Source organism: Anopheles ziemanni, chromosome 2 (assembly GCF_943734765.1).
Source record: "Anopheles ziemanni chromosome 2, idAnoZiCoDA_A2_x.2, whole genome shotgun sequence".
NCBI lineage: Eukaryota > Metazoa > Arthropoda > Insecta > Diptera > Culicidae > Anopheles > Anopheles ziemanni.
The window spans coordinates 62,228,592-62,340,140 of NC_080705.1; the positions used below are offsets into that span (position 1 = coordinate 62,228,592).

The 111,549-nt window shown below is 43.7% G+C and overlaps 15 protein-coding genes across 16 annotated transcripts; 8 read left to right on the forward strand and 7 right to left on the reverse strand.

Moving 5' to 3' along the window:
- Nucleotides 1-444: 444 nt before the first annotated feature.
- On the forward strand, nucleotides 445-1,527 carry LOC131294037 (FMRFamide-related peptides). The gene has a single exon (XM_058322084.1). The coding sequence runs from the start codon at nucleotides 454-456 to the stop codon at nucleotides 1,525-1,527; it is 1,074 nt and encodes a 357-aa protein (XP_058178067.1). The 5' UTR covers nucleotides 445-453.
- A 1,263-nt stretch (nucleotides 1,528-2,790) lies between these two features.
- Nucleotides 2,791-4,948, forward strand: LOC131294039 (uncharacterized). The gene is made up of 3 exons (XM_058322085.1): nucleotides 2,791-2,811; nucleotides 3,475-3,557; nucleotides 3,625-4,948. Exons 1-3 carry the CDS (start codon nucleotides 2,791-2,793, stop codon nucleotides 4,946-4,948), a joined length of 1,428 nt encoding a protein of 475 aa, XP_058178068.1.
- A 735-nt stretch (nucleotides 4,949-5,683) lies between these two features.
- Nucleotides 5,684-7,957, reverse strand: LOC131280981 (plasma membrane ascorbate-dependent reductase CYBRD1). Its single transcript, XM_058310233.1, has 4 exons — nucleotides 7,747-7,957; nucleotides 7,457-7,668; nucleotides 5,926-6,080; nucleotides 5,684-5,858 (listed from the first exon to the last, which is right to left on the reverse strand). The coding sequence occupies exons 1-4, from the start codon at nucleotides 7,955-7,957 to the stop codon at nucleotides 5,684-5,686; spliced, it is 753 nt and encodes a 250-aa protein (XP_058166216.1).
- An 8,549-nt stretch (nucleotides 7,958-16,506) lies between these two features.
- Nucleotides 16,507-19,248, reverse strand: LOC131284830 (serine/threonine-protein kinase tricornered). Its single transcript, XM_058313693.1, has 4 exons — nucleotides 18,599-19,248; nucleotides 17,889-18,526; nucleotides 17,075-17,238; nucleotides 16,507-16,983 (listed from the first exon to the last, which is right to left on the reverse strand). The coding sequence occupies exons 1-4, from the start codon at nucleotides 19,061-19,063 to the stop codon at nucleotides 16,874-16,876; spliced, it is 1,377 nt and encodes a 458-aa protein (XP_058169676.1). The 5' UTR covers nucleotides 19,064-19,248; the 3' UTR covers nucleotides 16,507-16,873.
- A 1,903-nt stretch (nucleotides 19,249-21,151) lies between these two features.
- On the forward strand, nucleotides 21,152-22,065 carry LOC131281184 (transcription initiation factor TFIID subunit 11). Its single transcript, XM_058310444.1, has 2 exons — nucleotides 21,152-21,503; nucleotides 21,598-22,065. The coding sequence occupies exons 1-2, from the start codon at nucleotides 21,196-21,198 to the stop codon at nucleotides 21,917-21,919; spliced, it is 630 nt and encodes a 209-aa protein (XP_058166427.1). The 5' UTR covers nucleotides 21,152-21,195; the 3' UTR covers nucleotides 21,920-22,065.
- A 528-nt stretch (nucleotides 22,066-22,593) lies between these two features.
- LOC131289150 (small nuclear ribonucleoprotein-associated protein B) lies at nucleotides 22,594-23,668 on the forward strand. Its single transcript, XM_058318360.1, has 2 exons — nucleotides 22,594-22,745; nucleotides 22,893-23,668. The coding sequence occupies exons 1-2, from the start codon at nucleotides 22,743-22,745 to the stop codon at nucleotides 23,502-23,504; spliced, it is 615 nt and encodes a 204-aa protein (XP_058174343.1). The 5' UTR covers nucleotides 22,594-22,742; the 3' UTR covers nucleotides 23,505-23,668.
- A 73-nt stretch (nucleotides 23,669-23,741) lies between these two features.
- Nucleotides 23,742-24,508, reverse strand: LOC131282126 (calcium and integrin-binding family member 2-like). The gene is made up of 4 exons (XM_058311522.1): nucleotides 24,323-24,508; nucleotides 24,100-24,247; nucleotides 23,922-24,031; nucleotides 23,742-23,852 (listed from the first exon to the last, which is right to left on the reverse strand). The coding sequence occupies exons 1-4, from the start codon at nucleotides 24,506-24,508 to the stop codon at nucleotides 23,742-23,744; spliced, it is 555 nt and encodes a 184-aa protein (XP_058167505.1).
- A 249-nt stretch (nucleotides 24,509-24,757) lies between these two features.
- LOC131294040 (WD repeat-containing protein 89) lies at nucleotides 24,758-26,296 on the reverse strand. The gene is made up of 5 exons (XM_058322086.1): nucleotides 26,269-26,296; nucleotides 25,843-26,226; nucleotides 25,229-25,775; nucleotides 25,058-25,163; nucleotides 24,758-24,898 (listed from the first exon to the last, which is right to left on the reverse strand). Exons 1-5 carry the CDS (start codon nucleotides 26,294-26,296, stop codon nucleotides 24,758-24,760), a joined length of 1,206 nt encoding a protein of 401 aa, XP_058178069.1.
- A 186-nt stretch (nucleotides 26,297-26,482) lies between these two features.
- Nucleotides 26,483-29,625, forward strand: LOC131282488 (uncharacterized). Its single transcript, XM_058311970.1, has 4 exons — nucleotides 26,483-26,797; nucleotides 26,868-27,237; nucleotides 27,304-27,767; nucleotides 27,835-29,625. Exons 1-4 carry the CDS (start codon nucleotides 26,555-26,557, stop codon nucleotides 29,389-29,391), a joined length of 2,634 nt encoding a protein of 877 aa, XP_058167953.1. The 5' UTR covers nucleotides 26,483-26,554; the 3' UTR covers nucleotides 29,392-29,625.
- An 895-nt stretch (nucleotides 29,626-30,520) lies between these two features.
- Nucleotides 30,521-55,141, reverse strand: LOC131294041 (cubilin homolog). The gene is made up of 15 exons (XM_058322087.1): nucleotides 55,065-55,141; nucleotides 53,866-54,138; nucleotides 53,105-53,783; nucleotides 52,812-53,042; nucleotides 44,265-44,663; nucleotides 42,609-44,199; nucleotides 40,516-41,922; nucleotides 40,102-40,445; nucleotides 39,662-40,031; nucleotides 39,264-39,596; nucleotides 38,966-39,156; nucleotides 35,816-38,903; nucleotides 32,157-33,466; nucleotides 32,013-32,093; nucleotides 30,521-31,414 (listed from the first exon to the last, which is right to left on the reverse strand). Exons 1-15 carry the CDS (start codon nucleotides 55,139-55,141, stop codon nucleotides 30,521-30,523), a joined length of 11,268 nt encoding a protein of 3,755 aa, XP_058178070.1.
- Nucleotides 55,142-56,326: 1,185 nt separating this feature from the next.
- On the reverse strand, nucleotides 56,327-72,294 carry LOC131294042 (cubilin homolog). The gene is made up of 15 exons (XM_058322089.1): nucleotides 72,218-72,294; nucleotides 70,419-70,691; nucleotides 69,654-70,332; nucleotides 69,361-69,591; nucleotides 68,789-69,187; nucleotides 67,138-68,728; nucleotides 64,692-66,098; nucleotides 64,278-64,621; nucleotides 63,838-64,207; nucleotides 63,440-63,772; nucleotides 63,142-63,332; nucleotides 59,992-63,079; nucleotides 57,708-59,017; nucleotides 57,559-57,639; nucleotides 56,327-57,220 (listed from the first exon to the last, which is right to left on the reverse strand). The coding sequence occupies exons 1-15, from the start codon at nucleotides 72,292-72,294 to the stop codon at nucleotides 56,327-56,329; spliced, it is 11,268 nt and encodes a 3,755-aa protein (XP_058178072.1).
- Nucleotides 72,295-78,838: 6,544 nt separating this feature from the next.
- On the reverse strand, nucleotides 78,839-95,963 carry LOC131294043 (uncharacterized). The gene is made up of 17 exons (XM_058322090.1): nucleotides 95,893-95,963; nucleotides 86,153-86,214; nucleotides 85,465-86,015; nucleotides 85,318-85,395; nucleotides 85,113-85,252; nucleotides 83,574-85,040; nucleotides 83,168-83,505; nucleotides 82,589-82,838; nucleotides 82,302-82,510; nucleotides 81,959-82,163; nucleotides 81,622-81,872; nucleotides 81,342-81,535; nucleotides 81,117-81,250; nucleotides 80,914-81,048; nucleotides 80,419-80,845; nucleotides 79,941-80,011; nucleotides 78,839-79,867 (listed from the first exon to the last, which is right to left on the reverse strand). The coding sequence occupies exons 1-17, from the start codon at nucleotides 95,961-95,963 to the stop codon at nucleotides 78,949-78,951; spliced, it is 5,502 nt and encodes a 1,833-aa protein (XP_058178073.1). The 3' UTR covers nucleotides 78,839-78,948.
- Nucleotides 87,648-89,140, forward strand: LOC131281071 (protein lifeguard 1-like). Its single transcript, XM_058310324.1, has 4 exons — nucleotides 87,648-87,740; nucleotides 87,933-88,168; nucleotides 88,250-88,498; nucleotides 88,573-89,140. The coding sequence occupies exons 1-4, from the start codon at nucleotides 87,734-87,736 to the stop codon at nucleotides 88,930-88,932; spliced, it is 852 nt and encodes a 283-aa protein (XP_058166307.1). The 5' UTR covers nucleotides 87,648-87,733; the 3' UTR covers nucleotides 88,933-89,140.
- A 65-nt stretch (nucleotides 95,964-96,028) lies between the features above and the next one.
- On the forward strand, nucleotides 96,029-97,161 carry LOC131294044 (protein lifeguard 1-like). The gene is made up of 4 exons (XM_058322091.1): nucleotides 96,029-96,041; nucleotides 96,138-96,355; nucleotides 96,481-96,729; nucleotides 96,799-97,161. Exons 1-4 carry the CDS (start codon nucleotides 96,029-96,031, stop codon nucleotides 97,159-97,161), a joined length of 843 nt encoding a protein of 280 aa, XP_058178074.1.
- Nucleotides 97,162-98,581: 1,420 nt separating this feature from the next.
- On the forward strand, nucleotides 98,582-101,407 carry LOC131282595 (protein lifeguard 1-like). 2 transcript variants are annotated; one of them, XM_058312100.1, is made up of 4 exons: nucleotides 98,582-98,735; nucleotides 99,790-100,151; nucleotides 100,233-100,481; nucleotides 100,963-101,407. In XM_058312100.1, the coding sequence occupies exons 1-4, from the start codon at nucleotides 98,729-98,731 to the stop codon at nucleotides 101,320-101,322; spliced, it is 978 nt and encodes a 325-aa protein (XP_058168083.1). In that variant the 5' UTR covers nucleotides 98,582-98,728; the 3' UTR covers nucleotides 101,323-101,407. The 2 variants fall into 2 exon arrangements, with proteins under 2 accessions (XP_058168083.1, XP_058168082.1); XM_058312099.1 differs by lacking the exon at nucleotides 98,582-98,735 and adding an exon at nucleotides 99,301-99,328.
- The last annotated feature ends 10,142 nt before the right edge of the window (nucleotides 101,408-111,549 follow it).

Consider the following 111,549-nt stretch of genomic DNA (forward strand, 5'->3'; position numbering starts at 1 on the left):
CCACAAACGTGCGCACAGGAACTCTTTCGAAAGCGATACAAACGGAAGGCGGTAGGAGAATTTAGAGAGTAAAAAAGATCTCTATAAAGAAAGGATATCACAAAACGCTGGATTCTCGTCGTTCAGCAGCGGGTCGTGGGCACGTATAACAATTAAATTCAAATTTATCTTCTCACTTCCCGGTGCCTTAGCGTTTTTACTTTCCTTCCTGCGTTCCTGCTTTCTGCGCGCCGCAACTCGGAAGTGAGAAATTTTCCGAGCGCCGCTTTTCCGTTTTCTACCTCCCTCGTGGTGTGTTTTATGGAATTTATTCATTCACAATGCCCCGTTTTGCTAGCCCCGACGACCTTTTCACTTTCCCATGCAAACTATTGTAATTGTTTCTAACGGGTTTTCTTTTCTCCATTTTCTCTTGCTCCTGGCGGGGTTTTGGCAGAAAGCAACAGCGGCACAATGAAGCTCTACCTATTTCTCGCCATCGTCGTGTGCAAATCGTGCAATTACTTCTCCCACGCCGAGTACGACTCCCTCGTCGACTGGGCCAACCGGGGCCCGGCGGAAGCGGACGCGTCGCTCGAGGGCGGTGAGTTCGAATGGTCCCCGTACGGGCGGCCCCCGTGGACGTCGGCGGTGAAGCGCAGCGCCAAGGCGGACATTCAGACGCGTCGGCGGAGCTCCCTGGACAAGAACTTCATGCGCTTTGGCCGGGCGGACCCGCAGGTGGTGCGCTACTCGCGGGCCTCCAACCTGATGCGCTTTGGCCGCCCGGACCGCAGCTTCATGCGCTTCGGGCGTGACAGTTGGACGGGCGCGGGACCCGACCAGCTGGACCTGGGCACGTTGGCTGGCGCGGAGGACCTGAGCAAGGAGTACGCGACCTCGACCGAGCAGCTGGAGCAGGCAGACCAGGCCTCGGGGTTGGCCTCGAAGCGCAATGCGGCGGGCGGCGCCTCGGAGGAGATGATGGCCGCGGGGCTGTCGGAGTCGGGCGAGCAGATCCGACCGAAGCAGGTCGTCTACTATCGGCGGGACTCGCCGAAGAATCTGATGCGTTTCGGCAAGCGGCGGCCGGCGGGCGCCTCCGGTTACATGCGCTTTGGCCGGGCGAACTTAATGCGCTTCGGTCGGCGAAGCGACGAACCCGAGCTGGACGACCGTGCCCCGTTGATGTTTGGGCGCATTGCCCGTGCCGGCTCGTCCAATCTGATGCGATTCGGGCGCGCCGGCAACCTGATGCGTTTCGGACGCTCCGGACCCAGTGAGACGGCCCCGGCCGGACCCGCAAGAAACCAACCCAGCAATGGAACATCCTCACTTCCGGCGGAAGACGGCAGCGCGCCGGTGGCCCGAGCAACCGCGACACTTCCCGCGAATCTGCTCGAACTACTCGACGGCGATCGATTGGTGCCGGGGCTGACGAAGGACCAGGAACTGGCACTGCTCGACGCGATCGACGCTGGCGAGGGTGGTGCAGCCCAACGCGTCGGTTCCAACGAACGACTACCGCTGTACGTCGTCGAGAAGTAGTCGGTTCCTCGACCCGATCACCCCAAACGATTTCCCTCGCTTGCCGCTTGATGCAAAAGTACGGATTGCAAACTCCTTCCCTTCTCCCAGAGTAATCCGCAAAATGGCGTATTGTTGATAAAATAACATAACATAACGAACGCGAATAATCCAACAGGACACGTTTCGAACTGGATGCATTCCACAATGTTAACAAAACAAAAAACATAAAGGCTGGTATCAACAATGCGGATCATTTTGCACTACCTATCGCGGGGAGAAATGGGCGAAATTTAAAGAGGACTTATTTAACAAATGCCAAAAAGTATTAACTAGCTCGCCGGAAGAAAGCTACGGATGGACAATGGAAAAAGTGGAAACTGCTTCGATGGGAATAAAGAACATTTGACGACGGACGCAACCGATGCAAACAGAAGACGAGAGGAAAACGAAAGCGAAAGAAAGTGAACTATGTATCAATTATCCTTCGCCCCAATACCTTTGCACGTAGTTTCCAAGATTTAAGGGGGGATCTAGTGGCAGCTCAGCAACAAAACAAAACAAAACAAAAAAACTAATACTAAATTAAACCTTAACGCAACCAACCACGGGAGCATTAGATGCTCGCCAAAAAAGGTATATTTAATGAGAGGACAATGTTAATGATCTTAGCAATTGAGAATATTAATTATATTATTGTATACATATACACACAGCACATTAAAGCATCCAAGCAAAAGAAAACTCATATAAACAGGCAAACAGAAGGAAACAAACCATCGGGGAAGGAAGGAGTTGGTTGATTGTTGGTTTTCCTCCTGGTGTACATTATGGCAGAGATCAGTGTCGTTATAGTCGGAGCAAACTCGGAACGCAAACGGAAAACTAAAGAAAAAAACAACTGTAAAAATAAAGTAATCAATCGATTTTACTCTTCATTGGCAAGTTTACTGGTGGGTCGATCAATTAGAGTGTTAATTATTTACAGCAGCATAAAAGGAGCTCATGATGTTTTTAATCAGGGTAAGTTTGGTAATCTAGATTCCAATATTGGTACTGGTTTCGCAGTTTAAACGACTTTCACTTTTACAAAACAAAAATGGTCTTGTGGGAGTATACACAAACAAAAATTTTATTTATTTTTTTCTCGATTGCATTCTTATTTAAAGCATAATTAATGATCTAAACATTCCATACAATTGGCATTAATTATGACCCTTTTGTTCGATTCAATGTCTATAGCCTTGTTCCATAGCCACAGATAAGATGTAAAACATCTACAAAATGTCCATCCGAATCACAAGGGTAAGTAAAAAATTTAATTACGATTTTTAACTGTAGAAAATCGATTTTAACCGTTTTCTAAAGTCATCTAAAATTCGATATATGTGAAACATTTCAAACGAGTTTTGCAGTGAATTATTTCAAAGTCAAACATGGAACTTTTTTATTCTGGCGCGAAAATTATACAACGGACTTTAAAAACTCTAAATATAATGTTTATTTTATTGTTCTTTTTATATTATTGTAATTGCCTCCGTTCATTATTTATACTTAAAAATTATGCTAAAGCTTTATGCTTCAACGCTGAGCACTTTTAGCTCTAAATATATCAATACAACTAAACATATTTGATCATGGCAGGCTTGGAAAATTGTTTATCCACATCAAGTGCTAAAATCTTTGGCATTGTACCACAAAATTTCAGTAGTGAAAATACACTATAAAAATCGAAAATAATAAAATTATGAGTCACCTTCCAGATAGTGAAAAATTGGTTGAAAGTAACCGGCGCTTCAAGAATGTTTCGAAAGAAAGTCACGGTGCGCAGGTTAAATTTTCAGCTGAAAGTGGTATGTTCTCAGGATCAATGTTTGGAGATGGTTATAACTTTTCTAATATAGATTTTCCCTTTGCTTAAAATAAACCGAAGATAATGCTGATAAAAAAGAATTCAAAACGGTTCAGTTACAATATCGTAACCTTTCCGAAACGCCACAAATAGGCATTCTGGCTGGGTCAGCTGCGTACAACAAATCCTACAATAATACGTAAGTATCGCTGGTATTTCATTGAATTGCTCGAATGTATAACGGTTCTCCATTTAAACGTTTTCAGTGACGACATTTTGAAACATCTCTGCGTAGTTTACCTCTTCACATTCCTGAAACCACCATCGAAATGGACGCCCGAAACATTTACTGAAGTAGCGGAGCTGGAGTCCACCATCGCCGCAACAAACCTGAAAACGGCCCTTCCCATTCGAAGGGAGGATAAACTGTACCACATCCATCTCTCTAGCAGTCCGCTGGTCAAAGGCCGTTTCATACCCACAGCCCGGCAAAGTTCTAAAAAGGCTCGCCTAGGTGTCCATCAGGCGTTGGCTCGAATTAAGCGTGGAAAGGCTGCAGTTTGGACCTGCGATACGAACTACTTTCTGATCCGGCGAGTACAGGAAGGTTTTTACTTCTACACCATGAACCTGCAGGGAAGACCAACACTGATGTTCTTTAGCTGCCACCGGCTGATGGTGGACTTCGTTCAGGAGACGTTCGGTTGCACGGAACAATCGAAGTATTTCCTCACGAATATGAGACTTCACTCGGTTGAGGAGAACGATGTTGTCCGTATCGTTTGGAAGATGAAACGTTGCGTCGGTATGCGGCTGATAGACCCCCACGAAGCTATTCTGCACGGAAACATCTGCCTGATTGGACCGAATTTAGAACGCTCGTTGGAGATTGGACTCAACGTTCTCGAACGTGTAGGACCAACGCAACCTAAGCCACGTTCCTGGGACAATAAAACACTGAATGGGTTCTACAAGAGATCGGCTAGCACCTGGACTGCTGCCGAGAAAATGGCGACGTTTCTGCGTGATCGAAACGAGCCGTCATTATCGATTGGCCCATACAGTATAGCGTGTAGAACAACTGCTATAGGTCACCGTCAACGGAAACACTTTGAGGAGCTCGTCAACTACTTTCTCGCATCCTGTACGGCATTATTCGTCGTTGGTCTCGACTGTTGTCTGCTGCTGTGGACATACGATAACTTTTTCCACTGGTTCAGCCCGTTTCGGTACAGTTCCCTTCAAGAGGCGGCCGACGTGGTACCCAATCGAGCCAGCTTCCTCATCATGACCAACGCACTGTCCAAGGCTTCACAAACGTTGTACGAATATTTGTTCGAGCTGGGCATTTTCCCGGAGCATAGCATCGAGCTAGTTCCGCTGTGCGTGGACGCAAGGCGAATTTCCGACATGCGCACCGGCAGTGAGGATGAAGATTCACTCGATCAGGAAGGCTTCACCATTTCTCCAGCGAACGAGCAGGGCTGGACTAGTTTCTACGCACCGACTTCAACCTCTCCATCGGTGTTGCGGTTAGCTCGTCAAATGTTGGACATGGTCTACCGAACGGCAGAGGATCGATGTGACTAACCTACGGTGGGAAGTGTGCCTAATATTAAATATCACTCCGGCAAATGGTTTAACCACAAACGTGACCACAAAGCAGGTGACAAACCTTTTTACGTCGATTCATTGAATGCTAAGGATATATTTTTAATTTACTGATGGCAATGTTCAAACGAAGGCTAAATAAAATAATTCTTTTGTATGCGAATAACCTTTCGATCTGCCCAGCTTCTCAATTAAGTCATTTTTTAGTCAATTTTTCAGTCAATTGGACCTTTTGTCGATATTTATGTTCTCGATACGATTTATTGTATGTATAGATTTACAATATTTAAAGCAACTTAGGCCCAGTGGAAGGATTCCTACTCTTTCTGCCAGACTAAACAGAGCACCAACTTTCAGTTAGTGAATTACTTTGTAGTAGAATCAATTCCACGAGACCTCGGGAATCTTTCGGTTGACTGTGTACCATACTTCGATAAATAGAATAATATATACAGATCGCTTTTCATGTAACTCAAACATCCAACCCTAAAGTACAGGTTAATAATACACACTCAATAGAATAGGAGCGACCCGCTGTTTCACGTTTCGTTCCTCAAAATGCACCACGCGATCGATCAATACTATGCTGCTTATGCTGGGTTACTTTCAGTATCCTTCCGGGTTTCTCTAGTTTTCACGTCTCTCTTTCACTCTAACACCAGGTTCAAAACAGGCTTGGGCAATGATTTTCGGAAGGATCCATATCGTTTGTGCTTACGAGGAGCCAACGCTGGCGCTGTGCGTTAGAAGCATCACGTCCTCGGGCAGAGGATATCGTTTGTACTGTCGTTCCGTCACCAGAAACACAACGAGACCACCGTACACGATGTAGAGCAATCCGAGCGTGTTGATTAGGATGGCTTGCGGGGGCAGAGTGGAGTAGTTCGGTCTGCGGAGAGAATGGAAGAGGCAGTTGAAAAGCTCGTTCGTGATTCGAAACGTGGTTATGTACTTACACGGAGAAGATGGCCTTTTCAAGCAGTCCCAGGAGTGCCGCGGCTATGGCCAGCACGAATCCGGCCACTCCGAAAAATACGTGAACTGGCATGTAGGACGCCCGCAGTTGTTCGCGTACCCCGGGGAAAAGATATGCCGCAAAGCCGAACACGTACTGCAAGATAAAAAGAACGAAAATGACATATCAGTACTAAGGACTTTTCATCTTATAAGTATTTTTTTTTGTTTTGGTACAGGTGACTGAAATAATTTAAAAAATTTACTAAACCACAAAAACTTAAGTATTCAAACCTAACATTTGTTTAGTGCATTTGACTATCTTTTTGAAGTTTTGATTTAGTCGTAAAGAAAAAGAAATCGATTGCAATGAGCTGTTATTAGTTTTTTAGAAGGAGGAGAAAAAATTAATTGACATCCAAAGAAAACATGTTCACTCAAAAGAGAAAGAAATTTGTTAGAAGATATGCAATATCAGCTGTTCTAGCTTCTATGTCAAGATTAGAAGAATCTTCATAAATTATATTTGTAGCATTTGTAAAATGAAAAGACAAACCTATGTTTTGTAGAGTTGAAATAATATAATTCGCAATTCAATTCCTTCATTAATAGATTTTTTAAAATTTCAAAACAGAAGTTCCGCATCTCGGCAACAAATAATTTAAGTGTAAGCGTGCGTGACGAATCTTTACAGTAAATGTAGGAAAATTATTTCTCATGCGTAGGTAACAATATTCAGGTTAATTCGACAGTAATTGAAAGCTCTTTGTGCTAGATATCGATTAGATTAATGTGTAGGAATGAACAGCTTTCAAAAAATATTTATAATTAGGGCAAGCCCAAACGCATGTAGCACACACTTGAATGTCAAACACTAGCCATTCCTTACGTTATTAGAGTACCGTAAGATTTATCTGAGTATCGTAAAACTTCGATAAAAAATCGATAACAGTGATCGATTATCTTTAAACGTAATTAGAAATTGTCAGAGAGATTGTGAAGACCGGTTTGTTTTGGTTCTTAACACGTTATCTGTATCTATAAAAAGCAAAACCAACCGATCTTCAATTTGATAATTCGTGGATGAAGTTCAAAATACCCTATTATCCAACGATGCCTTGATTGGATAAACAGTGCCTAGGGAGGTTTAACGATTTCAAAGTTTAAGGGGACACGCGACATGTTTAAGCTTGGCCCTGTGTACTGATCTCTCCGTCACTTTCACCGGACAAACACTCTTGTGTTGATATCGTTATGTTTTCTACATATTAGCTATTTTTTCCGAAACCCAGTACAATATCCTTTCCGTTGTGACCAAATGAAAAATAATTTTCTGAAATTTGCTGCAAAAAATCGTCAAGCACCTTGTGTATCATCACGATGACGATTTCCCATTTTGTTTGCTAGTACAAACACATGGACTTGTAACTCTTAAATATTAAATTTTTAATTGGCGTATCAAAACATGTGATGCGTCCTTTAACATTTCCTCTCAAATGTAATGAATAATAATCGGCCTATTCAGTTTCCTACCTGCAGCGAGAAGAGCAGCACCGCCGTCAATCCGACCCACGAGTGCAGCGTGTACATATTCGGAATCGCTGACGGTTTGGCAAGATTGTGCGAGTCGAAGACGGCCACCAGCGCCACGACGGTGAAAATGAAGGCCGCCCCGTGGATGGTGGCGTGCGTTATCTTGAGCGGCTTCTTGCGAGCGTACCGGAATCCGCGGTATATCAGAATGGCTGCAAAACAAAACACACATACGGAGTCGAAATGTACATGCTGACGATTCGATAGGCGGCCACATCCTGCCCACTTACAGTTTCCGTAGAGGAAAATCATGCCGACGGACATCAGCAGCGGATGCCAGTTGAACTGCACGGACGGCTTGGAGGACCAGGCGAGCCCATCGAGATGGATGCCGATCCAGCAGCTGACGAGGATGATGATCGTGATGCCGACGAGCTGCGTCACCAGGTAGATGATGCGAAAGTTGTTCAGGGCCGACGGTGGCGGCGGGCTGTTATCCATCCTGCTAACCGAGGGTGCCCAGTGCCACGTGGGTGAGCTGTAATGATAGAGGACATGTTCAAGACACGTGGTCAGCCTCGTTCAGTCTTCGCGAATCGTGAATATTGCCTGATGGCTTCTCCGCATCACTCATAGTGGAATGCTGATGGCATCCACTTTTGCGCCGCAAAGTCCCTCCTTCGATGGCAGTCATATTCACTAACAAAACGATGTTTTATGTAATGATAGCGTAAAGCAGAATTTAAGCGCTAGATTGTATTGAATTTCAAGAAATGCAACACGATGGTATCTTGAAACAATTGAAATGAATCATAGCTTAATGAGTCCAAATAACGCACCATAAAATTTCCTACAATCAGCTAGAACGTGGTTGTATCGCTTCAGATTACATTGAACAAATTAATTTGAAGAAAGCAAAGAGTTAGTCATAGCCTTGGAACTAGCAAATAGCCTGACCGATGACGTGTTCCCGCTTCAAGTGGAACAATCAGATAAAGTTTTTGTGTGGAAATAACGATTTTTGCTTCACTCACTATTTTTTGCACTTGGTGTTTGTTTAACTGTAGTACATAGTACAACGGGCGGAGATATTTGGCTTTATTTTTGGATATATTTTGCTTAATTTTAAATCATGTGCCAAACATTGTTCTCAACTATTTAAATCGTTGTGTTATTTTATTATTTTCCTTTTTCTACTCCTAATAGCTTAATTATTCAAACAGGGATAAACTATTAAACAGGACTAACTAACGGGACTAAACTATTTTCTTTAATTTCGCAAAGCATCGGAATTTTATTTAAAAATGCGACCTTCAAAATTCTGTATGTTTTTAAGTTACAACAACTGTCTCAATACTTCCATTCCTATGTAATGTAAAAGCTAGTTATATAGAAAAAATAATACTAGTTAAACATAAATTATATCACAAGCTCCGTCGGTAGAATTAGATAGTGAACTAAACTTGACAGACTCTTTTTCGCGCCAGATGGTCTAGACATGATACAATTGACTCACTTCGCTTATCGATAAACATTTACAACTTGGTCGTACAAATCGTCACTTCTTCGGTGAAATACGACATAATTTCGCTTCGTTCAGAGTTTTGTTGCCATCGTAATGGAATTGAAGTGTGTTCCATGATGATCAAGACATACGATAAGCACAGATGATTTTATTTGAAGTGGGAAAGGGTATTGATAATCGTGTGCGTTCTAAAGGATGGGCATTTTATTTGGAATAATCACAGAGCTTCATCGTGAAATTATCTTTATTCCATAGAATACACAGATCGAACGGCGACGATTCATCGTCAAACTGCTCAATTTAGCTGATCTGCCCACGAAGAAGACAATGTTGAAAAGATTTGAAAATTATTATTGCCTTCGTTGCTCAACTAGATAGCAATCACATGTTAAATCTTCAAATAACTTTCCTCAAATGCACACTTTATCTATGCTCGTCATCTTCAGGCATAACTGACATCCTTTTTATTTCATAGCTAAAAACGCGTATGGCATCGAAAATGACTACAAATCAAAAAGCGTCTTTGGAAAGCGACCTTGGCACGCACCGGCACGCGGCCTGACTCAAGTGCGGCCAACCGTATCATTCGGGCCTCTTTTGCAAGTAAAGAGTATCTTCTAAGCTCAAGCCATGCCACTCAACAGCGCCCTGATTAGGTTCTTCCGTAACGGGCCGTTTTAAAATAACCTTCCGATAACATCACATTCAAGAGGAACGTCACGTGTTGTGAATTCGCAGTGCATCTGTTTTTTCACTCTTCTCTATTCGTTCCACCATGACCTTCCCCGGTGGGCGTTGGTTTCTACATGGTTCGAATGTGTGGACGTTTTTGTTCTGGAATCAAACTTTACAGCTTATGATCACACGCGAATCGGCAAAACATTTGTGAGAAAGTTGCGGTTTTTTTAAAAGCGGAGCATGACCTCAAGAAGTGAGGCCGGAGTTTTCTTTGGCGAGTCCGCAACCTTGACGGCAGATAGTGCTCATTGTGAGGCGTGAAACAAATTAAGTCGCTTTCGCCATTTCAATCCGCGTCAGTCGCTCATTTTTCTGTCAGACATCTCAATTCGAAACCGCTTCTTGTTGTGACAATGTGTGGCTCAATTTGGTTGAATTTCACGATGCGATCGATCTCTCGAAAGATCTCTAGAGATGGATCTTCCTCGATTTATTACAAGCATATTTATGGGGTGGTGCTTGAAAGCTTATATTTAGCTTAAATTAAAAAAAAAACAAAACACAATGATTACAAAGAATTTTAAAAACCTGAAGAAAAGCGTTTCAAAACAAACATGTTCAAAAATACTTGGTCCATTATCTACGTTTAAAGCACTGGAAGTTTATTTCAAACAAATTCTAGAATTTGATTTAGCAGATGTGTCTACTAATTTTGCATCCACTTCAAGAAGTGCACATATGCAGAGGAGGATAAAAAATCAATTTACGATTTTTATGAATAAAACAAAAAGCACACAGTACATGAAGCAAATGGTGAGGAATCCATAGCATTCAACTCTTGAACAAGAGATTCAAAGGAAATTTAGAAATTCATTGAATGTTAACTCAACAAACCAACCGAGACGAACTCCTCTTCCGCCGCGATTCACACGGAATGTTTGCAAATGAAGGCAAATACCAAAACAAGTGAGGTGTTCATTATTCAGAGGGTTCAGTACCGGTATTAATTTATTCAAACCTACCGCCAACTTCACGCCTTCGTTACTCGACGAACATGAAAAATATTCTTATCCACAGCAGTGGAGGTCAATGGGAAAAGTGAAAAAAAAACATTAAAACCATGTTTTTATTGATTTTTCTTACCACCAATGGTTTTGTTCGCCATTGTCACATCATATTTGCCTCGTTCTTCTCACGCAAAGCGTGCAAGCATGTCGCCACGTAATGTCTCTATCGGCACGATTCGCCGGATTCGTCGAGGACTTTTAGAATGGGACACTCTGTCCGGACTTTCGTTTTCATCCCACCCTACACCAGAAAGATGAGGCATTCCTGGAATGCGTATATTAGATGAAGCGCTGGACGCTTAGAGTTAAGTACCGAAAGGATTTGAGAAACAATTCTACTTCACTCGAGGACCAGCTTAATGGTTGTTTTATGGTGCACGAAGGAAATGAGGCTCTCCACATAATTACTACGGTTATGGGGCAACATTTGTGAAAAATATGGACTCAACTAGACCAACACAATTCGGGAATAAAATATCACTTTATTGAACTTTTGTGTGTGCAAAATACTGTTATTGATACATGATGTTCTTGTTCAATTAAATGCTAATTGTTCTTTTCATTCAACTTTAATAACCTTGCTTTAAGTCATAAACATAGAATTCATCAAAATTTGTAATTAGGTTGTAAAATTACGTAGTTTAAATATTTTATAACGCAGATATTCGACATTTGCACGACGTTCAATTTAATTCAACTTGTTAGACTAACATCAACATTTCCGGATTTTTTTTAAATTATATTTTACAAATTGTAAAATAAATATGCCAAAAAGGTTGTAAAACAACACCCCCAGTATGCACATCAGAAAAGATAACTGATTTGTGTACAAATTACAAATTAATTCCACCTACTTATCGTCTGCTATGTTCTTCTGCTGGCAACACAACAAAGCCCTTTTACCATTAAACTGCCTCTATCCAACATGTTGGCACATTTACGCTGACTCGCAAACACTCGACCCTCCAAGACGGAGACAAATTGGCGGTTTGCAAAGGGGACACAAATCGTGCCGTCTTTGCATAACAAAAAACGATGGGAAGCAATATCGTTGGGCAGGGCAGTTCATTACAAGCATGTGAGCTCGCACAAGCAATAGTGCACAAGAGCTTTTTTTCTCTTTCAAAGAAATAACATCCGTGGCCCTGTTACCCCGTCCGGAAAGACGCACAACAATCGGTGCCTTTTTCTTCCAGGCTTTATGCGAATGAAAAGCGACTGCTTATCCACACGATTTGACCTTCCGCAGCATCAGAAGCAGAAGAAACGGCATCAGAAATCGCGAAATGCAGTTGGCTCGACAATGGCGAGGGCAGTAGGGACACGCAGCGCATAGGGGAGACCATCTGGGGACCACCTTATTTTCCATATGGTTAGAAACTTTATTCTCCCACAACGGCACAACGATGCTAACGATGTTAATGATTATTAATGATGGTAAGGTCTCGGTGGTGGAAAACTCCAACAAACTTATTTCGTGCCTTGGAGGAAATTGAAAATAACAGGAAAAATGGTCGCTAATGGAAAACTTTCCTCAACGCTTCCAGGGTACAATCACCTCCGAGTGAAAAATGCACTTTCAACATGATGGAACAAATAACATGGATAAAAAACGCGTGCAGAGGATCAGGTTCACATTACACCAATTTCTTGTGCAACTTGTTGAAGCAAGACGATAAAAAGTTCCATTAAAGGTATTTAATGCACAAATAAACATTACTCATTGGAGACACACACGCACTCGCTGACAAACACACTAGCAAAAAGATAAAATTTGAATCGAGGAAAATTACTCTCGCCAGGAGAGTTTCCCTTCTGACTCTTTATTCAGAGGATGGTCAGGATTCGTAATGGGGGGCGTAATGTTGGTTCATTAACTGTCGCTTTCACAACCAACTCGTGGCATGGAAAATCAATTTCTTGAACTTGATTTTAGTAAAAGTTACCTTGAAAATGCTTCTAACAATAATGTTTCCTACTACTATTACCGAAGTTGTTCACCCGTCCCATACGGGAGCTGAAGGTAATTTAGGAAAGGAAAATAAACGAATTGGCGTGGAAACTTCGTCGAAATGGTCCCCCGTGGGCATAACTTTCGTACAACAGGTCACCGTATGCTTCCTCTCCCTGATTCCCGTTCCACCGTTTGTTGCTTTCGGAAGCTGATATCCAAACACACGCAATGTGCTACGACTCCAGTTAGCCGCACGCACACGGGGAGCAGCAGTAAACCTACTTGCCTTTACTGTTGGGAGCACTTCCAGCGAACAATTAATCACTTTTTCGCGTTTTCCGCAGCCAGCTGGAAGCCCTCGACGCAGCTGTACCGGAACCGATCTGTGTGCCAGTCGGAAACTGTGTGACGGGTTTTCCCGTGATGATGATTTTGGTGGCGAACGCTTTTCACCTTTACTCTCGCTCTGTGTCGCCCTTTCTCTCTCACTCTCCTGCTCACTTCGGCACCGTTTTTCTGTCTTTCTTGGCGTGGCAAAACCGCGAAACGGGCTCCGTGCTCGATCGCGAATAACAGAACCTTCCAGTAGCGGAAAACGTACCGTAACCCGATGCCGCACGCGACACACTGACCGAAGCGCGTTCCAAAATACACTGCCGTGGAGCATCCGCGAGTTGTAAGCGGCTCGGTGGGGTTGTTTTCTGTGGGGTGCTTCGATGAGGGTGGAAAGCTCGTGAGAGACTCGCGAAACTCGGGGCGATTTGGGGAGATAAACTGGGAGAAAGAGCACAAGATAGAGAGAAAGAGCACGGAAAAGCTCGGAAGCTTATGGTAAAGGCTGGATTACGCCAAGTTGTAACATACAAGAAGAAAAATGAAACACAACTCCATTCAAGTTAACAGAACTTAGCTCGGGGTTTACTAAATTGAAAATTGTATCAGCTGTGGGAGAAAAAGGAAAATCATATGGATTTACATTTTTAAATTGACTACTACTCGTTCAAGGAAAGCTTTCAACTGCACGCCCACCTTTCGGTGTGATACAGAACTCAAATCTACTTATTTCAACTAACTCAAGCTATCGTTGATGATATCATAAAGATGAACCGTCACATTTCCTGTTCCTCCGCCGTGGCTTATCTTCCCAGTCTCTCGCAGTATCAACAACGTTGAGCGAGCCATCACGTTAACTCTTAAATGGAACATGCCTTTTTTAACAACGACGAATATCTGAAACATTATAAATTTTAATTTAAGTTGAATAAATTGTATAAACATATTCAAATGTTACATATTAGAAAAGGTTAGTCAATAAACATACAATAATATAATCCGTATGGATTATTTTATCAACTAAATGAGTAAACGATTGCATGCAAACCTGTTATTTGTTCCCAATTATTTAAATTATTTAAATAGTGTATAACTTTTTTAAAAAAGGGAATGGACATATTTTGTATAATACTTCTATTACTAAAAATTCCAACAACTCTCCTGTAACGGTTGCATTTCACCTGTTGGACATGACTGGTGACGTCTCATTAAAAAGGTTGCCCCAATATTTCCCCCAACGATATTATTTTATCTATCAATATGAATAAAATGATATTATATTTTTCAGCTATAGTTTAGTTAAATATGATTAAATATGAATATGAAATATGATCTACAACTATAGCTTATCTGTGTGATGTATAATTGTTAACAAATCAGGTTATCATTTCCAACATTGTCGCAGATTGTTTCATTGCATTACTGCAGGTTTGTTATCTTTATCTACCAGTCTACCGTGCAGTTTGAATTGCTAAGCAAGTCACTCATTACATTCTAACGAACCACAGAAAGATATGGCGATTTAGAGGGTATGAGGCAAGATTTTTACTTCGGGAGTATAATCGCTCAAATCACAATTTCACTTGAAAGGAGTATAATTTTGTTATAAATTTAAAGCAAAATCTTTTTTATAATTCTACATACGATCTGAAAAGAGAGAAAAAGTTAATCAGGTAAATTAAGTCTCATTGTGAAGTACCCAAACAAAAAAATTGAGAGAACACGATGTTGTAAGAGTTTGAAGCGCATTTGTTTGGATTTATTACCGGTCATGTAAGGGTGGCAAAAAAAAGAACGGGCCAACTTAGCAGAATTAACATCTATATCTCAAACGAGGCGCACAATGATAGAGGTGGTAATGCATGTCGGACACTATTTACAAAACGGTATACGGTTTGTTGTCTTCGGGCCGCAACAGTAAAGCTTAACCGTTGTCTCGCTTTCAGTAAACTACTACACTCCGAGTTTAAACCATAGGATAGAATGAAAATCAACATTCGGTTTCCCTAGCAAGTACGTTCTATTGCGGGAGGGGTCATTGCAACACTAGCTTCAATGCATCATATATGGTTGTTATTAAGACACCATGCCGTTTTATTATCATTATTATATCATCTGCGTGCAGGCGCGAGCCTCTTAGAAGAACATTTCTAACTCCTGTCGCTGTCGACACGCTGTCATTTTTTGTGAACGAATAATAATAATAAAAAAAAACAATGCAATACAATACAATACATCATCATACTTCATAATAGTCTAATTAATACTATCGGCTCCTGGCATATCATCGTATGCCGCAGTGTTTCTCGTGTTCGAGTAGGAAAGGGGAAACAACCTAGACACTCTGATAAAGGTTAGATTTTTTTAAAGGAAAATTGTCAAAGTATTGTTAAAATCATTTCATGAAAAAAATATTGTGTTGGCATTGAGATTGGATTGAAAAAATTGTTACTTCTATTCAACTGTGCCTCGCTACACAACTTAAATAGTCTGAGGAAATTCGAACTGAGGATGTTTTAGTAGTGTTTGTACACTTTTAACGGTTTTTTGCTGCCTCAAACTAGCGATTTGTTTGCTTTTATTAATTATTTTGTCGATCCTATCACTCTTTCAAACGCATGCTACTCCCGTCCCTCCGGTCCTTAACTTTTGTAAGCCACTTTTCTTCATCTTTTTCATCTAAAAAACAAACAAATATAATAACTTAACGAAAGGAAATCCACCTACCGACCTAGGACTTTCCGAAACAGTTCTCCTAAATGCTGAAATGAAGCTACCATATCCTGCTCTCGCTTCCCCTAGATCCCTGTTTCCTCTTTGCTCTTTCTCTGGACGGTCCCTTGCTGCCGCTCACCGATTCCCGTTCGTTGGCGAAAGTGAACCTAAATATTAATGCGTATGTGTTTTTTTGCCTCTTTCTAAGTTTAACTAATACATAAGAAACTAACAAGCCTAATAGAGTACTTGGTACATGAGGAAGAACAAATAAACCTATAAAGCAAGAGGCTACGAGTTGGCAAAAATGAACGAGAAGAACAACCCTTTGTGAAAGGAAATCCTTTTTTGGTTTGTTGTTTTACTTCTTTTGACACCCCAAAAAAAATCTTCCTGCTTTCAACGGATGGTCAAATTTGTTCGGTTTGCTATACGAAGGGGGAGGCTGTGACGTAGGGATGATCCCTGCGTTGCTGTTCCTGTCACAAATTTGTCTTCTCCCACAAAGCTTACGTCGTCGTGCAAAGCTTGATTTTAGCCGCTGCCGATTTCAGAACGTTCTATATTTTATTATCTTTGTATCTATTTACTTATATGGATCTATCCATGCTTCTCTATTTCACATTATGTTAAAGGATTTTTGTTTTGTTTAGTTTTTATTGCACACAGCAACCAGTCCATTGCTACTCTCATTCAGAATTACCTCTGTTACCGATTCGGGGTGTTTGTTTTGCCGTTCGGTTGCTCGTTTCTGGGCTGATACTCCGGTTCTCAGTCGACAATTTTTGTTTTGCTAATGCTGACGTATCTCTTCCTAGCGGTATGCAGGCAATTGATGATGCCTGCCTAACTGATCTTCATAAGAACAACCATCGGTCAGGGGAGACGTGGTGTCATAGTGGGTAAGAAACCGAGGACAAGGAGCGACAACATGTTTGAAATCGACCTAAAGTTATCGCTGGCAACGCAGCGTGGTCACTATATAGACATTAGGGGTAGTAGCAACCAGTCTTGCAAGCCCCCAAATCGATCACGGTGGTGCCCGCTGCTCCTGGCCACTGCCTGTGATACTTGCTTTCCTTTCGCTAATCCCGTTTCTTTTCGCTCGCACTAATATAGATCTGTTTCTATCGCACGCTCACAGCTCACTTTTTCGTCGGTGTACCGCGCTGGGTAAGGCTTTCGAACCTCCGGAAGGTGTAGTTGATGAAGACCCAATCCTTAAGCACTTCCCCTTCCGGCTGTGGATGTGCAGCTGTGTGAGTGTGTATGGGGGGGAAGAAAAAGAAATAAAAACACTAAGCCTTCTTGGAGACACACGATAGTAGTCCGCGGATCACACTTACGTATCTCTAGTGCCACGTCCGGGAAATCGTCAAAGTTCGATGTGTCATCGATGGAACGCACCTCCACGGGAATCGCTGCCGGTCGCTCTCGTATGTGCTCCCAGTCGACCCCGCGGAAGAATTGCACTAGCTTCAGATCCTCAATTCCACGCTGCGAACCGAGTCTATAAGGCAAGTAATATAATTATTGTTTTTTTTTATCGTAACTAGTACATTCGACGAGCAGTTGCTAAAAGCTAGTTAATATTCTCTGAATAAGAACAATATGATAATAAATCAGCAATATAAATCTTCAGAACTAGATTCCTGAATCTGAATGTCTCTTTGCTTCGTTTTGGAGATGCTTGAATCTTTTAATGAGAGATTCATGAATCCCAGGCATTCATTAATGTTAAAATAACAGAAAAGTAGAGCCCAAAAAAGCACAAAAAAGCGAGGAGAGTCCCCCTCCCTTTTGGTGAAAAATTCATATTAATGAATCTCACCTAAATATTCATAAGGCACAACACTACTGAAAAAGTCCGAAAATTTCTAAAAAAAATAAGCCCCAAAGCTTTAAGCCCACGCCAAAAGATAGTCAATGAGTATACTAAAAAGTAGCCATTTACGGAAATAACAATCCTTTAAAATGATGAATTTGTAGCATTTGTAAAAGAGCAGCCGAAAAATCGCTAAAAAGCATTCTGGCAACATTCCAAACTAATGGACACTAGTGTTGATTAATGAATGCTTTTTATCACCGAATTGAACAATAGCACAAATCGCTTAATTTAAAACATCTCAGCAAGAAAAACAATCTTTATCATATTCATACCTTCTTTCAGCTTCACAGCAAAACTTCACTATCGTATCACGTGCCTCCTCCGAGATGGGCGTCTCGGGCGGGAAGATGAGTGTCTCCCGCCAGTTCATCACTTTTCGGTACGTATCCTGCGGGTTGTCCGAGCAGAACGGTGGATAGCCCATCAGCATCTCGTACATGATTACACCGAGCGACCACCAGTCACAGGCCGGACCGTAGCCCGTCTGCAAGAACACCTCCGGTGCTATGTAGTCCGGTGTGCCCACCGTACTGTACGCCAGCGCCCGCCGATTGCGCTTCCAGCTTTCGGCCCTTCGCTTCGAGTCCATCGGGCTAGCGCACGTGCCGATGAAGTCGGACGGTTTCGCCTGCGACAGATCGCGATAGAAGTCGGTACGGTGTGACTTCTTCAGACCGGTACAGAGGCCAAAGTCGGACAGCTTCAGGTGGCCGCGCGCATCGAGCAGTAGGTTGTCTGGCTTGATATCGCGATGGATGAAACCGAGACGATGGATCGAATCGATCGCTAGGGCCGTCTCGACGATATAGAACTGTGTGCACTCCTCTGACAGGGTGTCCTTTTTCATTAGCAACGTCATCATGTCGCCGCCAGGCAGGAATTCCATAATCAAATACAAATTTACCGAGTCCTGTGGAAAGCGATCGTATCACTAAAGTGCATTCAAAAAATATACCACCCCATTACCATTACCAAAACCCACCTGAAAACTGTAGTACATCTTCACCACCCACTGATGGTCCGCCTCGACCAGCACGTCTCGCTCCGCCCGCACATGGGCCACCTGTTCCTTCTCGAGCATGTCCGCCTTTCGCAGCACCTTCATCGCGTACACGTGACCGGTGTCCTTCTTCTGCACCAACCGCACCTCGCCGAACGCACCGCGACCGATCACCTTCAGTGCCTCAAAGTCCTCTACCCCCAGGCGGGACCGTTTCAGGCGCAGAAACTCTGTTTCCTTCTGGGCATGCTGCATGCGCTTCTCCTGGCGCTGCGACTCGGAGAGCGTTTCATCCTTCAGCGACGCCTCCAGCTTCGCCTGCCGCTGTTTCCTCTCGCCGTGCTGTGTGATCAGGTTGCTGTAGTAGTTCTCCAGTGTGACTTTCGCCTTCGTCGCCTTATCGAGCGTATGATCGCTGAAGCGAACCGTGTTATCAGTCGCTGTCATGATGGGCGCCACTATCTATGATGTAGCCGACCGCTTGTTCCTGTTCGATTTTGATGGTGATATTGGTGCGGGAGGTGGGGCTTCCCTTGCGTTTCCGGGAAAGGGGATGTGGACTGTCCGCTGCTACCGTACTTTACTTGTTCTGCTGCACCGGAAGACTGGCACTATATCTTCACTACCGCAGACAGCCTACAAAGGTACGAGGAACGAGACGTATAATTAGATCAAGCTGATGTTGTTGTCTGGTGTTAGACCGTCAGCATTGTGTCTGGTACGTTACATTTGCCAAAAAAGGGAAGGATTGTTTTCATATCTAAAAAGTCCACGGAGAGCTTAGATCTATAAACATGCGTTTCTTGTGTATCAGCAGTGGTTCTTCAATTCCACCTTCGTTTGTCACCGTTTCCTATGATCGGTTGTCTATTTCGAAAAAGTGGAAAAAAAACTCTTTGTGATTTACAGCGCATACTAACGATGGCGAACGGTAAACCCGCTTCGCAAGTAGAAGCAAAACATAAAGAACGTAACAATAACCCTACTTGCATGTACAGTGTTTCGATCTTTTTTTTCATAATTCTCAGCGCGCCCGTTGCCCTCCCCGTTCTTGGTGTGGCTTGCATCTCCTCCGTATGGTGCCACCTAGTGAAGCGGAAAAGCTTCGCACTAGGTAGACCACATTACATTGGCTGAATCAGCGCTGGGAAGGTGGAATCAAGAAGAATCTACTGTACACAGCAGTAAAAGGGGTTAGAAAGAGGTCAACGAGTCTGGAGTGGCACTCGCTCGGCGAAATACGACGACCACAAGCGTCACCTTCCACAAGAGGAGCGAAAAAACAGTACTGATTTTCTCATGGAAGGTGGGTGAGGAATATTTTTATGTAACGGCAAAGGAAAAACGACAAAACTGCATCATCATATGCAAAAGGGCTCACTGCTTCGCGGGGAGAAGGGTTGCAATGTGGCTTCTCTCCTCGGTCATGTTTTCCACCTCCTCCCCTGAGCCCTGTAAATATTGTCAAGTGCGACCTTCGAAACTTTCGTCAATACTGCAAACAAGCATACTCCCCCTTCGCCACCAAGGCTACCCCGTTTCCACCGTTGGCGCACACAACATCACGAAACGATTCGGATCGAGGCTGGTGACAACATACGCACTTGAAGCAAAATAAATAATCAACGCAAACATCACGTCACGCAAAAGTGAAAGAATTACTTCCACCAAATCCCGCACTCATCACTCCCTGTGCGGAATCTTCACGGTACACGGAAACACACTTTTGCGCGAGCCATGTTCTTCTAGTATTATTATTATGCAAGAACCTTTTCCCGCAGTAGAAAGAGGAGGCATTTTTCCACCAGGTATCCTCTTCCCCCAACGATTTTTATTACACATGAAAATGTGGGCTGATTAACACGGATTCTCTTTCACCTTTCGATTCTGCACTGTACTCGACTGGCGCAGCTTCGATGTTTGCCCCCAGAGCTACGCGAATATCCAGCATGAACTGCCGATGCTTTAGAAGGCGATGATGGTTAACGCAACCAGCGAGCAGCACAACACAGCACCACTTCCCTAACGGGATCGCGCGACGATAATTCGGTTTTGGTTCTGAGAGAAAAGTATTTACGTACGCGCTGAAATTTCTTTGTAAATTGTGCCTCCAATGCACGGTCGTAACAGAGGGTTGTGCAATTTGTGACGACCCGCGTATGCTAGCGCAGCACTACTGACGTCATACTACAGCTGCAAGAAAGAGAACCCTATGTTAAGTGTACGAAAAAACATTACCTCCCATTAAAACGACTTCCTATTGTGAACTGTCAGCGAAGAAAAGGTTGTTGAACAGCTGTGCATTTTTGGAGTAAAATATTGAAACTGTTCAAACTTGGATTTTATCCTTTGTCTATTCTTGGCAACATAGATATATTTTAAACAAAATGCGAAGTGATAGCAATTATAAGCAAATGTATGAAATAAAAAGGGTTCATCGATCGGGGACTACCGTGCTGTAGTAATCTTGGAAAATAAGTTTGTCAAACAGCTCGTAAACAAAACGTAAACAAACAAACTCGTTTTGCGCGATTCTATCGTCTTGTAGTGCGTCCTGCATTCAGTTCGAATTTACTACAATGGAAAACATTCTGGAACCCAGCAGCTCCGACGATAATATGCCGCCGGATAACAAGAAAGATCTTCAGTCGCTGCTTTCATCGGAGGATGATTTATTCGAGCCACCCTCTACCAGCAGGCAGGATTCTTCGGGCAACGAAGGTCCGTCGAATCGTGCCCTCAAAACGGAATTCGAGGATATTATAATGCCTGAAATGGGGCATGATAACACCGTGGTCGTCAAAGAACAAAAGGAACGAGACCGCGAGAAGCGTAAGGAAAGCAAGAGCAAACGCGAACTTGAAGAAGAAGAACGTGAAAAAATGCAGTAAGCAATCAGCGGTCAACTGCAACGACTGCAGCATTCGACTACTGGTTGTACAGAGAGTAATTTTTTTTTATTCTTTCCCGTGTCTTTTCAGGGTCCTTGTATCAAACTTTACCGAAGAACAGCTTGACCGGTACGAGATGTACCGTCGAGCTGCATTTCCCAAGGCTGCCGTTAAAAGACTGATGCAAACAATTACCGGCTGCTCCGTGTCGCAGAATGTAGTCATCGCGATGTCTGGTATAGCGAAGGTGTTTGTAGGAGAAGTAGTTGAAGAGGCACTGGATATGATGGAACGATCTGGGGAAACTGGTGCAATCCAGCCTAAGTATTTGAGGGAAGCAGTTCGTCAGCTGCGAAACAAGGGCCAAATTCCTAATGGTCGAGGACACAAACAGTTTTTCAAACTGAACTAGTAGTATAGGATTCTAATCAACCCAACTTATATGTATGTAGGAATGTTAGTCTGGTTTGGTTCAATGTATGACCATGATATCTCTTAATTTTGTCATGAAAAGTAAGTCAGATGAATTTTCAAAAGAAAAATAAAAAGTGGAGGACAATGTGCAAAATGCGACCGTCTCAGCTCTTCGTTGTTACCTTCTCTCTAGTAACCTTCCATGTTCTCTTTTCCTAGACCGCCATTACTTTCAACTGTCATAAAGCGATCGAAACGTCAAAACTAAACGCTCATTCTACCCAACGTTCGATTTGAGTAAATTTAAATCAATTACATTGTCTCTAGATCGACTAGTTATGTGACTAATTCGACTCAAATCATTGTGAGTCGATTCAAACAGTTTAGGATCAAGTCAGAATCGAATCAAATCGAGTCCCAAACAAATCAAAACAGATTCGAGTCCTAAACAAATCAAATCAGATTAGAATCCCAAACAAATCAAAACAGATTCGAGTCCCAAACAAATCAAATCTTTAGAATCCGTCAAAAGGGATTCGAATCTTTAGAATCCGTCAAAAGGGATTCGAATCTTTAGAATCCGTCAAATGGGATTCGAATCTTTAGAATCCCTCTAGGGATCGAATCTTCGAATCTTCCGAGTCCCGATTCTGCCAACACTAATCGAAACGTCAAAACTAAACGCTCACAATTTGATGCGGTTTGAGAAGTTTTTGTTTCTCCAGGTAAAATTCAACATTCATCATTAAATCGGGTTAAAAGGCGTCAAAAACATCTATAGTTCTCTTCCGTGTGTGCTCAGGCACTAATTTTTTGCCAAAATGGTAAGTATATCGCTCCTTAAAAGCGCCAATACAACCAACAACAAGCGGCATCCTCTGGGCAATGCCAGGTTATGGCGTCTTCGTCAAAATGGATACGCCGAAGACTATTTTTAATGGAATACCGGAACATTTTCTTATTCTTCCCAGACGATCGGCAAAAATAATAAAATGATTCAGCTCCTGAACTACAGGGTGCGAATCGTTTTGCAAGACTCACGTACTTTCATCGGAACATTCAAGGCCTTCGACAAACACATGAACCTCATCCTGGGAGATTGCGAAGAGTTCAGAAAGATCAAACCGAAAAATACCAAACTGCCAGAGCGAGAGGAAAAGCGTGTCCTGGGTTTCGTGTTGTTACGTGGCGGGAACATTGTGTCGCTGACCATTGAAGGTCCCCCGCCACCGGAAGAGGGTCTTCCGCGAGTACCGATTCCGGGTGGTGCCGGTGGTCCAGGCATGGGACGTGTGACGGGTCGAGGCATGCCCGCCAACATTGCCGGTGTTCCGGCTGGGCTGCAGGGACCGGTACGCGGTGTTGGTGGTCCTTCGCAGCAGCATATGGCACCGGTCGGTCGGGGTCAGCAAGTGTCCGCCCCACCACAGATGCGTCCAATGATTCCGGGAGGTCCTCCGCCAGGTATGATGCCAGGCGCTGGTCTCAATCCAATGGCAGGGATGGGCCGGGGAGCTCCACCACCGATGCGAGGTCCGCCACCCGGTATGATGCGCGGTGGTCCTCCGCCTAGACCATACTAAGCGCTTCATTGCCCGCATACAAAAACTAGAATTTAGCGTCTTTCCCAACATTACAAACAAAATTGCGGAACCTCTGATTATCCTCAAAAATGTAACTCTTCTACATTGTGTATTGATGTAAGGAATAAAGCGAATACATTTCTTAAGCGAAAATATTTACTTCACAGTTTTAACTGTAATTTTTATACAAGTTTTATTTTAATATTAACCAGCCTTTTTCGCAATTTTATGTTTCTCTCAGATACGACACGAAAATGTTTGATGGAATTCCGGCATTTTGCTCATAGCGTGCACAAACTCTATCTCTGCTATATTACCATTATTTTGAAGATCTATTTCCTTAAGAAGCTGCAAGAAATACCGCGACGTGAAGTAAATTTTCTCGTTGCGTAAATATTTAGTGTCTAAAAGTCTTACCAAATCCGCGATATTCTGTTTTTCATTGTCTTCAAGTGATTCGTGCTTCGTTAACCGGTCGCACAGCATCAGAATGTCCTCTTTTGTTATTAAATTATCGTTATCAAAATCTAGCAGAACAACATTTTAAGTGTTAAAAAATCAAAAATGGCATACTCACGAAAGAAAAACTACCCACCGTAGAGTTGAAATGCCCACGTTGCTTTAACCGCTAGAGGACATTTGTCGGAAAGTACGCTGAACAAATCAAGGAGATCTTCGAAGGAAAATCGATCATCGTTTTCCGAAGAAAACACATACAACAAGCGATCGCGAAAAGGATTGTGCTAGAAGAGAGGTAATAAAATGCACAAATTTATCACCTTTTTTAAGATATTGCGAGCTTTTGGCTTATGGCTTACCTTTAATTGTGGAAACAAATCGACCACATCTGGCTCGGGGAACCGTTTCGTAAAGGAAAAATCCCGTGCTCCGTCTAGAGCGAGACATTTCTGCAAAATGTATATTATTTCTGACTTGTTCAAATACGTTAGCTCAACGTATTCTTCAAGCTGCTCGTTGGTTATAATGCTGGTTTTGCTACCCATGACAAACACAAGACTATCGGGGCAGTCGAATTTCTTCTGCCTACGTTTGGAAGCAATCGAATCAATTAGGATCAATCAGTTATGACAAACACAAGCACGATAGAAACACCCAAATCAGACTAGATCAATTTACAGACAACGACCAATGATCGAACATATATAAACCGTTTAAAATACAATTTTAGTAACTTTTTTATTGTTTCTTTATGTCGTTGTTTTCAGTTTTTACCCGTAGTATTCAAAACGATGCTAGTACGGTTTAGCGCGGTGACTAACGTGTAACTTTTGCTTCATACTTTTGCTCGCGCTATTGATGCTCGGTTCCGGTCCGTTCTGACAATTCCATAGCGTTATCAAGCCGCTTTCGCCCGTGGCAATCAGATACTGAGCCTATAGTTTGATGGGAGGAAAAACCATTAAAAAAGATACATACAGATAAGCAACCCAATGATAAGGATGGGGGCGTTCAAGTGGCCGACCAATGAATGGTAGGTATAGAGGTACTTAAACAAGATCAAACACAAAAAAGCAGACATCGATATTACATACCTGGTCATTGTAAACACTTGCGCGAACTATCTGCCTGTTGCCGCTGAACGATCGATCCGGCAGGAGACATTTGTTATCGTATCTCAGCGTTCGAAGACATTCAGAGCTGAAAAATAGAATTTTTTCGTCTATGTTATATTGTAGCTTTTATTTAATACACCTAGCACATACCCTTTGTTATAGTTTGACCCACAAAGAACAAAGAAGCTCCCATTGCCATAATTATGCGTCCCAACAACATTGCAATCGATCGCCGACGTACGACGCATGGCTTGGGTAATTCTTTCTCGATCAAACATGGCCACACTGTCCTGACTTTCTACATCGTACAAATGTAGATCGTTGGTCGTCGTAATGCAGGCCACCAGATCTCGACCGGTAGGATCTTTATGCCAGTTGATGGAGTCGATCGATGTTTCCACATTGAAGCAATACTCCATCGCATCGTCCTCGGTTGGTTTCGAAATATCGAACACATTGATAAGTCCGTCAACGCTTGCACTTGCAAAGCGATCTGGATTGGTCGGATGAAACCGCACATTTGTGATGTCGTCACTGTGACACTCCCAATAGCAGCCGAGGTTCTTGCGTTCCCGCACATCGAAGAAAAGCAAAAAACTATCTCCATTTTTCTGCACTTCAGTCGACGCACACAGCACCCGATCGTTCTGGTTGATATCACATGAGGTCATGCTTTTCTTCAATCCCTCCGAAGTATCTGGACGCAGAAAAAAAAGTAAGCCATTAAAATACTCATTCCAAATCACTCGATCGAATAAAGATACCTTCGAAACGGTGCACCTCCTTTCCGGATCGTACATCGTACATAAGAATGTCCCCTCCTTCCGTACAGCAGATAAGGCTGTTGGAATCGGAGTTGAAAAATCGAACACCACGAATCCTACTTTTGTACTGGCCGAGTGTTCCATTAGCAAGAGCTAGTTCACCGGTGTCACGCACGTGATACAATTGCAATTCCTTGCGAGACAATCCCACGGCTAGTGAGCTAGAATCGTTTGACTGCGAAAGGTGTAGGCCACAGGTGCGTTTCAGCGATGCAGCTACTTCGGAACTGGCCGATATATTGTGCTGAAACAAAACTATCAGTTCTTTACTGCTACAAGAATCGGCGTCCGGAACCGGGGACTCTTCGTCGGAACTTTCCGCATCTGGAAATGAACGATATCAGATTGATTATAGGTCAAGATTACCTGCAATGTAAAGCATACCGTCAAACATGTTTTACAGATCAAATGTAAGTTAAACAAACGATACGACGAACGTGGTGCACGAGGGATCTTCAAAAACAACATAAACACACGTGGAAAACAAACCGGCATTTTGACAGTTCCAAATGTAGCACGTGAAATACTGCCTTTTGAGCGGGAATTTGCCAGTTTGTTGATGCCAGTGTAATGTTTACTTCGATCCCGCCGGACAACGAACGACTGTTCAAATGAAATTGTACGGATTTGCTAATGTTATACGAAGCAAACCATGAGTCAAGCAAAAGTGGTTGTGAACGACGCAACAGATCTACTCTTAGTCGGAGATGCTGTAAAAGATGTGCCACTGAAAGAAATAACACAAGCCGTACTGAAGGGACTCTGCCAGCAGGAGAGCGATATTGGTTTGTACGAGTGTCTGTTTACAAAAGTTATCCCTCATTTTGAACCGAAGGAATTTGAAGCGGAAGTATCTTGCATCGTCCTACCGGAATTGGTCGCCTTGCTGGAAAAGGTTCGTTCATTTGCTTGCGGTATATTTCATTGATCTAACATCTAACACTTGTTCGTACCATTTCCAACAGATTCAGCACGAGCTGCAAACGAACGCTCTGCGGTACTTTTTTGTGGAAAATCTTACAATATTGCTCCGTCTGGCAGATGTTCTGCAGAAACTTATCGAATACCTCGTAGAACAAACGGAGCGTTGCCAGTTGTTTCACACTCTGGTGGTTTTTCCTGAATATTTACTACGATGCTACACGATCGTACGACAAAACTATGCGACGATGGCCAAGGAATCGGACGTGCTGGAAGTGATGAAAACGCTGTATGTAGAATGCAAGAAAATACTCATGGCATTTCTGGACCTTCTTTGTCCCCGGGATGTCACCTCCCGGATAAGTTATTTTCGTGCGATGGAAAGGGACGAAGAGTATGCTTGTTTGGAAAAAGGTAAGGTACTACCAAATTGAGAAATGCGCAATGTTTTTGACGATTGTATGTTTTTCCTCTTCTTAGTGTGCACCTTACTGGCCAGCGTTGGTAATGAGATTACCCCAATTGATTCACTGCTGGCCAGCGATGTCTGGAAGGCGATCGTCAAGCTGTCGACCGAGCACGCCGGACAATTGTTTACCGGAAATAGAACCGAGTGGTTGACACAAATCATCATTACGTTGAACACCGGAATCGATCAATCGTTCAATGAAATTAGAATGAAAAATGACCCATCCAAGCAGGTCACAATTTCTCTTAAATTAAATGCATTTTTTCTGCGGGTTATGCTGAAATTTTTATCCCTGTTGAAGCCGCATGCGACTCCAGAAGTTTTCCGACCAATAATAGCAACACTACTGCATGTTAAAACCAGCTTGAGACCAGGAGTGATGTGCAGTGAATTAACAGCGGGAATCGATCAATATTTGCATATTGGATACATGGCGATTGTTGAAAGTTCACTCCGTTCCGAACCTTTCGCAAAGGTAAGAAAAAAAAACGAATAGAGTCCTGATCATATTTTGTAACTTTTTCGTTTCTGCTCATGAATAGGAATTTTGTAACCACGAATGTAAGACAACTGAAGACATATACTCGTACTACAGTTTACTGATGCACATCGTCGGTCAAATCGTTTCAAACGCAAACGATCGGAATCTGGTGGCGATCTACGGCTACCGACATAATCTCCTCGCATACGTATGTACCCTTCTGAAACGTTCCGATTCCTTGCTCCTTCATAACGCCTCCCTGTATAAGCAACTACTCACAAATTGCTCGGGGTTAATTCTGATTGCCGCGCGGTTGAAAAATCGTGACGCTCAGAAAACAATCGAAGAGTCGTTAGTACGCATGGTGCTACAAGAGCACTATTACACGGGTTTGCTAGGTATCGACCTGTGGTCGGTGTTCGTTCGTTACCATTCCACGCAGCTGCTGTTCGGTTACTTTTTGTTTTGGAAGAAAATCAATGATCATCGACCGATCTTCCACACACGCCCGGAACAAATCTTTCCGGCCCAACTCCTTCGCAATCTTTGGGTCTTTTTACCCGCCACACAAAAGGCTAAAATCATCGACAAGTACCCAGTGTCCGATCTGGCAAATGACCGTCTATGGGCGATAGTTGACCTATCGGGGGATATCGATAAAATGCGCCAGAATCGGTTTGTAGAATCCGTGGAAAAGCGTTTGGTTAGTGGTATGAATGCACTGCGGCAACGTCCCAGTGTTGAAGGCTTTTATGAAACGCTAACACTTATCTCGATTGGAAACAACACGCCCAGATTGAGTGGCGTAGCAAAAGAAGCGAAACATGGATTGTGGAATACGATTTTGGAATCGAGTGAAATTTGGAGCACTTCAACGGCATGCAGTTTTTTCGCTTGTCTTTTGACTAGGGAAACGATACCTCATAGCATATTACGGTCGAGTGAAGGGATAGACATTTCGGATACACCCGTCTTCGTGAAGTATATCTCCTTAAAACTGATAGAAAAAGCTAATCCTAATACCAACCTTCCTACGTATGTTGGTTCGCTTCTCAGTGACAATTGTCCGTTGATCGCAGCCGTTGCATTTGATGTACTGCAAAAACTTATTGACAAGCAAAACCTCGCCGTTAAGCAGTTTCTTACAAAATCGCCCCACATAGGAACGCAACTTTCTGTGATGCAAACCAATCCTGCGTCGAAAACATTCCCAAATCTCTCGGAAAAATGTGAGTTTAGATTTTCGGTACACCACCGTTGCCGATCGTTGCTCGTACCGGCCAAATCCGACGCTTGTGGTGATATCACAATGATCATCAACAGTAAAATAGATGAACTATTTCCCGACACCATCGACGACGATGGCGACGATGACAGTATGTGCGATGTGGATATTGGTATGTTAAGTGATAATGTATCGGAGGCAAAAAAGCGTAAAATTGAGGACAAAGAAAGGAATGCCATCGAATCACCGACAACCATCTCCCGGTGCCTTGGTGAGCTGGAAGTTCAAGGGAATGTATTGGAAAATTTGGTGCAATCACAAGAGTTAGAGGGACCATCGAAAGCGAGGTTGAGAAGAATTATCTCTATATTGAATACGGTGTTGGATAGTTGACAGTGATAGGATAGACAACAAAATATATTGTTAATATGTGTGTTTTTAAAAGATGAGTATATTTTGTTGTAAGGAATTTACAATTAAGATATAGATTTTAAATGCTCGTTAGTTTATGTTTGCGATTTACAAAAAACTACACGGGAATAGCAACTACAAGGTGGAATCGCATATGAATTCGTTAATTTAAGGATTTTCGATTAATCGTAGTCACTTTTCAATCATTTGCGTAAATGGCAAGAAATGATCGATAAAATCAGAACAAACGTCCCTTATGTGGGGGTGCCCATGGTGCAGCGGTAGCGCGAGGAAACATCACACCACAGGTGTGGGAACGAATCTCGAGTCTGGCACCCTCCGGTTGTTGTGTCTTATGTTACATTAAAAAAAGTATTTTATTATCTATAAATTAACGATTAGACAATTACACTTTAAAACGGGTTGCGCGTGAAGGATGGACAAATACGGTACGGACGAATACGGTACGGACGAGGCAGCTCCCGGGAGACGATACGCGTCCTCTCGCTAGGCCGGTCGGGAAGCGAAGCGGCCATCCTGTTATTCACCTCGTCCGCTATCGGATACCGATAGCGGCGAGTGGAAGGATGGCTGCGTGCGTTGCAGCTTCCAGTGGATGATGAAGCTGGGTCTCCACAACACCGGTATTACGAACGGCTGACCACCACCGATCTATAATATTACCATCTTTCGGTCACACAAACTCTCTTCGGTGACAGGCCTTGTCCCACTAGGGAATGTCGTGCCACATATAAAAAAAAACATCCCTTAGTCGCTCAGCTCAATTTTAGATTCTTTCGATTCATTCACTCATATTTCGGCGATCGTTTGTTTTCAACTATCGTTAAATTCAAACATTCCTTATGCGATTCCATCTTCGGTTACATAGAACAGAGATTGTCAGCTCAAACATTCAACATATCTTTACTAATCAAGTTTGTTGAATATATGGTGTAGAATACATATTTTCAAATAGTAGTGCATAATTACTTTTCCCTAGTTTACTAAAACACAGTCCGAAGCTAATACGGTATTAAAAATTATTTTCATTTTTATGTTAACCGTTATGTTGATTTCCTTATTATATGCAAGGGGTTTTTCGAGGAGTAGTTTAATAGTCATTAACAGTGGCGCCTTTCTCAAGACTTATATACTTGATCATCCAACCAACGCCGGCAAAGTTTTGCGTTTTCTTGTATCGCACCTGCACGACGTTATTATTGCTAATGTAGTTCGCTGGTTTCTCGTTTCCACAATGCTGACGAACGACCTTTTCTTTGTCCGCCCCTGTCCTGCTAGCGTCAGTCAACTCCTCCTCCGTATCCAATATCTGCAAGTAATCCGTTCCGCAGGACGATTTGCTGCCCAAGTCAAACACTTCAAAACGCAGCGCGACCACGAGATTGGTGGGAACTCTCACCGTCCACAGGCACTCCATGCGCGTCCGATTGTTGTTCGGGTAAAGGGGGCTGGTGAAAATGCCCCCGTAGCTGAACAGCTCACCACCGCAGCCACGTCCCTGGTCGGTGGCAACGTAGGTCGCATCGAGCGACAGTGACACGAACTCTCGGTCGATGGCGGGTATGACCAACCGCAGCACATTGGTGCTCGTGAAGATTGGATTTGGTGTGACAAAGTTGCAGTACTCGCCGACCAGCCGATCCTCGCCCGAACCATCGTACGCTTTGATCGCGTGAATGGCGCAGTCCACGTTGTACAGGAAAAAGATGTTGAAGTACAGTGCGATCGTGTAGTTTTGCGGCACTTCGATGGAGACGGTGCACGCTTCGTCCTTGGAAACTTCGGACTGCTGCAGGCGTCCCTGCAAGGCGGTGTAGTTTTGTAAACACCGGCTGCTCTGGTGGACGCGCAGTACGACACCCCGGCTCTCGATGGTGGAGTCACTTTCGAACTTGACGTACACTCGGTTCGTAATGGACACGTATGTACCCGGCAGTTTACCAGTGCCACAGTAAATGTGGTTTCCATTGGGATAACGGCTTCCCTGTGGGGTTCAAAGAAAATGATTTAAAATGTTATTTGTTTAAATAACATCAATTGCTGAACAGAAGCTAAAGTGCGCTCTTTTTATGAACTATTCGATTAATACTCCACATTGATACGGTACATAAACCACTGAAAATCAGCCCATGAGCGCCGGAGCTCACCACCTCGACGACGTGGGTTCGAATCCCAACCAAGACCGGACCCTCCCCTGTACGAGAGCACTGACTATCCACGTACAACAGGGAAACAAGTCTCGTAAGCCCTTAACGGGCAGGCATGACCAAGAGGTCGTTACGCCAAGATGAAGAAAAAGAAGAAGAAACCACTGAAAAGTTTTTAAACTGATTGTATTAACATTAAACACTGGAAAATGCTCATAATTGATTCAAACTACAAAAGCTTTGCGGAGTGTGTCGATGAAGAATTTTGGACAGTAAACAGCACTTTACATTTTTTTAATGGTGTGAGAATTTCTATTGACATTTTTACATTATCTCATTATTAAACTATTTTATATTTTGTCCATGGTTTCAAAATGAGACGGGCTTGAACGGAACAAAAACAAAACGTCGCTTACTCTGATCGGTCGCTCTTACCTGATAGAAACTTGTTTTAATGGCGGAGCGTCCGTTGAAGATTACCGTACTACCGAGACCCTCGTATATGATAGATTTCATCTGTAAAGTAACGATAATTGCGTTGATATAAGCTCTCCCTGTTCGTTATGAATGTGTACTTACTGATGCGTCCTGAATGGACAAGGAATCCATACATTGCTTTTTCTGATCGTCGTAGGGTTGTAGATCCATCTGCATGAACTGTATTTCGATTTGCTTTCCTGCTGCGACCTCTAGCTCCCACAGACACTTGGTGTTCGGTGGGTATCGCTTTTGTTCCCCGTAGTTCGGCGTGTTGAGCGTCACGATCGCTCCGCCGGTGAGGTTGTGTTTCATCGCACCACAGAGGGATGGCACGATGGAGATATTTGCATCGAACAGCGTACCCTGGAGCATCGAGTCGGTCTTGTATCGTAAGTGCAGTGCCGATCCAAAGGTGGTTTGCGTTGCAACCGGATCATTACCGCAGAATCGTCCAATCAGCTGCGAGAACACACTAGCGCCGTCGCGCAGTTCGACGAAATTGTCCGAGCAGTCAGAAACATTCCGTTCTGTTCCAACGTGGAACTGGGAGAAGCTAACCTGCAGCGTGTAGCCGCTCGGTGCCTCATAGATGACCTCGCAGTCCATAATGCGCGCATTATCATTGCCTACCAGAGTCAATTTGGCCGACGGTGAGCGCTCGTCCAGTTTGTACTGCTTGTCGCAGGCGGGTGTGTAGAGAATCAAGGCGGACATCATGGCCACGGTGGAGGTGAACGATTCTGTCTTGAACACTACCAATCCGTGCGAACCGGTGATCGCGATCGGTGGGGCCTGCGCCGTCAGATTGCCACACAGCAGAGCCAAGCGGTGGTCCGAGGTCGGTTCCAGCCCACGGTACACCTCCACCTGGTCGAAGTAGCATGACTCGGTGTGCTCTATATCGAGCGTCTCGAACCGTACCGTCACCTTCTGGCCGGCAGGAATTTTAATGTACCAACGGCAAGTGATGGCCGGCCGATACGACCCATCCGGTGGCATGTGCTCCGGGCTGCGGATAACGCTCGTGTTGGTTATGTTGCCACCGCACGAGTCTAGCCGGTACTCAAACTTGAAGCCACGAGCTTGTATGTAGCGATCGGTTTTGAAAACGATCGCGGCCCGATCTTGCACCCGGAACCGCCCGGGCGGACTTTTCAAACAGTACGTCGCCATCTTGTCCCAGGTGAGCGGTTCTGCGAACTCCAACTTCCGGTAGACGGTCACGTTGTCGTACGCACACACTGAGGAAATCAGTGTGTCCTCGAGCTCAAAGTCGAGGAAGTTAAACACGATTCCACCATCGCTGCTGTTCGCGAGGAACGTGTAGTTACACGTCTGCATGTTGTTGTATTTGTCTGGGTAGTTAGGGCTGACCATAACTTTCGTTTCCTGGCTGGCGTAGAATATTCCTGCGGGTGATAGTAAGGATAATGGTCTGGTACAGTGCTAATGTTTCTTTACGTCATCTAAATTTAATTGAACTAGCTTATTTGCCCGGTAACACGGGCTCCATTGTACATTTTGTTTTTGTGAAACCTACCTAGGGAAAATTTGTAATTTCAGTTGGGATACTTTTCTAACCATGAAAATCGGTACTATCCAACTTCATCGTAGGAAGCTTTGAAACTATTCTTGCTAAAAAAATGTCGATCAACTATTTCCTTCCGTTTCCGAGTCCAACGAAGTGAGCTCTGGATTGCGTTCTGGTTGATTTGTGCATCTTGGTGGATTTTTTGTGTTGTTTGTGCTGTGGTTTATATGAATTTGTGTTTTGTTCGAGTTTTAAAACCCTTGTAGAACCGCGTATCCCGATATTCGAGAAGCCAATGTAAATTAAATTTACCATTACTGCTGTGCGTGATGTGTTTTGTTTTACTTTTTTGTGTTAAACGGTTATATGAAGAAATTTGTGAGTTACCCCTAGTCAAATTTTCATTTTCATTTTGTCACTGAATTGTAGGCCTTGTCATTTGAATGTATTTCATAAGGCTCTGGTGCCACGTGAACATTTGAAATTGCTTCAAAAATCAATTTTAACATGAAAAGTATTTTAGTAATTCGAGTATCCTTAAGGGTACGGGAAACGAAGCGTAATCGTTCATATATCTCTTTCCAGTATATATTCGTATATCTCTTTCCAGTTCCAGTTCCAGGTCACTGTGAACTGTGTTTTTGGTGTTTGTAGTGTCTCAGGAAATTGGTCGCATATTACGTAAAGTCTACGGAAAATCAAGTGACCTACAGAACAGTTTCTGTGATTTATGTCAACAAAGTGTTATTTGAAAATGAGTTTCATTATCCAAGTATCCTTTTATTTCACTCAAGCAATTACCATGGCGTTCAAGGTCGCCATCGCTATAAATTAACGTGTCAGGTTCCGCAAAATTGATTTTGGATTGTTTGGGTCATTTTGTAAGTGTTTGTTTTTGGAGGCGAGTGCGTTTGGTTTTTTGTGCAATCGGATCAGGAATTTGTCCTTAAGGAACTTAACTGTAGTGCGTTTATGTTAAGGGTTTTGTGATTGTGAACCGTATGATTCGAATGTGAACCGATTTCGTTCGTACATTTTCAGTATGGGAAAATACACAGCAAAAGCGATTCGATCGAGCTGAGCAGATTGCCCGTGCATATTGAACACGGATTTGATGCACATTTTAAGATCTTGCAGCACCATCACGCGCAACTCTCGGAAAGGAATGTGATGTGATGAAAAGTGTTTTGCGTTACATCGAAAAATATTCTCAGCGCAATCCTCAAAGAACGAATTCATAATTGTGGACAAAGTGAAAATATTAATCATCCGTGGCAAGTTAGAGACTTCAAAGCGAGAACAAAGCGCATCAAGATAGACCATTAAGACGCTTATTCCATTCTTCTGTTGCGGAAATGTTGGTTAGGATTTTTTTCCTAATCCAGCAGCAGGCTACCGAATGCATAGCATGTAAACTAAGACTGTACATCCTTGTGCCTTGCAACCGTACATTACTAAATTTTATAATTTAAAGAAGAAGAATAAGATAGATAGAAGATTTGTCATGTTTTGTAGTTTACGGGATTTGATGCCGTAATTTCTACATTCTTATGGAATTGAGATTCACCAGTCTAATTGTTGGGTTATAGTCTGTTGATTGGGTCTATGGAAATTACAGTACACAGAGGTCTACCAGAGATATTCCAACTCGAGAACTTTGATTTTTCCGTAAAGTGTTCAACGTGTAAAATAAAGTGATTTCAAGTTCTTTCTGAAAAAATAAGAAAAATAAATAAAGTGATTCAACGATTTCATAAAAAAAATAAAAAAAATAAAACAACTTTTTGTTATATCATCACCACGAGTGAACAAGTTGGATGTTGGAGACGCTTCCCGTCCGCCGAATTCAGCTGATATAGATTTTAATCCGGACAGGAAAGTACAAACGCTGAAGGGAAAGATATAAGGCAAAATGGTTTCCCTTCACAGCACACATTGTAAGCCGTAAGTGGCGTTCTTCAAAAGAAAAACTTATAAAGAATACGATACAGTATTTTGGTCAGACATGGTCTTATCACATAATGCATCACATTATTACTTTTGCAATTTAAACAAACCCGAAACACTTGATCCATTCTAATAATGTTGAAGCCCAAACGGAGTTGGACCAGTTGATCGTGTAGGCCACGAATGAGCTGTAAAACTGCCGTTAAGCTGCCTAACAGGATATAGTGGACATAATGGATTTGCGCTTTATAGAACAGGCCGGGTATGTTCGTACACTTACCTCCACAGTTCGATTCCCAGTTAATGGTGAATCCATCCGACTCGATGGAGTCATCGGTGTGGAAAACGACTTTCATATCGGTATCGGTGGAGTTGAAAGTGGGTGGAGTTTCCTTGCCACACACTCGCCCTAGACTGACCCATTCATCACCGCGCCGATCAAACAACTCCACGTAGTCTTTCGTGCAGTTGGTACTCTTCTCCAGATTAAACCGTTCGACGAAGCTGACACCGATATGTTGACCGGGGTTGGCTCGCAGTAACCACACGCACTCTTGGTTCGGTCGATACTTACCCTTCTCCAACGGTGCCCTGAACCGGTTCGAGCCCTGATGGAGCGTACCGCCACAACCGAACGTTTTGCTGCTGAGTCTCAGCTCGAAGTCGCCCGATTTGCTGTACGTTGTCGTATGGTACTCGACGAAGAGTAGATGTTTCTGGGTGGCGATGGTCCACCCAGGCTTCGGCAGGTTTTCCTTGCAGAACCGACCGAGCATTGGACTGAGGGGTGTGGGTCCGTTGTATACGGTTAGATATTCTGTTTCGCATGTAAACTGTGGATCGAACCGCGTGAAGTTGATCTCGATCAGTGTTTGATCCGGATAGCTTATGGACCACGCGCAGTGCAATGCCTTATCGCCGAAAGTTCCTTGCGGACGGGAAATGTTACCGATCGTGGCAAATCCGCCACCACACTGGTTGACCCGATAGTCCATCTTGAACGACTGCGGGAAAATGCTGTTTCGAACGAGCGCAATGGATGTATCATGAAACGGTGACAACACCATCTGCTGAGTGGTGTTTTGGCAGAATCGCTTCAATACCAACGAACCGGTAAAAGCAGCCATCGCTCTATGTGAAATCTCGATGCACATCCTATTGTACGGACCGGCTATCACCTCGCGGAAGTTCATCACCAGTGTACCGAGGTTTGGCTTTAGGGGATCGTTTGACAAAGAACCCTGCGTTCGTCTGTAGGTGCATACGGCCGTACTCACGTTGGTAGGACTCTCAATGCTTCCCTCCGATCCGTTCAGGTCGCCATCGCAAAGTGTTGACTGGTCACTGGAAAAGCGCAAGCGGAATCCTCGTTTCCCACTGGCAGGCCGGGCGAGATATTGTACCAGCATAACATTATCGCTTGAGTAGATTGGACCGACATCGTTGGGCGTTGTAGCGGACGTGATCACTTTGATGCGCGCATTATAGTTTAATCCATCGTAGAACGACAAGCGAGGGTACCAGAACGCCACTTCCGAGCCCTGGATGTCGAGATCCAGCAACTCGATCTTAACACGCCTTCCCAATGGGACGGTGATACGCCATTCGCAGTACGTAGACGTCTGTAAATCTTGCCCGTATCCTGGACTAGTGATCTCACCGGATTCGGCATTGAACGCGTGACTACAGCGGCTATAGTTGAGGGCGTAGTTAAGCCGGAAGCCGCGCCAAACTGCGTTCGCCTTGAACGTAGTGAAGACGATCTTCACGCTCGGCAGGAGACTTACGATCGGCTGGGTTGGTATGGTTGCGCCACAGAATGTACCAACTTCGACCGCGGTAGCGTTCGGTCCCGGAAAGAGTGTGTAGATCTTCACATTATCGTTGGCCGAACAGTTCACACTGGTCGGCAGGTGTAGATCGGCAAAGGTGAAACTAAGCGTTCCATGCAAACCTTCCTGTATGTAGTACTCACATACGGTCGCAGAAGGATAGCCACCAGGCTGGGGATAGTTCTTGGAAGAGATCGTTCCACGTGGTCCACGCACTGCTCCGCCACATTTTACTAGGCTTACCTGCAGCTTGAACCGTGCATGTGTTTCTGCGCGATTGTTAAAATACTTCACAGAAAGGGCATTTGTTTTGGTAACAATCCGTTTCGAGATGTCGCTTGTGCACGAGTTCACCAGTTCCGGTGCGGCCTCCGTGAGCCCTTCTCGCAGTGAAATGTACTCATCTTTGCAGTTAGGTAATCTTGCAAAGAAATCCATATCAACAAACTGGGCCTGCAGCAACTCTCCGGCTGGTGCTAGGAAGGACCAAAAGCATTCACTGTGCGGTGCCGGTACATCCGGATAGTTCGGCGATAATACCGTTGTCGAATTGTACTGCGAACGCAACACCATGCTACCGCCGCATTCGATGCTCACCTCGCGATAGAGCAAGCGGAATTTGTTCGGGCCAGCCATTCTATTGGGGATGTACCTCACGAATGCTTTATTGCTACTCGTTTGAATGCTGCTCGGTATCTCTACGCCACTGTACCGACCGAGCAGAGGCGAGTACTGATCTATACCGTTCCGGATTACTACGAAACCCTCGCGGATCAATGTAGACGTCCCGAGGGCGCTGATGTTAAGATGTTCGAAGCTAAACTCTATCGTGCGTCCCGCCCGTACACTGATGTTCCAGAAACATTCATTCGTCGAAATCCATGGATGTGGTATGTCACGTGGTGGAAGAGCTGTCACGTTGGGCTGCGTAATAACTCCATTCGGATCCGTTAGTAACCCTCCACAACGGAGTGAAACAGTTCCAATAAATCCGGTACGATTCATGTAGTAATCCGACCGGAACTCTACCTTTAAGTAGGGCATTCCGTCGTACTTTCGCTTCATGCGTAAACCGTAAGTGCAGATGCGCCCGAACGACTTCCAGGTGAGCAGATCCGTAGAACTAAACACCTCAACGTAGTCCGCCAAACAGTCACTCGTTTCGTCCAGGTCGATAAAGCTAAAATCTAGATACGGATGGTACGTTGGAATAGCCGACTGCAGGATCCAGCTACAGTTCAGACCCGTTTGGTAGCCGTTGGGGTAGCCTGGAGATGAGAGGTTGTACACTTGGTCGGTACCGTTCAGTACGATGGTCGTGTGGCCACCACAGAAGTTCTCGTCGGATTCGGAGGAAGATTCTTCCGTTTCACTGGCCTTCTGTTGCCAGCTGAGTGAGAACGTGGAGGAATCCGTTACGTCCGAATGGTCGAGCAAGATGTACACCACGTTAGTTGTTGAAACTATCGGGTCCGGTTTTGTGAAGCCACAGGCTGTGAGAAGTGGGACGGCCGTATCGTCGTAACCGTCGTAGATCTGCAAGCAGGGACAAAATATTATACCGTGTCTAAGGAGCTTTCAAAAAGCATATGTCCTACTATCAGGGTGCCTTCACACATAAACTGATCTATCGCCTGTCGGTCGATAGCAAAGTTGTTGAACTTTATCGCTATCACCGAACCGATATCCACGGTTATCCGCCAGCCTATATTTTCCATCTGAGTGTAGCCCTTCGGGTACATTGGCGATGTTACTGTGCCACTGGAACCGGAGATTTCACTTAAAGTATCTGGCGGACATATAAGAATATGATTTAATGAAGATAACAGCATAAGTTTAATACGCTCTCCATAAGGTTGCATAAATCACAAGGGAACCCAATAGCATACGACATACCATAGGAATACTCCGCTAGGAATCCTTTTGCCACACCGACACCATTTGAACGGAATTTGATCCAGAAACTGCTCGCCTCTGTCAGGTTCTTTGGAATTTGATTTCCACAAAAATCACCCAACAGTGGGCCACCACCGTTTCCTTCCCGAATCTCAAGATAATCTTCATTGCAGTTGTCCGATGATTGGATGTCCATCTCCTTAATAAACAGCGACATCTTGTTACCCGGGGAAGCCGAAAGCTCCCAGATGCACTCGACATTTAGTGGATATGTGTCCGGGTAGTTTGGTGAGGCAAACTCACCCGCCAGAGCTGTGAGACGTCCACCGCAAGCTGTGATGAAAGATACCAAAAGAGGGTAAGCCTTGAATTCCTTCAATCTCCAATCAAATGCGTACCATTTTCGAGCGTAGTGTACGTCATATCTATGAACAGATTGTCAATCTTTTGCAGATACAGATCTTCGGAGCTTATTAGCACCGTTAGGGCATTGCCACGACTAACGATTGCCGGTGGGATTTTGTGTCCGCAACCCTCGAACCGCATCGGACCGTCGGTGGTCTCGCCCTCGTAGACCGTAACAGTCGCATAGCACTCTCCCTCCTCGGACTGCATATCGAAAATGTTCAGATGTACGATCGTCAATGTAATGCGCTGAGTTTCCACCGGAGCCACCAGCACCCAGGTACAGTTGTCGGAAGACATCTTGTGTGCCTTATTGAGCGTGATGCTACCAGGCGTGGTCACCATAATACGTGATCCGCAGCTCTGTGAATTGAAGTTTTTGGAGAAGTAATGTAACATTTTCGACACATCACTTTCTCTGTGGGTATTTTACCGTCTGATAACTAGCTTGGAATCCTTTCGCCTCGTACATCTCGTCCGATTGGAACGTTACCAGCAGTTCGTTCCCGGTGGTCGAAACGGTGGTAATGTTGGACTCACTGCCACACACCGTCAGCAGAAGCTTGTCGATCGCACGTACATTACCATCGTACACCTTGAGTGAGTCACCGGAACAGTTGTCCGATTTATGGATTGCCCAATCTTTCAAGGCGAACTGAAGTGTGTGCGATGGATCAGTTCTGACGATCCACGAGCAGGAAGCGTTGCTTGGGTAGTTGCTTGGGTAATTGGGCGAAGAAATGTAACCCTCGTGGTTGATGATCCGTCCCCCACATTCTGGAAAACGTTCAAAGTTAATTAATTGCCTCGAACCGAACAAGATGGCCTCGCAATGTGTGACACTCACTCTGGTTGGAAGTTGTGTATCGTGCCCGGAACCCTTTATGCGTGAAGCTAGAATCGCTGTAGAACCTCAGAAAGAGCTGATTACTGCTACTGACAATGTTAACTGGTTCCTTCTGCTCGTGACAGAGTGTCACTAGCGGATTGGTGAAGTTGGCATCGCTTGCCACTCGCAGACCATCGAAGCGACAATCTTCGCCCGTTTCCATGTGAAAGTCTTCCACGATCAGATTGATCACCGTTTCCGGCTCGGTCGTGATGGTCCAGTGGCATTCCGTTTCCTTCGGGTACGGGTTTGGATAGTTCGGTGAACTCAAGACACCGGACGGTTTCGTCAGATCGCCACCACACCCATTGATGGACCATTCCGCCCGAAAGCCCATCTGTTCGCCGCTCGAATCCGTGTGGAAGATCAGATCAAGCGTGCGGCCCAAACTTACCATCGGCTTCGGCTTGACAGCACAATAGCGACGAGTGATCGGTAAATCGCCAGTGCCCATCTCCTGCAACTCAAGATAATCGAATGGACAGCGCTGGGATGAATTTTGCGCAGTCTGCGACTGTCCGATCGATTCGAAGTCAAAGTGTGAAAATTCCAGATTGATACGATTTCCCGGCGGCACCGTGATCGTCCACCGACAGTCCATCGAGGAAGAATACTCGTTCGGGAAGTTTGGTGACTCGATGAACCCACCGTAACCGGTGATATTACGTTTACAGATTATATTGTACTTGAGCTGGAAGCCACGTCGATGATTTGTGTCGTCTGTCCGCATACGGATATAGGCGTGGTTCGACTCGGTGTTCAACACGATCGGATCCGTATCGGAACTGCAGAAGCGTCCGAGCTTCTTACCGCTCACATCGAACCCATCGTAAATATCCAGATAGTCGTACTGACAGTTCTTGTGGCTTTCCATGTCCAAATCGGTGAACACGATATGTATGGCTGAACCAAGGCTGGTCGAGATGCGCCAAACGCACAAGGAATTGTGCCCGTACGGCTGCGGATAATTGGGAGAAATAATGGAGCCCCGCGGGGACGTCAGCACACCACCGCACCCGGTCGTCGCCGAATCCCATTCGATCTGGAACCCAGGATAGTTCCGTGAACCATCCGAGTAGAACCGCAGGTACAGCTGGTGACTAAACGAGATGGTCCCGTTGAAGTTGTCTTCGCCGCAGAAGTTTCCGATCAGCGGGGCAGTCGACGATCCACCGTTCCTAATTGTAAGGCCATCGAAACGGCAGGTTTTGTGTTTTTCCATCGTGAAATTTCGTACCAACAGCATGATCTGTTGGCCCATGGGAACGGTAATGATCCACTCGCACACCTTATTCGAGAGATAGTTCTTGGGCCAGCCGGGAGACCGGATAATGCCACTGGTTGCGAAATAGTTTCCACCACATGCTGAAATAAAGCGCATACGTCTGATGAGTTTGACTAGAACTACAATTACGAAAACGCTTTGAACAATGATGTGGTTCAATAATGCCTATACACTAAAAAATGCAATAGAATCGCTGTGTAATATAGAATTGTGACAACGAGATGATGTGGTTTTATACAATCTAGGTTCAAGTTGAACTGTTAATATCAATGCAATGAATATCGCTTACAAGTTATTCTCGCTCGTTCTTTTAATTTTACCCGTACACTGAAGATATAGTAGGAAACTATCAGAGGTGATTCCGAAAAGGGAGATGAACCATTTAAAGCTGAATACGATAGCAAAGCCAGGGTAAAACTGTATCAAGCCATGAGTTTATTTGGAGTCTTGGCTAAATTAAGATTGATCAAGGCCTACTTCACTTGTCAGGATATGGTGCATGAAAAACTCCATGTTCCTTTGCTAGCACCCAGGGCATGCGCCGAAGGGGTGACTCTCCTATGTTGCAGGCGCGGTTTTAGATGGAGCTTCGTCAGACCAAGACCGCTCAGCGGTTGCATCGCCAATTAAGTAAGTAATTAAGCATATCTAGTTCAATTTGGTGCAGAAAATCTCAAATGATCAGAGCATGGTCATGATAGAATTGACCAAGTTAATGCTCGAAATTGAATCAAAGTAAACAAAGTAAACCAATTCAAAAACTTACTCTTTTCAACGTCTATAAACGTAAACGCCAGACTGAAGCCATCCCTCGATGAAGATGAATCTGTTACGAATCGTATCGTAAGCATATTGCCAGAACTGGTGATCGTCGGTGGCTTGTCTGAGCCACAGTACCTCCCTACCACACTGTGTGCCATCGAAGAATTATCGAAGACCTGCACGTAGTCGTACATGCAGTTTGCACTCGGCTCCAGCTCGAAACTGTTCCACGTCAGCTGGACGGCGTGCCCCGCTGGTGCGACAATAATCCACTCGCAGCGAGAATCGTGTTGATACTTGCCCGTTTCGGCGATGGTTGGCGAACGTATGATGATGTCCTCCTTCGTCAGGACACCACCACAGCTCACGTTGAAGAAAGTAAAGTTTCCCTTAAAACCACGTCCTCCAACGGATCCATCCGAGACAAAGCGTACCAGCATGATGTTCTTGGACGAAATCGTGCGTGGTGGGGCCTTGCTGCTGCAGTACCGTCCGAGCAGCGTCACGTTCGACGGTATCAACCCATCGTACAGTTCCACATAGTCCAGCTCGCAACTCGGGTAGCTGTTCCTCTCGATTTCGAAGTCAAGGAAGTCAAAAGCGATCGCCTGACCAAGTGGGGCATGGATAATGTAGTCACACAACTGATCAGCGGAATACATCTGGGGATACGAGGGAGACTTAATTTCCATGCCCGGTTCGGTAAACGTGCCACCGCATTTAATCTTATAGGTCACGCTGAAGCCTGGATGTGGCGCTGACCAATCGGTGTGGAACTTCAGCAGTAGCGTGTTCCCGGTCGAGGTGTACTGTGGCGGTATGCGATCACCGCAGAACTTTCCCAGCGAAGGAGCAGCCGTGTTGCTACCATCGTATATTTCCAGGTAATCGAACTTGCAACCTTCGCTCTGCTCCAGAACGAACTTGTTAAACCGGATATCCACTCGACTTTCCGTCGGTAGTTTTATCAGATACTCGCAATTCAGATTGTTCGGGTATACGTTGTCCGTTTGCGAGAGCGGTGATGTAATAGTTCCCTCGCGTGCCGTGTAGATGCCACCACACCCGGGTACACCCTCCACAACCGAGTAACTAATCTGGAAGCCAGCATCATTTCCATTCTCATCACTGTGGAAATACACTGTGGCCTTATTGCTCGGTGTGACCAGCGGTTCCGGGTGTGTTGTGTTACAGTACTTTGCCAGTAGTGTACCCTCGTCCTCGACCCCGTCCGTAATCTGCACGAAGTCGTAGTTGCAATTTTCATGCGACTCGATTTTCATGGTGAAGAAGGTGAACTGTAATCGACGACCTTGCGGTGCCTCTAGGTACCACTTACAGTCTCGGTTCGGTGGATAGTTCCCGGGTGTTCCAGGTGACGTGATTATACCATGGCTAACGGCATTCACCGTGCCACCACATACCGGATCGATGCTTTCCCACTTCAGCTCGAAGCCCTCGTGTGCCGTGGAGTTATCGGAACGGAACCAAAGGTACAGCATATTGTGGGTGGATAGAAAGTTTCCACCGTGTGGAAGCGAGTTTCCGCAGAACCTCCCAATGATCTGAGCTGCCGATGTGCGACCGTCGTGAATCTGAACGAGCAAATCAGGCAGTTCAATTACTCAATTACATTAACCTGAGCTACTGAAATCCTTACCTGCAACCAGTCGTACTTGCACTCTCCATTACTGACCGCGTTCTCGAGGTTAAACTTCGTAAATGTCACATTCAGCACCTGCGTGTCGTTTGTCTTGATAAGCCAGGCACAACGCGCATTGTGATTGTATGTTCCGTTCAACTCGGGATAACGTAGCGTTCCAGACAGCTGATACCGAATACCCCCACAGGTACGTACATTCGTTTGACAGCGAGGTCCCGTGTAACCGTTCTGGCATCGACACATGGCGCGATTCAAGAAGGGAGTGCAAGTACCTCCGTTCATGCACGGGTTCGGTTCGCAGGGAGACTGGGTGCTTATACAGTTGGGAGGATTCGTACCAGGCGGACAGGTGCAGCTGTAGTTTTGTGCATCAATTTTTAAGCATGTTCCACCGTTCTGAAAGGAAGTAGTAAGAAAATCTGGTAAAAGCATATTTCGGAAGAGTGACGTCCCAAAGTAAATACTTGAAAGCAACTTGAACTCCCTCTATGATCTAGTAACCTGAATAGGTAAACTGGTTAGTTTGCTTTGATTCGAACAAATATGAAAAATAGGTTGAGAACAGATCACTAAACACAAAGGATTAGAACACATTAACCTTTAAATAACATCCAACTTGATAACCTTAGTCAAATGCGCCTTTAATAACGTCTCGGCCGGCAGGCAACTCGACGTCATTTACACTAACTTCAAAGAAGCCTTCGACTCGCTCCCGCACGACCTTCTGATGGCTATGCTAGAGCGGCTTGGCATCCGTGTTCCTTCCCTCTCCTGGATCAAATCCTTTCTGATCGATCGCGTCTACCGTGTGAAGGTGGTAGATAGCTTTACCGAATCCTTCGTGGGCGTCTCCGGATTCCTCAGGGAAGTGTTCTTGGTACCCTTCTGTTCTCTCTTTTCATTAACGAATGTATTTTCATTAACGAGTATCCTTCCTAGTGAAGGACAGCTGCTCTACGTCGATGATGTTAAGATCTTCCTGCCTATCTCCTCATTTGCCAATTCCCGTCCCCTTGTTAATCTGTCGTCTGTTCTTTGTAATCAGTGGTCTGTTTCTGAACGTGAAATAAACGAGGATTATATGCTTGATGCTGGAAACGCCTGATGTGCTTGATGCTACCTGGATCGTTAAAAATGGTAGGGCTTGTGTTCTCGTTGGTTTGTCCATCGGTGACATCATCGGTGACAGCATGTCACGTCATCCATTCCGCAACAGCGAGTTGTGGGAGTTGTGGCGAGTTCTGCCATGTATCGAGAAATGTGGGAAGCTATAAGAAAACATCATGCACAAGCCACGCTATCCTTCATAATCCACGTACTGAGAAATCTGATTCGTCTTCAACTGTCTGAAAATGGTAACATGGCAGAATATCTCGCCGAAATTACGCAATTGTCCACGGCGCGTATGAGGGATGCTCTGAAATACTATTGGCTGGTAGCCATTATTTTGTCCAGCCTCCATACGGCGCTTTGATCACCGCTCTAGAAAGCCGACCAGAAGAGGACTTGAAGCTGCAGTTCGTGAAAGGAAAGCTTATGGATGAGTGGCGGAAGCGAGTTAAGAGAGATGAGCATGGAAATGGAGAGTATTATTTTAATGTGCTGGCAAGAACAAAGCAACCAGTGAAGAAGAAAAAGCTTATTGCAGTAAAAAAGAACACATTCGGCGCGACTGTTGGAAGCTAGAACAGGATCGACTATCGAAAAAGACGGAGGACTAAATTAAGATCAGATCGTTTAGAAGGCGCATTTGGTGGTTGAAAATGCTGAAGTAGAAGCGTGTTTGGCGGCTAGATCTGAACAAGAAAATTGGTCTGCGTCGTGGATCTTCGATTCAGGAGCAACATCTCATATAACTAGCAACGTATTGCTACTAAAAGAAATACGTACGAACACCACAAATGTAACCTTGGCTAATCGAAGGGAAACATCTATAGCAGGGTTTGGACCTACTAAGTTTCGTGCCAGAAATGGGAATGAAAAGGACATCCTTGTGAGGCTGAAACATGTGTATCATGTGCCGTCACTGACAGGAAGTCTGCTGTCTGTAAGCAAGCTGTGTGATGAGGACTGCACTGTAACTTTTTACAAAAATGGCTGCGATGTGAAGAAAGACGGAAAAGTGTTGAAGGGGCAACACAACTGAAACTTTTATCAACTCATTACCGGTATACAGCGTACGGTGTTAGCAACGGCCGGGTATAATGGAAACTGGATTCACGTGTGGTATCGTTGCCTGGGTCACAGACACCATAATGCTGTGAAAACCATCATGCAGAAGAAACCCGGAATTGGATTAGACATATGCGAATGTTCTGTTGACTCGGCATGCGGTGCTTGCTTTGAAGGAAAAATGACAAGAACATCATTCCCGAAATCTGCAAAATCAAAGTCTAGCGCGGTAAAGTGGCTTGATCCATTCAGACGTATGTGGACCATTGATTGTCTAGACACCAAGTGCAAAGCGCAATTACATGACCATGGTTGACGATTTCAGTCGTTGCTGTGTGCTATATTTGTTAACACAAAAGTCAGAATCTACCGAAAAGATAGAAGAGTATGTTCAAATGATGTTCAGCTCAACAAATCGCCGAATGCATTAAGAGTTTTTTTTAACAAGAATGGAATTATTTTACAACAGACAGCTCCATAACAAAATGGTATTGCCGAGAAGAAGAATCGTTTGTTTAGCGAAATGATCCGATGGCAGTTGTCTGAATCAGGGCTGTCCAAGAAATATTACTGCATTTATGGAAGAATATTACTGCAGAATATTCTTCCAATCTTGTAAATAGTGAAACTGGTTTAATATATATATCCTTCAGATTGACTGGTTGCTCAAAGACTAACTGATATGTTCAGAGATGTGCTTCTTTTATAGACAGCTTTCTAGATTGCTTTGATATCACCCCCTCTCAATCCGACATTCCTATTTTTTCCACCAAACATTTGAATTGCTTCAACACTTAATTTTCCTTTTTCTATTAAATCTCTAATGAAGTGGTGTTTCACATCTATATGCTTAGTTCGTTTGTTTTCTAGATTTTTGGCCATACTTATACAGCCATGATTATCTTCAAAAATCCGAATTGGTCCAGTAACGATATGAAGATCCTCCAAAACACCACTTATCCATATGGCTTCTGCTGCTGCTGCACTGAGAGCAACGTATTCAGCTTCACTTGAAGACAACGATACAGTAGATTGTTTCTTGCTACTCCACACAGTATTTCCATATACTTTGAAAACTAATCCACTTACTGACTTTCGATCCTGAGTATCCGATGCCCAATCTGCATCAGCATAGCCTACAAGCGTTTCTTCATTATTATTCTTGTGAAACTCTAGGCCAAGAGATTTAGTTCCGTTCAAATATCGTACAACTCGATTTAGAACGTTCCAATGTGCCGTGGATGCATCTTGCTGAAACCTTCCGAGATAGCCAACTGGATAACACAAGTCTGGCCTATCGCATAGCATTACATACATTAAACTTCCAAGTAATTCTCGATAAGGTTCACCAGCAGCAGATCCACCACGTTCCAATTGAAGATCCTTTTCCATTGGTGTTTTTGTCGGATTGCATTCCTTCATTTTAAAGCAATTTATAAGTTTTTCAATGTTCGCTTCTTGTGACAACTTCAAAATTCCTTTGTCACGATTATATTCAATATGCATTCCAAGAAAATGTTTCAGTTCTCCACAGTCTTTCATTTCAAAAACTGTTGCCAATTTTCTTTTAATTTCTGTCAGAGACAGAGTTAAGGTTTCTTCCAGCTATTAAAAGATCGTCCACGTACAAGATGATGTATACTTCATCTCCTGACGTACATATAGACAATAGTCTCTCTTTGATCTGATAAAACCAAGCTTCTCGATCTGGCAAGTAAATTTCTGGTTCCAACATCGTGGGGATTGCTTTAACCTGTAAAGCGACTTTTCTAACTTGCATACCATTCCTTGAGGAGCCTTGATTCCTTCTGGGATATTTATGTAGATATTCTCTTTCAAATCCCCATTAAGAAATGCTGTGTTCACATCCATTTGATGAAAGAAGAAACTTTCGTGAACACCTACTGCAAGCACGATCCTGATCGTAGCCAACTTAGCTACTGGAGCGTATGTTTCTTCATAGTCCAAACCGGGTCTTTGTTCGAATCTTTTGGCCACAATTCGCGCCTTGTATCGCACTGCTCGACCTATTTCATCTTCTTTGATTCGAAAAACCCATTTTGTTTTTAATGGCTTTGCATTGGCAGGACACGGTATTAACTTCCAAACTTTGTTTTTCTCCATTGATTTCAACTCATCTTGTATAGCAGCCAACCACTTGTCAGAATCTTCACAATTCAAAGCCTCCTTGTAAGTTTCTGGAACATTCATTATAGATGAGTCTCTGGCAGTATATACCTTAAAATCTGAGAAGTGGCCAGGTACTTGGCGCTTCCTGTCACTGCGCCTTAGCAGGTTACCGTCTTCTAATTCCGTCTCATGTTCTTCCGATAAACAACTTTCTTCGCCACCGTCCAAATTTACATTTACCACTTCTTCATTCGGTATTGGTTCAACAACTGCAACGACTTCCCCTTCTTGCTTCGCTGTTTCTGGGTTTGATTCCGTCAAACATTCCGCAAGCAAATCTTGTGTATTGATAAACACTTTTCGTTCTTGCTTGTCGAAACTATGAACTGCCTTGTTTTTGTTCGTGTCTGTACTGTACGGAAAACAGGATTCGTCGAACCTTACATCTCGAGCGATGACCACTTTTCTTTTTCGACGATTTCAAAGGCGGTATCCATTAGGAGCGTAACCAATCATTATAACTTCCTCACTCTTGTCGTCCAATTTTTTTCGCAATTGAGTAGGAATCCACGCATACGCCTTACATCCAAAAACCCGTAGTTTTTACAAGTTTGGTTTTTCTCCAAACCAACATTCCGCCGGCGTTTTTTCTTCCGGTATTGCTTCCGTTGGACTGCGGTTCATTAAATACACCGCTGTTGAATCTGCTTCATACCACATCGATTTCGGCACCAAAGCATCTATCAACATAGTTCTTACTTTTTCCATCAATGTACGGTTAAAACGCTCAGCCACTCCATTCTGCTGAGGTGTGTATGCAACTGTAGACTCAACTTGTATACCTTTTTGCCTATAAAATTTTCGTTGCGCAATCGAGCCATATTCACGACCATGATCCACAGTAAGCTTTGATATTTTTGATCCAAATTGTGCGGTAACAAATGCTTCATACTCCTTGAACTTTTCAAATACTTCCGATTTGTTCTTTAATGAATAGATCATCGCGAAGTGTGTTTTGTCATCAATGAACGACACATAGTACCTAGTCCCATCCCATGCTGGTGGATTGATAGGTCCGAACACATCTGAATGAATTCGTACCAGAATTCGATTTGCTCTCAGTCGTGTTCCATGGAAAGTTTCGCGGCACTGCTTACCCTTTGCACAAGCGTCGCAAAATTTCCCTTCCGTTGCCAAATTCTTGCGCATAATTTTATTCATTTCATCTTGGCTTAAATGCCCTAGACGACGATGCCATATGTTATTTTCTAGTTTGTTACACATGTTGGCAGTATGTCTGTCCACTCCGAGTGCGAGTTCATACATGTTCCCTTTCACTGGCGCTGTAGCGATAATTTCATTATTCATTTTTATCACAGCTTGCTTCTTTCGGAACAAAACTTCTGCTCCTCCATCCGTTAACTTTTTTACGGATATCAGATTGTCGCGAAGGTCTTTTACATATAAAACATCACAAAAGTTCAATGGTACACCTTTGTTGCTAATGCCGTTAATTTCGCCAATTTAATGTGCTATTATATCAAAGATACTGGCGACGACAATTTTTTCACCAAATCGAAAAATATCTTTCGATTTACTAAATGGTCACTCGCTCCGGAGTCCATTTTGAATTTGATGAAATTATTCCCGTTCGTCTTAATAGGCAAATCTTTTGCTAGCATCAAGCTGCAACCTTTATACTGAGTAGCAACATTACTTTCTCTCTTTCGGCAGTTCTTCTTCATGTGTCCTACCTGACCACAAAGGTGACATTTTCCGTTAAATTTTCCAGCACGTTTGCTTCTAAACGATTTGTTCCCGGCAAACGCCATAGGTTTAACCTCATCCATACCGTTCTGACGATCCAAACGTTTATTTTCTGCGGCTAGCAGGCGTTGCTTCACAATTTCCAAGTTTAAATCCTCTTCTTTAATGTTTTCAAGGGCGAGAGGATCATATGAGTCGGGCAGACTCAAAAAGAGCTGGGACACCAGATCACTTTCTTCCATGTTCCCACCACTCATTTTCAGTTGCCTTACCAAGTCGTCAAAGGCCAACAAATGATACCTCATTGACGATTTCTCTTTCATCCTCAGACGCCCAAGTTGTTTCCGCAAGAGCGTCTGACTAGCCACAGATTTTTTAGCGAAGGTTTCCCTTAATCTTGCCCACATATCCTTGGCGGTTCTCTGGTCCTGGACCACTTCTAGGACTTCATCTGCTAGGAATCCGACGATATAATTTTATGATCTGCGATCCGCTTCCGTGAACAATTTTGCACTAGCCGCCTCTGATGGCACATCTTCGTTGAGCGTTTGCAACACACCAGCCGCATCCAAGAACATCTTTACACGGAAACTCCGAACCCAGGACCACCGGAATATTGTGGAATCCGGTGCGCAGCGTCTTTCGGCCCATAACCTCTTGTAAATAGTGAAACTGGTTTATTATATATATATCCTTCAGATTGACTAGTTGCTCAAAGACTAACTGATATGTTCAGAGGTGTGCTTCTATTATAGACAGCTTTCTAGATTGCTTTGATATCATCCAACATCAGCTGACAGTGTTACACCACATTTAATTTGGGGGGGGGGGGGGGGGGGGGGGGGGGGCATGAAGCCCGTGTATTGTTTTATTCGTGTATTTGGATCAGTAGCCTATGTCTACGTTCCTAGTGAAAAACGTCTGAAACTTGTTTTCAAGGAAAAGAAGCTTTTCTTTGTCGGCTACAAAAAAGATCGGAAAGCATATAGATTTCTGGATCCAGCTAAAAATCGAGTGACAATCAGTAGAGATGCACGAATTCTACAACTGATTGCTGGAGCTGAATTGACTAAGTTCCAATGTAACTGCCCCTAAAGAAATCGTTTTTTCGTATAAACACTGTAGGGATCCAATCACAATGCATGGCTTGCGGGAAGGCGAAGCGTAACATTCGGATTTCTCCGGTGAATACGACTCAGGCTCAGCAGGCGAAAATATCAGTGGGTCTTCGCTTGTGACGTTCGTCGTTCGGAAAGATCAAGGGTGTGCTGCCTAAACGGTTACTAGAAGAGATCACGTACATAAAAGCTGATATGGAGGAGCTGACATCTTTATCATGCCACTAGGAACATTAAGAAATTTATGAAGCTGTCTGGTTTCTTAGGTTGGACCAAGGTGAATTGTTGAAGCGGTTGTAATTGAGGAGTGTTGAATTATCTATTCCAGCTTCAACAATCTAGTAATCCGAAACAATCTAGTAGAATTTGATTGAGTTATACGTACACAGAAGATGCAGCAAGGAATATAGTTAGTCTGTCGTATAACGTCTGTAGTCTGTACCCTGTAGTCTGTGGTATGTTTCTGAACGTGGAATAAACGAGGATTGAAATAAGCAAAGTATATAACTAACACCGCATTGCCCCGGTAAATGTTGTGTGGTGTCGTTCGGCAGTCCGCTCAACCTTGTTCTTGCGGACTACACGGTCTGTGGATTCCCTCTATCCCGTGTGTCCGTGGTCAAGGACCTCGGCGTGGACAACGCCCTAACCTTCGACGCACATCTTTACGCGATCGTCGACAAGGCGAACAAATCGCTCGGGTTTATAACGCGAATTGCGACCGAGATCCGCAACCCTCTTTGACTTAAGTCGCTCTATTGTTGTTGGGTTCGCTCTGTCTCGACTACGCCCGTGTCGTGTGGTCTCCCCCTGGGGTTACCGCTATGAACAGGCTCGAGGACATTCAACGGAGGTTTACGCGAATTGCCGTCCGTCGGTTTCTTGGGAACAACTCTTCTCCTCTTCCTCCCTGTTCCTCTCGGTGTCATCTCCTGGGGTTGAAGGAGATTTGCGTGGGGCACAGAAACGCACAGGCACTCTTTATCGCGGGCGTTCTTCTCAATCAGTTGGACGCCCCTTTCCTCATCCCCTCCATTCTTTTCTACATCCCGTAGCGCCCGCTATGCGTCCGTTGGCTATCCCCCGTCGTCTCACCCGATATGGCCGAAACGACTTGTTCCTCATCGCATTGTCCGTCTTCAACGATGCCTGCAGTCTGTTTGACTTCAACCTCTCTCTCTCCCTCAATTCCGTTCTCTTCACCTCTCCTCTCATGCTTAATTCCTTTCGATTCGGCTACGTGATCCCTCTACCCCCTACACATTTTTGTAACTTAATTTTAAGCTTTATACGTTATAAAGCCGTCGGGGCAAATAACAGTAAGGATAATAAATAAATAAACAAATAAATAAATTACCCTGCACGGTCCGCTTGCACAAGGATTCAGCGAAGCTCGATAACACCCGGAAGGACCAAATCCGGACCCAATGTATCCGGGCATGCATATGCAGTTTGGTACCGCACTACCATAATCCACGCAGCGCGCCATTGGATGACAGAGACCAGGAGTACAGCGGGTACCCTGAGCGAGACACGTCCTTCCATCACCAGTGTATCCAGGAGGGCAACTTCCACATTGGTACGAACCCTAAGACGGGATATAAACTGCGGTAACTGATTGGTCACTTCTAAAACACCGTACTGCCATACCCTGGTATTGATGCAAGCCACGGAAGGGGACGTACTGCAGCCTCCGTTGTTCGTTTCGCACTCGTTGATGTCGACACAGTAGAACCCATTGCCAGTGTAGCCAGCGGGACAAGCGCCACACACAAACGAACCGGGGAGATTGATGCAGCTGACCTCCGGGTCCTTTGAGCAGTGCGGTCGCGACTCACTGCACTCGTCCACATCGACAGTGCAGGCCGGCGATAGACCGTTCGTTTTCCATCCCTGATCGCAGATGCACCGGTACCCATCCTTCGCCTGCACGCACGTTCCGTGCCCGCACAGATCCGATCCTGCCGTGCTGCAATCCTGTGCGCGGGTCGTGCAGTGGATTCCCCGGTATCCGTCCGGGCACATACACGTGTAGCCGCCGTGCGTATTCTTACAGGTGGCACCATTCTGACAGCCCAGATCCGTACCCGCGAAGTGGGCACACTCGTTCACGTCCGCCGTGCACGTTGGGCCATCCCAGCTGCTCGGGCACAGGCAAAAGAACGAATCGTACGTGCTTATGCAGGTGCCCCCGTTCTGACACGGTCCACTACTACACCGATTAGTCTGCAGGGTCGTCATCAGTGTTGCCAGCTTTGTCTCCACACTTCTTACTCGCCGCGCCAATGCACCGATCCGTGGTGTCTGTGAGGCGGACCGGTTCGAGGAACTGTAGGGAAAGCAAAAAGGGCCTCAATCTATAACGGGCCGATTTCTACTGCCGATTTATTTATCCCTAGAGGGTCACTTACTCTTTTTCGAGGGCTTCTACACGCTTAATCAGTCCGAAAGGACCACTCACGTACGTCGCTAGCAATTGTATCTGGTCAGCCACGTTGCCACCGGGCAGGAACGGCTGACTGTCACCGGGTCGTCCGTCGATCATCTTCGACAGAGTCTGCATCATGTGGTCGACGCAGATACCGCCAATGTTTAGGTGGCCGCTGCCCTTCAAGTGGAAGGTAATATTTTTGTCCTGGGCCGATTCGAACGTGATGTGGCCGTTGGTCGCAAGGATTTTAGCCCTATAAGGATTCAATGTCGGTAGATGAATCGTTTACATACCTTAAAACCCTGCTTTCCGATAAACTCCCCCTACATGTGCTGGCGACAAATAATACTTAAGGGCCGTTAGACATACAAAGATAACGATATACGCCCATCAATTTGTTTGTTCATCTCATCTAGCCTTTATTTTTCAAATATAGGGTGGAGAAAACTCCCGCTAATCTCACATACTACATACTGAATGTATGCAAATGTTATGAGTATAAATAAATTACTTTTATTTTCTAATAATGTTTCCCAGGTTTCTTAGCTAAAATAACTAGCTATAGTAGATATACTGATCTAATTATAATGTTTTTTCCAATTCTTAAATACTGTACTGATGCAGTTAATGTATGGAGATAATATGGATTCGAAGGAATACAAACGTAGACATAAATACACTATCCAATGAGATCCATTTTTGGCAGCGACTATTTGCATATCTTGGGGGTGGAATTGTAACACTTATCATTTCCAGAATACGCCCACATTTGTGAAGCGCTTTGCATTCACCGCTTTTAACCCGTTCACAGTTTTGCCCGAGGTTGGCTTGGGCAGTTTTTGTCGCCTGTTTTGTTTTTATTTTCATTGTGCAACGTTGATTCTAAGTGCACTTGCTTCAAAAACACGTCATTACATGTTTGTACATTTTAACTCATTTATGCGATACTAATCGATGAAATTGAACAAAATTTAACACAGTATCGATCTAAATCACAAAAAATCTTAAAAAAACACACTGAGACTGTAAGGGGTTAATTTAGCTTTCGTCCACAGGCTGCCAGGTAGTGTTATTTGGTTTATTGCACGATTTTCTTCCTAACCCGTCGCACACTTTCCCCAAAAATCAACAACATAAAAATCACATCTTGACTGGCCAAACTAGCATAGCAACACTTACTGGTCTTCGAATCCACAAAAAGCATTATCAAACAGTCCCACCAGGGCCAAAAGTGCCCAGTACAGTTTGGGCCGCATTTTCAACTTCATGCACTAGATTTTTTTTGTTTCCAATACACTGTCACATTTCCACTTCACTTCAACAACTTAGAGGAGAGCTTTTCTAAGCACACTTGGGATCACTGGAGGCACGAACTGAACTTCCGACTGGCAGGATGGGCCTTTTTATACCAATAGCCCGGGTGTGGATTATCACTTCTAAGGTTCGCCCCCTGTAAATAATACCGCACCTGATAAACAGATGGCTCTGGTTAGTGATGGGAGTTCCCCATCCTATCTTTTGTGTGATAAACTGTTGTGAATGAAAGTAGACTATGAATGAAAATGAAGCATGAAACATAATACAGAGTTTTGTGAAAATGGTAAGCTGTTGATAAAACAATGAGCATGCAGTTGATCATCAAAATTCGCGAAAGACAAGTATGTAGATCTCAGGATCGCTGATAGTGCGCGAATGCCGAGAACCGACAGGAATGATGATGAATATGTGTGTTTTTAACAGATGAGTATATTCTGTTGTAAGGAATATACAATTAAGTTATAGATTTTAAAAGCTCGTCAGTTTATGTAATAGAAATTACAGGCAGCGAACGCATATGAATTATTTTATTTAACTATAGTTTAATCTACCTTTCGATTCATCCAGCCAAATGTCGAGGTGCCAATGAATATTGACGATCGTTTGTTTTTAACGATCGTTAAAATTCAACCATTCGTTATGCGATTTCATCTATGGTTTGAATAAATAGAACAGAGATTGTCAGCTCAAACATTCAACATATCTTTACTAATCAAGTTTGTTGAATACATGGTTGATCTAGCGCGAAATTTCGGATCGTTGTTTCGGACGCGACAAATAGTTACCCAAACGGTGACAACGAAGTGCGAGGATCAAGAGAGAGAGTTGATTTATTGCGCTCTTATTTATACATTTCTAGGACGAAATATGTGCCTAGTGGTTGGTGCTAAGTTTACGTTAACTGGTCAACCAACTAGTCTAAACTCGATATTTTTACAAAGTACAAACATATTTTCAAATAGTACAGAATACATATTTTCAAATAGAAGTGCATAATTACTTTTCCATAGTGCACTAGAACACCATAGTCCGAAGCTAATACGGTATTAAAAATGATTTTCATTTGTATGTTAATCGTTATGTTGATTTCCTTATTATATGTAAGGGGGTTTTCGAGGAGTAGTTTAATAGTCATTGACAGTGGCGCCTTTCTCAAGACTTATATACTTGATCATCCAACCAACGCCGGCGAAGTTTTGCGTTTTCTTGTACCGCACCTGCACGACGTTATTATTGCTAATGTAGTTCGCTGGTTTCTCGTTTCCACAATGCTGACGAACGACCTTTTCTTTGTCCACCCCTGTCCTGCTAGCGTCAGTCAACTCCTCCTCCGTATCCAATATCTGCAAGTAATCCGTTCCGCAGGACGATTTGCTGCCCAAGTCGAATACTTCAAAGCGCAGCGCGACCACGAGATTGGTGGGAACTCTCACCGTCCACAGGCACTCCATGCGCGTCCGATTGTTGTTCGGGTAAAGGGGGCTGGTGAAAATGCCCCCGTAGCTGAACAGCTCACCACCGCAGCCACGTCCCTGGTCGGTGGCAACGTAGGTCGCATCGAGCGACAGTGACACGAACTCTCGGTCGATGGCGGGTATGACCAACCGCAGCACATTGGTGCTCGTGAAGATTGGATTTGGTGTGACAAAGTTGCAGTACTCGCCGACCAGCCGATCCTCGCCCGAACCATCGTACGCTTTGATCGCGTGAATGGCGCAGTCCACGTTGTACAGGAAAAAGATGTTGAAGTACAGTGCGATCGTGTAGTTTTGCGGCACTTCGATGGAGACGGTGCATGCTTCGTCCTTGGAAACTTCGGACTGCTGCAGGCGTCCCTGCAAGGCGGTGTAGTTTTGCAAACACCGGCTGCTCTGGTGGACGCGCAGTACGACACCCCGGCTCTCGATGGTGGAGTCACTTTCGAACTTGACGTACACTCGGTTCGTAATGGACACGTATGTACCCGGCAGTTTACCAGTACCACAGTAAATGTGGTTTCCATTGGGATAACGGCTTCCCTGTGGGGATCGAAGAAAATGATTTGAAACACACTCCGCGAAGGAAGAATACCTCTTCTCTGGTACACTGCTTATGTATAAAGTATTCGCCTATCTACCACCGTCAGCTGGATTTTGCATCCACGTTGGCCCTTGTGGCCGTCGTTACCTCCTTTTTCATGAGCCGTTTTGCTGTAGTATGTGATGAGAAGATTTTTTTATTGGTTTTCAACCAACAGAGGCGTCATGGTCAGTTATGATGTTCATCCAATTTTTACAAATTACTACTAAAATTCACTCATTCAAAATCTTAAAAGTGCGTTTCTCGTTGTTATTTGAATATGTTCGGTCGCACTTACCTGATAGAAACTTGTTTTAATGGCGGAGTGTCCGTTGAAGATCACCGTACTACCGAGTCCCTCGTATATGACAGGTTTCATCTGTAAAGTAACGGTAATTACGTTGATATGAGATAAGCCCTCCCTGTTCGTTATGAATGTGTACTTACTGATGCGTCCTGAATGGACAAGGAATCCATACATTGCTTTTTCTGATCGTCGTAGGGTTGTAGATCCATCTGCATGAACTGTATTTCGATTTGCTTTCCTGCTGCGACCTCTAGCTCCCACAGACACTTGGTGTTCGGTGGGTATCGCTTTTGTTCCCCGTAGTTCGGCGTGTTGAGCGTCACGATCGCTCCGCCGGTGAGGTTGTGTTTCATCGCACCGCAGAGGGATGGCACGATGGAAATATTTGCATCGAACAGCGTACCCTGGAGCATCGAGTCGGTCTTGTATCGTAGGTGCAGTGCCGATCCAAAGGTGGTTTGCGTTGCAACCGGATCATTACCGCAGAATCGTCCAATCAGCTGCGAGAACACACTGGCGCCGTCGCGCAGTTCGACGAAATTGTCCGAGCAGTCCGAAACATTCCGTTCTGTTCCAACGTGGAACTGGGAGAAGCTAACCTGCAGCGTGTAGCCGCTCGGTGCCTCGTAGATGACCTCGCAGTCCATAATGCGCGCATTATCATTGCCTACCAGAGTCAATTTAGCCGACGGTGAGCGCTCGTCCAGTTTGTACTGCTTGTCGCAGGCGGGTGTGTAGAGAATCAAGGCGGACATCATGGCCACGGTGGAGGTGAACGATTCTGTCTTGAACACTACCAATCCGTGCGAACCGGTGATCGCGATCGGTGGGGCCTGCGCCGTCAGATTGCCACACAGCAGAGCCAACCGGTGGTCCGAGGTCGGTTCCAGCCCACGGTACACCTCCACCTGGTGGAAGTAGCATGACTCGGTGTGCTCTATATCGAGCGTTTCGAACCGTACCGTCACCTTCTCGCCGGCAGGAATTTTAATGTACCAACGGCAAGTGATGGCCGGCCGATAAGACCCATCCGGTGGCATGTGCTCCGGGCTGCGGATAACGCTCGTGTTGGTTATGTTGCCACCGCACGAGTCCAGCCGGTACTCAAACTTGAAGCCACGAGCTTGTGTGTAACGATCGGTTTTGAAAACGATCGCGGCCCGATCCTGCACCCGGAACCGCCCGGGTGGACTTTTCAAACAATACGTCGCCATCTTTTCCCAGATGAGCGGTTCTGCGAACTGCAGCTTCCGGTAGACGGTCACGTTGTCGTAGGCACACACTGAGGAGATCAGTGTGTCCTCGAGCTCAAAGTCGATGAAGTTAAACACGATTCCACCATCGTTGCTGTTCGCGAGGAACGTGTAGTTACATGTCTGCATGTTGTTGTATTTGTCCGGGTAGTTAGGGCTGACCACAACTTTCGTTTCCTGGCTGGCGTAGAATATTCCTGCGGGTTAATGTTCTGGTACAGTGCTAATGTTTCTTTTCGTCATCAAAATTTAAAAGGGTTTGTCTTGTTTTGTAGTTTAGACCATTTGATACCGTAATTTCTACATTCTTATGGAATTGTGGTTCACTAATCTAATTGTTGGGAGATGGTCTGTTGATTGTGGCTGTGGAAATTACAGTACACAGAGGTCTGGCAGAGATACTCTAGCTGCATACTCTAACCTGCAAACTTTGATTTTTTTCCTACAATATTTAACGAATCCATTAAAAAATGAACTGTTGTAACGATTTTTCAAAGCAAAAATCAAGAAACAAGAACGCAAGAAAGGAACCTTTTTTTAGACCTTCACCAAGACTGAACAAGTTGGATGCTGTGAGATACTTCCCGTTCGCCGAATTCAGCCGATATGGGTTTTATAGTATTGCATGACGTATTGACAGGTTAAAGCATCAATCCGAGCAGGAAAGTGCAAACGCTGAGGGGAAAGATATAAGGCAAACTGGTTTCCCTGTTTCCCAGCCACCTCGAAAGATCATTATGGTAGTGAAGTTGATACTTTGCAACTCCCTTGAATCATTTTAACGATGATTATCAAACATATCTTCCATATGATCTGAGAATCCTTTTGAATTCCTTTTGGAACGAGAGGGCATTGTCAGGGCGCTGTACAACACACATTGTATGCCGTAAGTGGCCTTCTAAAAAATAAACTGATAAAGAATACGGTACAGGATTTTGGTCAGACATGGTCTCATCACATTGTGCATCACATTATTACTACCAATCGCAATTTGGACAAACCCTAAACACTGGATCCATTCTAATAATGTTGAAGCCCAAACGGAGTTGGACCAGTTGATCATGTAGGCCACGAATGAGCTGTAAAACTGCCGTTAAGCTGCCCAACAGGATATAGTGGACATCATGGATTTGCGCTTTATAGAACAGGCTGGGTATGTTCGTACACTTACCTCCACAGTTCGATTCCCAGTTAATGGTGAATCCATCCGACTCGATGGAGTCATCGGTGTGGAAAACGACTTTCATATCGGTATCGGTGGAGTTGAAAGTGGGTGGAGTTTCCTTGCCACACACTCGCCCTAGACTGATCCATTCATCACCGCGCCGATCAAACAACTCCACGTAGTCTTTCGTGCAGTTGGTACTTTTCTCCAGACTAAAGCGTTCGACGAAGCTGACACCGATATGTTGACCGGGGTTGGCTCGCAGTAACCACACGCACTCTTGGTTCGGTCGATACTTACCCTTCTCCAACGGTGCCCTGAACCGGTTTGAGCCGTGATGGAGCGTACCGCCACAACCGAACGTTTTGCTGCTGAGTCTCAGCTCGAAATCGCCCGATTTGCTGTACGTCGTCGTATGGTACTCGACGAAGAGTAGATGTTTCTGGGTGGCGATGGTCCACCCAGGCTTCGGCAGGTTTTCCTTGCAGAACCGACCGAGCATTGGACTGAGGGGTGTGGGTCCGTTGTATACGGTTAGATATTCCGTTTCGCATGTCAACTGTGGATCGAACCGGGTGAAGTTGATCTCGATCAGTGTTTGATCCGGATAGCTTATGGACCACGCGCAGTGCAATGCCTTATCGCCGAAAGCTCCTTGCGGACGGGAAATGTTACCGACCGTGGCAAATCTGCCACCACACTGGTTGACCCGATAGTCCATCTTGAACGACTGTGGCAAAAAGCCATTTCGAACGAGCACAATGGATGTATCATGAAATGGTGACAACACCATCTGCTGAGTGGCGTTTTGGCAGAATCGCTTCAATGTCAACGAACCGGTAAAAGCGGCCATCGCTCTATGTGAAATCTCGATGCACATCCTATTGTACGTACTGGCTATCACCTCGCGGAAGTTCATCACCAGTGTCCCGAGGTTTGGCTTCAGCGGATCGTTTGACAAAGAACCCTGCGTTCGTCTGTAGGTGCATACGACCGTACTCACGTTGGTAGGACTCTCAATGCTTCCCTCCGATCCGTTCAGGTCGCTATCGCAAAGTGTTGACTGGTCACTGGAAAAGCGCAAGCGGAATCCACGTTCTCCACTGTTGGGCCGGGCGAGATATATTACCAGCATAACATTATTGCTTGAGTAGATCGGACCAACATCACGGGACGATGTAGCAGACGTGATCACCTTGATTTGTGCTTCATAGTACAATCCATCGAAGAACCACATGCGATGGTGCCAGAACGACACTCCGGAATCCTCGATGTCGAGATCCAGAAACTCGATCTTAACACGCCTTCCCAATGGGACGGTGATACGCCAATCGCAGTACGTAGACGTTTGAAAATCTTGCCCGTATCCTCGACTAGTGATCTCACCGGATTCGGCGTTGACCACGTGACTACAGCGGCTATGGTCGAGAGCGTAGTTAAGCCGGAAGCCGCGCCAAACTGCGTTCGCCTTGAATGTTGTGAAGACGATTTTCACGCTCGGCAGGAGACTTACGATCGGCTGGGTTGGTATGGTTGCGCCACAGAATGTACCAACTTCGAACGCGGTAGCGTTCGGTCCCGGAAAGAGTGTGTAGATCTTCACATTATCGTTGGCCGAACAGTTCACACTGGTCGGCAGGTGTAGATCGTCAAAGGTAAAATTAAGCTTGCCATGCAAACCTTCCTGTATGTAGTACTCACAAACGGTCGCCGAAGGATAACCACCAGGCTGGGGATAGTTCTTGGAAGAGATCGTTCCACGTGGTCCACGCACTGCTCCGCCACATTTTACTAGGCTTACCTGCAGCTTGAACCGTGCATGTGTTTCTGCGCGATTGTTAAAATACTTCACAGAGAGGGCATTTGTTTTGGTAACAATCCGTTTCGAGATGACGCTTGTGCACGTGTTCATCAGTTCCGGTACGGCCTCCGTGAGCCCTTCTCGCAGTGAAATGTACTCATCTTTGCAGTTTGGTAACCTTGCGAAGAAATCCACATCAACAAACTGGGCCTGCAGCAACTCTCCGGCTGGTGCTAGGAAGGACCAAAAGCATTCACTGTGCGGTCCCGGTACATCCGGATAGTTCGGCGATAATACCGTCGTCGAATTGTACTGCGAGCGCAACACCATGCTACCGCCGCATTCGATGCTCACCTCGCGATAGAGCAAGCGGAATTTGTTCGGGCCAGCCATTCTATTGGGGATGTACCTCACGAATGCTCTATTACTGCTCGTTTGAATGCTGCTCGGTATCTCTACGCCACTGTACCGACCGAGCAGAGGCGAGTACTGATCTATACCGTTCCGGATTACTACGAAACCCTCGCGGATCAATGTAGACGTCCCGAGGGCGCTGATGTTAAGATGCTCGAAGCTAAACTCTATCGTGCGTCCCGCCCGTACACTGATATTCCAAAAGCATTCATTCATCGAATCCCATCGGTATGGTAGGTCGCTTGCTGGAAGAGCTGTTGCGTCAGGCTGCGTAATAACCCCATTCGGGTCCGTTAGTAACCCTCCACAACGGAGTGAAACAGTTCCAATAAATCCGGTACGATTCATGTAGTAGTCCGACCGGAACTCTACCTTCAAGTAGGGCACTCCGTCGTACTTTCGCTTCATGCGTAAACCGTAAGTGCAGATGCGTCCGAACGACTTCCAGGTGAGCAGATCCGTAGAACTAAACACCTCAACGTAGTCCGCCAAACAGTCACTCGTTTCGTCCAGGTCGATAAAGCTAAAATCTAGATACGGATGGTACGTTGGAATAGCCGACTGCAGGATCCAGCTACAGTTCAGACCCGTTTGGTAGCCGTTGGGGTAGCCTGGAGATGAGAGGTTGTACACTTGGTCGGTACCGTTCAGTACGATGGTCGTGTGGCCACCACAGAAGTTCTCGTCGGATTCGGAGGAAGATTCTTCCGTTTCACTGGCCTTCTGTTGCCAGCTGAGTGAGAACGTGGAGGAATCCGTTACGTCCGAATGGTCGAGCAAGATGTACACCACGTTAGTTGTTGAAACTATCGGGTCCGGTTTTGTGAAGCCACAGGCTGTGAGAAGTGGGACGGCCGTATCGTCGTAACCGTCGTAGATCTGCAAGCAGGGACAAAATATTATACCGTGTCTAAGGAGCTTTCAAAAAGCATATGTCCTACTATCAGGGTGCCTTCACACATAAACTGATCTATCGCCTGTCGGTCGATAGCAAAGTTGTTGAATTTTATCGCTATCACCGAACCGATATCCACGGTTATCCGCCAGCCTATATTTTCCATCTGAGTGTAGCCCTTCGGGTACATTGGTGATGTTACTGTGCCACTGGAACCGGAGATTTCACTTAAAGTATCTGGCGGACATATAAGAAAATGATTTAGTGAAGATAACAGCATAAGTTTAATACGCTCTCCATAAGGTTGCATAAATCACAAGGGAACCCAATAGCATATGACATACCATAGGAATACTCCGCTAGGAATCCTTTTGCCACACCGACACCATTTGAACGGAATTTGATCCAGAAACTGCTCGCCTCTGTCAGGTTCTTTGGAATTTGATTTCCACAAAAATCACCCAACAGTGGGCCACCACCGTTTCCTTCCCGAATCTCAAGATAATCTTCATTGCAGTTGTCCGATGATTGGATGTCCATCTCCTTAATAAACAGCGACATCTTGTTACCCGGGGAAGCCGAAAGCTCCCAGATGCACTCGACATTTAGTGGATATGTGTCCGGGTAGTTTGGTGAGGCAAACTCACCCGCCAGAGCTGTGAGACGTCCACCGCAAGCTATGATGAAAGATACCAAAATAGGGTAAGCCTTGAATTCCTTCAATCTCCAACCAAATGCGTACCATTTTCGAGCGTAGTGTACGTCATATCTATGAACAGATTGTCAATCTTTTGCAGATACAGATCTTCGGAGCTTATTAGCACCGTTAGGGCATTGCCACGACTAACGATTGCCGGTGGGATTTTGTGTCCGCAACCCTCGAACCGCATCGGACCGTCGGTGGTCTCGCCCTCGTAGACCGTAACAGTCGCATAGCACTCTCCCTCCTCGGACTGCATATCGAAAATGTTCAGATGTACGATCGTCAATGTAATGCGCTGAGTTTCCACCGGAGCTACCAGCACCCAGGTACAGTTGTCTGAGGACATCTTGTGTGCCTTATTCAGCGTGATGCTGCCAGGCATGGTCACCATAATACGTGATCCGCAGCTCTGTGAAATGAAGTTTTTGGAGAAGTAATGTAACATTTTCGACACATCACTTTCTCTGTGGGTATTTTACCGTCTGATAACTAGCTTGGAATCCTTTCGCCTCGTACATCTCGTCCGATTGGAACGTTACCAGCAATTCGTTCCCGGTGGTCGAAACAGTGGTAATGTTGGACTCACTGCCACACACCGTCAGCAGAAGCTTGTCGATCGCACGTACATTACCATCGTACACCTTGAGTGAGTCACCGGAACAGTTGTCCGATTTATGGATTGCCCAATCTTTCAAGGCGAACTGAAGTGTGTGCGATGGATCAGTTCTGACGATCCACGAGCAGGAAGCGTTGCTTGGGTAGTTGCTTGGGTAATTGGGCGAAGAAATGTAACCCTCGTGGTTGATGATCCGTCCCCCACATTCTGGAAAACGTTCAAAGTTAATTAATTGCCCCGAACCGAACAAGATGGCCTCGCAATGTGTGACACTCACTCTGGTTGGAAGTTGTGTATCGTGCCCGGAACCCTTTATGCGTGAAGCTAGAATCGCTGTAGAACCTCAGAAAGAGCTGATTACTGCTACTGACAATGTTAACTGGTTCCTTCTGCTCGTGACAGAGTGTCACTAGCGGATTGGTGAAGTTGGCATCGCTTGCCACTCGCAGACCATCGAAGCGACAATCTTTGCCCGTTTCCATGTGAAAGTCTTCCACGATCAGATTGATCACCGTTTCCGGCTCGGTCGTGATGGTCCAGTGGCATTCCGTTTCCTTCGGGTACGGGTTTGGATAGTTCGGTGAACTCAAGACACCGGACGGTTTCGTCAGATCGCCACCGCACCCATTGATGGACCATTCCGCCCGAAAGCCCATCTGTTCGCCGCTCGAATCCGTGTGGAAGATCAGATCAAGCGTGCGGCCCAAACTTACCATCGGCTTCGGCTTGCCAGCACAATAGCGACGAGTGATCGGTAAATCGCCAGTGCCCATCTCCTGCAACTCAAGATAATCGAATGGACAGCGCTGGGATGAATTTTGCGCAGTCTGCGACTGTCCGATCGATTCGAAGTCAAAGTGTGAAAACTCCAGATTGATACGATTTCCCGGCGGCACCGTGATCGTCCACCGACAGTCCATCAAGGAAGAATACTCGTTCGGGAAGTTTGGTGACTCGATGAACCCACCGTAACCGGTGATATTACGTTTACAGATTATATTGTACTTGAGCTGGAAGCCACGTCGATGATTTGTGTCGTCCGTCCGCATACGGATATAGGCGTGGTTCGACTCGGTGTTCAACACGATCGGATCCGTATCGGAACTGCAGAAGCGTCCGAGCTTCTTACCGCTCACATCGAACCCATCGTAAATATCCAGATAGTCGTACTGACAGTTCTTGTGGCTTTCCATGTCCAAATCGGTGAACACGATATGTATGGCTGAACCAAGGCTGGTCGAGATGCGCCAAACGCACATGGAATTGTGCCCGTACGGCTGCGGATAGTTGGGAGAAATAATGGAGCCCCGCGGGGACGTCAGCACACCACCGCACCCGGTCGTCGCCGAATCCCATTCGATCTGGAATCCAGGATAGTTCCGTGAACCATCCGAGTAGAACCGCAGGTACAGCTGGTGACTAAACGAGATGGTCCCGTTGAAGTTGTCTTCGCCGCAGAAGTTTCCGATCAGCGGTGCGGACGACGATCCACCGTTCCTAATCGTAAGCCCATCGTAACGGCAGGTTCTGTGGTTTTCCATCATGAAATTTCGTACCATCAGCATGATCTGTTGGCCCATGGGAACGGTAATGATCCACTCGCACACCTTATTCGAGAGATAGTTCTTGGGCCAGCCGGGAGACCGGATGATGCCACTGGTTGCGAAATAGTTTCCACCACATGCTGAAATAAAGCATACGTCTGATGAGTTTGACTAGAACTACAATTACGAGAACGCTCTGAAGAATGATGTTTTTCAATAATGCCTACACACTGAAAAATGCAATAGAATCGCTGTGTAATATAGAATTGTGACAACGAAATTCTTCTTCTTCTTCTTCTTGGCGTAACGACCTCTTGGTCATGCCTGCCCGTGAAGGGCTTACTAGACTTGTTGTACGTGGATAGTCAGTCCTCTCGTAAAGGGGAGAGTCAGGTCTCGGTTGGGATTCGAACCCACGCCGTCGAGGTGGTGTGCCTCGGCGCTCATGGGCCGATTTTCTAACCGGCGCTACCGCTCGGCTGTCGCGGACAACGAAATTACGTGGTTCTATACAATCTAGGTTCAAGTTGGACTGTTAATATCAATGCATTATGCATAGGTGGTTGAATATCGTCTGCAATATATTCTCCCTCGTTCTCTTGACTTGACTTGTACACTGATATAGTAGGAAACTATCAGAGGTGATTCCGAAAAGAGAGATCAACCACTGATCAGTGGTTTTAAAGCTGCTTACGATTGCAAAACCAGGGTAAAACTGTATCAAGCCATGAGTTCATTTAGAGTCCTGGCTAAATTAATCAGACGTGTAAGATTGATCATGACCAACTTCCCTTGTCAGATTACGGAGCATGGAAAACTCCAAATTCCTTTGCTGGGCTTGCGCCAAAGTAACGATTCTCCTATGTGACAGGCGCGGTTTTGGATAGAACTTCGTCAGACCAAGACCATTCTGCGGTTGCATCGCCAATTAAATAAGTAAGTAAGCCAGATCATCATGGTAGAATTGACCAAGTTAATCCTCGAAATCTTCTTCTTCTTCTTCTTGGTCTGTGAGGATTTACACCAGTACGGCTGTTGAACCCAGCTTCCTGGGGCTTCGCCAGCTATCCTGGTGATGTAGACTTCAAAGGGATAAGGACCGGCAACTAAGGCCATATGTCCCGATTTTCTGAATCCTCGAAATCAAAGTAAACAAAGTAAACCAATTAAAAAACTTACTCTTTTCAACGTCTATAAAGGTAAACGCCAGACTGAAGCCATCCCTCGATGAAGATGAATCTGTTACGAATCGTATCGTAAGCATATTGCCGGAACTGGTGATCGTCGGTGGCTTTTCCGAGCCACAGTATCTTCCTACCATACTGTGTGCCATCGAAGAATTATCGAAGATCTGCACGTAGTCGTACATGCAGTTTGCACTCGGCTCCAGCTCGAAACTGTTCCACGTCAGCTGGACGGCGTGCCCCGCTGGTGCGACAATAATCCACTCGCAGCGAGAATCGTGTTGATACTTGCCCGTTTCGGCGATGGCTGGCGAACGTATGATGATGTCCTCCTTCGTCAGGACACCACCACAGCTCACGTTGAAGAAAGTAAAGTTTCCCTTAAAACCACGTCCTCCAACGGATCCATCCGAGACAAAGCGTACCAGCATGATGTTCTTGGACGAAATCGTGCGTGGTGGGGCCTTGCTGCTACAGTACCGTCCGAGCAGCGTCACGTTCGACGGTATCAACCCATCGTACAGTTCCACATAGTCTAGCTCGCAACTCGGGTAGCTGTTCCTCTCGATTTCGAAGTCAAGGAAGTCAAAAGCGATCGCCTGACCAAGTGGGGCATGGATAATGTAGTCACACAACTGATCAGCGGAATACATCTGGGGATACGAGGGAGACTTAATTTCCATGCCCGGTTCGGTAAACGTGCCACCGCATTTAATCTTATAGGTCACGCTGAAGCCTGGATGTGGCGCTGACCAATCGGTGTGGAACTTCAGCAGTAGCGTGTTCCCGGTCGAGGTGTACTGTGGCGGTATGCGATCACCGCAGAACTTTCCCAGCGAAGGGGCAGCCGTGTTGCTACCATCGTATATCTCCAGGTAATCGAACTTGCAACCTTCGCTCTGCTCCAGAACGAACTTGTTAAACCGGATATCCACTCGACTTTCCGTCGGTAGTTTTATCAGATACTCGCAATTCAGATTGTTCGGGTATACGTTGTCCGTTTGCGAGAGCGGTGATGTAATAGTTCCCTCGCGTGCCGTGTAGATGCCACCACACCCGGGTACACCCTCCACAACCGAGTAACTAATCTGGAAGCCAGCATCATTTCCATTTTCATCACTGTGGAAATACACCGTGGCCTTATTGCTCGGTGTGACCAGCGGTTCCGGGTGTGTTGTGTTACAGTACTTTGCCAGTAGTGTACCCTCGTCCTCGACCCCGTCCGTAATCTGCACGAAGTCGTAGTTGCAATTTTCATGCGACTCGATTTTCATGGTGAAGAAGGTGAACTGTAATCGACGACCTTGCGGTGCCTCTAGGTACCACTTACAGTCTCGGTTCGGTGGATAGTTCCCGGGTGTTCCAGGTGACGTGATTATACCATGGCTAACGGCATTCACCGTGCCACCACATACCGGATCGATGCTTTCCCACTTCAGCTCGAAGCCCTCGTGTGCCGTGGAGTTATCGGAACGGAACCATAGGTACAGCATATTGTGGGAGGATATAAAGTTTCCACCGTGTGGGAGTGAGTTACCGCAGAACCGCCCAAATTTATAAGCTTGCGATGTGCGACCGTCGTGAATCTAAATGAGTAATACAGGCAGTTCAATTACTCAATTACGCTGGTATACTGAAATCCTTACCTGCAACCAGTCGTACATGCACTCGCCATTACTGACCGCGTTCTCGAGGTTAAACTTCGTAAATGTCACATTCAGCACCTGCGTGTCGTTTGTCTTGATAAGCCAGGCACAGCGCGCATTGTGGTTGTATGTTCCGTTCAACTCTGGATAACGTAAAGTTCCAGACAGCTGATACCGAATATTCCCACAGGCACGTACATTCGTTTGACAGCGAGGTCCCGTGTAACCGTTCTGGCATCGACACATGGCGCGATTCAAGAAGGGAGTGCAAGTACCTCCGTTCATGCACGGGTTCGGTTCGCAGGGAGACTGGGTGCTTATACAGTTGGGAGAATTCGTACCAGGCGGACAGGTGCAGCTGTAGTTTTGCGCATCAATTTTTAAGCATGTTCCACCGTTCTGAAAGGAAGTAGTAAGAAAATCTGGTAAAAGCATATTTCGGAAGAGTGACGTCGCAAAAGTAAATACTTGAAAGCAACTTGAACTCCCTCTATGATCTAGTAACCTGGTTGGTATGTATGAAAAGTAGGTTAAGAACAGATCACCACACAGAAAGGATTAGAACACATTACCCTGCACGGTCCGCTTGCACAAGGATTCAGTGACGCTCGATAGCACCCGGAAGGACCAAATCCGGTCCCAATGTATCCGGGCATGCATATGCAGTTTGGTACCGCACTACCATAATCCACGCAGCGCGCCATTGGATGACAGAGACCAGGAGTACAGCGGGTACCCTGAGCGAGACACGTCCTTCCATCACCAGTGTATCCAGGAGGGCAACTTCCACATTGGTACGAACCCTAAGACGGGATATAAACTGCGGTAACTGATTGGTCACTTCTAAAACATCGTACTGCCATACCCTGGTATTGATGCAAGCCACGGAAGGGGACGTACTGCAGCCTCCGTTGTTCGTTTCGCACTCGTTGATGTCGACACAGTAGAACCCATTGCCAGTGTAGCCAGCGGGACAAGCGCCACACACAAACGAACCGGGGAGATTGATGCAGCTGACCTCCGGGTCCTTTGAGCAGTGCGGTCGCGACTCACTGCACTCGTCCACATCGACAGTGCAGGCCGGCGATAGACCGTTCGTTTTCCATCCCTGATCGCAGATGCACCGGTACCCATCCTTCGCCTGCACGCACGTTCCGTGCCCGCACAGATCCGATCCTGCCGTGCTGCAATCCTGTGCGCGGGTCGTGCAGTGGATTCCCCGGTATCCGTCCGGGCACATACACGTGTAGCCGCCGTGCGTATTCTTACAGGTGGCACCATTCTGACAGCCCAGATCCGTACCCGCGAAGTGGGCACACTCGTTCACGTCTGCCGTGCACGTTGGGCCATCCCAGCTGCTCGGGCACAGGCAAAAGAACGAATCGTACGTGCTTATGCAGGTGCCCCCGTTCTGACACGGTCCACTACTACACCGATTAGTCTGCAGGGTCGTCATCAGTGTTGCCAGCTTTGTCTCCACGCTTCTCACTCGCCGTGCCAATGCACCGATCCGTGGTGTCTGTGAGGCGGACCGGTTCGAGGAACTGTAGGGAAAGCAAAAAGGGCCTCAAGCTATAACGGGCCGATTTCTACTGCCGATTTATTTATCCCTAGAGGGAGTTTCACTTACTATTTTTCGAGGGCTTCCACACGCTTGATCAGTCCAAAAGGACCACTCACGTACGTCGCTAGCAATTGTATCTGGTCCGCCACGTTGCCACCGGGCAGGAACGGCTGACTGTCACCGGGTCGTCCGTCGATCATCTTCGATAGAGTCTGCATCATGTGGTCGACGCAGATACCGCCAATGTTTAGGTGGCCGCTGCCCTTCAAGTGGAAGGTAATATTTTTGTCCTGGGCCGATTCGAACGTGATGTGGCCGTTGGTCGCAAGGATTTTAGCCCTATAAGAATTCAATGTCGGTAGATGAATCGTGTTCATATATTAAAACCCTGCTTTTCCGATAAACTCCCCCTACATTTGCTAACGACAAATAATATTTAAAGGAGGATACAAAGATAACAATATACGCCCATCAATTTGTTTGTTGATCTCATCTAGCCTATTTCTCATCTCATCTCAGCTTTCATCTCATCTAACCTTTCAAATATAAAGAGGAGGAAAGTTCCCGTTAATCTCACATGCTACATAATGAAAGTATGAAAATGTTATACAGGGTTTGACAGATCAACTACAAGATCCAGCAACATTCTTTGTAAATCATACTTTCTTTCACGTCGGGAACCAAATTGAGGTAGTAACATCAACGGCGTTATCAGTAAGCATAAAGCATTAACTAGACACGGAGAGCGTAACCGATCATTGCCACAACGGAAATTGTCAATGAAACGAGCGTTCTGAACACGCCAGAAAATCCCGAACCTTCGTTTCATATGATATGTACCGTATTTTTCCGTGTATAACGACTCCCAAAAAAAACTGTTCAAGGTTGATGAAAAATTTTTTTCTCTAATTTTCATCAATTGTAACAATGTTATACGTGTTTTAACCTCCACTCTATGATCGAATCGAAAAGTTACTACCCGTTTATAACGACCCCCTTAATCGGATTTTGAACATTTTTGAAAAAGAGTTCGTTATACACGGAAAAATACGCTACTTTTTGTTTGTACATTAAAAAAAACCGCGATTGCTTCGGCCCCATCCAAATGGTTCATCGTTGCCCATCCCTATGGCTCCTTTCGGTGTAAAATTGTCTGGCACGGTTCTCTATCCAATTGAGATTGGGACATCATACTGTTAAATTCAGAAAAGTAATATTTCGCTCGAAAATCCACCATAAAAATCAGGGTCAGGGTTTTAAAATAGTGATAGCGGTAAACCCAATAAAAAGTACGTATTATTTGAAACGTCCAAAGCGTCTGATAACGATGTTGATGTTACTACTTCAATTTTGTTGCTAACGTGAAAGGAAGTATAATTTACAAAGAATATTGATGGATCTTGCAGTTGTTCTGTCAAACCCTGGAAGTATAAATAAGTTACTTCTATTTTCTAATAATGTTTCCCAGGTTTCTTAGCTAAAACATCGAGCTATAGTGTATATACTGATCCATGAAATATTTTCCAATCCTTACATATAGTACTGAAGCAGATAATATATGTAGATAATATGGATTCGATGGAATACAAACGTGCACATAAATACATCATCCATTGAGATCCTTTGTTGATAGCGACTATTTGCACTACTTGGGGGTGGAATTGCAACAGTTATCATTTCCAGAATACGCCCACATGTGTTAAGCTCTTTATATGCACTGCCTTCAATTTTTCTTGCATGAGCGGAAAAAAGTGTTTTTTGGTTTATTGCACGATTTTCTTCCTAACCCATCGAACACTTTCGCACAAAAATCCATAACATAAAAATCACAAGCTGACTGACCAAACTAGCATAGTAACACTTACTGGTCTTCGAATCCACCAAAAGCATTATCAAACAGTCCCACCAGGGCCAAAAAGGCCCAGTATAGTCTGAGCCGCATGTTCAACTTCATGCACTAGACTTTTTCCAATGCACTTATAAGCTTCGTCACGGTGTCACTGGCGCTTTATTTATGTTACTTGTGCTTCCTCTGGTCACGATAAAAGAGATCCTCTCGAGTGCATCTCGGCTTCTTTTATACTCTCGTCGCCTGGCTTCCTGCCTATCACATGCCTATCCTGACTTAGTGTGTGTGTGTGTGCTTGACTTAGTATCCATCTATGCTATCACTGGCAGCACCAGCTACGCCAAACGTCAAGTATCGAAGGACACTAGAGTGTCTTACGGCTTACGGCTTGACTTATCGGTGGCGGTATCACTACACAAGTCAAGACAATTTAGTGAGATAGTTTAAAACTTGAAGAGCCGTCAAATACAATTCGTGTTTGACTCACAACTATTGGCTGTTGTCACATGTTTTTGGCACAACTCCTCTAAAGCGGATGTGACATGTTTTTGGCACAACTTTCCTTTTGGAATGCAGGTTTGAATCGATCTATCGATATTGACTCATTTTTATCTTTAAGTTTTACTTTGAAGTGTTTCCTAAAACTTCGTACAACTTCATGGGGTCCTTCATATGGGGTTTGTAGTTCGGTGTTGACTTAATCCACTCTCACTAGAACGTAGCTGCATGTATCTATACTTCTATATTGATTTTTTTTTTAATTTGAAGGGTAGGTTCGACCGATTTTAAGGCTTGTTTAAAATTTTGAATAAACTCCGGGAGGTCCTCCGTGCTCTTGGTATTCGTTGGTATAACTACCTCTCCTGGAAGCCTGAGACTTAGACCGTACGTCTTTTCCGCTGGCCAACCTTTCATTCTCGTAAGCTTATAAGCTACATTCGTCATTCTTGTAACCTACACATTCATTCTAATGTGTTATATCCCCTCCCGCTGTTATCGCTTTTTTCAAATGTCGATGGAATCTTTCCACCATTTCATAAGCCTGGGGCTGATAAACCGCGGTTTTGTTGTGATGAGTGCCTAAGATGAGTTTCGTAAGTTCTTCAAAGATTATTGATGTGAATTGTCATCCACGGTCGGTCGTAATTACCAACGGACAATCAAATCGCGAGACGTAGTGTTCTACAAATGTATTCGCCACGGTGCTTGTCTGTTATTGGAAAGCATTTCGGCCATTGAGTGTATCGGTCTACAATGATTAGCAAGTATTCTTTGCTCTCGGAAGGCGGCAGTGGACCAACTATATCCATGTTTTTTTTTATGTGGCACGACATCCCCAAGTGGGATAAGGCCTCTCTCCGAAGAGAGTTTTTCGGTGACCGAAAGACGGTATATTATAGATCGGTGGTCAGCCGTTCGTAATACATGGTTTTCCTAAGAGATAGCGGTACGTACAGTCGGATTGTTTTTGACGCCTCAGACACCAATTTTGTTTTGTCCAGTATAATTTTTTCAAGCTTGATTTTAAATTTGTTTTACTGCTGAAGCACACTGCATTAGTTTTTTCAGCCCTTTATCCTCCTTTTGCTCTCTGGAACAATGATCATATGTAATTTACGTGATCGCATGTGTTTCCCCAATCCTTGAAAAGGCGTCCGAAACTACATTTCTTTTCCCAGATATGTATTAGATGTCGGATGTGAACTGTGATATGAAGTCCAACTGCCGATTTTGATGTGGCGCTTTCTCTGCTTTGGAGGTTAGCCCTGTTGTTAAGGGTTTGTGATCTGTGAACACCTTGAATTATTTCCCTTGCAGAAAGTGACAGAAGTGTTTTATGCCCAAGACTATGGCGAGGAGTTCTGTCTCAAATGTGGTGTACCTTTGTTCCGTTAGCGTCATCATTTTTGAGACAAACACTAAAGGTTCCCAGTCTCGTTGCTTTAGTTGCTGCCGTACCTCCCTGATAGTAAAATTGGATGCGTCGGTTGTGAGGGAATATACCGCGTCACTGTTTGGGTGCACTTCTAAGTCCGATTAGCATACACAAGAATTCAAATAGCCCGAATGGCGTTGTTATTGCTGTTTTTAATGTCTTCCTCGGCCACCGGAATTAGATGATATGCCCGAACAATGTCCAATTCGGAAATGTATTCACATCCGTGCAGATTTAGTGTGAAATCATGCACGTGCTGAATAGGATACCTGTCCAGAACGGTGATCGCGTTTACGCGTCTATAATCCCCGCATGGCTGGCAGTCTTGGTCTTTCTTTCGCACCATGTGCAAAGGTGAGGATGCTGGAGAAGATGACACTCTGCAGATTCCAAGTCCAACACGTGTCAGAACTCTGCTTGAGTTATCTTCCGTTTTTTGGATTCAGACACCTAGGTTTCGCAAATGGTAAGGGGCCTTTTGTAGTTATATGATGTCTTGCTGTGTGGTATACTAGTTCGGTGTCCATCTGTGCTATCACTGCTAGCACTAGCTACGTCAAATGTAAACTATCGAAGGACACAAGAGTGTCCGCGCAGTGTATCGGCTCCGGTGCCGGCATCACTACACACTGTCACATTTCCACTTCACTTCAGCAACTTAAAGCAGAGCTTTTCTGAGCACACTTGGGATCACTGGAGGCACTAACTGAGATCGTGACTGGCTGGATGAGCCTTTTTATACCAATAGCCCGGGTGTGCACTATCACTTCTAAGGTTCGCCCCCTGTAAATAATACCGCACCTGATAGGCAGATGACTCCGCTTAGTGATGGGAGTTCCTCATCCTATCTTTTGCGTGATAAAATGTTGTGAATGAAAGTAGACTGTGAATGAAAATGAGCCATGAAACATAATATGCAGTTCTGTGAAAATTGTAAACTGTTGATAAAACATTGAGCATGCAGTTGATCAGCAAAATTTGATGGAGAAAAGTATGAAAGATCACAGGATCGTTGACAGCTATGCGCGAACGCAGAGAGCCAACGGAAATGAGCACTGTTGCATTCATCAGCATACAATTTTGACTGCTTTGAAACTTTTTTAACTACGAAATACTTACCTAAGTAATAATAATTGTTTTACTTTCGATTTGGTTCCAATATTACTTGTATATGTATGTATAAACCTATTAAAAGGTTTATAATGAAATGAAGATCACCAGAAACCCATCTTGGTTCACCAAACATTTTCTTTTATTATTCCATCTGCCCTACGTACGTTTATCGTTCTCTGAGGAAAAAATTGCGCATTGCTAAGTTCAATGGACGTTTCCGAATTTATTCGTAAGTTAACAGTTTCTTATCTACAAATATCTGTATATATATTTTTTTACTATGGCGCGTGTGTGTTTTGTTGTAAGTGTTGTTTTTTTTCGTGTGCAATTTTTTGTTTGTTTGTTCGTTCTACGTTGCTGTTTCCGCGCGTATTTGCTATTAAACTAGTTCTTTCGAATAGTAAATAGATTATGACCGTTCCTGCATCTAAGGTTTCAAGAGACATTTCGGTGTGTGCGACAACCATTTCAGACTACAAGAAGACGCATCACATCCAGCATCCAGGTAGTTTGCCAGGCAACTCATCATTTATCGTGGCTATGGTACGTTTTATTGCAGCCTGGAATGCTGCAAAGGGACTCGGTGCTAAAACGCAAACATAATAATCCCATCCTTTATCGTACCTGTGGTGGCCAGTGTGGAAAACGGTCATGCTTTTCAGAAGCTACAAGAGGTTCTTTTCCATGCCTGATATAAACACACACGTGAATGTACTCACTTTGTCATGCCTTTATTTGTTCTATGCGCAGATAACAACACATCTCTCCCCAAACAAACGGGGTGGGAATAAAACCGATTTGGCTAAGATCACTAGAAACTTTGTGCGAGTGTTGCGTAAATAGTTGGATGTGCAAAAACACGGTGTGCACTTTCCTCTCTGCATCTAAACGTGGTTAGTATCGTGTTAAAACATAACAGGTTAGCTTTAGAGTAAGAGCAAACTCGAACAAGTCTGACTTGGAACCTACTGGAAGGGCCTTTAAAAGGTCTTTACCAACGACGACAAATGGGAGCAACATCATTGAACGTAAAATCTTGATTCACCTGTGCGTACGAGATGTGCACTAATTAAATATAGTGTTTCGACATATTTGGCACTTTTTTCCAGTTCTATAGATAATAGATAATACCAAAAATGCTGTAATTAACCATTTTGCTGGTAAATGCGAATCACACAATATCATCATTAAACAGGCTGGCCCTCCCAGTGGATATCGTTCAGTTTAAAAGTTTTCAAATAAATGGCACTTGTTATACTAAATAATGTTCTAAACTGAAACCAATAAATAGTGCCTGTCCAACCAGTATTTCACTATCATAAGACTTCAACACTCTATGTGTGTTTTTCGTGTGTTAATGTATATGTTTCTCTGCCGTTGTTCATATCTCTCTCTTGTTCACATTTTCCAAAATCTAGAATTCTAATGGTAGTGGTGGAGTTAGTTTTGTTAATTTCTCTTTTACTCTTGTTGTTTTTTTTTTGTTTCATGTAATCCAAAAATCCAAAATACCTCTAACTTTTCATTTTCTAAACGAATGGCATTTAATTACGACAATCTTTAAATAGAGAATATCATACTTTTACCTTTTCTTTCTAATATATTTGGCGTTTTAAAGTTGTTTCTTTTTTGTCTCAGTTACGACTGTTTGTCTGAAGTGTATGGCTTTTTTTCTTCCATTATCTCGTTTATGAATGCTGTGTGTTCATGCTACTCCGAAAGTGTTGATAGTTACTTGTATAAGACGTCTTTTAAGAATTCGTATAGATTTTACTACCATCATCATACAATTACTATTGATTTTCGAGAAGAAACTCAAGTTAAAAATAGAGTTTGGCTTATTTGCTTTCACTTTTCGTTCCCATTTTGTATTAATTTGTTTCATTAATGTAAATTCCTTCCACTTATTTGCTCTCACTACGTTTGCCTTCGGGTTTTCTTTCGTTTACAATTTTGCTCTTCTAATTCTGTTTACTTTTCTTCAGCTTGCTTTCTGCTATCCCATCGTGTTTCAAACTTCTGTTTGTGTTTGTCAAAGTGGTAGACAATGTTTTTACAATCCAGTCTAAATTACACAGTGGCACAATTTACGCTCTACGGTTTTGTTCACTAGTGTTTTTAAATCACGTTTTGTAGTAGTTTGTTGTTTTTTTTTCTTCAATCGTACGTTACCATCAATCGCATCTTAAAGCTACCTTTTTTAATATTATATAATGTTGTTTCTGGTTTGTTATGTTTTTCTTTTTCATTACTTTTCTAAATCGCAAAATTCAACCCCCTTCAGACCTTTTGTGATGTTAGTGTACTTTTTCCATTTGCCTGTTTTTTGTCGTTATTGTTTTCCGTTTGTATATTACCGAGTTGTGGAACTTTTCTATTTTAATCCTTTGTTTTGCCTAAAAGGTGCTTTTAACTATCTGAAATGATATCTAATTACCTAATCAATATATTGCAATGAAAAACGGAAATTCAATAAACCAAGGTGGGATTCTGTTATGATGAACTGTAATGCAAAGAAACTATATGCATCAATATCCTATAGACATGTTAGCACAGGGAGCGGAATAAATATTGGAGCCATCAATGAACAGTAAAAATTAGCTTTAATTTTACAACTGCATGAAATTTAGTTCCTGTTAGTTGCCAATATCTTTCTTTTGTGAAGTGCTTATGGAAGATTTTTTTGTATTTTGTATCCTTATTTTTACAGTGTACGTATAATGGTTCAAGACCCCTGGACTGTTTTATAATTGGGAACATTGAAATTGCTTTCTGAAATTGGACCACAAAAGTTCTAGTATATTTACCCCTGCACAATCACCAATGTCGAATCGTCCCGTTGCTGGAAGTAGTAAGAAGCTTTAGTTCGTAAGAAAACAAATGTAGCATTGTGGTAAGTAAGCGCAAAAGTACCACTTTACGTGGCGTAATTGTGTCGTCACATATTTTCTTCATCCCCTGTACGCTACAGTTCCGCAAATGTACCACACAATCTCCCTTCGTATTAGGTCGTTAAATGATTGAATTTCAGTACGAAAAAGGCCTAACACCCGTTGGTTCCATTATATAGAGCCGCGATAGTTAAAATTAAAAACGTCCTCTGAACACAGGAGAGAAGGCTTGCTAGCAATATCAAAGTAGGCACTCCTAGACACAGAGAATGTCATGTTATGACAGTAAGTGTAAGAAAGCTCCCCCACCTTTTTGGTGGATGGAGTTTTAGCTTCGGTGCCAAGATACGTAATAGTAACGAGGACTGACAGGCTAAATGGTGGCCACTGAAAACACGAACAGAAACTCATCGGCAGTAGATCCTACAGCCATTGTTATCGCCACAACTTTACCTATGCGCGCTTAGCGCGCTCTTCCGTGGCTGATACGAATTTACAAATGCTTTAACCTTCTTCATGCTCGATGTCCATTTTTGGCGGGTATGAACAACGAAATGGTGGATCTATCCATCGCATGATATCGTGTGTAGCTAAGTTTTCGTTTCGTTAATTTTTTGTTTTTCTTGTGCCCTTTTCTAGGACTAAACACTGACATCTGTGTTTTTCTTGTTCCTTCCTACATCAATCGTATTCTCCGCAAAATTTGGTTTCTTTCTATACACTAATGAGCTCCACATACCAGATGTGCCTGTATATTAATGTTATCAGTTGTTTTTGTTGGTGTTCGATTTCTGACTGTAATTTTTTTTATAGTCGCCGGTTTGGTCGACGTTTACTGCTTCCTGCCTGGTTTTCCGTTGATTTGATGCTTTCCACCCCACCGTTTTCCACACTTTCCGATGCACCATTCCCAGAAGAAGAACCTTTCCAGCGCGTTTGCCCGTACTTGAGGCGCAACTCTTCGTGCAGCTTATCACGCAGCAATGCGCTGCCGGTGTCTGCCTCGAGGAATGGCGGTGCCAACCCTTGCGCCACACGCTCATTGATAGGTATTAGCCGCCGGCGGCTGGATTCGTACAGCTCGAGATTAAGTGGTGAGCGACGGGAACGTTTTCTGGTTTTCACTGGTAGGACGGGCTTTTCTTCTCCCTCGGGCATCACCCGTCCGGTGTCCTTGTTCACGCTCGTTGCCGAGTTTGACGATGCTCCCGCGTCTACCGTGTCCTGTCCGGCCGATAGCTTCCCGTTGAACGTGTCGCACTTGAACACGGCGACGATGCTCTCCTTGCTGTTGTTTTTTCCCGAGTAGGTGTCAAATTTGGACGCTTCCTTCGAAACCCCGCCACCCTTGCCAAACGTTTCGAAATGGTGCGAAAGATCTGGTGGCGAACTGGTTGCCGCATCTCGACTGAGCCGTCTTCCGATGGTCCCAAGCCGCTCGCTGATGATGCTGTCCGTGCTGAACCGGCGCACGTTCAACGATGACGCAAAGGACGAACTCTTGCTGGCGCTGGCATTGGCGTCTCGCTTGCCGAACCCGAACCCGGCCCGCAACCGTTGGCCAGGGCTGGCCCGGCGGCTGGCAGAAGCAGACACCGACAGTCGCCCACCACCGACCGGATGTGCCTCCGGCAGTAACGCCTGCGAAGTGCTCTCCGATGTCGCCGATAGGGACGCATCCACGTCAACGTCCGTGTCCAGCTGCACCCTGTTGAGTTTGATGTTTCTACGTTCGTTTAAAGCACACGCATAAAACACACTGACCACGTGGATAAGGGCAAACCGAAGGGTGGACTTACCTGCGTATCTCCTGGATCATCTCGAAGAACTGGGCCTTGCTCTTGCGCCGTCGCCTCTGCTCATCCTCCTTCTGGGTCAAAGGGAAAAGTGTGTTAATTGTTGCCACTAATACTGGCATTCGTTTCGTGAAGCCATGGCATATGGGTTGCTCGAATAGCAGATGTAAAGTTTACAACTCAAATACAAAAACATAAAAATTTTGCAAGTTTAGATACATTGAAGGGAATCCGTTTTCACACTTGAAAGATTTTGAAATAAATTTGAAGACAATTTGGATCTTTGATTCTCAATGTTAGAATCGTTTTGCATAAGATACATATCTTTTTTGCATAGAATAACATCTTGCAATCATCCATTTTTTTCGTTTATGCAGAGCTTCACTTCTAAGGTCCTTCTTTTTCGCCCAGCAACGAAAAAAAATGTTTAAAGTTTTTAAATATCCAACAAATATCAAAAACACCATAAGCAATACATTACCCGTTTGACGCTCTTCTGGAACAAGCTGGTAATTTGGCCTTGACGTATCGTGTGCACCAACTCCTTCGCCGCGTGATGCGGTGAGACCAGCTCGACGCAATTGATGAACCGGTACAGCTTCTGGCTGAAGAACATGATATTGCGGCTCTTCCAGATCGTGTCTTTCGGCTGATGGCGTAGTATCGGCAGCGTATACTTGTAGAACACGTGCTCGATGATTAGTATCAGTACGCCGAGCACCATGCCGACACCGAGCAACAAAAACACACCGGCTACCGCCGTCACACCGAGCGGTTTCGGTTGTGCCATCTCGCGGTCCAGCCGAAAGCAGGGTAGATCTCCATACCATTTCGCGGTGAGTATGTCCAGATAGCCGTCGTGGGAGTACTTGGATATAAGGGCGGACATAGTTTTCTTCAGCGGGAAGCTAGTGAAACCCGAAGATATTGTTATAAGATCGGTTTTAAACGTTATTATGAAGCAGGTTTAACTTACCCCTTGGACATTCCTATGGCATACGAATCTTCAATATAATTATCACCTATCCGCTGTAAGGAACAGCTTTGGTCCGTCCCGCGATAGTAATCCAATATAGGAGTATCACACATGAGTAAGTCGATGGTACCATTTCTAATGAGGGGCAAAACAAAGAGATTTGGTATTTCGATATCCAAGAAGTGGGTATTTTACATCCATACTTCAAACGTTGTATGCCTTCGTCGATGCTTTGTAGTTGATATTTTTTCATGTGTTCCCAGAGTCGCTTATCGTTCTGCTGGACGTACGATTCTGCTGCGGTAGCGATTGGCGAACCAACACGTTGCGTTAACATCTGACAAAGTTATGTATGAATTAAGAAGCAGAAGTAGTAAAGTTTCATCTCCAAGCATCATGAGGATCACACACTGTCTACACATACGTACCGACATTTCGTAGTACTTTCCCTCGTTGTGGAACAATAGGCCCGCTATGAGTGCCGCGATGTTGGCAGTGTAGGACGCAATAAAGATGACGCTGAAGCCACCCCACACGTTGATGAGAAATTTGTTGGGCCACGATTTCGGCGCCTTGAAGGCGACCAAGTGTCCGCAAAGTAGACCCCACATGACCCAAAGCGCTGTTACGTGAGACATATTAAGATTTTTAGCATATCATTAGAACAGTATTGAAATGTGTAGTATAAAGAATCTGGATAAACCGTACCGGAGGACATGCTAAAGTTCTTGCTCCGTTGCCTCCCCCAAGGGTTCAAGCCGAACGGACTCAACCACTCGTAGATCGCAACTGCAACGGCCGTGACGTTCAGCGAGGTAAAGATGGCTATCCAAAGTTCCGGCGAGAAGGGTAGCAAAAACGCCAGCAGTGGTATGTCGGTGGACGTTTCTGGTGCAGCCAGCAATGATACTCCCCCATGGAAGTATGGTATAGTAAAGTCGATAACCTCCGAGCGGGCCCTGAGATGAAACAAAAGCAAGCGAGTTAATAGATAACATAGTATCTTACATAGTATGTATGCCTACGGGGGTCCCGAAATACATACTTTGAGACGCTCAATGGAGCAAACGATAGATCAGCCGTCCCAGACATGAGGTCCCCGATAACACCGTTCCACTGTTGTCGAGTCCGAACCGGTGGAGCGGTAGAGAACTCAAACGGATAGTAGGATATCTCATCCCTACTGGCGTTTGCAGCAGCTTGTGCCTGTTTCAGTTTCGATCCACGCTTTAAACTTCTTCCCGATTGCGCTGGGAAGGGCAGGAATATTATTATTTACTTGATAGAACATTAAGGTTCTAGCTAAGCTTACTATGATTTTTACAATATATTTTACTAACTAAGCCTGCTATATTTAATACCAGATTCTTCGTTTTGGCAACGCTTACCGTCAAACTTTGACTTTGATTCCACGTTGGTCGATGGTGTGGGACTACGCACTGGGGGCACTGGTCCCGTCGTCTGCTTTTCATTCATTAAGCCAGGAATTCTACGTCCAAACAGTCCATCGTGGACAATATACAGATGGAAGTCAAAGTTTATCTCTGCCGCCAGCTTCTGCAGCAAGTCCATCGATAGACCGTAACAGCAGCGTTTGCTGAAGGGCGAAAAAAAAACATTAGTAAATAAGGAGGGCACACATCCCGACTTTACCATGAGAGTTGGCCATACTCACCGATAAAGCGGATATGCCTGATGGCGGTCCTCGTTATAGAGATGCGGTGCCGGATCGATCTCCCTCAAACGGTTACGCCGCTCGATTTCGTTGAACATCAACGTCAGGTTGTGACGACCGGTGGTATATATCTGGTAGCATATGAGGCCCCGAAGGCATTCGCCCTCCTCGTTTACCGGCGATTCCATTACGAATGGTGGCGCCACTGAAACTACCACTCGGAACATTGTTTTTGCTTTACCGGATAGACCTAGGGATGAGTTGAATATGTTAAGTTTAATGGTTCTTTTCAGTAAACCGAGTTAACATTTTGACATGTGGAAAATAGATGGAAGTGGTCTTCTCCTTCTTCTTGCCCGTTAAGGGCTTACGAGACTTTTTCCATATGTGTACGTGGATAGTCAATCCTCTCGTACAGGGGAGGGGTCCGGTCTCGGTTGGGATTCGAACCCACGCCGTTGAGGTGGTGAGCCTCGGCGATCATGGGCCGATTTTCTAACCGGCGCTACCGCTCGGCTGTCGCGAACCCCAGATGGGTCTTGCCCACTTTTTGAAAGTCGATGGAAATGTATAACTCACCCGAAACGGTAACATCTCCACCAGGCCAAATAATCGTATCCAGGTGGACCGATCGTCCCGTTATCAGCCCTACCCTCCGCCATTTTGTCGCGATGCCCAAATTGCCTTTCTCCGTATCCGTACCGATTGTTCCGGATCCGCTGGCCGTACCGTTCGTCGATGTGCCGTAGTGTTTGCCATGCGACGAATTATCACCGGAGTGGTCTGGTTTGGTTGATGATTGTCTCGTTGTTGGCACCAGGTTCAATATTTCAAAATGGCTTACAAGCGATTTTTCGATAAATCCACTCGCTATCGGAAATCCTGAGAGTGCTTGGCGTGCGTTTGTTTGGAGGTTTCTGGAAAAAAACCACAACAGATCAATAGAGTTCAACTGATGAAGACACATTTTCATTGTCTTTTATACCGTGCAAAGTTGTACGCTTTCGTCTGCTCTGCTCGGTTGATCGAACCCATACATCCTCCTTTGTAGCGAGTGGCACCGCCACCACCACCACCACTACGACCACGTCCACGGTCGCCACTTCCTGCCGGTCCTCCGCGGTCCGTATTATACTTATGGTTTGTGGGCGCTGACCACCAGGTGCTTTGGCGTTTAACTCTAGAACTATTTGTACTACCGACATCACTGAAATTTGCACTACTATTGCTTACAGGCGAAATAATATCGTATGTCACGTTCATCGTTTCCTTGGCCGCTCCCGTGTCTATCGCTACATTCCCTGGATATTCCTGCTTTTCCGCTTGCGGTGGTACCGACGTCCCCGCGCCGTCTACTATCGTCGAGTGGGGTTCATGTCTTAAAAAGCTAGTCTCGTGAACACTTTGTTGTGTATTTGCACTGTTAACTGGTAATGTTAAAATGTTGTCGACAACCGACCGCTTCCGGGGCGCTTGCCCTGGACGCTGACCGCGCTGTCCCTTGGGAAGATCCTGCGTTGTGCTTCGGGTGGTACTGATTGACCCGGAACTCTGCCACGAGCGTCCTTTCCCAATAGTCGGTGTATCTTCCCGTTCGACTTTGGCCCAGGTCGCGGCAAACAATCGTACAGCCGCACGGATGAAGTGGCGATCAATTTTCATCTTAACCGGTCGAAGGGCAAGTAGCCCAACCGGGAAATCCTGGTTATGGTGAAACAGTACGTGACCGGAGGAGTTGTGCGGCTTGAGCTGATATTCGCTGCTTCGTTTCAGCTTCATTTCCTGCCCAGCGATACTGTCCACTGCCGGCAGTCCCAGCTCATCGTCGACCGCAGCTAATGGAAGTACGCGTCCTTCATCCTCGAAGTCATCGAACTCCTCCGAGTCCTCTTCGAACCGATCTGAACGACGCAAAACGTCCACCAGGCTATGATTGCTATGTCCATCCTTTTCAACCCGGCCACTCTTCACCTTCTCCGGACGTCGTGCTTTACCTTGCTTCGAGTTTCCGGACGCCCCCAGGGAACCGATCGAATCCCCGTCCGGGTGCGGGTTGATTAATGCCGCACTCCCGTACCGCGCCGAGTAGCCTTCTACAAATGTGCGCGTCCGATTCTTTCGTCTCGGATCAAAGTCCTCAAACTCCATCCTCCGCTCCACCAGATCGGCCAGATGCGAATGGTGCCGCAAATCGAACGTGTCGTAGAAATCATTCTCTAGCTCGCTGCGTCCACCCATCCCGACACCGGTTTCCATCTGCTGTTTGGGGTTGTATGAAGCTTGGCCTGCCTCGTAGAACTCGGTTGCTGATGTCGTGTCCATCCACAGCCAGACAAAGTGTCCGTTTAGCATCTTCATGCGCTGTGCCTCGGCCATTATTAGTCGAGCAACTTTGAGATTGCAAAGTACCAACACCACGCCTTTGGTAGATCGAGAGATATAGGCTAATTTTCTAAAAAAAAAATAGATAAATTTGTTGATATTTTTATCTTCATCAAGATTCTTCCTGAAAAAAACTACTAACTTGTAAATTAAATCAAAGTTCGTTGGAAGTGTTATTATAATTGGATTCAGCGGCTTTTGACGAAGCGGAGTGCCTTTTTTGCCACTGATAAGAACGTATGTATCGACATCGCAGAGAATGTGGTATGAATGCCAATGAACCTTTAAATACGCGAAAAATGGATGTATTAAATATTATATAAAACCCGCGATAGATGCACTCTTACTTGTAAAAAGGTTGCTCTGATCGCTTCAAAAATTTCCCTAGAGGATGGCTGTAGTATTGCTTGTAATTTTGTTGATAGCTGCAATGGGACAAAAGAGAACCCGCTGGTAAAGTAAATCCAAATGATTCTGTGAGCCCCTTAGCTTACCTCATCGTGGGAATTATGAAGTGAGGCAATTCCTCCCTTCGCCCACAGGACGGGCACCTTCATCGCGTTACCAGCGAGGGCTAACGACTTTGCCGCTTGGCTGTCACCCACGATGACCATTCCGGCCAGTGGCACACCGTCGATCGAATCGCATGCCCCCGTGATGAGCTTAGAGGAAAACCGTCCATTGTCCGGAAGGTTGATGTAAATGGGCCTGAGTGGAGGTCCTTGCGGGTTCCCGAACGGTGGGCCCATATCGATGAGCGTGCGGGCCAACGTACGTCCCCATAGTTTAGCGCCACCACCCACGGCCACCGCAAAGTAAACAGCATCCGGTCGATCCGGAAAGACAGGCTGCGACCCATCGTCGAAGGAGGCCGGTGGTTGAGCCTTCAGCATTTCAGCGACCGGCGGTAGTGGTGAGGGTACTCCAGACAGCAACTCCGAATATTGGCCACCGATACCACGAACCAGCGTGGAACGTGTGCTTGTTTCATTTTTGGGCGTCCCAACCACGAACGAAATAACCAGTAAAAATATGCTGCAAACCGCTACGTGTGGGGATCCGCTCGGAGACCTCAGTTTTCGCATTATCCGGTCGAAATCCATCGCTTTCTAATCGTTGGCTTATTCCGTTACTGTTGCAGCAACACCTCCGGGGCTTTGTTTGAGGTCGAGTCAATCTAACCTTGCGGACTGTTTATGCATGTGCCAATCGTATTGTCCTGACGAATGGTAAAAAGTCTTCGTCTACGAAAGAAAAAAACACATTTTAATGAATTATCCAAATTCTATGCAAACAAATATTCCCGTACAAAAGCACCATGCCAAAAAAAGTTATAGAACATGATTTTATCACCAGATATCCTTCAATGCATCCACAAACACTCATGACCGTGATTGATTATATAATCGTTACATTGAAATCACCAGCTATCAAACCATTTCGATGTATCGATAGAGGGTTGAAAAAAGCGATGAAAATACTAACTGCTAATCTAGAATGTTCACATCTGACGCAAAAGATAAGTATCGTTGTTGGCGAAAAGTACTAATACACAAATATGTCAGTAAGTACCTAAAAGAATGTTCCTTGTCCAAACGTGTTTCATGGTAGTCACCATTGAAAACTTGTTGACATAATAGTGTCCTTCTGTAGTACTGCTTTTTTACACTCACCGATCAATGCTAGTGCCATATGCCGTCGTTAACGTTGGTTTCATAATTTATCCACTTTTGCTGGCGTTTTATGTCGCTGTAGTCAATGTGGTTTTGCACTATTGCTTTTTCAACTAGTGCGGAATGGCAGAGAATACAAATCAAACTCACTTTCGGAAGGAGTTTTTTTTTCTAGTTGCTTGAACTTATCAGCAGGACGTGAGATGGAGGGGTTGGGATGGATTCTTTTTTCGGTCTAGGAGAAACCCTCCGCTCCTGCAAATCCTCTACCGAAGAAGAGGCTGCAGCTCCTGCTGAGTTCACCGATGGCACGTAAATAACTCTTGCTTTTACAGCTTCCTACTTCAAAACAATGTCTTCATCTTGGCGAGGCTCCAGGTTGTGCGCATGTGCGAGGCAATGTTTTCATGTTGCTCAGCCCAGAGAAAAAGGATAATACACATCAGGCATTTACTCGCTAGGACTTCTCACTGGATCCGGGGGAGCTGCAAAGAGTGTTTGAAAGATATTCAAAGGAGTTGATCTAAAATATATGATAGAAATTGTTAGTAATCTTTGAGGGTAAAAGCGGGCTCCACTGGTGCTTGAAGTTTTAAAAAAATTGTCGTTCGGGTTTAGTTGACCTTTTGGATTCTTTTTCACTTACTTCCCGATTTTGAATTGAAATTATTGTAATACATACTTTTCAATCCCCGTCGGATTCTTAATATATTTTCATACAAATGTGCGTTTTTTCGAGGAACTTCAATTAAACTCAATACAAAAATTGTCATTAATTCGGTTAAAATGGAAAAATACCTAACATCGTGTGAATAAAGAACGTTTAAATTAATCATTCATTATAATGATTAAAATTTGCCTATTTAACGAAACTAAACGAACTTCAAAATTTTTAAACATAATGCCATAATTTATGTATCTATTCACCTTGGTCTATGGTTATGGCGTGTTGCCATACTTTTTTTTACATATGTCAGTACAGCAAAACCTGTTCAGAGCTTCGCTGAATGATATCTACGCAATAAAATCGAAAATAATTCTTCATATTTGTTTTTAATTAAAGGGAAAACTTTACCTGTTCCATAGCAGAATGCAAGGTAATAACATGAAATCAAAGTGTACCGCAATGATCGTGAAAACCACTACAAAGTGTACCAAAAGACGGCGACGGTCCTGTAGCCTGGAGCAGATGCTGACGCATCGGGGAATGTCCAAAAAAAATCAATTATCCCCGGTGTCAGCCTAATTCTTCAATCTGCTAATGTCTTGTTCTGTGTATGCATTTTCAGGTGATCAACAACAATTCTTTAGCGGACAATCGTACCCGCAACAACCAGGATACAATGTGGGCTTTGCTCCACAACCCGCCGTCGCTCCGGGTTTTCACCCAAGTGCGTTCGCTCCGTCACCGGAGGCCGCAGGATATGCCCCTTACGATGCCGAATCGACAACTGCTAAAGGCTTCGACTTCAGTGATCAATCCATAAGACGAGGCTTCATAAAAAAAGTTTACTCCATTTTGACCGTACGTATAGCTAGCAGCATACACTTGAAACCGATTGTTTCCTTATCATCTTTTACTGTTTATATGTTTGCTATATTATAGGTACAGCTGGCAATAACGTTTACTTTTGTCACTGTCGTCATGCTCCACAAGCCAACGAGGCGTGTGGTGCAAGAAAGTGTACCTCTATTTTGGATTGCATTCATCGTTATGTTCGTAGCGCTCATCGGCATCTCCTGCTGTGGGGAAATGCGGCGTAAAGCACCAATGAACTTTATACTGTTGGGCCTCTTTACTTTAGCCGAATCGTTCCTGGTTGCCGTGGTCTCTGCACAATACGATGCAGATGTGGTAAGTGATAATTTGTGTGTTAAAAGATTTACCGTTTGTCTTATAAACGTTCTTTAAATTACTTATACTTTTAGGTGATGATTGCACTTGGCATAACTGCTGTGATTTGTCTTGGGTTGACACTGTTCGCTTTCCAGACAAAGTATGACTTTACGATGATGGGTGGTTTCTTGTTCTGTGTCGTACTGGTGTTTTTCATGTTCGGGTTGATTGCTATCTTTTTTGAAGGAACAGTAATTACGCTAATTTATTCCGCACTCGGAGCATTGATTTTCTCCATGTACTTGGTCTACGATACGCAGATCATGCTCGGTGGAGAACACAAGTACTCAATCAGCCCAGAAGAGTACGTGTTTGCCGCGCTGAGCTTGTATCTTGATGTTATCAACATTTTTTTGCATATTCTTCGTATTGTTGCTGTATCGAGACGTTAAGCTACCGATGAAATGTATGTTCTTTTTGAATGGCATGATGTTTCAACGAAACGTGTCTAATGCGAGATTGTCATCGATTGAATGTCCGATCTGGTTCAAAAGTTCTAAAGAATCGAGATTTATCAGAATAATTTAAACGATATTAATGTCTCTACTAAAACACTCCGATATCGTCAGGTGCGAACACATTAGAAAGCATGTTTTTCTTACAATTGTATTCAGTGATAAATCTGTTATATGAGGTCATCATGATAGCTGGGGCGGAAACGACAGTACCTGTCAGTTCTCTCGACACTGTCCCATACAAAAGATAAACAACACTTTGGAATAGCGAAAAAATGACAAGAAGCGCCGTTTCGTTTCCGCGCAGACTCTCGACGCGTAAGGCTGGTGTCATTGCTTTACCGCACGATGTTTTGTCGGACGACAGGTCCACCAATTTTCCTGTAATTTTTCAATTTCTAAGGCGATTAAATGAATTTTATTATTTTTCTTAGATGAAAGCCACAACTCCGAGATTATAACGTCCAACTTTGTTGACAGATAAAATCGGATGCGTCCATCCGATAAAATCAAATGATTTTGATTTTGTCGTGCGGAGAAATCGTGCGAACCTTGCAGCTGTCAAATCCCATACATTTTCGCCTGTCGAAAGATCGTGCGGTAAAGCACTGACACCAGCCTAAGTGGCGTTGATTTGGATCGTCGAGAAGATATCGACACGGCCAGCCAATGTTAGTCACATTTTGTATACGACAGCGTCGAGAAAACTGACAAATACCGTCCGTGTTCCGTACCAGTAATCATGATGACCTCAATAATTTCTTTAAATGATAGTCATAACTAGTTTACCTCAACTAGATGCCAATGTGAATTTGATAATGTATTTGGACATAGCAGTCTAGCTTCTTCTAAAGGCGTCTCTAAATCTCAAGTCAAATATTAATTCAGTTTTGAATAAAGTCTAATTTTCCGACAATGCGCCCATAACAACGAAAACGAATGCGATATTTAAAAAAAACAGCTGGATTTGATTCGTAGAATAATGTTTATACAACATTTTTAACGAAGTATACATGTAGTATTTGTCGTAACCAACGTTCATTTTACGCTGTATGAACGAACCATGGTCTATATTCTCGGCAGAGAAACTTACTGTTTAATGTGGTAAACAAAAATAAAAATATGCAAACTATTTCAAAATTTTATTCCATTTTTTTAATACTTATTCTAATGCATTATCACTGAGCAGGAATTGAAGAAAACTAATTTTACTTCCCAGTTTCCAATAATACTGGCAATTACATCCATGATTACCTCATAACATTTAAGACACCATGCTTTTCTACCAAAGCAAAACGCAACCACCAAACACCATAAGGTATAACCACTGTGTTTTGCAAACAATGTTGGCTGAATCATAAAAATAATACTAAATTTAAACTGAACAAAAAGTATTGTTGCCTAGAAATCCGAAAACCGTTCACTTAATGTGTACCGTAACGTTAGTTTTGTCTGTTAACCGGTTGACCAAGGTATTCATGAAAAACTAAGTGCAACAATTGTTACATGCCAATCGGTTAAAGGGCATTTGCAAAATTCATCGTCAGGAGCTACTCACCGGTTATTTGGTTAATTTGTTTTGAATACGCTTCGTAATATACCGAACATCACTCAAATATTTGTTCGACTTCAGTGCAATACGAAACGCGGTCTCAAGAGCAGCAGGAGAGGCAACCAACATTTAGTTTCAACATTATGATAAGGTGCTAGCATTAGCAATAGCTGCAAGCTTTTGATTATCACGTAAAAAAGGAATGCCCGCAAAGAAGACGTAGTTTGTAATCTTCATGAGTTTTTCGTTTGTTTTTCTGCTCCTATCGAGTCGAATGAGGGGTGTTCATGTTTGCGTGCAAAGATTAATGAGTCTACAATTTACAATTACAATTGGTTTCTGATATCCTTATAGATTCAAATCAGCCCTCTACGACTACTACAGTGTAGGATATGCGCTACAGTCCAACTATCGCAATCCGGAAACCCACAACCCGGTTTCACACCGATTCTTCTTTCTCGGAAGGATCCGGCATAATTCGGCTTCGCCCGGGTCATAGCACTGCTCCTGTATCACCGGCCGACCCAGCTATGATTTTTAATCGTCAGATTGCGCTTGGCGTCATGATTTTGATACTGATCTCGATGGTTTACCGCGGCAGTGTGCGTCGGAAGGCTCCGATGGACTTGTGTGTGAGCCAGGATCAGCCGTGAGGAGGTATGTATTCTATATGGGAGCATCAGGAAGGGAAACTGCCATCGTATTGAAAGTGTAAGCCACGAATAAGAATAAGAATATAACGGGAGGAAAGTTTGTGCAAGGGCCTATGGGTTCCAAACATCATTTAAAACTACTTTGTCGCTAAATTCGGATCCAGTAGCATGAAATATTTGCTACGAATAGGTTTCCAATGATAACTTTGATGTGTTGAAGAAGTTGAGACTTGTCCGCTCAGTTTATAATTATTAAAAGACATTTTCAATGAATAGATATATGCCTATTTGCATTGTGTACATGCCGATTTCTTAAATTTGGCGGAAGGTATGGTGTTTTTTTGCGCGAATACGCAATCAACGAAACATAGTATGTACATCAAATCGAACCATGAATCAACGTACGCAGAACTTTTTCGTTCTGAGAGGCAACACGAATGATATTTCTATGTGGTGACACAGTTTGCCTTTCAAACGAAGTGGCACTTTACCGTGATGGGAGGCGTTCTGTTCATTGCCGTGCCGATTCTAACTGCTTGCGATCTTCATCCAGGACAAACATGAAGCTGATGAACGTTTCAGCTGAAGCCACGATATTCTTCATCGGTATTGTGTATGACACCCAGCTGATGATTGGGGATGAGTACAAGTACTCAGTCGGTTCGGAGGAGTACATCTTTGCCGCATTGAATTTCCAATCTAATCTTTGCTGATCTGCTTCGGTCCATGTGCATGATGGCATCTATGGGCAACAAATTCCTAATGCCGCACCAGACTCAACCCCAGTGTGCAAATTCATTGTTCTTTCTCGTTCTGTCTAATTGACAATTGTTAACAACGAAATGAGATAGCATGACGATTTTGCAGGCTGTTAACATAATATACCATATTTATATAACGAAACGTACGGATATACTAAATGCAGTTAAAATATTTAAACAAGATCCCATAATTGATGATCTATTCACCTTTATTATGGCAACATTATTTTTTCCATCGCATTTGTCAGTACAGCGAAAGCTGTTACGAGTGTACGATATCTACACAGGGAAATCGAAAATTTGTAATCTTATTTGATCTCAATTAAAGGAGCAAGTTCATCAAGTTTCAGAGCACAATGCAAGGTGATAATTTGAAATTAAAATATAACGAAATGCTTCGTAACAGACAAAGTGTATCAAAAGCCGGTCTCCGTTCTGTATGATTGAGTCTGAAGCTGACGCATTATTGAATATTCTAAAAATATATAAATATCGCTAGCCACAGCCTGCTATTTCAATCTGCTAAATTCTTCTTTCTTGTTGCGCGGCGTTCACGCGAAGACACACCACGGTAATAAACACCGTGGATCAATCAAGAATGATCTAGCCGTCGTAACATTTAAAAAATATATATAATTTGCTAAAATCTACTAACATCCATTATTGTGTTCAAATTTGTAGATGATAAACCGCAACAACCGGAGTGCAAAGCTCCGCAACCAGCCATCGCTGTTGGATTTCATCCAAATGTGTTCGCTCAAGCGCCGAAGGCTCCTGGATGTGCCCCTTACGATCCAGAATCGGCAACGGTTAAAGGCTTCGACTTCAGTGATCAATCCATAAGACGAGGTTTCATTAAAAAAGTCTACTCCATTTTGACGGTACGTATAAACGTGCCAAGTTTCGCTGGGTACGAAGAAGAATATCACTATAGTTATTTACATCATTTAATCAACCATATACGTGAACATCACTATATTATAGGTACAACTGGCAATAACGTTTACTTTTGTGTCTGCTGTCATGCTCCACGAGCCAACGAAAGGTGTGGTGCAAAGAAGCGCACCTCTATTTTGGCTTGCATTCATCGTCATGTTCATATCGATCATCTGTATCTCCTGCTGCGGGGAGATGAGGCGTAAAGCACCTATGAACTTTATACTGTTGGGCCTCTTTACTTTAGCCGAATCGTTCCTGGTTGCCGTAGTCACTGCACAATACAATGCTGATGAGGTAAGTGAACATGTTAATGGTAGTAAATTTCCACTGGTTTTTAACATTCTTTTTAATACTTATACTTTTAGGTGATGCTCGCACTTGGCATAACCGCTGCGATTTGTCTAGGGTTGACGCTATTCGCTTTTCAGACAAAGTATGACTTCACGATGATGGGTGGTTTTCTGTTCTGTGTCGTACTGGTGTTTTTCTTGTTTGGGTTGATTTCTATCTTTTTTGAAGGAAAAGTTATTACGCTAATTTATTCCGCACTTGGAGCATTGATATTCTCGATGTTCTTAGTCTACGATACGCAGATCATGCTTGATGGAAAACACAAGTTTTCAATCAGCCCAGAAGAGTACGTGTTTGCCGCGTTGAACTTGTATCTTGATGTTATTAATCTTTTTTTGCACATTCTTCGCTTCATTGGTGCTTCGAAACGTTAACCTGCCCATAAAATGTATGTTCGTTTTAAACGACCTAATATTTCATCAAAATATGTCTTATGCAGGATTGTCATCGATTTAAATGTCCGATCTAGATCAAAATGTCGAATGTAGCGAAATCCATCAAAATGTGTCTACTACAAATATTCGATATCATCAGGTACGAACACATAGGAACGCATGTTTTTCTTTCGGTTTCAGTGAAAAACTCTGTTAATACCTCATTCAGCATTTATAACTTTTTCTAGTCAAACTTATAAACAGAAGATGCCTTTAAACAATAGTCATAACTAAATTACCTCAACCTCAATGCCAACGTCAAGTTGATATGGTATTTGGACACTTCTGTGTGGCTTTGAATCTGTTCTAAAAGTATCTCTAGTATACAGTTGAAAACAGTTCAATTGTTGAACAACACATTCATAACAACGAAAATCATTTTTAACGAAATTACTAACGTTTTTGTACCGTAGGTTAGGGTATTTTTATACGGTCGAACGAATGAACGAATTATGATCTATATCGTCGGTAGCGAAACTTAATTGTTTAATTTGGTAATCGAAAATAAAAATATGCAAATGATTTCAACATTTTGTTTTATTCATTTATTCGTTCCTTAACACTGAGGACAAGTTGAAGACAATTATTCTTACTTCTCACTTTGCACACATATATTCCCTACACCAATAAAGTCAGATTAAAACAGAAACAAAAGCCTTATTTTAAAAAAGAAGAAGGATTGCTCTTTGCACTGTCCTTTTCATATTGATACACATTTCTATACGATACGAATTTTGGTTTCCGAGATATTCAGCCTCAGCACGAACTTAAGTGGAATTAATCCGGTAGAATCGATATACCAATTTTCATCATTCCAGCTGTGTACTGACTTTATTGATGTAGTGTATATGCATCAATAATTTAGTCCTTCGTTTAACGACATATGTTCCTAAAGAATTGAGTTTATCATGAAATAACGACGCGAACTGTCAGCTTTCTCGACACGAGCTGTCAAAACCCCATACTAAAAATAAACAACCAATGAAAAAATTACTAACAGCGACGAGAAGTCATCGACGCTTGCCTAAAACTGCTACAAAACACTAAAAGCGATAACCGTTTGTTTAAACATGATCCCAAAATTGATAATCTATTCACCTTTATTATGGTTATGGCATAATTATTTGTTTTCATCACATCTGTCATTACAGCAAAACCGGTCCAGAACGAAAAACAGGTCAATCTGCGCAGGAAAAGTTATTCTAGGACTCACCTTATCTGTTCTTAATTAAAGGAAAAACTTCATCTAGTACAGACCACGATGCAAGGTAATAGTTTGAAATCATAATATAACGAAAAGCATCGTGATAGGTCATACAAAGTGTGCCAAAAGTCGCCACCATGCTGTGTGCTACGATGGCGCATTGGGGAATATTCTAAAAATAAATAAATATCGCCGGACACAGTCTGCTTTTTCAATCTGTTTAATTCTTGTTGCCCATGGCCCAACGGTAGCGCGAAGACAGATCACATCAGAGGTCCTGGGTTCTAATCTCGAGTACGGCATTCTTCCCCAGGATTACGTACGGTTGCCCATGGATCTGCAATACATCCCTGTAGCACGTACTCCCCTCGAAACAAAGTCCCATAACAGGTTTTCGTTCGTACTGTGGAAGCGAGTTTATTGCTCAATCTTTTTGAATCTACACAGTTCAAACGTTTTTAACGTAAGTTCGACGTCTTTAACGTTCGATGAAAGCGTGCGATAAGACCGTTAGCTTCGGGGTCCCACGAAAAGACCCACGCAATCGCGTCAGTTCTGTGAATAAGATTCAAATTGATGTCCTTTAACCGTTTGGTTGTTTCGAGAAATCGAGGAAACCAACATCCACAAAAAGTCTTTGCCACTGTGAACAGCTTCTGGCCAACGATTGCGCCACTTGATCGTCATTAACAGGTACCGATTCCGATTCGATCCACTACCGAGGAAGTGGTCCTACCAGATCGATATGATCATGCCGGAAACGACTTTTGGAAAGATCGAATTCGCCAATTGCCGCAGGTGTATGGCGATGGCTCTTTGTTCGCCGACTGAAAACTGAACCTCTTAGTTCACCTGTAGCAGCTAGATCGAAACGTTTCTACTCAAAAGGATACGCCTCAGTACAAATAAAAAAAAATAGAACACCGTTTATTGTCTTTAAATCTGCTAACATTCTTTTCTGTGTACAATTTATCAGGTGATAAACCACTGTCCCCGCAACAACCGGAATACAACGAGAGCGTAGCTTCGCCACTCACCATCGCTCCGCAACCCGCCGTTACGCCAGGATTTCATCCAAGTGTCTTCACTCCGGCGCCGGAGGCACTCTCCCCCGGTATTAGGAATGGCAGTTCTATTATATGCCGTGGTTCGGTCACGGCCACAAAAGTTTCTCAGAAAGGGCTTAGTTCTCTTAGGGGACCTTTTCGTACAATTAAATTAATAACCTTTTATTTATTTTTTTTTCAGGTGATAAACCACAGTGCCCGCAACAACTGGAATGCAAAGAAGGCTTCGCTTCGCAACCCCTCGTTGCTCCGGGATTTCATCCAAGTGTCTTCGCACCGCCACCAGAAGCAGCTGAAGGTGTCCCTTACGATGCCGAATCGGCAACTGTTAAAGGCTTCGACTTTAGTGATCAATCCATAAGACGAGGTTTTATCAAGAAAGTGTACTCCATTTTGACCGTACGTTAGATTCAAAGACCATTCACTATAGTTATACTACAATTTAAGCAAGCAGCAAACACTTGTAACCTATTGTTTCTTTATCAACTTTTAAAATTTAATTTTTTTTGTTTGTTATTTAATAGGTACAACTGGCGATAACGTTTTCTTTTGTTGCCGCCGTCATGTTTCATGAGCCAACGAGGCGTCTGGTGCATAGAGATACACCTCTGTTCTGGGTTGCATTCATCGGCATGTTCGTATCGATCATCTGCATCTCCTGCTGCGGGGAGATGCGGCGTAAAGCACCAATGAACCTGATACTGTTGGGCATCTTTACTTTAGCCGAATCGTTCCTGGTTGCCGTAGTCACTGCACAATACGAAGCAACAGAAGTAAGTGATCATTTTTATGTTAGAAGAACTTCTGCTCGTCTGAAACATTTTAATTACTTATTTTTTTAGGTGATGCTCGCGCTTGGCATAACGGCTGCAATTTGTCTAGGATTGACGCTATTCGCTTTTCAGACAAAGTATGACTTCACGATGATGGGTGGTTTTCTGTTCTGTGTCGTACTGGTGTTTTTCTTGTTCGGACTGATTGCTATATTTGTCAAAGTGAAAATAATTTCGCTTATTTACTCCGCACTTGGAGCATTGGTATTCTCAATGTTCTTAGTCTACGATACGCAGGTCATGCTTGGTGGAGAACATAAGTTTTCAATCAGCCCAGAAGAGTACGTGTTTGCCGCGCTAAGCGTGTATCTTGATATTATCAACATTTTTTTACATATTCTTCGCTTTATTGCTGCTTCGAGACGTGCATAACCTACTAATGGTATGTCCGTTTTGAACCACTCAATATTCCAACAAAATGTGTCTTATGTAGGATTGTCATCGATTTAATGTCCGATCTAGATCGAAAGGTGAAATTGATCGAGATCCATCAGAAAGCTTGAACGCGAGAAACAAAACGATATTAATGTGTCCACGACAACATTTCGATATCATCAAGTGCGAACACATCGGATCGGATGCGTTTCCTTCGACTGTTTTGAACTGTATTCAGTGAAAACTCTGTTACTACCTCATTCAGCATTTATTATGTTTTCTGGTCAAACTTTTGAACTTATGAATCTTTAACTAATCTTAACAGTCTTAACTAGTTTAGTTTCCAAACATGTACTTATACACTGACATCAATAATTTAATCCTTCGTTTGGCGACTCCTGTTCTTACCTTTATTTCTTAAGCCACTTCCTCATAGTGTTTAATAAACCTAAATTTCAATTAGTTATTCAGGGAGTTATCCACGGAGGGCTGACTGCTCACGTGCATAAAGCGACAACGTCTAGTACGAGTATGACGGGCGGCCATGAACTATAAACGGTCGTTACGCCAACGAGAAGATGTATTCAGAATGTTTGCTGAATCGCGCAAATATAATTACATTTAAACTGAACAAAAACCACCAAACTCTTTAAAAATCGGAAAAAACCGTGCCTACGAAAAGAAATTATGTGAATCACTCTGATCATCACTCTGATGGAACCTACGAACAAAGCATAAAATCACGGGCGAAAGGAAAGGAATGGAAATTATCGTGCGGTTGCTCTGTAGCGGGTTATGCAAAATGCTTCGTGGTAGGTTCCATCAGAGCTCTGTTCATAACCATGATCAAAACTCTGGTAAATTTCGTTTGTTAGGCCTAACGTCAGTTTTGATTGCTAACCGGTTGGCCAAGATGCTTATGAAAAGCTAAGCGCAACAAAGATACGTAATGTGTGCCAATCGGTTGAAGGGTATTTATAAAATGCATGTTAAGGCATGTCGACCGGTTATTTTGTTATTTTGTTTTGTATATGCTTCGGTATATTACACCGCACGAACATTTGTACGGATTCAGTGCAATTCGAAACGCGATCACGAGAACAGCTTCGTTTAAAAAGATTTCACTCGCGAGTGTTTCAAGAAAAAGCCCAAAAAACGAAACGGAATTTTAGCCTCAACATTTTGATAAGGTAATACTGCATGCTAGCAATAAAAACCAGCTACCAGCATTTGGTTATCTCTAAAACAGGAACACCCGCAAAGAAGACGTAGTTAGTTAGTAGTGACCATGAGTCATACCGCCAATCGATGAGTTTTCCATTTGTCTTTTTTTTCTACTACCATCGTGTCGAATGAGGTGTTTTCATTTTTGCACTGCGCTAGTATGCGGTACTGACCGTAACAACGCTTCGCATTTAGCCTTTTCAGGCGTTGGTGGTGTGATGCAGGTTTTGCACCGTGAAGCTCGTTTTATTTTTTCGAGTGTCGGATACTAGAGCGTTTGTTTCCTTCTCTATTTCATCATTACAGATTATCTGTGCATATCGCGTGAACTAGAAAGATAATGCAAGGTAAGTACGGAAGGTACATTTGCTCGTTATCAATACTGATATCCTGTGTGTGTGGATATATGAAGCTTTGCCTTGAAATTAATTGGAAAAAAGTATCGTAAAGCGTAAAGTAATTTTTTTTCGCCAACAAAGCAACGGAAGAAAAAGATAGATTCCAAGAAGTGCAACAGATGTTCTAGATAAGGTATCTTCGAAAGCTCTAGAATCTTCGCCATACATTTGCACCCTTCCGTGATTCACCGTATCACCGCAGAATCAGAAGGGTTGTGAAATGATGAACCCCAAAAGATAAAATTTTGTTGACATTCTACATTGATACGCGGTCTCCGATGACCAACAGCGGACGCGCATTCAGTTTTCGTGGACATTACAGCGAATATCAGATAGTAGAAAAAGTAAACCGCGGGATGCAGCTTCAATTTTATGTTGTGTTTTTCTTCGTTTTCGTTAGCAGGTGGTTGTGTTTGAAACAGCTACACTCTCCACCGGCCGAAGCAACAGCGTGTATCTGCATCTGAACCGAACGTTTTCGTTCCTTGCTCCGTTCTACCAGGGTCCGCAAAAAATGGCTTATCAAGGAGGATATTACCAAGGTTTTTTTTTAAAAGTTTTAATACATTTGCATGAATTCGATTGGCCTTTACAAGTACTAACAAGCTTAATTTTTATCTCAACTTTATCTTTATGTCCATGGATCATGGTGACCGGGACATTCTCCGCAACCTTGTCTGATAACACTATGAATCGATACGCGACATTGAGCTCAATATATTTACAAACATATATTTGTGAAACTTTGGTTTTTCATGAGGGCTTAATTAGTTGCAATATATTGTGAAATTGGAATATTTATTTGAGCAGAAGGTTGTTTGATGATCCAATTAGTAACATAACCTAACGACTTTACACGAAACACGCAATCGATTTACACTTGCATGTAATACGTAAACACGTTTTTAAACCATATGGTAAAGTAGAAGAGAACTGGAAGAGATTAATGTGTCTTCGGCATGGTATCTAATTTCAATTGTTCTTTTTTCGGATATCCACTTAGATCCTAATCAACCCTACTACGGTGGAGGATATCCGCCGCAGCCCGGCTATAACCCGAACTATCCGCCGCAACAGCCCGGCGGTTATCCACCACAGCCTGGTTATCCACAGTCTGGCTACCCACAGCCCGGTTATCCGCAACCTGGTTACCCGCAACCCGGTTACCCACAAGATCCATCTTACCCGGGAGGATTCAACCCCGGCTATCCGCCACAACCAGGCTTCGCCCAACCAGCGCCACCGAACATGCCGACCGCATACGGTACCGGGTACGATCCCGAAACGGGCAGTGTGAAAGGGTTCGAGTTTAATGATCAATCCATTCGCCGCGGATTCATACGCAAGGTGTATTCCATTCTCACGGTACGTAGCACGATCCCATAAGTTGGGCTTTAACCCGTTGGCATGACAAAAAAAACTAACACTACCATTCGTATCTTCTAGGCACAACTGTTGATAACGCTTGGTTTTATAGCACTGTTTCTGTACCACCGACCGACCCAGCTATGGGTTCAAAACCATCAGGAAATGTTCTGGATTGCACTGGGCGTAATGATCGTGACACTGATCTCGATGGCTTGCTGTGGCAGTGTGCGCCGGAAGGCTCCGATGAACTTCATTTTCCTCACACTTTTCACACTTGCGCAAGCATTTCTGCTTGGTGTGTCGTCGGCCAGGTTCAGCCGTGAGGAGGTATGTATACTATATAGGAGCATCAGGAAGGGAAAATGCCATGGTGATGGTAGTGTAAGCCACCAGGATTAAATGGAAACGAAGATAAGATATAACGGGGGCAAGGGCCACTGCACTCCTCCTGGTTTGGGTTGCACCCATCGGTTAAAACCACTCTGTCCCAAACTTCGGATCCGGTAGCATAAAATATTTGCCACGAATAGGTTTTCAATGATAACTTTGATATGTTGAAGAAGTTGAGACTTGTCCGCTCAGTTTCTCATTACTGAAAGACATTTTCAATTAATAGAATAGGCTTATTTGCAGTGTATGCATGCCGATTTGTTAAATTTGGCGGAAGATACGGTATTGTTTTTTGCGAATAGGCAATCAACGAAACAGAGTACATCAAATCGAACCATGATTCAACGTACGCGGATCTATCGTCCTACTTGGACTTGTGCAAATGTATTAATGAATTTTTATGTAATGACTCTTCCAGGTAATGTTAGCGGTTGGCATAACAGCGGCCGTGTGTCTCGGACTGACACTGTTTGCCTTCCAAACGAAATGGGACTTTACCGTGATGGGCGGCGTTCTGTTCGTTGCCGTGCTGATTCTGATGCTGTTCGGACTGCTTGCTATCTTCATCCCGGGAAAAACCATGACGCTGGTGTACGCGTCGGCCGGTGCCCTGATATTCTCCATCTATCTCGTGTACGACACCCAGCTGATGATTGGTGGCGAGCACAAGTACTCGATCAGCCCGGAGGAGTACATCTTTGCCGCGTTGAATCTGTACCTGGACATCGTGAACATTTTCCTGTACATTCTCACCATCATTGGTGCGACGCGGGATTAAGTGAGTTTGTTTATACTTTTATTTCCGCCCACACGGACTGTTTGCGCCGTCATGCATTCCTAACGAACCAAGAGTACTAATGGTCCCGGTTACAAAGGGAAAATAAGAATGTTAACCTACCTATCTGAATCTAAGCCCTGTAATAGTTTTCTGTCATTGTTTGTCGACTGGAAATAATCATCCTATCGAACAATCAAGCTTGTTGTAAAATCTAGTTTAGTTGAGAGTTACAAAAACAAATTTTGACCATACGAGAGCTTGGAGTGGTTTGTTATTGGTAAACTTATCCCCAATAGAGGCTATTACGAAGAACGAATCTCAGACGATGGTTCTTTCTTCTTTTTTTATGTAAGCCGTCGCCAACATGTCTTAAATGGACAGATTTTGTCTTACTTCGAATGTTGCCTCTACGTCGATACAAACAATCCTTGATGTCATCAAATAAAAATCCAATGATACAAAAATAATAAATTTTTATGTGGACTACCCCAGACAGCTTTGAACTTACCTTTAGCGATTTGTTTCGGTCCATCTATATGATGGCTTATGAAGGCTACGAGTTCCTATTGCCGCGCTACCACCGACACAACGTACTATATTTTTACGATGATACAGAACGGTTTGTACAACACAACCTAATTAAAGTATTATCAAATGACTTAAACATCCACAGAACACAAAACACAGTTAAACAAATAGACCTCTTTTTTTCTGGTCCAAATCAGAAATATCCTGCTAAAATATTGAAAGAGTACTACAGCTTGCTTTACTTATGATACCGGCTATGAAAGCTTTCATTTTGTGATATGATTTTTATAACTTGAAACACGACCACATCGATCAGAATCGACGAAGAGGAAAGAATGTGAACCTTTTTTTGGTTTTGTTTTTTTTTAATGCATTCGTTAACCGTTTTGCAAAGTCTAATACCAAATATTTTACAATATATAAGAATCAACCAATTTAATGTTTGCTTTACAAGCACCAGCTTCACGTCTGGCGTCAAGTCTGGCAGTGAGGCATCGGACTCATAAAAAGTATATAACACGAAGATGGGTCAACTTTCAGGCTCTTAAAAACTATACCAAAAAAATATTCAAATTGTGACCTGCCGTCGCAAACTCGAGGCGACACTATTATTGCGCTGTGCAACAGCTGAATGCGCCGAAACGAAAATAACAGCCAATCTGTTCTGTAGTTGCCATTATAAATAAGTGTCGGCAGACACCGAGCAGGTCGTGCAAACTAGCGACCCTCACTACAAGTGTATATAAGGTTCTAACATTGGTTACATCAATAATATTTAACAACAAGCGCGTGCGGTGCTTCAAGGGAGCTGTTGAATAAATCAACCTACAATATGTAATAAGTAGCTTTGCAATGTGTTTTGGAATTGGGGATATTTTTTAGCTAGTCCGATGACAATAGAGAAACCACTCGATGATCAAATGATTAATTGAAACTCTTCGACCAGCGGTATACGTTTGATGAATTTATCATGTCCAACTATAACCTTTGCAATTTACAATTCAGTAATAAACACTCCTCTAACGATAGGCAATCGGGCAAAGGTGTCAAAGTAAATATTATATTACACATCCGAAAGCATTTTGATTCCTTCAGTCTAAATGATACCGGGGTAGAATTTTTTTTTTCTTGAAATGTAGTATGCTGTTTTGGACTGGAAACTCATTTTGTAAGTTCTATTGGTGTATTCATTATTTGTATTCGCAAAAAAAAATCTTATAATTTGATTCTCTAGTTCTTTGTTTTGTTTTTATTAGTTCATCAAATCGCTATCTTCTCTTGGATTTGATGGAACAATTGGCAAGGTCAACCGCAACTGCCGGCTTTTCAGGATAGAGATATATAGATAGAAAGGGGAACATGGATTATGGTTTCTGTAGAAACGATGACCGACAGGATGATTTACGAATTGCTTGTACTGCCCTGCTTTTCACGTGATGTAGCTTTTTCATGAAAAATATTGTGACGATGCTAAGGTTGATTTTGCAAACATTTGTGCTTCCAATTAGTCTAAATAACTCAAGCACGTTAGTGTGAATACGAATTGCCACATTCTTCTTCTCTTCTCCTTTACTACTCAGTCCTGTCCAACTACATCCGGATAGAAATGTTCGAGTGAAAACCATATCCAGTGCTTGGTGCATACGACTGGCACTGTCGACCGCTGTGACATTTAGGTCCAACCAACCTAGAACCTTTTCCATGTACTCTTCATCTTTCAACTGACTGTTTAAAGATATTAACTCATCATTAGAATTCACTGGAGTGAGCTGAAAAGATGAATGACGTATTCTGAATTGTTGTTTGCCGGAACTCCCTACGCGTTCTAGTAGCCAATCCATTTTTGTTGCTATAGTATCCATACGGTTTTCTACCATTGCTATACTCTTAGCGACCTCTTCTTCATCACATCCGTATGATGGTTCTTCGTCTGATGTTGCTTTGTTGGCTAAACTGTGCGAATTGCTGTGAACCAGGTGTGGTTTTCGTTTAGTCAACTTTGAACCATTCTCCCTGTTCGGGACAAATGTATCGAACGACAACTGAGAGGATACATTATTATCTATTATATCACTTGCATCGATACCATCATCAGGTTCTGCTTTTACGTACTGCAGGAGTTCGTCGAACGTACTTGAATCCGTACCCATACATTCTGTCAGCAGTTTTTTCTGGCTGGCTTCCGTCAGCTTGGTGAAACTATAAAAGTTCCGGACGGTACTGGAGCATTGCGGACACACCGTATGTGGTAACTTACAGCTTTTACCAGAGATTACTTGTACCGTCGGAAGCTAAAAGCATTCGGGAAACGTTAGATGCAAAACAAAAGAGGCATAACAAAGCTGTGATATAAATACCGGAAATCGAAACACGGTTTTGAGCATTTCGTGAAATCCATCGTCAGTGAGAGTAGCAGAGTATTCAGTTTCCTTCCCCACTGAGCATAGACATAAACGACACTTAGGTTTCATGTTTTCCGGCAACTAATGACCGTCTACTGTTACTTCTTCTTTGTTCTAACCGATCCGAAACCAACAGACTTTCGATGTAAACAAGCAAAGGCAACAAAACAGAAAATACAAAGGGCACAGCTCATTTCGGGGCTAGGGGTTTTCTATTATGAGATGTTGACATTTATAGTACTTTGACCAAGCTTAGTAGAGGTTGAAGGTTAGATTCCTATACCGCAATCCACTCGCCGTTTCAAATTAATTTCTTCGGCTAAACTCATGATTGGTTAAATGCTACTTATCCTGTTTAGTATAATTTAGAAGGTAACTCAATATGTAAATGTATATTAACCAGAATTCCACTGTATGATTAATTTTAGCCGTCAGAAAGGAGGTGAATAAATCTCGCTTTTGCTTTTTGAATATTGGCGAATGATAGTTACTTTTATTTTTCTCTTGCTATCAAATGCCTTCCAATGCTCAAATGAGCACTGTAAACTTAAATTACCATGGCAATAAGAATCGAAACGTAAGTCGAAGACAAACTATAGAATTCAAGCAACAATCAAGTTCTGTTTTTTTTTTTTTCATCGACGATGACAAGTTGATTTACGAAGACCTTTTAAGTTGAGTCTGTACTTTGAATAACGAAGTTTTTTAACGAAAAATAGTTGAAGAGTTTGTTGGTCGATGCTGCAATTATTTGTATTCCCAATTAATCTGAATAAATCAAGTACATTCCTATACTTAACCATTGGGATTTTATCGTTTTTACCAGTCCAAGTACATTCATTGAAAAATGTTTTAGTAAAAACCAAATCTCTCGCTTGATGCATGCGATTTTCACTGTCAACAGCTGTGATATTGGCGTCGAGCCAACCTGGAACTTTTTCCTTGTACTCTTTTTTGCCTAACTGATTGTTCAAGGATTCAAACTCAGCTTTTGAGTTAACTGCAGAAAACTCAAAGGATGCTCTATGAAACCGACTCAAGTGGGACCTTTTGCGTATAGTTCCTATACTGTTAAGAAGCATTTCCATTTTTGTTGAAACTAGGCTTACACGTTTTTCCACTTTTGTAATCCTAATACCGCATTCCTCCTTAATAACGCAAACAGAGGAATTATTGTCTTCAGTACAGTCTTGCGTTGCTTGGATGGCTGAACTAAATGAAAACCTGTTATCCCCGTCATTACTTTTACCTGCCAATAGCTTTGATTCATTATCGCTATCCGTGGCAACATCATCCGACAAGAACAGTGGCAGAGTGTTGGCATCGTTGACGTCTCTAGCATCGACATCAACATCTGGTTCCGCTTTTATGTACTGTAGGGGCTCATCGAGCGATGAGCTAGCACCTTTAACCATATATTTTGCTTGCAGCTTTTCCTGGCTGGCTTCCGTCAGCTTGGTGAAACTATAAAAATTTCGGACGGTAGTGGAACATGGTGGACACACCGTTAATGGTAAGTTACAGTTTTTACCGGAGATTGTTTGTACCGTCGGAAGCTAAAAGCATACGGAAATTGTTGTTTTGAAATCATTTGAGGAACACTATTCTCATACATACCGGAAAACGGAACACGGTTTTAAGCATTTTGTCAAAACCATCGTCTGTGAGAGAAGCAGAGAATTCGTTTTTCTTTCCCACTGAACATAAACATAAACGACACATGGAATTCATGTTTTCCGGCTACCACTGACTGTCTTCGAATTCGTTTGTTTTTAAATACCTAGACTAATCTTCCTGAATCTGTCCTGATCGACTGACGATCTGATCTGTTCTGAATCGTACTGGATCAGATCCAAACAAACAGATGAAAACAATAAACCCATCGGAAAGGTGCAAATTAGATTGACATTCATTGGACTTTGGCTAAGGTATATAGAGTCCTTGAGACAGAAGGAATTTGATCAATTCACTGGGCGGGAAAAATTCTACCTCGAAATAAATCAAAGTGCCAATGCTGCCGAGGAGCTTGATACTACTATATTGTTGGATTAGGAACAGAGATGCATAAATACTACATAAAGATTTTTTTTGAATTAGTATGATAACAAACTGTAGTTATGTATATGTATGAGTTTAGAGAATCAAATATGCGGAATTTTTCTAGCAAAAACGCGGAACTCGATCATAATAGGATCGATCTCGCGGTAAATGGCATATCTTTGCAAAGGTCTTGAGATGCTTCAACTACCCTGAAAATATGAGAACGCTATCTGGAAAACTCGGGGAGATATTAGACAAACATGGGGCCAAAAAGGTACCAAGTCAGTGGAAATGGGCCCTCCAAAGACACCCTAAAATCAAAGTTACGTCTACTTTGCAAGGCAGCTAGCGAAATTAAATGTTCTAGGCGTAACTAGAACACGTTAAGGCGCAACTTTTTTAATAAGAATATTTTGCGCAATCTGGCACCCAAAGTATCGCTTATAGCTCCGGCTGTAAGCAAGCTATTGACAAGCTAAGATATGATTATGAGATATGAAACGTGACAAATAGTACTGACTTACGCTAGAACATTGCAAAGCGCTATCTGTTCACAGCGAGAAGGAATTAGCAGCCAAAGTTGAAAAATGTTGACAAAACTTACAAAAATTACTTGGGTATGCGAATAGCGGCCAGGGGTTAAGAGGTACGGAGTTGGTGTAGAACAATTATAATTAGCTCTTGGCATGTTTTAAATGTTTGTCGAAGACCACGAAGCGATCCAACCGCTAGAAAGTTATGATATGGGCCCATTTGGAGAAGATTCGGAGGGGAAAATGTCTTCTTCTTCTTCTTCGGTTTTGCGAGCTAGATTGTATCCTCCTGTGACAGGTCACCCTTTCACATTCAGAGGCTTAAGCTGGCCGTAAACGTTGCGAACTTGTTCGTGCGAACAATTTGACAACCAGGCATTGGCTATGTTAAGGAAAGGAAAGGAAGATATCCTCTTATATCTTCCTTTCCTTTCCTTAACATAGGCAATGCCTGGTTGTCAAATTGTTCGCGCGAACAAGTTCGCAACGTTTACGGCCAGCTTTACTTGCTCTTTGATAGCTTTGACAGTAGAGTCATATCGCTTGGTTGTGTATATTGTGTCTGTCTATGTTTATACAAACTATTGGAAAGATTCAGCGCTCGCCCGTTTGAATTGTGCTCTGTTTGAGTAGTGTTCCGAAAAAGGTTTCATGCATCCTGCATTAGATTTTTATGTTATTACTATCCATGAAGTTGATTATTCCTTTTATCGTTTCTCCGGACTTATCCTTCCAGTGTCTTGCCAGTCTATCGAATGTGCAGTATTTGTTATTTGCTCTTTCTGATTCATATTTTTTGCAGTAGAAAATCAGATGTTCCGCTGTTTCTGGGGTTTGGCAGATGGCGCAATTCCCTTCAGGTATGATGTTCATTTTTGCTAGCCAGTAATTTGAAGTATCATGTCCTGCCAAGATACGGTTTGATATTTTGATTTCGTGTGCTGTAAGTGGTAGGCCGTGGTACCATGGCTTGATGTCGAAATCTGGTTGAAATCTTTCGAATTTTTTCCCTTTGTTTGCACAGGTTGTTCTGTACCAGTCTTTGGCTTTTTGTATCATGTGTATTTTGGCGATATGTGTAGCATCCTCGTAGCTGTACTTGTTTGTTATTTTGTTAGGAGCTGTTATTCCTTCTTTGGCTAGTGTGTCTGCCTTTTCATTTGGGGAAAATGTCCGTTGGCCAAAAAGTCTTATCTCATCGAGATCTACAACTTTGCTCAAGAACCCAAAGCGCTGGCTCGCAATCGAAAAATCGAGATTTCCGCGCGATTTCCTACCCTAAATTTTCTGGTTAATAAAATTGTGTCCCTCTGTTACCCTCGATTAATCCATCAATAGAGGATCGAAGTTAGTTTGTTTAACCGAATCAGAATCCAAAATAGGAATGGAATGGGTAAAGGTTCAATTTTTTCTTGTTTCATAAACTAATCGGAGAATGCTACATGCATAATTTTGAGTCTATTCTCGAGGTCATTTATTTTAAAGTCGGAAGGGAATATAACGGAATTTTCAGACTAGCATAACTCTAAAAAAAAAGAAACTGCTTCCAATAATCTGCTTATTCAATGTATAATACGTTGTTAATGTAACGGGTCATCGTCAAGTCCGAGCTATCGTGAAAGTAACAGTTTTTTTCAGGTAGTTATCCGTTTTAAGAGAAAAGAGAAGAGGGTCTTTATTGAAATTAAATTCAGTGGTCACTTTGTCGATACCTGTTTCATATAGTTCCATGTTGCTCTTTAAACCTGCAACTAGTTGTTTGGGGCTTGCAGTACATAGTCTCAATATGTTTAGATTAAGAATTTAACCATGCAACTGTCGCAAATTTCTTATCGTGGTGTTTTTCAATAAAAAAGATGATTTCGAAAAGGGTTTATAACTTTTATTTGATGATTTGACAATGATTTTCATGGTCGAGGTTTTAAATGAATTCTCGGTTTTGAATTTTTAGTCTTTTGGATGAAAAAACGTTTCAGCAGCCGTTCGTTGATGCTGCATATGTTTGTGCTTCCAATGAGCCTGAATAATTCCAGTACGTTGGTGCGGTTACCAATTTCGACCTTAAACCCGTAGGATTTGTGGGATCTCCCTGTCCAACTGCATTGGGCAAAAAACTTTCTACTAAACAACAGGTCTAGTGCTTTACTCATACGTTTGCCACTGTTGACTGCATTGATATTGGCATCAAGCCAGCCGAGGACATTTTCCTTGTACTCTTTTTGTTGCAAACGATCTTCAAAAGATGTAAGCTCGCCTTCCGAATTAAGTGCAGTGAATTTGAAAGACGAACTACGGGGTGAATGCTTATTGCTTCTGCTTGCTATGCTGTTTAGTAGCTTATCCATTTTAGTTGAAATCATATTGATGCGTCTTTCCACTCCTAAAATACTCTCGGTGACTTCTTCCTCATCTACACACCCGTATGATGGGTTTTCCACAGAGCATTCTCGCGATACTTGGTTGGCTGAACTGAACGAATGACTACTGTTTTCCTTGGATGTATTCCTTGTTATCAAATTTGACTCGTGATCTGATTGATTCTTGGAAGAAATGTTCCACATCAACAGGGGTGGTACATCATCATGATTCACGACAATATCATCTGGTTCCGTTTTTGCTTGCAGTAGGAGCTCGTCGAATGAAACTCCAGCTGTAACCGGACATTCTGTTTGCAGTTTTTTCTGGTTAGCTTCCGTTAGCCTGGTGAAACTATAAAAATTTCGCACGCTAGTAGAGCATTGCGGACACACCGTTACTGGTAAGTTGAAATTCTTACCAGAGATTATTTGTTTCGTCGGAAGCTGAAATCGGAAACCGTTGTCGTAAATGCATTACAGGAAATCGTTTCTTATACATACCGGAAAACGAAACACGATTTTGAGCATTTCGCAAAAACCATCGTCGTGTAGAGAAGCAGTGAATTGTGCATGCTTACCTACTGAGCACAAACACAAACGACACTTCGTATTCATGCTTTCCCAGCAACTATTCAACGTATTTTAAATTCTTTAATACTAAGTAGAATTTGACCTGAATCAAATAGGATGTAAACACACAAACGAAAGTAAACAAAAATATAGAAAGGACGCAAAGCATTTTGTGGCTGGCAGTTTTCGGTACCGATGTTGACAATCATTGTACTTAGGCCAAGGATAGTAGAGCTTGAAGTTGGTATCTTTTAGCAATACCCAAGGTATATAGGCTCTAAGGAAATTTGCGCGTTTCTAGCGGGCGTGTAGGGACTCAATCTTGAATAAATGTTCTTGAAACTTGAATAAATGTTCGCGTATTCAAAAAACGCATGGGGCACAGGGCAGCCGTTTAGAATGACACAATCTACCGCAATGAGAAAAACTGTTACCGACGCAACACGTGTACACAAACATCGGCAATTGGCGAAGACGAGCCTGCCACACGCAAACGAAGGCCGCGATCGGCCAGCAAATATTTCCAGCATTCGATAAGAACACGCATTAGTCCTCCTCCGGTCTCCTCCGGTCTAAATAAAGAAATAAAAAACGGCGTAACCGAGCAGAGGATTCTTCCGTTTCCGATGCCGCACTTTGGAAGTTAACTAGCCAGCTTGGAGTACCGCACTGGTGCTGGTCGCTGTGTTAGAGGATCTCCGGCGACAGCTAACAAAAACTATGCATGATATTTCCATACACACTCAAACCATTTTACCAGTTTTAATTTAAAACCCATTATAAAATTCATACTCATTCAAAATCCTCGCCTTAAATAAAGGTTTATTAGACACGATTAAACTTACAGCCTTTTACGATGGATAGCATAAGTTGAAACGCGTTGAACGCCTTTGTAAACTCCGTTATCGCGTCTGGAAACCGGAATATGACATCTTGCAATCCTTCATCGCGTTTGTTACCTTCATTAATGATTCTTTAAACTCGAATATGATATTTGTAAACTTCATTATCGCCCTGTCAGATTGGAGGCCGGTTTGTTTTGGGTTTCATAGATGCAAATTGTGTACACATACATATATAGTCAACCATTCGAAAAAGACGTTACTGTTCACAAATTGTATCCACGCTGTGAATCAATTATTTTAAACGATTGAACGGTTCTATTGAATATCTGTTATGGAAATGGTATATTGTGGTATACACAAATCATAGGAGGGCCCATAGAAACGGAAATGTAAGATTTATTCTTAGCAATCTAGTAAGCTTAGATGGGCTGCGGTGAAGGTAATTGCAAGTGAGAATTTCAGATTCCATGATAAACAAGCTCAGCGAAGGAGAAACAGGATTAATTTGCCCACTGAGGAGTAGTGAATTGGCCTTTTATTCCCCATTGAAACTGGAAAAGAAGTGTTGGCTCTCGTTTATGCCAAACTCGCATATCGAAACTTTTACAATATCGAGATGTTCCTATGTTACCTTTAAATTTAAATGTAAATGTGATATGCAACTAGTTCCTGTAAATGACCAGTGATTTATCAAATCATCCTTTGAATCCTTGCAGAATATAATAAAAACTATAGTTTGGTCGAAATAGCAAACAACAATGGTTTTCAGTGGTTTGAGATAAACTGATCCTCTGAAAATGTTTTGAACTGTGTATGAAAATGTTTTAAATCTAGGCCCTGCATGATTATTTGCATGGTATGCAACATTTTAGCGTGGGTTGTAGGAATTTATACATAGATCACCACAAAAATGAATAAAATATAAATAGCTTTCTTAGACTAGATGGGGTAT

Coding starts and splice junctions, on each gene's coding strand:
- LOC131294037 (XM_058322084.1), top strand. CDS start 454: ATGAAGCTCTACCTATTTCTCGCCATCGTCGTGTGCAAATCGTGCAAT.
- LOC131294039 (XM_058322085.1), top strand. CDS start 2,791: ATGTCCATCCGAATCACAAGG. Junction 2,812..3,474: donor TGTCCATCCGAATCACAAGG/GTAAGTAAAAAA, acceptor AAAACGGTTCAG/TTACAATATCGTAACCTTTC. Junction 3,558..3,624: donor AACAAATCCTACAATAATAC/GTAAGTATCGCT, acceptor AAACGTTTTCAG/TGACGACATTTTGAAACATC.
- LOC131280981 (XM_058310233.1), bottom strand. CDS start 7,957: ATGGATAACAGCCCGCCGCCACCGTCGGCCCTGAACAACTTTCGCATC. Junction 6,081..7,456: donor TGCTGCTCTTCTCGCTGCAG/GTAGGAAACTGA, acceptor TTTATCTTGCAG/TACGTGTTCGGCTTTGCGGC. Junction 5,859..5,925: donor GAAAAGGCCATCTTCTCCGT/GTAAGTACATAA, acceptor TTCTCTCCGCAG/ACCGAACTACTCCACTCTGC.
- LOC131284830 (XM_058313693.1), bottom strand. CDS start 19,063: ATGACAGCGACTGATAACACGGTTCGCTTCAGCGATCATACGCTCGAT. Junction 18,527..18,598: donor AGATGTACTACAGTTTTCAG/GTGGGTTTTGGT, acceptor CGCTTTCCACAG/GACTCGGTAAATTTGTATTT. Junction 16,984..17,074: donor GGACGTGGCACTAGAGATAC/GTAAGTGTGATC, acceptor ACACTCACACAG/CTGCACATCCACAGCCGGAA.
- LOC131281184 (XM_058310444.1), top strand. CDS start 21,196: ATGGAAAACATTCTGGAACCCAGCAGCTCCGACGATAATATGCCGCCG. Junction 21,504..21,597: donor GAAGAACGTGAAAAAATGCA/GTAAGCAATCAG, acceptor GTGTCTTTTCAG/GGTCCTTGTATCAAACTTTA.
- LOC131282126 (XM_058311522.1), bottom strand. CDS start 24,508: ATGGGTAGCAAAACCAGCATTATAACCAACGAGCAGCTTGAAGAATAC. Junction 24,032..24,099: donor GTGGGCATTTCAACTCTACG/GTGGGTAGTTTT, acceptor TTGTTCTGCTAG/ATTTTGATAACGATAATTTA. Junction 23,853..23,921: donor AACAGAATATCGCGGATTTG/GTAAGACTTTTA, acceptor TATTTCTTGCAG/CTTCTTAAGGAAATAGATCT.
- LOC131294040 (XM_058322086.1), bottom strand. CDS start 26,296: ATGTTTGACGGTATGCTTTACATTGCAG. Junction 26,227..26,268: donor CGGTATGCTTTACATTGCAG/GTAATCTTGACC, acceptor GTTCATTTCCAG/ATGCGGAAAGTTCCGACGAA. Junction 25,776..25,842: donor GGAGGTGCACCGTTTCGAAG/GTATCTTTATTC, acceptor TTCTGCGTCCAG/ATACTTCGGAGGGATTGAAG.
- LOC131282488 (XM_058311970.1), top strand. CDS start 26,555: ATGAGTCAAGCAAAAGTGGTTGTGAACGACGCAACAGATCTACTCTTA. Junction 26,798..26,867: donor TGGTCGCCTTGCTGGAAAAG/GTTCGTTCATTT, acceptor CATTTCCAACAG/ATTCAGCACGAGCTGCAAAC. Junction 27,238..27,303: donor GTATGCTTGTTTGGAAAAAG/GTAAGGTACTAC, acceptor TCCTCTTCTTAG/TGTGCACCTTACTGGCCAGC.
- LOC131294041 (XM_058322087.1), bottom strand. CDS start 55,141: ATGCGGCCCAAACTGTACTGGGCACTTTTGGCCCTGGTGGGACTGTTT. Junction 39,597..39,661: donor GTACACTACGCTCGAAAATG/GTACGCATTTGA, acceptor CTTTCATCACAG/CTTGCGGTGGACGTCTCACA. Junction 39,157..39,263: donor CCTAGCGGAGTATTCCTATG/GTATGTCGTATG, acceptor TATGTCCGCCAG/ATACTTTAAGTGAAATCTCC.
- LOC131294042 (XM_058322089.1), bottom strand. CDS start 72,294: ATGCGGCTCAGACTATACTGGGCCTTTTTGGCCCTGGTGGGACTGTTT. Junction 70,333..70,418: donor GTGGAAGCCCTCGAAAAATA/GTAAGTGAAACT, acceptor CTTTCCCTACAG/TTCCTCGAACCGGTCCGCCT. Junction 66,099..67,137: donor CTTTATAGACGTTGAAAAGA/GTAAGTTTTTTA, acceptor GCTTTATTTCAG/CATGTGGTGGAAACTATTTC.
- LOC131281071 (XM_058310324.1), top strand. Junction 88,169..88,249: donor AAGTTTACTCCATTTTGACC/GTACGTATAGCT, acceptor GCTATATTATAG/GTACAGCTGGCAATAACGTT. Junction 88,499..88,572: donor CACAATACGATGCAGATGTG/GTAAGTGATAAT, acceptor TTATACTTTTAG/GTGATGATTGCACTTGGCAT.
- LOC131294043 (XM_058322090.1), bottom strand. CDS start 95,963: ATGAAATCCTGGCGTAACGGCGGGTTGCGGAGCGATGGTGAGTGGCGA. Junction 86,215..95,892: donor TACGCTCTCGTTGTATTCCG/GTTGTTGCGGGG, acceptor TTTCTTTCGTAG/ACGAAGACTTTTTACCATTC. Junction 82,839..83,167: donor TGGAGATGTTACCGTTTCGG/GTGAGTTATACA, acceptor ACTCATCCCTAG/GTCTATCCGGTAAAGCAAAA.
- LOC131294044 (XM_058322091.1), top strand. Junction 96,356..96,480: donor AAGTGTACTCCATTTTGACC/GTACGTTAGATT, acceptor GTTATTTAATAG/GTACAACTGGCGATAACGTT. Junction 96,730..96,798: donor CACAATACGAAGCAACAGAA/GTAAGTGATCAT, acceptor TTATTTTTTTAG/GTGATGCTCGCGCTTGGCAT.
- LOC131282595 (XM_058312099.1), top strand. CDS start 99,301: ATGGCTTATCAAGGAGGATATTACCAAG. Junction 99,329..99,789: donor TCAAGGAGGATATTACCAAG/GTTTTTTTTTAA, acceptor ATATCCACTTAG/ATCCTAATCAACCCTACTAC. Junction 100,152..100,232: donor AGGTGTATTCCATTCTCACG/GTACGTAGCACG, acceptor CGTATCTTCTAG/GCACAACTGTTGATAACGCT.